Source organism: Candoia aspera, chromosome 7, assembly GCF_035149785.1.
Source record: "Candoia aspera isolate rCanAsp1 chromosome 7, rCanAsp1.hap2, whole genome shotgun sequence".
NCBI lineage: Eukaryota > Metazoa > Chordata > Lepidosauria > Squamata > Boidae > Candoia > Candoia aspera.
This window is the reverse complement of record NC_086159.1, coordinates 51,804,751-51,948,929: the sequence shown is the minus strand read 5'-3', so window position 1 is coordinate 51,948,929 and position 144,179 is coordinate 51,804,751. Positions and strand designations below refer to the sequence as shown.

The 144,179-nt window shown below is 37.5% G+C and overlaps 2 protein-coding genes across 3 annotated transcripts; both read right to left on the bottom strand.

Annotated features, from left to right (window-relative positions):
- Positions 1-76,665: 76,665 nt before the first annotated feature.
- GXYLT1 (glucoside xylosyltransferase 1) lies at positions 76,666-106,733 on the bottom strand. 2 transcript variants are annotated; one of them, XM_063309414.1, is made up of 8 exons: positions 106,378-106,733; positions 94,375-94,467; positions 90,356-90,530; positions 87,822-87,947; positions 84,669-84,920; positions 83,091-83,214; positions 82,060-82,232; positions 76,666-77,911 (listed from the first exon to the last, which is right to left on the bottom strand). In XM_063309414.1, the coding sequence occupies exons 1-8, from the start codon at positions 106,599-106,601 to the stop codon at positions 77,750-77,752; spliced, it is 1,329 nt and encodes a 442-aa protein (XP_063165484.1). In that variant the 5' UTR covers positions 106,602-106,733; the 3' UTR covers positions 76,666-77,749. The 2 variants fall into 2 exon arrangements, with proteins under 2 accessions (XP_063165484.1, XP_063165485.1); XM_063309415.1 differs by lacking the exon at positions 94,375-94,467.
- Positions 106,734-112,298: 5,565 nt separating this feature from the next.
- On the bottom strand, positions 112,299-140,668 carry YAF2 (YY1 associated factor 2). The gene is made up of 4 exons (XM_063309416.1): positions 140,400-140,668; positions 139,859-139,984; positions 118,071-118,223; positions 112,299-113,972 (listed from the first exon to the last, which is right to left on the bottom strand). The coding sequence occupies exons 1-4, from the start codon at positions 140,423-140,425 to the stop codon at positions 113,735-113,737; spliced, it is 543 nt and encodes a 180-aa protein (XP_063165486.1). The 5' UTR covers positions 140,426-140,668; the 3' UTR covers positions 112,299-113,734.
- Between the last annotated feature and the right edge of the window lie 3,511 nt (positions 140,669-144,179).

The following is a 144,179-nucleotide window of genomic DNA, read 5'->3' as shown; positions in this document are numbered from 1 at the left end:
ACAGGCTCTGAGGGCCTTATACAAGGCTTTGGGGTTTCATAGAGAGCCACAGGTTGTGTATCCCTAATGTAACAAAACATATGGTCACCCTGTTCATAAATTGACCAAACACATGAAAGGAGAAGTGATCATGCTATTGACTCACTGCTGAACTCCACTGTGTTTAGATGAAGGTGAAAAAAGCTTTTCTCTAATGGTATTCACCACCAGAACTGGTGGTGCTAAGCTGCTTGATCTACTAGACTATTAAGATTGGCAGAAGAGGACTTGTGAGAACATAGTTTATCAACCAATCGATCAATCAGTGGAAGAATTTCTTCAAGTACCTTTCCCAAATTGTGAAATGCACTCTTTTCAGAGTAACCACTGGCCCTCAGTCTATTTTTTAGGAAACATATTAAGATACATCCTTTTCACCTGAATTTTTAAAATCTCGTTCTTAATTTTTTAAATTGTTCCTGCTTTTAAAGTGTAAACTGCCCAGAGTTTAAATTAAATTAATTAAATCTAATTAGTTTATAAATTAATAATTTAATTTAATAAATTAAATCTAAATTAAATTAATACAGTATAAATAAATCAGTCACATAGGCTTTATATTTCTGCAGTTGTTGATACACCAACCCCTTTTTATTTTCTGAGATCAGACCTAAATTACATGTTTCCCTCCCTTTTCATGCTCCTGGCTGGATTGGAACTGTGAAAAATGAAGGCTGGAACTGTAAATTAATACTCTTTTTTTTTCCCTTTTCTGTGCCAAGGTACTTAATTTTAACTCTAGAATTAGAGTAACAGATTTTATTTTAAAATGCTGTAACATACATATTTTGTAACCAAAGTAGTGCAGTCTCAAAACTGATTTTAACTTATTTAATAAAAGCACGAAATACCTGCCCACACCCAAGTATGTGACTTTTATTTTCTCTTACATATTTCATAGAATATTCCATCATTCCTTGCAGTGACAGTGATATAGTATAATCAAACTAAATGAGCAAGGTAGAAGAATAATATTGCTGAGGCTAAAGTAATAAATTCTGTTGTTTCAAGATGGGAAATATGGGAGACTCAAAATAATTATAATGACCTCAGCCCTGGGCATTTCCTCAGTTTAATGACCAACCAAGGATAATGGCCTAAGGTTTCACCTTAGGCCTTTAACAGTCCACGGGTAGTATTAACCCTTAGAAAATGTTGTTTAAGTCAAATGTCAGAAGACATTTTCTTTCTTATTAGAATGTACAACAAATGTGACTATACAGTATCTTCAGGAATCTTTAGAAACCAACATTTTAAGGGCATAATGTCTCTTTTCCTCAATGATTAGTTGATTAGTTACTTTTTTCACATGTTGAAATTTTATCTTTCCAATCAATTGTCCAGAGCAGCTCATATTAAAAATACAAATGATAGAACCAAAACAATGAACTTCACTCAATGTTCAGGTGACACTTAAAGAAAAGTGTAGATCTATCAGAGTTCTTCTTTCCAAGGGAACAGACAAGCTAAAACCAGTTCTTGCAGGAAATAGGGTATCACAGTGTTTCAAAGTAGTCTGTGCATACCTGGAGAACAAGGCATCAGTAGTTCCAAAATGGGTCAAGAAGTGTAAGCCATGCCTGTATGACCAAGCACCTAGTTTGTGTGCAGAAGGTCCAAAACGTATTTAAAAGTTCTGAGATATCAAGAGTTGGAAAACTTTCTGTCTGAAACATGGGAATACACTGTTTGTCAAAGTAGACAGCTCTGAATTAAATGACCCAGAGATGGGATTCAGACTAAAAGCTAATAATAATAATTATTATTAAATTAATATGCTGCCTGACTCCCAGTGACTCTGGGTAGTTTATGAATTGTTAAAAATGTTTAAAAATAAGGAAAAAAATACAAAAACCACAAAAACAATGCAAAGATGGTAGAGAAATAAACCCAAATAGGAACAAAGAAAAAGAAGAAAAGGGGCATCAATCATTGTCAGCAAAAACCTGGGCGAAGAGCCACATCTTCAAGGCTTTGAAGAATCTTGAGAGGAACCTTATTCCAGAGGGCAGGTGCTGCTACAGAGAAGGTGTACATTGAGGATCCCAAAAGATGGCATTGTTTAATCAAACGAACCCAAGCATGCCAATGCTGCCAGATCAGACCAGCCAGGCAATATATGGGAGACAGGTGGTCCCTCAAACAACCAGGCCCTATGCCATATAGTGCTTTATAGGTAGTGATCAGCACTTTGAATCACACCCAGAAGCAAACTGACAACCAGTGCAGCTCATGAAGCAGAGTTGTTACATGGGCATACTGAGGCACGCCCATCACTGCCCACACCACTGCATTCTGGATCAGTTTAAGCTTCTGGGTGGTCTTCAAGGGCAGCCCCAAGTAGAGTGCCTTGCAATAATCAAGCAGTGAGGTGATCTGGGCATAAGTGACTTCTGAAGGGCCCCTCAAACTAGGAAAGGGTGCGATTGGTGTACCAGATGAAGCTGGGCAAAGGCCTTCCTGGCCACAGCTGCTACCTGCTCATCAAGCAGGAGTTGTGAGCTGTGACCCCCAAATTGTGCACACCCTTAAATGGAAAGTGCCACCCTACTGAAGGTCAAAGATGCAATATCCCTAGATCTGGGTGGTCCAAACACCCACAGCCACTCAGTTTTGTTGGGATTGAGTTGGAAATGGTTCCTCCCCATCCAAACCCACATAGCCTCCAGGCACTGGGACAGAACCTTGACAGCCTTGTTTGGCCAGATATATATTTGAAGGATATATTTGGGTACCATCAGCATACTGATGATACCAAACCCCAAACTGGCAGATGATCTAATGCAGTTGTTTCATGTAGATGTTGAAAAGGAGGGGAGAAAGAATAGAATTCTGTGGCACCCCACAAAGGAGGGGGCCAGGGAATTATCTCTACCTGCCAGCCAACACTGACTGGAACAAGCCCCAGAGAAAGGAAGACAGAAGATGGTGTCCCCAGTCCCCAACCAATGGAGCCGGCTCAGAGGGATACCATGGTTGACAGTATCAAAACCCACCAAGAGATCAAGGAGCACAAAGATGGATACTTCACATCATCACAGCTCCACTATAGGTCATCTACAAGCATGACCAAAGCTGTCTCAGTACTAAATCCCAGCCTGAAACCTGATTGAAATAGATCAAGATAATCTGTTTCCTCCAAGGTTCTTATCAGCTGCAGAAGTTGCCACATTGCCAGAATGGGACAGCAATCATTTTTGAGGACAGAAAAATGTCCTTTGCTCACCTCCCTCCCACTGCAATTTGAAAGTATTTTTCTCCTATGTCACCTTGACTGCTCTTGTCCATTTCAGCTGGAGCACTTTGCTTCCTTATTGGCTAGCTCCAGCACTTCATTAACATCTTTGCAAAGGAAGGAATGACCCTTCATCTGAGCCAATGCTTACCATTAGCTCTTTTACACCTCCTTTTCACTATGAATGTTGTAACAGTACATTCAGTATAATTCTAATAACACAAGGTAGCTAGTTCAAAATGCAGCAAAAGCATGCTTTTCTTTTCATTGTTATTTTTCTGAGCTTCCTACTTGCCCTGTGCTTCAATGTTTTTTTAATAAGTACAGTTGCAGTGTTTCACTGTTCTTCCAGTTAACTGAGGTAGAAGGGTTTCACCCTCAGCTCCCAAACAGACCAAATCTCAAGTGAGATTTATGCTGGGTTTCAAACCAGCAACCTTTGACCTACAAGGCAAGAACTACAATTATTGTGCTATTACAATAGTTATACTAAAAGCCCTTTTAAAAATACAGTAGTAAGAAAGGTTTTTTTAAAAAGCTTTCTCTTCTTCTGCATGTATGTGCATTTTGATGCTTTACTTTTTATAAATAACAATTCAACTTAACTTTGTATGTATGTATGTGTATAAAAGATGGAGGGGGCACAGCAATAGGAGAAATGTCCAATGGGAAAATGTTGTAGCTTGCAATATGCACTGGATACCTTGCACGTTGTTATTAAACTGTCTCAGTCCAGGCAGGATTTTTTAAAGTCATTCTAGAGACAAGTGTGGCAGGCATAAGACAAGAGCAACTTAAATGGTAAGTGTGTATATGGCTTTAGTATAAGATAACTTGATTTTTTCTAAGCATATTAATGTATAAAGTAATCTACCCAATGAATTTCATACATATAGCTGACTGTATTTCAAATCTTGTTTTAGAAAATGAATTTTTAACTTTGTTTACCTGTGCCCAATGTCAGATCATTTTTGATTTCCTCAAGAAAAGAGACATTAATCTCAAATAAACCAGCAGGATTTAAGAATGCCCACAGTGAGAAGTGGACATCAAACTTTTCATTAACAGTAGATAGTTGGTCGTAAGCATAAGTCAATTTTTCAGCAAGGTCTCAGCTAGAATTGCATATATTCAGGTAGGAATGATCTATACTTTGCTGTTGAATTGATCTCAATAGACACTTTGCTAGTCATGACTTTTCAACTCCATTTTTTAAAAAAAATTGTTAATATGAATTTTATCACTGCTTTTCAAACAAAAACACATTCTTTATTATAAAAATGGGGGAATTAATACAGTTTATCTGCATTTGTCTGCCTGCTTCTACTTGTTAAATCTCCAGCTATGTTTTCTGTGATACTAGTGGGAGCATTTCTTTCCAATCTCCATATGCTGACCTCTATATTTGCTCATAGTATTATTCCTAGGAGTGGTGTAATGCTCATTACTACAGTTGTCTTTATTTGCCTGTCTCGCTGAAAACCAGCCATGGATGGCAGCTACTATTGGCTGGTTTTGCATGATCTCCCAAGGGCTTTTGCTCAAGAGAGCTCCTAATGACAATACTATGCAAAACTACTTTGATGGCCCATGAGTCAGTCTGTTCCCTTCAAGGTTAAAATCATGCTGTAATGCCTTCATCTATCTGAGGGACACCGTGTTGCTTGATGGCTGATCTCTGAAAGAGTCTCCTTAGACAATTGTGAGAGAAAAGATCTCTGAGGTAATGCTCAATAATATAATGAAGGCCATAATTTGCTTTTTTTCTGGTATGTCAGTTGTGTAGACCTTTAAAATCAGGAAGAGATGACCTTTCTATATGTCCTTGGTTTCCCACTGCCATCATCATCACTACCAGCATTTGCTCTGCACTATCAGATGATGCACAGACAGATAGCTGATCCTGAATGATGTTGCATTAGCATCTTTAAGTAGGAATGATGGCTTTCCATTTAACCCAATACTAAGGGGTGTTCCTTCTGTGCAGTGAATGTTCAGATCAGAAGCTTTTGCCACCCTAGTTAAATAAAGATACCCTCTCACAATAAGACAGTCTGACTATATCTCCAGACTCACTGCAACGTCATGGCATTCTAGGTTGCATTTGCAGATCCAACAGAAAGTTGGTTATACTAGGGGTACACACAGGAATCTAGATTCATATGCTGTTTCTAGCATTGTGAGTGCTTTTTAAATTATACTATTACAGTGCTGTTTGCCTAAATCAGTAAGCCAACTGTACACAAAGCTAGTCTTGACAGTTCAAGGAATGGGATGCTCCTTTTTTGCCAAAGTTCCTTGCCTGTATCATTCAGGACTCTCATTATGCACCCATTTCATCTTGATTGAGACAACTTTAGATTTTGGTGGAATTTATTTCAGAAGCACCAAAATACCGCTGCAGTCAAGGATCAGTGAGCATTTCCATTACAAACATTGAAACGGCAGTACTAAAACCTTATTTATAAGGAAGGTTTCTTATTGGCTTTAAAATAATTTCTGAGGGGAAAAAATACCACCCCAGTTTTATTATAGGGTTATGGGTATTTAATTTGGTTTGGTTTGCTTTGTTTTAAATGTCATTTGACAGAAAGTCCTGAGGCTATTTTCTTTTTCCCTGGAAAACATGACTCGTCTTGTTGTACTGCTGCTGATTTGACCATCATCCTAGGGATGTATTTCTAAAGAGCTATTATAATGCACATCTATGGTATCAAAGCATGAAAACAATGGCATTTATTACCAATGATAATAAATCATTCCATTTAAATGGAATGGTAGCCAAGGAGTCTTCCCTCTGATGGAGATATAGACATACTTTTTTTTAACATGAAGGGCAAAAAACCTTTGTTTGTTCCTCACAGGGATAGCCTGTGGGATATACAGGATGGAGATCCAAACTCATGTTTCCACTCCGAAATCCTCCTGAGTTACAAGGCTTCTAATATAATTATAACCATAGATATCATTATATGCCATTGATATAATTATATATGCCTTTATGACATCTTATCATCATCTTCATTAACAACAATGAAGTGGGCTAATGTAACAAAAAGCAGAAGAGGGGGAAAGCTCATTGTTTTCAGATGTGTGGCTGTCAAGTCTGAGAAGTAACATTTGGAGGCCTCCTCAATCTGTTCCTGCAAGCTTGTCCTTGCTGAGGAGTTATAGCAGAGAGCTTTTGAAGGCATGGATATTGTTAGGGATTCAGCAAGCCAAAGTTTCATTTTTCCATGTCAGTGGGAAGAATGAAGAGCAGCTAATCAGGCATCTTCAAACATTTCCCTCTTTTGGTTGGAGCCTATCAAAAGTGGACAACATTTCCCTCCTGGCAGGGATTGTTCTACATTTATTTTCTCCTTCATATTTGCTATCTCTGTAAAGCCACTTTTCATCACTTCCATATATCCTACTTCATTCCATTAGCCTGTAACTCTCTTTTTACAAAGAGCCTGTCATCGTTTACTGAAACTATGTAAAAAAAATCGGTCAGAAAAGATCATATGAGATCAGTATGGGACAGTATGAGTAACTAAATTTTTACAATTTCTAATAAATCTAGAGGCCTTCAGACTGAGAAAGGTTGGCTTCAGTCCAATGGAAGTGCTTCAATAAGTGTTTTACTTAAGTGAGAATGAGTTGCCATATGAGTCAGCTCAGGATTCAATGTTCTTTGAGACATAGCTTCCAATTTCTTATTTATCTATATTAGTTGTAGAGGCAGATCATAGTCCTGCTTCTTCTAACTTGTGCCAGATAACGAAGTAGGAATGGCCTAGCCTCCCTGGCACTGATGTTTATCAACATCACAATTACCCATTGTAATGAGACATTCCATTGGTACATCTGATCTGTTGAAGTGATACTGTCTGCTGTTCCACATATTGCTGGTTTCACTTTCATGTCACATGTTACTGTGGTTCAGCTATAGGGCTCCTTGTAGTTTCAGCCATGTCCTTCCAGATCTTGAAAAGCAGATATTATTAATCCAGAATCACTTCCCCTTTAATCCTTTATCCTAGACCATCATTATTCCTTTTCCTGGGAATCAGTTTTGTATCTTGATGGGGTTTTTGTAGCTTCAGATGAAATTCAAGTAAGCAATCTAAAGTTTTCAATATGGGATAAAAAATGAAATTAATTTTGAAATTAATCCATGTTATATTTTGCCTTATGCCAGCCATCATGAACCTGGGGCCTCCACATGTGTTAGCCTACAGTTCTCATCCTTGCTGGATTTGGAGGACATTGTAGTTAGACACAGATGAATGGCAGCAGGTAGGGGAATACTGTGCTGAACTAAATTTTTCTTGTCATTTAATATATCCAAATATTTTAAATATTTTGTTCACAAACATATGCACTTGCATAATAATTCTAGATTGCTCCTCCCTGAAAATAATAATGGAGCTGCAGCATAATGTCCTGTTTTATTATGTTTTTCTGACATATCAATTACTTCTCCTTTTAAATAATGTATTTTGAGTTACAGAATGCTTTAGAATTAAGTTGTTCATCAAGCATACATAAAGCTCTAAATTGGTTCTGGTTACAAACATTTCAACTATATTTCTTCCTAAACCCTTTGTTCTTGATATTCAGCAAAACTGTATAAAGCATTCCTTGTATAGTAATTAATAACTAGTGCTAGTAAAAACATTAGTAAAGATGTCAATCTGTCAAAATCAGTGCTAAAAAAGACAAAAGATGCATCTAACACAGTAATTGCTAGGATTATTCATTGTACTTTTCAAGGATGCAATGATTAGGAATGCCATCTCTAAGTAATTCTCATGCTCCAGTTGGAAACAGCACAGAAATCTTAAAGTATGTTTTGGGTTATTACTTGCCTATTAGCTTTTAAAGCTAGGTAATTTGTATGAATAACAAGTATGTGAACAAGTGATCTCCTACTATGAGCAATAGAATCCCATGGAAGAAGACAACACATGTCAATTCCTCTGCCCACCTTTGGCCAATATAAAGGAATTTGCAAGAGGCAATTGAAGACTAATACAGTACATTTTAGGTACATGTGAAAGAAACACTTGCTTTTGTTTGCCATTGCCAGAAATATACACATACCTGTTTGTTCAACATCACACAGGAAGAAAGATATTACTTATCTAGGCATCCTTGATGACATTAACAGACTGAGATCATCAGAACAGAGAGCCAGTCAGAAACTTCATCTGGCAGGAGGTAACCCCATTATTAGTTACAGTGAGGTAGTCACTTCAAGGAGCTGATTTGGGGTGTGGTAAAAAGATACCAAATCATTAATTCTTTAATTTGTTTTCACTGTAGCTCAATGGCTGTACAGTGAGAGTTATTCAGCTTCAGATATCACAATATCTTGGCTGGCCTTGTGTACTGACTTGGCACTGAAGTGCCATTTGTTGCTCCGTCTCAGGGAGCAAAATGTCCTGGGTTTCCTTGGTTCCACCTGTACAGCCCCTCCCTCATTCTCTACAGCAATGCAGGAATTCCCCTCTCCTTTCTTTTATTCATTAGCAGTTGCAGTGGCATCAGACTTCCCCTAGAGGCCATCTTTTCAGGACTAAACTATGTGATTCCTTCAACATGAATATGTAATGAATGTGACATCCTTAAAAAGAAGAAATGTGGTATGGCTTCATAAAAGGGAATGCAATTTTAAGCATTGTTATCAACCGAAAAACAGTTGCCAAATCATAAGAAGCCACAGTTCCACTTTATTCTGGTCAGACCCCACCCCAAGTATTAGGTCCAGTTCTGGGCAGCACATTTTAAGAAGGATTCAGGCAAACTGAAACAAGAGCAATACGGATAATGAAGGCACTAGGATGTAAATGCAGTGAAATTAGATTGAAGCGATTTGGAATGTTTTCCCTGAAAAGGAAGACTAGGGATATGATGGCACTATACAAGTACATAAAAGGAGGTCACAGAGAAAAAGGTCAAAAGCACTGCTGTATCGTTCCAAGTACAGGACATGGAGTCATGGATTTAAGCTATAGGAAAGCAGATTCCAACTGAGTGTTAAGAAAAAAAATCCTAAAAATAAAAATAGTTCAGCAGTGGAATCTCTTACCCATAAAAACAGAGGGTCTCCCTTTTAGGATGTGCTCAAGTAGAGGTTACACAGCCATTCATTAGGGATGCTTTAATTTGGATATCTGCACTGAGCAGGAAGTAGAGTTTGATGGCCTAAACAGTTCCTTCCAATTATATGATTTTCAACATGCAGGACCCTGATTTACTGTAGATTAGAATTATCACCTGCAGAGGAACCTGACAAATGCTAATTTGGCTTCATTTATTTCATGGAACAAATCAAATGATTAATATTAAGGCTGTGCAGAGTGTTTAAAAGAGGCACTTGCAAAGCATTAGTGCAAATGAAGCATCCCATCTTGAAGCAATAAGGTGACCTTTGGAAGGCTTGCATGGTTGCTTCAACAGCGAGTATTTGCACATATGTGTGCATGCACAGTTAACACTTCCCCTGCAAAAACTAATACAGCTTTGAAAGCTTTGCTTTATTTAATAAAAGTATATATCACACATTTCACAGTTCTCTTTTGACATAAGAAAAATTATGATTTGGTAACAGCGTTTGGAGGGCCACTGGGGACTGCATCCAGTCCTTTTGTGGGTTGCACCTTCTCCAAATGTTGTATGCAGTAACTCTTAAAGCTAAATCCTACTTACGCATTTACACATTTTTTATTCTTGTGTAGTTGTACTGTATCTTATCTGCCTTATGTTACTGTATTTGCTGATGCCCAATTTTTTGATATGGTCAATTGACTAATCAATAAAGTTATACTACTACTACTTAAGTGTAGTTGTAAAAGACATAATTTTTGTTAACAAAAAGTTGTAAAAGTTGTCCTATATTTTATTCTATGAAATGTCTCATTGAAGCCAGTAGGACTTACTTCTAGGAATGAATTTAAGAATAAAATCCAAAGGCTTTTTCACTGAACACTCTCACCAAGAATTATCACTATATTAAACCCACCATCAACATCACCAGGGGGCACCAACAGGCAGTGGAAGTGCCAAAACAAAGCACAGATATACAAACTAATCTAATCTAATTAGAAATCATTATCATTTCCTGTATTTTCAAATATTTCTGTTATGAATGCTATTGCTCTTTTTGCCAAAATCATACCACAAGAGGGTGATATCAACAGATCTGGGGAGATATCCAGTTTTGAAGAAGTACCAAAACTAAATAAAATCCCTGTGGTGGTGGTGGACAGTGAGAAATCTCAAGAAGCCCAGTGAGAAGCAAGTACGCATGATGGCCACAAAATTCAGACTGACAGCTGGAAGGGATCTAGAAATACATTTCTAATAGACAAAACTGCCAGTATCCAGCCTGGGAGTCCCACCGGTTACTCGGTTATCCAAACAGCAGCACCCACAAGCAAGGGAAAGGTATCAGCAGTACACATGGGAGGATCCAGACCTTTGGAGAAATAAAATACTTCTTAAAAAAAGTAAAATCTAAAGATGGCAACCTTCAAAAAGCCAGTGAGTTCTTGACCATGCTCTGAAGTCTGGGTTAGAAGTCAGAAGGAAGACAGGAAGGAAGCATGAAATGCTATGGCTGGAATTCTGAATAACAGTTCTCTATACTGTAACATTCTCTCATACAATTCATTATCCTGATGATGATGATGATGATGATGATGAAGAAGAAGAAGAAGAAGAAGAAGAAGAAGAAGAAGAAGAAGATATATATATGCTATCTATAAAAACTGGGTTCTGAAGGGCAGCATACTAATGTTAAAAATTAAACAATAATTATTATACTTTGCTTGATACATGCACTTAGTTTCTTTAAAAGAAGCAAATATTTTCATAACCCTTTCAATATTATGAGTTCCATAAGACAAAGTCAAGACAGCAAATTCCTCGGGGAGAATTTTATATTTTTAAATCCCACAGTGGAAACAGATATTTTTTTCCCAGATGAAATGCATCAAAGAATACAAATTTCCTCCAAGATAATTTTATCAAAGATTTATCTGCCCTTTTCGTCCATACATTCTTCTCTTTGATTAATGTCCAGCATCCATTAATGCCACATTCTTTGTCTGCCTTGAACTTAATGGCCTTAGCTATGCAGGTAAGCATTTTCCCCTATTATACTTAGGAAGGTATTCATTGGTTTGACATCAGTGGAGATCTGTAGCTTCTATAACTCTTCTGTTATCATTTCCCATCTTCACAAGGAGCCATTTTCTTGAAACCCTGAGCTCATTCCTAACTATTAACCTGGCTTTAGGTCTAATTAGATACAAATTGCCCCTTCTCACCTCCTATGAAAAGCTCCCAAACCTCAGAAACACTTGTTGTCACAGCAGCAGAGATGCCTGCTGTCAGTTCCTTGCTCTTACGCCATTCAGAGCCACTTCTCCGTTCCCATCTCGGCAGAAACCAGCCACGCTGCCGTGCTTCACATACGTTTGTGAAGCACAAATTGAAAGCAGCAGCACACAGGAGTCATGTCACTAATGGTTGCTCAGCAGCAAAGCACATCACACATGAAAATGGTTTAAAAACAATAAGAGGATATTTCTGGAAGCAAGGGGTCCTCCTCTCTTTTTTATCTATGAGAAAACAAAAGCCTGAACAGCTTGGCGGTGGAGCCCAGAGGGTCCAGGAATCTCTTTTCTTTTTTAACTTCCCTTTGACTTCTGCAGAAAGAGTGTAGATAAGAGAGCAAACATCCTCTTGTAATCATATATTTTGCTGTGAGCCAGAAGATCAAGCGCCAGGCTGTTTGAGCCTGGAAGAAGGAATCCAACTGCAGAGATATTATGATGCAAAAATATCAAGAAAAAAATGTTAAAAAACTAAACTCTTAAAAGCTGAAATGGGGAAAGATCCATTTCATGGATGTCATGACGACAACACAGGAAGAACCAACTGGGGTAAAACAGGCAATGGACAATTCTGGCTATAGTTAGATCATTAAAGATAAGAAAATAATAAACAGAAAAAGAGCTACTATTCCTTCCTAAAGGGCTAAGAAGCAATGGCTTAACTCTTTCTGCTCATACAGTTTCAACCTTGATTGAACCTCAAACCTTTGGTTCTAAGTCAATATATCTGGAGCCTCCTGGAACAATAAATTTTTATGTTAATCACAGTGGAGGTCAATCTCTGCCTAATATATGCTCTGTAATTCATTTAAAATAGAGATACAGCATGTAGTGCTGAATTATTCATGCAAACAAACTATTAACAAGTGAGTCAATAAAGCTTCTTCTTGGAGAATGATGCTAATTTTTTAGGGCTCAATTTGGTGCTCTGTTTTTATGAAAAAAAATTGTAGCAGGAAAGAAACTGTATATAGTCATATTCTCATTTTAATAAGATGTCTCTCACAATATTTATGCACTTGCTCAATGATTGACCATACTTTCAAGTTCAGACTTTGTTAAAATTCTTTGCACATGAGGAAAGAAAACAATCATTTTTATGTCAGGACGATATATGGTATTCTCTAAAATATACATTTGGTGATCAAGGTAATCTAGTTACAGCCATTTTAAAATATGTGATGCATTACAAAATGACACCAAAAAGTATGTTTCTCAGAACTCATCATGCAGACTATAAATCCATACTAGTTATAAGCAAGGACTATGTCTCAGTTTCACATCATCTGCTTTGCATACAAAAGGCTCTGGGTTCAATCTCTAGTCTCTTGAGGATTTTTTGCTTTTTTAAAAAAAAAAAAAACCTTCCAGGAAGTCTTGACTCCTCATAACTAAATGGACAATTACATGCAGCTTTCTAAGGAACTTTTTGGCTTGTCATTGACTTCTTCCTAGGATTGAGTGATGGTGACTGACCAAAAGTCACCCAATTGCCTCCTATGCCTAAGGCAGAGCTAAAACTCAAGTTTCCCCACTCCTAGTCTATCACCTTAGCCACTAAAACCAATTTATGTATGGACAACAAATGGCAAATTATTAAATGCCAACCTGGATAAGGTAAAGCTATTTTTTTTTAATCTTATAATCTGAAATTACATTGAACGTAATTAGAAGTCTTCTCCTGTTCTTCTCTTGGCAAAAATGTAGCTTTTCTTGAACCACTGATGAACTTAACTCCATGACGGTCCTGTCAATAATTCTTGCCAAATAAATTCTTTCCATCAGTCAAGTGAATATCCTTGAGCAATTTTCCTAAGTCTGTTCATGCATTAAAAAGATGCCGCTAATGCTGCTAATGACCAATTTCAAGGTTAACGTAATTACTGAAATGGACACTTACATTTTCACCTGTTCAATTTATAAACTATGGATTTGGCACTATTTGAGTGAACGAGATCATTTTTATAATGTTATTTACAAGAAGCACTAAAACTAGTGGTAGTCTGTGGCCCACTAATGTATTTAAATAGAATTACTATCATGACAGCCAGAACACTTGTGTTCATTTCTTCATACAAAGATTTGCTTAGGGCATCACTTGGTAACTCTTTGCTATTTGATTTCATTGACAACCAAGTTATTCACATTAATGAGATCACGTCTATATTGAAAGAAATGGAGAATTTTTTCAGCTAGATTTTGAAATGCTGTTTGAAAGAACTTAAGAGATAATGGTAGCAAACTTTTGGCAACATTTAAGTGCTGCTTATTGTTGTGTAGAATCTCTTATGCCAGAAAGCTTCATGATAAGTTTTGGATGATACAGAACAGTAATCCCCAAACCTGTTACAACGTCCAAATGCTATTTAGGCTGTGCTGGCTGGGATGGTAGGACTTACCATCCAATTCATCTGGATGGTGCCAGTTGCAAAAAACTGATAGGGAAAAGCAGCAATTGACTTAATTGTCCTAGATGAAGCTTTAAAATGCAAGACTTCTCTAGGGGCATATTTTACTTTATTTCAAGAAACAGAATTACTACAGTTGCAAGAATATTGTAATGCCTACATAATCATCAGCCATAATGTCAATAAACTACCACTGACATTGTAATGGCTCATATTACCATATCATTACATATGAGAATGTCAGCCCTATATACTTCCAATAGCAACAGTCCTGCTATTGTACCCATTAAGATGTCAGAGGCAGCACAGAAAAATCTTCATTACCAATGTTGCCAGGGCTATAAAATGTGAGGAAAAAGAGATTTTCAGTCATGTTTAGCATCTGTTTCCAAATATAAATCACTCAGCAGTTTAAATAGATATATTTCAATTTAGCCAAATGCACTTAATGCATATAAAAATCCTATAGCTGGTGTCAAGAAGGCTGCATCTAATCCCTTCAATTATTTTAGGTTCATGAGTTAACATTCGAAATCTGGCAAAAATGAAATTCTATCAAATATATTGACAAATTATTTGTCTCTTAGCATATCCAAGCGGCTCTGTCAACCTCACAGATCAGAGGTACTGGTGATTAAACATTATACTAAAAGAGGCACCAGTAAAAAAAGTTGGTTGAGACTGCTCCATATGCACTTTTATTGACAATGGAATCATGGTTGGAAAAAATGATGTGTTTTTTTCAAGGATATTTCCCAAATTCCTGGATTTGTGCCATATAGTAAATGGATGGCACAAGGGGAGATCTTCAGTTTAGCTTAAATATAATTTTCATTAAGAATTTTGATTACAATAGTAAAGACTAATAAAAACTAAACTTAGAGAAAGAGAATAGAATAGGAAAAAAGAATAAAAAGTGCAGAAAAAAAGAAAAAGAAAGAGGGAAAAGAAAAGAAAGGATGTAATAAAGAAAAAGAAAATAAATATATAAAGAAGTGACTTCCAACCTTCATAACAACATGTATAAACAAATTTAGTAACTCTTTATCCCCTATAAGATTGCAAACAAATATCTCTTCATCCCATTTCCCATCATTTATCTGTAAGAAAATCCATAAAACATCAATTTTTCAATCCTGGTGACTCACCCCAGAGACTAGCAACCTTCCCTGCTGGTTATCCCACTGACTTTCTGGGGACGCCAGCAGGGATGATCGCAAATGGCAATCATGTGATCATGGGGCACTGCAACCGGTCAGAAGTGTGAACTGGTTGCCAAGTGCCCAGATCATAATCATGTGACTACAGGGGTGCTGGGATGGCCAGAACTCCAAGGACAGGTCATAACCCCCATATGTTCAGTGCCTTCATAACTTTGAATGGTCACTGAACGAATGGTCATAGGTCGAGGGCTACCTGTAGAAATGAGGTTTGTGAACCTAGTGTCCTTTAAAAGGGTCTGCCACAATTGCAAGCAAGATGGCTAATCCCTTCATCTCCCAGTGCTCAAACCTGCAGAAACTGCTGTCCTGTGGTCTCCTCATGAGGAGCAGCTATCCAAAACCCATGTGGGCAATCTCCCATCCTCTCCTTATTCGAAGAGGTTCCAAGGAACCAGTCTACTTCCTGTTCCTTGCTCTTTGCCATGGTCATCAGCTCCACTTTCACAGAGACATCTTCAGTTCGCCAAACCTCTCCCAGAAGTTCAGGAAGTCTTCAGCTTAGCAATGGCATCCTGTGGTCTCAGGACTGCAGGAACCCTTCCTTTTCTTTTACAGCCACTGGGACTCCTTCCACCACAGGTGCCAAATTTTGTCTGTAATTGCCAGCAAACAGTAATGTAGCTTTCTACCCTTCTGATATGGAAAACACCTGGAAGCTTTAGGGTAAATATAATAAAATATATATTTATTTACTATAATAAAATAATATACTAAAGTAAAATAATAAAGAAGAATCTTGCTCACCTCCCTCAAAACCCAAATAATTCGAGCCTTGCTACTTTTTCAGCACAGCACCTTTGAGTTTTCATGGAGATCCACTGACCATTTCCAAAGAACTTGAAGTGTACTCCATGATACTAAGCTGTTGACTCCTCAGCAGTGTAGTGAGAAATCATACACTCCAGAAGACAATCTGAATACCAGAAGAGCTAATTTGAAACTAACACAAACTCGTAATGTTGGATTATAAGAGAGCTTTCTTGCTTCTGCTCCCACCCTAGCATGGCTGAGCTTTGGAAACTATTGTTTCCATTTGATACAAACCACTCAGATCTGGTCTGTGGAACACAGCCAGCTTAAACCATGCTTGCTTAGAAGTCACTAAATTTAGTAGGACTTACTCCCTGTCTAAATGGGTATAAGATTGCAGCCCAAGCAACACTGAAATCCCAGGGACTTAATTTCAAGAAGATAAGTATAAGATTATTCTGCTGTAAAGTTCTAGTCCCATATTTACAATGCTGGAATATTCTGTGAGGCCTTAGTACTACTCTGAAGAGTAAATGGCCTGATTAGCATAGTCAAACTCTCTCCATTGTTTTCATTGTCCTTAATATACTTTTTAGATTAATCTTTTGCATCAGATCTGTGAAAGCAATGCAATACCAGAGAGGCTCATAAAGATCAGTTAATAGAGTTGCTGGCAAGGGAAGGATTTACTTTAATTTGAAAAATACAGGGGATTGACACTGTCTTTCATAAATGGAAACTTCACAGGAAGCTATAATACACATAGCCCCCAAAGTACCCTAAAATAAAACCTCTGGCTGCAATAATATAATCTATATTTATGGGTACAACACTCAGGACCATTTTTGAAACTATATGGTGCAACCATAATTACACCACACACCAAGGTTACAACACTTGACCTTTGAGTCCAGTATCTCAAGAAGGTGACATCACTGTCCTTTCATCGTGTTGAAGTAGTACATGAAACAAAGAAACAAACAAAATCTCCATCTATGAAAAGGTCAATTATTTTTTCCTGGGATATTAGATGTATGTTCCTAACAGAAATAACATTGTTCAAAATATTTCAAATCAGTTAATGCCTTATTCATGCTGTGATTTATATTTGGACTTCTGAAAGCCTGGACTAACTGCTCCATTTTTACTTCACATAGCAGTCCATTCATGAACCCTTTAAAGAGATGCCTCTCCAAGTAGGAACAACATGCATACTTATATACATACACACACACACACACACACACAGGTGTATGATATCATAAGACCTTGGAAGTTGTGGGTTTGGTGCTACACATATCTTCTTTAACAGTATGGATAGCAAGCTAATTTAGTATTTGAAAAGGTCTATCTTTCACATTCCATTATATGTCATTTTCACAGCTAGTGGAAGAAAGAGTTGTATTTCTTGACTGGGTCAAGGAGCACAGTAAAAAAATGGAACTAAGATTAAATATAAAGAAGATCAAACTAATGGCACAGGTAAAGCGACCAGCCTTAGAATTGACAATGAATATATTGAAGTGGAGTATGCTTCTGCCTTTTAAAATCAACCATCAACAGTAAAGGGAACAGCAGTCAAGAAATATGCTGCAGACTAGCAGTTGGTAGAGTAGCCATAAAGGACTTGGAAAAGATATTCAGATGATATGATATGTCTATACCTTAAAAGATTAGAATCTTGCAGGCAATTATTTTCCCTGTGAGACTCTATGGAAGCAAAAATTGGAATCTGAAGAAGCAGCATACAAAGACTATCAATGCTTTTGAACTTTGGTGTTGGATAAGACTTTGGGGAAGATCACGGGTAGCCAAGGGGAAAAAAAATGGATCATAGAATAACATAGTCAATTCAATGTATGCAATGCACATTTTAAAAATTCGAAGTAGATCAAAGAAAACATCTCAGTCTGATCTGTACTGGAAAGGATATTTAATATGACCTTTGTATATAGGAAACCTTCCAAACACTGCTGGTTCAGTTATTCTCTTTCTCAGTAGGTGATTCTTCTTTAGGCAGCCCTTTAATACATCATCTATAGATCACAGCTGTCATATACCATTTTATACTGACCCTTAGCCCAGTGGGAATTGAAAAAACATGAAGAGAAATATGGATTGCAGGTGTTTTGTCTGCTGAAGATGAAAAGAGTTGATTTAACATTGGTCTGTTCATTCTGGATATCTTCTTGTTAGGTTTCCACATTTTGGTTGAAAAAGGTCTTATATTAACTAAACCGTAACCTATTTTCTTTTAGAGAAGATTGAAGGACACAATGACAAGCTCAAAAAGTTATTTTCATGCCCATCAATGCTTCTACATTCAACCAACTATAGCAGCAGAAATGTTTCTCTTGGGGGAAAAAAATCTGCAAGAATAAGATGGAAATATCAATCTACACACAAGCAAGTGACTGTATTAACACATCAGACTTCTTGACCTCAGCTCAATTTTTGATTCAGAAGACATGCACTTGTGAACTCCACAAGCACTGCAATATATGTGTGCTTGCAGGACAAGTCCAGAAGACTAACTAGAATTAATGCAAAATCCTAGATGCAACCTAGATACAACCTAGGATGCATGAGGACTCAAGACAGAATCAAATGAAAAGGGAAACAGAACAGATCAATCACTGAATACCTGTTGAGAAAAGTACTAAACACTTACTGTCCAGAAAATGAAGAATAGGAGCCCTTTTCTGTAGCAGCTCCAGTATTTAGTAGAACACTTTGTCATCTAGGATTTGCCAGGCCCTCATCCCTCAAAGATGCATTTATTTATTCATTCTTGATCATTGATTTATGATCAAGCTGTACTGCCCTGCTGGAGTCCCAGTTGAAGAAATGTTTTAGCTTTTGTGGTTTAATGTTGATATATACACATATGCACATGGACATGGACATACCAATACAACACTGCCTTGGAAGTGATGATATTATTATTATTATTATTATTATTATTATTATTATTATTATCTGTTTTATAATATCCATCAATTTTGCATTATCTTCAATGTCTCCGATTAAGAAATACTGACCCTTACTTCCCCATTGTAAGCATTTTTTGCTTTATTGAACATAAATAATTCACCCAGTTGCAATTCTGAATTGCTGATGTTTGGGGGCTGCTTAGAAACAAAAGTATGCAATATTGGGAAGGATCAAATACCCCAATCTTGACAACATATTTATCTGAAGGATTCCTTGGGTGCTTTATCGGCCCCATGATTATTTTAAAAATCATTACTTGTTTTGCTTCTATCTAGATAGAGTAGACCTGTGGTCCATGTTGGAATTTCTTTGTTTTTCCTGGACAAGCCATTAGTTACCATGGTAATTGAGTACTTCCTTAAGTATCGGCAGGGTGAAGAGGTCAAATTTAATTGTACTCAGTTTGGGTGTTAATAGCTGCATTGCCTGGGGGAGGAACTTGCTGCACTTGTTTAGTTTCACTTTTGCAGCAGAGTAACCAGCTCAGTTCTTTCTGAGCGCTTGTGAATGCACAAGCCTGTAAATATGTTTTTGTGCTTTCTGTAAATAAATTTATTTTTATAGAAATGCCTGGTGTGTGATTTTTCTGATCTCTCTGGGCCAAATGCTTTCCAGCACTCTGTAAGAGTCCACCCCAAATATATCTGTTCTACAGAGGTAGTTGGTATTCACTAACACAAACCTGGGGGGGACTAGTAAGGGGGACTAGTATTAATAACAAGCAGCAAAACTCTTCGAAGTGTATAAAAATTACTGTTTTATGTTCTTTTAAATAAGTTCTGTTTATGATCATTCAGTGTTAACTCCAGTAAGACTTGCTTTTTCTTACCCAGGCCTTCTATCCTTATCCTCCCTCAGCCGGTTTTTTTGTATAGCTAGATACCTTAAAAATGAAACACAAGTTTCTGAAATAAAAATAAAAGCCTTCTACATATTATCTGTACAGAAAGAACATTATCCTACTTGCTATTCAATCATATATTTTCTCCTGACAGTTTTACACTACAATTAAATTTCATTCATTCTTTTCAGCATATTCTGAATATGCATTAGAAGATCAACTGTCATAATTCTAAGCCAATTGGCTTGATTTGCTTGCTTAAATTCAAATTTGACTTCCTTTACTCTTGCCCTGGAGACTTCATGCCAATGGTATGGGAAAGGATATCGTTATAGCCTGTTATGGATTTTTACATATAGGTTTAGATTTATTAAAGCACCAACTGTCAAATTGTAATTTTCACACAAAAAAAGTTCTTATAGGATTTGTTACAAATGATCAGAAGGTAGTAGGTAATAATCTTGTCTCAAGTACCGAGAATAAATACTGAAAGAAAAATATTTTTCATAGAGCAAACAAGGGTAATGAAATTGCTATGTAGATATTTGTACAGACAGGCACTCAGTCCTAAATATTTGCATGGTTTTATGTGACAATAATAAAAGCTTAATGTAGATTTCTCCAATGTGGGGGTATCTAAATATGGTGAGATTATAATTCCCTGCAAGTAAATTTGCTGGTAGAGGTGGCTGGGAATTCCTAGAGTTTTACACCCAACTGTCTGCAGGATGGCAGGTTGAGGATCACCGGCACATGTGAAAACAGTGCTAGTGATTCAGTAATGAGATCTCAACCCAACCCAAGGCCATAAATGGATTTCAGATTTAAAATCAAAAATGTTCCTGCACACTGCTAAAATATGAATGTGCACATGCACATACATATGGTCTGTCTCAGGCTTTCTCAGAAGGTCTGAACAAGCACAGTGGGTTTGTAACACATTACAATTGTTAATTAACAATGTACTTGTAATCTGTTCCCCTTGAACCTTTCCCTAACTACTCTGTTTTCTCCCCCTTCTTTCCTCCACTGCCTCATCCCTATGTATTTAAATCCGACATCACTTGAGGCACTTCTTAACATGCAATCGATGAAGTGAGGTGCATTATAAGGCTTATGTCTTATACTAAAATTTGTTAGTCTGCTAGCAGACCCTTTTTCATTTTTGGCTACCATACATACCATACTAACATGCCTCTTCTGCTAGAATGTATACATATAAAAGCTTTTTCTCAGCAATAATCTATTATATTAGGCTACAGGTAGTCCTTGCTTAACAATCACAATAGGGACTGTAATTATGGTCACTAAGTGATATAGTCGTTAAGCAAGTCACCATGGTCGTAAAGTGAATCTATTGCTTCCAAATGATTTTGGGGGTTGGAAGCTGGCGGGAAGGTCACAAATCATAATCACATGACTGTGGGATGCAGCAAATGGTCGTAAATGTGAGTTGGTTGCCAAGCAACCAAATTGCAATCATGTGACTGCGGGGTGGTGGTGTGATGGTCATAACTTCAAGGACAGGTTGTAAGTACCTTTTTTAGCCCCATTGTATCTCCAAACTATCATTAAATGAATGGTCATTAAGCAAGGACTACCTGTATTCAAACATATAACCTCAAGTCACTGAAGGATAACTCCACAAGCAAACATATCCCTTGATCCCTTTATAATTGCTTACTATTAGAACTAAGCATTGGAACTGATTCTACTGAAAAGCATTATATCTGAGGTCACCACCTGAGCTTTTTTAGTAGCATACTCATAATTATGTGAACCAATATATTTTTATATTAATTATTTCAGTCTTTTAAATATATATAAAATAATACCTTGAATCAGAACAGTCTATCCAGGGTCTGTCATGTTGTCTTCTGCCTATGAATTCCATAACTATATGACCATTCATCTGGGCACACCTTAAAATATAATTAATGGCTCTATTTCATACAATAATTCACCTTTGCTATGTATTCAGAGATTGGGACACAGTCACAGAAATATCTTTTCCAGAGATCACATTCATTCTAATTAAGGTCATGACCTATGTTCCCAAACAGGCCATAGCAGGTTGCACTTCTACTTCCTTACTGCCTACTATTCTTTTAATAATCAGGATGTCAGATGACTGCCTTACATATTACACCTCTGATTTCTTCCAAGACAATTATTCCTCAACACATATAAAACAAAAGATGGTATGCCTAAGCATCCCAACTAGATTGCCCTTTATATCCTTCAAGAGATAAGCACTTTCTTTGCTTAATTTATATTTCAAAGTTCAACTTTTATTTCATTTCTTTTATCATGTTTCGAGAATTGAAATCATAAATTGCTTCTGTCAAGCCAGTACAGATAGTTTTTTAAGTGCTCATAATTCAGGTATCTTTTAAGAAACAGACAAAGTCTTTTAGCTCCAATGACCTTGGGCTTCATCAAGTGGGAGCACATTATGTGTGAAGATCGAAGCACAGTTAGGACACATTAAAGAGATAACCTTGCAGTACCCAAGTTCTTATTTCAACCAGATGTGTCATTCTGACAAGTATTAACTGGGCAAGAGTCAACCATACCATGAAAAATTGCTTTGATTTGGACCTGGGTGACCTGAGTTCAAATCCCAGCACAGCCTCAGAAACCATGACACGTCACTGTCCCACTGCTTCCACTGCTTGCCTGTAAAATGAAAATGGTCAGCTTGTGTTAAGTTGAATGACACAGCAGTAATAAAACATGGAGCATCTTAAACATCCTATAAAAGTGGCCATTGCAACATATAAAATCTCTCATTTTTAAAATGCCATTCCTTCCCTGCATTTTGAACTTTAAGCCCACCACAAGACATATTTGGTGAAACAACAGTATTAAAATAAGATATTCTAAATTAAATTTTATTGTTAAATCTTGGCTTAATTCAGCAAAAGTTCCATCAAGTTGAAATTCAGGTGGAATTTAATTTGCTTCAGTCAATATTGAATGGAATTGCTCAGACAGGTGGCAGCAAACTCCACTTTGAAGGATTTCTTCTGGTTCAGAAGGATGGGTTTCTCATCTTCAATCAACCATCCATAAAATACTTGCTGATCACAACATGTGAAATTCTTTGTGTACGTTTTGAGAAAAATGGAAATGTAAAAAAAAAAAAAAAGACACATATTAAAGCCAGTCAGAGAAATTGGCTAGATCACATTTTTGATAGTGCTTTGCTACATTATTTCCTTCATGAAAGCTGTCTGGAAAGCAAGGAACTGATTGTATGGCAATATTATGATTCTTTTTATTTGCCTGATGCTGAATGCCTGAAAGAGTCTAAAGAGAGCAGCAATTTTTTTCTCGCAGCAATTAACCTCTCATATATGGGAATATTGTCCATTTTTATTATTCTGTATTGTTATTATACCTTCAACTCATTGGCTTCTTATCTTCAGGGTTTTATCTAAAAAATATATTCCCTTCTCACCCCTCTGGGTGGTATGTGTCTTCCTCCACCTTGGGTCCTCTACCAGAGGCCTGGGAGTTTGAGGGTTCTGTGCAGGATCTCAGCTGTTCCTAGCCCTGCACTCTTCTGGACAGAGAGCCCTGATGTTGCTCCTGGGATCTGTTGGAGCCCCTCTCCCAGTGTTGGCTCTCCAGGAGCCTTTTATCCTTTGGTGGTATCCTTGGATATTGCTGTTTTCCTTGCCTTCACATCGTGGTTCCCGTGTGACTGTGAGCAGTACCTTTTTTTCTCTCTCGCAGCAATTAACCTCTTATATATGGGAATATTGCCCATTTTTATTATTCTGTATTGTTATTACACCTTCATCTCATTGACTTATTATATATCTTCTTCTTCTTAGCATTTTTCCTGCGGTATGGCAGGGTCTACTTGTCGGCATATCCGTCTCCATTTGGCTCGATCCAAGGCATCTTCAGGGGTGACGTTCACGCATTCATACACATACACACACACACACTCTGGGTGTGTGTGTGTATATATATATATAGTGTGTGTGTGTGTGTGTGTGTGTGTGTATGTGTGTGTGTCTGTGTATGTATGTGTGTGTGTGTGTGTGTGTATAGTATATCAAACTCATTTGCTTTATTTAATTTCCATTCACTTTCAAGGAAGCTTTAGTATTACATACACGGAACAAAACATGGGATTTCATTCCCCTGATGCACCTGGGGAAGCAATCCAAATGCACAGGAACAGCCACGAGATTGTACATACCCTCGTACTGGTTCAGAACAGATTAGAGCATCTCCCATAATAGCTCCTTGGTAGTTACAATGCTACTTACTTTCTTGTAATTATGTTATTCAGAAATAATTGGATTTCTGGATTTAATTGGGCTCTAAATTAGCCCTAGCTTTCATAAAAGCTAATACAGTGGTTTCTAATAGCCATTTTCCCTGCTCTCTAAGCACAGAGTATTTCAAAGAGAGTGATTCACCGGCACAAAAAAGTCCTGCCTGCCTTGAACTCTTACTGGAGCCTCATGTTAATAAGGACAATTTAGGTCTACCCTATTGTAATTAAGTATTTGCAGAAAACATTGCCAGTTATGGAATTGTCTCTGACAGTTGTTTGATCTTGCTCAGAGAGGGGGGATGCAGTTTTCTATACCCCTAAAAGATAAAGCAGCTTTACAGTATGACTTTTTTCAGTTTGGCAATGGGGGCTGTTCAGATTTTTCACACGCACCCTTTTATTTTTAACTGAATTCTAGTGTAGCACCTATATACCATGCAGAGTAATTTAATTACGATCTTTAGCTACCCTAAGCTATCTCTTCCATGCCCTGTTCAGTTCTCACAGGTCACCTTGCCGCTTGGATCCTTTGTGACAGGAAAAAAAAATATCAGAGAAATAACTCATATTCTGAGGATGAAATTGTTGTAACAGAACCTTGAGGGCCCTCAGTAGCCTTGAATACAGTGGCCAAAGTCTTTCAAAAAAACTTTTCCTGAATAGTAACCAAACAATTCAGTATATGACTGCATGGTAATAAAAATAGCTATATTTAATTTTATGTAAATTTAAAAGTAAATGGAATCCAATTGATTTTTTTTTTGGCTCCACTCACTTTTTTTTTTTTTTGAAATCTAGCCACCAGCACCTGACCCAAGCTGACACATAAAGGCCAGCTACAGTACTAGGTCCCTGCAAAAGCAGTGTACTCCTCCACTCCTTCCAAAGTCAGACTACATTCTGGCAGGTTTAAATAAAACAAGAAAGTAGAACATTGATGTAATAGTTCTTTCTTTCATATTTCTATACCATCCTAATGGAGGGATCTGCAGATGTACTGGATAGCTCTCATCTTTCCTAGGCAGCCTGGGCAATTGCCGTAGTGGCAGCAGCAGTCCATCTCCTATGGAACATGCCAGGTAGGCAACAGTAATGGATAGGCTCACCATACATCCCGTTTTGAATGGGACAGTCCCGTTTTTTTAACATTTCCAGACCGTCCTATCATTTTAATATAAATGTCCATTTTGTCCCATTTTCTTAAAAACCTCACTTAAAAATGTGAAAGTTCCTGCAAACCTGTCAGAATGCAGTCTGACTTTGACTGGAAGGAGGGGGAGCTCAGCAGAAAAGGCAGGAAAAAAGCCACAGAGCTCAACCTGGGGTGGGGGGTGACCTAAAAAGAAAAAAAACAGGATCAGCTGATAGGTGGTGATCAAAGGGTGAGCCGATTGGCTCCTGCCTTGAAACGGCGGGAAGAAAAGAACGTAAAAGCACAGCCAGAGGAGGAACGGCTTGTCGGGGACAACCATTCACTAGACTCTCCAGCCCAGCCTTGCCTCTCACAAATGAAGATTCCCAGCCCGAGAAAACTGGAGAAGTTCCTGCCTGCCAATCCAGCCCATCACCCAGACCTGCCCTGTTTTGCCATCCCAATGTCCAGTTTTTGTCTCAAGGAAATATGGTCAGCCTATGTAATGGATCCATTAGTCATGTATAATTATGCTGTAAATTCTACAGGGATATGAGGTCTGCTTACGCTACGTCCCTCATATGTAAATTCCCAGGAAGACCAGACAATTTCATCTTATAGATTTGAAACCCTTCATCACTTGTGCAGTAGCCACATTCTGTGCTGCTATGGTGAAAATAAGGCATAACTGGTCACAGGAATAACCACTCCTGTTTTATTCATCACTTCAGGTTTATTATGTGTTATTTTTCTTAGGTATTACTTATTTTTATTTCATAGATTTTACATTTTAGATGTACAGTTAATTAACATACCATTATAGAAGTGTTATCTTAGTATTTTACCTCACCCAATTTATTTTACTTTTGTGTTATATATTTTTAAATTTTGCTGGTCATTGACCAAATAAACATTAGTGTCACTGTCAGTACCATGGGTTGATATGATCATATGGTGGACTGGATAGAAAGCTGACTTTCCTGTGGTAGAAAGAGACTAGGGGAGCTTTTTCATTTACACCATTATATCTATAATCCTGGTGCTATAATTAGATCCCTGTAGTGCCTGAATTTTGCCTGTTGAGTATCATTCTGTAAATTGGTTCACATTGGGAAGATTTTTGCAGAAGGCAGAGAATCAGCTGCTGAGAAGCCACTTTTTTTTTCCTGAATAGTAACCTGAAGGAAAACCAGAATGGGTTCATAGAAGGGCAACAAGTAAGATGAGAGTGCTAAAAATCAAACGCCATGAGTAAAATGTGAAGGAAATGGATATCTTTAGATTTGAGAAGACAGAATAGGATGGGGTATGCTCAAATATCTCAAATAACTGGAGGGCTATTAGACAGAAAAGGCCAAGACTTGGTTTTTTGGTTTTTTACTATCTCAGAATCCAGGACACAGAGTAATTTTCAAAAAGACAGTTTGAACAGTAGGAAACAAACTTTCTTATGGTAGGGGCAGTTTGATAGTGGAAACAATTACATTCTATCATTTTGTTGGATGAGTTCAAGTAGACATTGCAGAACCATCTGTAGGGGATGCTTCAAAATGAATTCCTGTGCTAAACAGAGGATTGGACTTGATGTCTAGATGTATCCTTCCAACTTTATGATTCTATGACTGCTTACTATATCTTAAGACACAATAATAGGAAGCAGATAAGGATCTGTATATTAACTAGGCTAAATATACATCTTTAAGGGATATATTCCATGATTTTTCAGTTAAGCAGTAACCACAGGGACATAGAAATTAGGAGAGGGAATACACAGCTTGAGATTCTCAGAAATACTTTGAATCCTTTATAATGAGAATACATATAAACGAATAAAACACTTAGTAATTGAGCCTTTTATCTTCCCCAAAGACTAATAGGAGATGTAATTCTTGGAAGCTAGAAAATCTAATGACGAATTTACTTAATCTGCATAAATTGCAGAATTCTGCTTTTCTTGGGCTGAAATCTACACTACCATATTACATAGTGTACTATAGTGCCTTATATAATCTTTTAGAGTAGAAGCTATATGAAGTCAGAGATAACAGAAGGAACAACAGGGCAAAGAATCATTGCAGTAAATACTGACACTTTTGTTATTTATTTATTTATTTATTTATTTATACACACACACACACACACACACACACAGAGTATATATATAAAACATGCTGTACAGTATAGTCTTTAACTGTGATACTTTCAAATATCCTTTTTTTCCCATCAAATGAATACCTTCAAAGCAGGAATTCATGCCATTAAATTCATGCCATATTCTAACCAAAGTCTTCCAGTTCAAAATCTCTCCATTTAGCTTACTCTCTGACTTTTCTTATAGTCTGAACATGTGATAAACTAAAAAAGAGTGACCACATTAAGACTTTGCTAATTCAGAAGAAACTAAGAAGCTACCTATCCAACTTTCAAATACAGGTTCTCTGTTGAATAACTGGCATGTACCAAAAGGGACGCGGTGGCGCTGCGGGTTAAACCGCTGAGCTGTCGATCGGAAGGTCGGCGGTTCGAAACCGCGCGGCGGGGTGAGCTCCCGTTGTTAATCCCAGCTCCTGCTTACCTAGCAGTTCGAAAACATGCAAATGTGAGTAGATCAATAGGTACCGCTTCGGCGGGAAGGTAACGGCGTTCCGTGTTGTCATGCTGGCCACATGACCCGGAAGTGTCCTATGGACAACGCCGGCTCCAAGGCTTAGAAACGGAGATGAGCACCGCCCCCTAGAGTCGGACTTGACTGGACTTTACGTCAAGGGAAACCTTTACCTTTTACCTTACCAAAAAGTTCACATTTTTTTACTTGCTTTACTTACTATTTCATTTCATTTCATTTCATTTCATTTCATTTTATATTTTATTTTATTTTATTTTATTTTATTTTATTATTTTATTTATTTGCCGTTCAATCGTGTCCGATCCTCAGCGACTGCCTGGACTAGTCCCTGCAGTTTTCTTGGCAAAATTTATTTCATAAAGTCCAATTAATATTTTTTCAATGATCCAGTGGCAGTCTCTCTAGAAGCAAACCTGCCTCTCTTTAGCATGAAGCTGGGCAGGCACAGTGTAGACACATTTCTGATTTACTTTTAATATTAGTAAACCACCCTGGAGATAAAAGCAGTATATCAGAATGAAGAGGATGGCTGAAATTTTACTGAATCCCCATAACTTACTAAACACACTTCTGTCCCATGTTGACTACTTCTCAGACCCATAACTGTCCAAATAAAATTAAGCTGTGTATCAACCTCCCCACAAACTGAAATCCTCAATATATGTTGAAATACAATCCCCACCATCTTCAAATAACACACCCATGCATTCTGGAGATGAAGGCAATTATAGTCCAACAGAAAGCACCAAACTGGGGAACACTGATTCACAGATTGAATTGTGTCTCAACATTGACACTTGCTGATTGACCATTTATATCCTATGCACATGTCTTGGAAGAAAAGAGTGATAAATAAATGAAGGTGCATGCCTTGAGTGTGGCTAATGATCAGGGGATGCAGGAAATGTTTACAGTTCCATGAGAATGCTGTATGGAGTCAAACTGTGCTTGCATGCAAAGGACATGGGGGAGGAAGACAGAAGAAGATTTTAATAAGCTTTGTCTAAAATAGGGAAATTATTTCCTATTGTATTTAGAAACTTTTTCAACAATATTAATACACTGAATCAAATTACAATTGTCCCAATATTCAAAGTGGTACAACCACTGAGGAAAAAGGGAGGAAAGGAATGCCATTGCAAATAAGGAAAAAGAAATAGAATACATGAATTTAATTTGACAAGAGAAGAAACAATAATGGGGGAAAATCTTTGCATACAACTAAAAAAAGCATAATTTGAATAATAAATATACATATCAATGTATTTTAGAGACCAAAAGGGTAGAGTTGAGATGGCAGCAAAGATCAGGAAAAATGTTTAATAATTGAAGGAGATAGTAGGAGAATGTAGATTGACTCCCTTTTCATGGACTGATTCTCAGTGCAGTACCTGATCAGGAGAGTTCCTTTCTCTAACAAAGGTGATAAATCAGAAATCTGGGTCTGCCCAAAGAGCAGGTTAAACATGGAAGGTTTTTAGCTTATTTTTAGGGCCAGTGAACTTCCACTGAGTCCCAACTTTTGAGCTGATGTTGCATTGGCTACCTAGAACACTGGTTGACTACAGTCATCAACTGACTGGCTCCCATATGGCTTCTAGCCTTAGGTTGCCTTTGTAGCTTGCCCTGGTATTTAGATAAACTGCAGTGAATTAAGCAGAAGCTATGAAATGTAAGCTGCACTGCTCTGTTGATGATACCTGTGTTTTGCTTAGAATATCACAGAGCTACTGCATTCTCCTTGCAAATAGACCTGGCAAGAACCATCCAGTCGGCCTTTTTGGATTTCTCCACAGTCTAATAAATCCAGATTGTCTGATATTTCAGTAAGAGACATCTATTCAGCCCTGTGAAGAATCTGTTTTTGTTGCTAGGATTAGTTAGCTAAGACAAGTTTTTCTCCAGCTTTGGTTATTGATTCATCCACAGAGGATGAACTATGTCTTGCCAGGGTTGTTTGAGGCAAGTCTTATTGACAGAACTGAAGGGATAATTGGCCCATTTGCCAATTAGATTTTTGTCCATTTGGTGGATTCTATCTCCATGGCAGGTGGATAGTCTACTCACAAGGACAGTGGTGAATGCCTCCTTCGAGAAAGGCAAGATTTCTCTTGAATTATTAGCCAGCTTCCAACATTTATTTTTAAGGAAGTTATTGAGAAGATGGTGTTTGAACAGCTCTAGGTTCATCTATCTTGGTTTGACTTTTTCAGTCAATCGCTATCAGTCTGGGTATAGGTCAGTATGGAGACTGCTGTTAGCACTATCAATGATTATTTCTTTTTGGTGATGAAAAAAGCCATCTGTCCATCCTGCTGTTGTTAGATATATTTCAGTGCTTCATACTGGGGATTGGACATAGGAAACTGGTGGTAAGTCATTTCTGGGAATCCAGCCAAGGACCATATCCAAGTCTCCAGATCTTGATCTTATACGTATCTGTCTCTTATCATGTTGATTTTGAGAACTTTCTATCAACTGAAGCAACTCAGTCAGGTCTACTCTTTCCTCTCAAATGCCAACAATACTATGGCTATGCATGCTCTGGCTATCTCCAGGTTGGACTACTATGTTTTGCTCTATGTGGAGCTTTCATTGATGCAAATCCAGCAACTTCAAGGCAGTGCAGAATGCAATGGCAAAGTTGGTCCAAATATTTTCAAAGCTTTGTTCAATCACCCCCATGCTTCAGAGGCTTCATTGACTGCCTGTGGCTTCAAGGCTGTTTATAACTGTACATACAGACTTTTATGCCTTGGGATCTGCATACCTTATTGATTTTATTTCACTCATCTTTTCTGTATAGAGTTGGTCACAAGGGTAAGATACTCCAGTTGTTCTCTGCTTCTGGCTAGAGTGTGTAGAAGCAAAGGCAGACCCAGGAATTTCCTTCCTGTTCAGGATTGATAAGTTCTGACAATTAATCATTTAAAATGCCTTTGGAAGGTTTTTAAATTTTCTTCATAAAGATATTTAATATTAAAGATTTTTATATATAATATTTGTGTTTAGTTATTTTACAGTTCTGTTTAAATTGTGAAGTTCCTAGAAGTGTGTGTGATTGAGCTCTATGTAAATATCTAAATCAATCAACATGGTAATCCCCATGACAAAAATGAGTCATCAAGTGGTGTGTGACCCACCCTTAAGAAGAATGGAAAGATGTCAAAAAAGGTAAATTTAATCATATCAACTGTCTGTCTGAGTGGAAATGGAAGAGATGTTCAGAGTGATAGTTTTTTTCTCCAAACCTGTAAATGAGATATAACATATAGTATTTTGTTTCAAAGCTTTTATGATCATCTGGCAGTCTCTTGAACTTTTCAGATCAATTCATCAAATAAGCTCATTTTAAGTATATTTCTGAGGGGTCCAATTAGTGCTTGCTAAATCTCTTCTGATTATTAAAAATATTTTTAAATAAACACACTCATAATGCTGCAAAGCAACATGTTGGACTTTCTGAATTTAGTTTTTGTATTAAAATACTTGCATTTCTCTTATCTTTAATTGATTTTTGCTTCACTTTCTGCAAAACAAAAGTGGTTACTCCTTTGTAACACTTTAAAATCATAGTCAATTTCAGTTTCCAGATCATCCTTAAATACCAAGTTTAAACAGATAGTGATATTCCACCTCCTAAAGTTAATGAGGATGCTCAAAGATATCCTCCTGAAATATGTTTCTCCCCATTATTATTATTATTATTATTATTATTATTATTATTATTATATGGCATGATGGCAGCATCTGCCTTTTCTGTCCCTATCAAGCTTTTATTTTATTCTTTTTAGTCTTTTACTCTTCCAGTATTAGTCTGGCTATAAATCAATTGAACTTTATTTTGAACTCCAACTTTTACTTAATTTATTCACATCTCAGCACTAATTCACTGACACCTACTTTGGTGCCTCCTTCATCTTTCAATAAGGAAAAAAGGTAGGTCAAACTAACTCTGAACAAATGAGCCCCAGAAAAGTTCTGAAACAACTAAAAATTGACAACCTGGTCCCAAACATAGACTTTATTTTAGTAAGTGATGAAGATTTATTTATTATAAATATTCAATCTGAGTCTTTTGCCTTATTAGAGAGGGAGACAGAAGGAGCAGCAAACGATCAGGTCCAAATCTCCCCTCACTTTTGGCTGAATCTCTGCCTTCAAACCAGCAACTGAACAGCCTTGGCAGTAAAGAGCTGAATAAATCTCTAATAGCAGTTGCTTCTCATACTGCTCTGCTGGCAATTTGCTTCCTTCTCACAGCAGACACTGGGCCTTTGATTTATTGTAATATAACAACAGTTAATGAGAAGCTTGACACTCTCCTCCAGCTCTTAAATCATCTGCTCAAACTCCTGTTAATCAGAGATCTCACTGCCATCTGAAGTGGACCAGTGTTTAACACCTGGAGGGTTAATATTTTCCCCAACTTTCTCTGTTGCTTTTGATATTTCCAAGTCTTTGTTTCAACCAGCCCAAATAATACTTATTCCAAACAACAGCATTAGTAAAGAGAAGTGGGCATCTCACAAAAAACTTCTTTCTTTGAGCAAACTCTTACACATCCCAGTTCCCAAGTAGGCTTAGGTGCTGTTGAGTGGTTTCCTATTAATATGGATAACCTTAGGATTCACTCTTCAACAATTCTAATGATGTGAATCAAAATGAAGAATTAGCTGGCATACTTTCAAATTCTTCCAGTCCTGGTTTTCCAAGACATGAACATCAAGCCTATGCTCTCTACTTCAGAGTATAGGCACTGTGCCAAGTCTGACCATAATAAGGTGAAACCATCTAACGAGTCCATAACAAGAGCAGATAAGACAACCTTGAGAAGTAACAGTCAAGTTTCCCCTGGACCTCTTAACTTTTTCCTCTCTTTTCCCTCTTCTAAAATAAATTCAAATAATTAACCCTTTCTCACAATTCTCAGGAAAGGGACAAATTACCATACTCCAGAGACTTGAGGCCTTAAAACAAGGCCCTTCTAAATAGCTTTCAGACACTATCTTACCCAATTCAGGTTCTACCCTGTACCTAAACTAATGCAAACAAGAAAAAAAGAAAAAAATAGAAAGTAAAGAAAAGAAAGAAAAGAATAGAAAGAATAGAAAGAAAAAAAGAAAAGAAAGAAAAAATAAAAATATAGTAAAGAAAAAGAAAAGAAATATATAAAGAAATGACTTTATCCAACCTTACCTTTTTGGCAAATTATCTGGAGCCATTAGGATTCAAGCCTGGGAATGGGATGGAAACAGTTTTGGTTGACTTTGTAGATGACCTTTTTTGAAACCTGGATGTGGATAGGGTGCCTCTCCTGATCTTGTTGAACCTCTCAATGGCCTTCAATGCATTCTTAGACCGTGGTATCCTTCTGAACTGTATGCAGAAGTTGGGGGTTGAGATAGTGTTTTATAATGGTTCTGCACCTTCCTCAGTGGGTAGTTCCACTCATTGTTGGTAGGGGAGGAGTGATTGGCCCAGTGGTTGCTGCTTTGTGGGGTGTCAAAGGGGTTGGTCCTCTCCTCCCTTTTTCTCTAAATATCTACATGAAGCCCCTGGAGAAGTCATTCAGCCATTTGCAGTCTAGTATTGTCCTTATAAACTTGGCTTCATAAGGAGCTAAGAATCTTCACAAAATCACTGGAAATCACTGAGACTTCAGTTGTACTGTCTTCTGATCTGTAGTGGACTCAAAATCTTTCTCCCCTTGGTTCCCTTTCTTTCCCTTGGGTCATGGAAAGAAACATTTAGTCTGGAGAGGCTTTTATAACCTTCTGCCAAGACCTTCCAAACAGCATTGATTTGTCTGTTATGCCCATTGGTATGTCCTTTCCCTCAGCATCTTCATTTTCTTTTCTTCAGTAGGGTATTGCTCTAGCTTCTTGGAAGTGACACATACTTGATCTTATGCTATGTGATCAGTAAGAACGGGCCCCAGAGAAAGATTTTCTTCATTATAAGTCCTTGAGGGATAGTGGCAGAATTCCAGTTCATATTGTCTGACTCAGATAAAGGAAAGTATTTTATATAACTCAGCTGAAGCATGAAGAGTTTGAAACATTTGTTTTCCTTCCTCCAGCTTAGATGTTATGTCAATTTGAACTTGCTTTTGCTTTTGTATTGGCCCAGAGAAGTTAGCTAGCATATTCTCAGCATGCTGTTCTAAGGTTTTCTTCTGGCCATCTTCCAGGGCATGTTTATTATTTCCTGGCCTCGATAAAGCTGGGGAGGACTTTCTGGCAATTTACCAGTAACTGCTGGCTTCTGCTGATTACAATTACTGTCTAGCAAGATAATCCTCTGGTGGCATGGGGAAAGATAGAGTTGGCGGTTACCTAAAGCAGTAAAAGGTATGGTGTTAAAATAAAATAAATCATCCCTAATTTTCAATCCATCTGAGATACAGTGGGTTTGCTAAAGGTAAGCAATGTTCTTATTGTAGTCAGAGCCATATGCTGACACTGTTACTAAAGCAATTGATCAAATGAATTTATAAATATCCGATAATTTATAACATTAGTGTTGCTAACATTAGAGTTGGCGATCTTTAGCTCTAAGTACCTCTGTTACAAGAGATTACATCCTTCTATTTCTTTTTCTCATAATTTCCTTCATGGTTATGTTTATGGCAGAGCCACAGTTCTTAGATTTGTTCTCTACTACTTTTGTTTCCCATCTGTGAGATTCTGCTAATGGTATTTTGTAGTGGAGAAATTTAGCAAAACTACAGCACCTCCCCTTTATTTATTTATGACATTTATATAACTGCCATGTTGAACATTTGACTCTGGATGGCCTCCAATAACCCAGAACACAAAACAAAGAAACAAAATACACAATTCCAGCTAAAATTGAAGAAAAACCATTAATTGGTGATCAGTGATTCATATTTACCATGGTCCTGCAGATGGGAACTCCTATCATTCTGGCCCAAACAGTTGAGGAAAGAGCCAGATTTTCAGTGCCTTTCTAAAGGCCAGCAAGGTTGAAGCCAACCATAAGTCAGAGGGCAGCAGATTGTTCCAGTGGGCAGGCACCACAATGGAAAAGATAAGACAAAATGTGAAATGCTGAGGACTACTCTTAGGAAAGCTAGGGACATACTTAAAACATTTCAAATAGAACAAAATGTTTTAGAAGTATCTCAAAAGTTCCTGTAGTTGTCACTGCTGCTTTTCAGCAGAGGCTCTTGAGTGCCTCATTTCTCTGTTACAGTATTTCATTATATTAGAAAATTGGCTTTTCTGGTGCATTATAAAAGTCATTGATATGAAAAAAAAATCCTATTATCAAGTTATCTCCTAATCATATTTTTAACTTTATATCCTATTACCAACCCCTCTTACAAAATACAATTTTCTAATGACAGAGGTTGTACTAATATAGTGTGAGTATTTCTAACATAAATTAAAGGTTGCCATCATTTGGGCATGTTCCTAGATTGCAAAATCATTTCATTATGCTTGAGGGTGTGGAGGAAATGCCTGCTTACATTCTTATTCTTCTCTTTTTTAATGAGCATTAATTCTGACAAAGCAGAGCGAATGTTCAGCTCCAAAGAATTTGCCAAAGAAATAAAAAAGTAAAAATGCGTAGGATAGGTAGGAAGCCTGCAGGCTTTAAATCAGAAAAATCTTATTGGCCCACAAGCAGCATATTTTTTTTAATGGTTAATCTTCCTGGCACTGTATAGGAGAGTTGATGTATCCCTTATAAGCTGGGTATGACCAAAGTAACAAACTGTCATTCATTGATTCTTTTTACAGAGTCTGGCAGGGGGTGGGGGATCCAAAAAGCCAGGATGGTCATCATGACTGTGTAATTGAAATCTTGCCCATTTTTACATGTACCACACATTTAAAAAGAGGGCTTTTATCATACAGTGGCAGCTGACATCTTGATTTCTCTTATTACTTCCTCCCCCATCAGATTTCCCTAATTAAACATAACACAAGCACAAGTCATATTCATTGGTTCACTTTTACTTCCTTGCATACCCTCTCTATTCTTGGGTTAGGACGATGCAGCCCGCTGCTGAATATATTTTAATCTACGTATGGTTTTGTACCAAATGACTGGATCCCATCTTGTTTTACTTTGTGTTGTGTTTTTATTGCTTACTACATTGTGAGCTGTCCAGAATCAGTTTGGAGTTGGGCAGTGCTTAAATTTAAATAACTAAATAAATATTTTTTTCTGCATAACCATCAAGACACACATTTATAGCAGGCATAGACTCCTAATAAATACATATTCATTCATACCCAGATGTCTTCCTCTTTCCCTGTTAAAGATGGGTTCTATATCTTCTGGAATTTTGTAATGTTAAGCTGTTCTTTTACTTAAAATCAAATGGATTCAATAATAATTTTTTATTTTTATAAAACTTTTGTTCAATGCAATGAACGAAAGGTAGGTTCCTTTCCTAAGTCAGGGGCTGGCAACCTTTTTTAGTACACATCATCAGAGGACTGCAGAGGATGTGGCAGTGACCCACACATGGAGGGACCCAGAATTGGCATCGATGGGCAGCCTGCTTTTTTCTTTTGGTATTCATTGGGAAGAAAAAATGAAATAGGCTTAATGCACCTACTGCCCATGTTGGTTTTTACTTTGATAACAAAGAATAAAAAATCATGCTACTAGGGTTTTTTTCCATTTTGCAACCACAATTTGGTGATGTGATCTAGAGATCCTTTGGAATGAGAGGGAGAGAGAGAAAGAAAGAGAGAGAGAGAGAGAGAGAGAGAGAGAGATCCCCACCCTGTCTAGGCCTCTCTGCCATCAGCAAATCTAAATTTCAAGTTAAAGGAAATTGAATTACAATTTTGATCTCTTCTATTTGCCAACTCTATTTCATCTTTTGGGGATAGATGTTTTTCTCCCTTGCTGTTACAGAAACAAAACTTTCAGAGGATTAAAATTAATAAAGCCCAGCATTTTTTATTTTATTAGGATTACAGGGTAATCATTTGGCAATGTGTGGTTAGCACTGTTAATTAAAAAAAACTGAAAATTGCTTTGCACATAGTTCCTGTGTTTCAAAATGAGAAATTCCAAAACTATATAAAATCTTAGTCACTGTTTACAAGTACTTAGTGAATATGAAGAAATTATTGAAAACATAGTTTGATTTGTAGCTCAGAGGAATTGCAGTAGTGATAATTATGTAGCTCTTCTTCATGTATTTATTATTCTAAGAAAAAATTAAGTTGGTCTGTGTTCTGTATATAACTAACATATTTATTACATTTGAATGAGTGTGTCAGCATGTGTGTATTGCCCGATATCTTTGGAACTGCCTGAGTTCTCACGTCGTTCTTCTAGTCCAGTGTTTCTCAAACTTGGCAACTTTAAGATGTGTGGACTTCAACTCCCAGAATTCCCCAGCCAGCATGGCAGACTTCTGGGAGGTGAAGTCCAAACATCTTAAAGTTGCCAAGTTTGAGAAATGCTGTTCTAGTTAGGAGACTGAGTACAGGTTTCCAAGAGAAGAAACTGAGATTGAGTTACACACCTGAAAGCCTCACATTGATTTCCTGTCAACATTAGCCCTATACAAATATCATATTTACAGTTTAGTTAAATATGTGAATGGACAAAAAGGGAACACTGAATAGCTCTACTTCCAATGCTGCAAATACCCAGCAATATCTCCCCTGGTATTCCATGCATGCAAAAGAAACACCTGCTTATATTCAGGGCTTATGCTGAAGGATATACAGACACCTTGCCATGACTGAGAACCCTGTGCTTTCAGGGTTTCAAGTTATATGGAGGCTTCTACATCTAGAATCATCAACAGTAGGAAGGAGTCAGTTCTTCGCTGAGCACTGACCAGCAACATCTGCAGCAGAGAAGAGGTCAGAAAAGACAAGATGGCAGAAGAGTTGACATCACACACACATACAAAAGGGGCAGGGCTTGCATCAAGACATGCTTTTGTGACATCCCTCCTTATGGAAGCTGTTGGCACTGACAATCATATGTGCCCAGGCATCCTATCTGCAGATGTGTGAAGTTTGGGCAGAGGCACTACTTGAAAACTGTGATGTAGATAGGACATACTTTAGCTGTTCAGCTGAACAATAAGTATAATGCCTGAATAAACCCAACAAATACAGGATTATTGGATGACATTGTGCTATATACCTTTTATTTCACTACCACACCAGCACAACAAAATAATCAGGAGCTCTTTGCTAAATACATAAAATGTCTATTCCTTATGAGATACAAATTGTTTGTTCTATGAGTATGCAAATTTGGGGTATAGGATTTCCCAGGTACAAGCTAGCTGGATTTTATATTCTCTAAAATAAGGCTATTTCAGAGAATATAAAGTTGAAATCAGACACATAATGCCTTTTTTTCCCCTGATGTTTTCTTCCCTTTCAGGGTGGCGGGGGTTGAATGGTGAAATAATGTTTACAATTATTGTTTTAGAAATTCTATGATTTTTGTAAAATCAAGTTTGCAACTAAGTGTGTTTTATTTACTTTTGGAAAAAGCAGTATATATGTACTTTTCATGTGGAGTTCTCTAGTTCTCACATTTTTCAGTGGAAAGAAGTAGAGATGTCTCCCACACATGAGTTTGTTGATGGAAGTGAACCAGTGTGATTAACAGGAGTCCGAAGCAGAGCAGGCTGAAGGTATGTATCATTTTAGTCAAGGTAAACTATTTGACAGTTTGAAAGGAAAGATGTCAGATACACCAAAAGTATTTTCAGGTTTCAAGAGAGTTGCTTTGCCTAGTTCTTGCTTGTATTTTATATCTACTTATTTAGTGGACAAATAATAAAGTTAGATGTTATCATATATGGTAATGGTCCAAGAACTTTGATCACAGTCCTGCATATATTTGAATGAGTAAATTAAGAACTAGTGATGATCAAAATAAAATGATGACATTTAAAGAACATGAGGAGGGCTGTCTAACTCAAACCTCCTTCTGCCATTCACTGGACACTGCCAGATGCTTTCAGAAGGGATAGATAGGTGGTTTGTAGCAAATTCCAAAACTACCCGAGAATACTCCAACAAAGGCTGGACAAAGTACTATGTAAGCAAAAAGTAGATTATTTAGAGACAGTTCCTACCTAATTAACATTTTTAAAAAGACTGATAGTTGATTCTGGCCTTATGCAAAAAGATGATTAACTTTAAAGTCATTCTTGAGACACAAAATTCAGGATAACTGATTAATCAGGGTTCACTGGAAGGGTCCAAAACCCTGGATACTCTAGATAGTGATGCTGAGTTATAATGGGGTGTGAGGTTGCAACAATTTTTGCTAATATCTTTAGGAACTGATGGTATGATTGGTAATATGTATATCTAAAGCTTTTATAACTTTTTTTAAAAAAAGATTTGGCTTCTAATGTGTGGGATAGCAATACTATATCAACAATATGACTCAGGATGAAAAGTCAGATTTCAAGTAAAAATCTGTATATTGCAGCAATATTTATCATTTGTTCACATATTTAACAATGTGTATATAATCACATCAAATGACCACCAGATCTACTACTGTGGACAAGAGGACCACAGAAGAAATGGAGTAGCCTTCATAATTAATAGTAAAGTGGCTAAAGCAGTGCTTGAATACAATCCAAAAAATGATAGAATGATCTCAATTCGAATTCAGGGCAAGCCATCTAACATCACAGTGATCCAAATATACGCCTCAACCACAGATGCTGAAGAAACTGAAGTAGAGCAGTTCTATGAGGATCTGCAGCACCTACTAGACAACACGCCTAAAAGAGATGTTATTTTCATCACGGGAGACTGGAATGCTAAGGTGCGCAGTCAAACGACACCTGGAATTACAGGTAAGCATGGCCTGGGAGAACAAAAAGAAGCAGGACATAGGCTGATAGAATTTTGCCAAGACAACTCACTCTGCATAACACACACTCTCTTCCAACAACCTAAGAGACACCTTTATACATGGACTTCACCAGATGGACAACACCGAAATCAGATTGACTATATCCTTTGCAGCCAAAGGTGGTGGACATCTATACAGCCAGTAAAAACAAGACCTGGAGCTGACTGTAGTTCAGATCACGAACTTCTTATTGCACAATTTAGGACCAGACTAAAGAGATTAGGGAAGACCCACAGATCAGCTAGATATGAGCTCACTGATATTCCTAAGGAATATGCAGTGGAGGTGAAGAATAGATTGAAAGGACTGGACTTAGTAGATAGGGTCCCGGAAGAACTCTGGACAGAAGTTCGCAACATTGTTCAGGAGGCGGCAACAAAATACATCCCAAAGAAAGAGAAAACCAAGAAGGCAAAGTGGCTGTCTGCTGAGACACCAGAAGTAGCCCAAGAAAGAAGGAAAGCAAAAGGCATCAGTGATAGGGGGAGATATTCCCAATTAAATGCAAAATTCCAGAGGTTAGCCAGAAGAGATAAGGAATTATTTTTAAACAAGCAATGCACGGAAGTGGAAGAAGACAATAGAATAGGAAGGACAAGAGACCACTTCCAGAAAATTAGAAACATCGGAGGTAAATTCCAGGCAAAAATGAGTATGATCAAAAACAAAGATGGCAAGGACCTAACAGCAGAATAAGAGATCAAGAAAAGGTGGCAAGAATATACGGAAGACCTGTATAGGAAGGATAACAATATTGGGGATAGCTTTGATGGTGTGGTCAGTGAGCTAGAGCCAGACATCCTGAAGAGTGAGGTTGAATGGCCCTTAAGAAGCATTGCTAATAACAAGGCAGCAGGAGACGACAGCATCCCAGCTGAACTGTTCAAAATCTTGCAAGATGATGCTGTCAAGGTAATGCATGCTATATGCCAGCAAATTTGGAAAACACAAGAATGGCCATCAGACTGGAAAAAATCAAGTTATATCCCCATACCAAAAAAGGGAAACACTAAAGAATGTTCAAACTATCGAACAGTGGCACTCATTTCACATGCCAGTAAAGTAATGCTCAAGATCCTGCAAGGTAGACTTCAGCAATTCATGGAGCGAGAATTGCCAGATGGACAAGCTGGGTTTAGAAAAGGCAGAGGAACTAGGGACCAAATTGCCAATATCCGCTGGATAATGGAAAAAGCCAGGGAGTTTCAGAAAAACATCTATTTCTGTTTTATTGCCTATTCTAAAGCCTTTGACTGTGTGGATCATAACAAATTGTGGCAAGTTCTTAGCGGTATGGGGATACCAAGTCATCTTGTATGCCTCCTGAAGAATCTGTATAACGACCAAGTAGCAACAGTAAGAACAGACCATGGAACAACGGACTGGTTTAAGATTGGGAAAGGAGTATGGCAGGGCTGTATACTCTCACCCTACCTATTCAACTTGTACGCAGAACACATCATGCGACATGCTGGGCTTGAGGAATCCAAGGCTGGAGTTAAAATCTCTGGAAGAAACATTAACAATCTCAGATATGCAGATGATACCACTTTGATGGCTGAAAGCGAAGAGGAACTGAGGAGCCTTATGATGAAGCTGAAAGAAGAAAGTGCAAAAGCTGGCTTGCAGCTAAACCTCAAAAAAAACAAGATTATGGCAACCAGCTTGATTGATAACTGGCAAATAGAGGGAGAAAATGTAGAAGCAGTGAAAGACTTTGTATTTCTAGGTGCGAAGATTACTGCAGATGCTGACTGCAGTCATGAAATCAGAAGACGCTTAATCCTTGGGAGAAGAGCAATGGCAAATCTCGATAAAATAGTTAAGAGCAGAGACATCACACTGACAACAAAGGCCCGCATAGTTAAAGCAATGGTGTTCCCCGTAGTAATGTATGGCTGCAAGAGCTGGACCATAAGGAAGGCTGAGAGAAGGAAGATCGATGCTTTTGAACTGTGGTGTTGGAGGAAAATTCTGAGAGTGCCTTGGACTGCAAGAAGATCGAACCAGTCCATCCTCCAGGAAATAAAGCCAGACTGCTCACTTGAGGGAATGATATTAAAGGCAAAACTGAAATACTTTGGCCACATAATGAGAAGACAGGACACCCTGGAGAAGATGCTGATGCTAGGGAGAGTGGAAGGCAAAAGGAAGAGGGGCCGACCAAGGGCAAGATGGATGGATGATATTCTAGAGGTGATGGACTCGTCCCTGGGGGAGCTGGGGGTGTTGACGACTGACAGGAAGCTCTGGCGTGGGCTAGTCCATGAAGTCACGAAGAGTCGGAAGCGACTAAATGAATAAACAACAACAAAATATAATCCAGAACAAAACAGTTTTTCTTTTCAGTTTTAAATGTTTCTATATGTCACATAATGTCTTTCTTCCTTCTTTATTCCAAACTACAATGAAATTGCCCAAACTATTTATCCATAGATGGTAGTGAGAATTCCTATCCCTACTATCCACCTTAACTGAAGGGAGCTGATATTTAAGGCACTGTTGCTTTTCTTGCTTTCACCAAAAATCTTCACAGGAAGATCTTCTTTCTTTCGTAGTTCAGAATGAGTTCATGCTGGATATTCTCCGCAAAGTTACCTAAGTTCCCCCTCTTTCTTTTCCATCTTGTCTGCCTTCTCTATCATACAAAAAAATTTTTTTTTTAATGTTTTCTTCTTGTTTTTCAACTCTGTCTCAGATGTAAAAGGTAAGTTAAATACAGGAAACTAGGATTTGTATATTTGTGTATTTAGTTATTAGTACATATAGTTTGGCTATCCCTGTAAGAGGCATCATTCAACTCCTTATTTTATTTTAACTTGGGATTGGATCCTGACAAACATAAATGAAGGAAGCTCACAAAAAAGACTTGTCCTTTCCATTGATGCACCTGACCCCTTTCTGTAAACCAGCTACTGAAGGTTGTGGAGCCTATTGAAAGAAGAAAGAAGGAGAAAGAGAAAGAAGGAAGCTTACAGAACAGCAGTGGGTCGAAGCCAAAATTGGAAACTGGCATCCTGAGTAAATTTCATCCATCCATGAAATTCCTTCCAAGTACAGTTCTTAGAGGCTATCTTATTGTAATTTTACAACCTGATATTATTAATAAAAGATGGAAATGGTAGAGTAAGAGTTTTACCTTCATAAAATAGCTCAGGAGTGTGCATGGTTCTTCCTACCCATGTCTTCTGAGGTCCCAGAGAACACCTATATTGGTCAAGGCCAGAACTACTTGGGATCTACTTGGGAAGGTTAGTTGAGGTATCTTAATGGTCAATAAAGTCAATAGTGACTACTTACAAATAAACCCCTCAGTTGGGAGAAATGCTAAACCTTGGTAATACATATGTAAAAGGTGCCAATTTTAGTCAAAAGGAAAAAAAATGGGGAAAAAAGAGCTTCCAGTGAAGATTCATGGTGAACTAGATGTCCCTGAATGAGCAGGGACAGCATTGCAGCAGAGATCAGCAGCCAGATGGTATCCATCTATCTAAGGTATAAGTATGTATGTTTATTGCTGACTAGAAACCCCTTATGGACTTTTTGCGTAAAACAGAAAAAATGAACTTATGATTTATGGTTTTGATGATTAGACAGGATAGATTACAGAAAGAAGAGAATTATGTTGTAACCATAGAGTAAGAAGTAAATTTATAATTGTACTTAAAACTGCTGTAAAGAAGATCAGAAGTCACTTCTTTGTATCCTTTTTCTTTCTTTTCTATTTTTCTATTACTTTCTTTCCTTTCTTATACTTTTAGCTTTCTCTTTGATTTCTTTCTCTCTTTGACTTCTTTCTCTTTTCTTTTCTTATTACTTTTTATTAGTTTGTATTAGTTTTTTACTTTTCTTTTTAAAAAACATATATATATATATATAGCAAAAAATGGTATTCCAGCTACAATGTCTGCAACAGAGGGAGATAGTTTGCATAATGAAACGGCCCTATGTGAGATATGTCTTGCCAGAATTGAATCTGCCTGTGCAGTGTTGTCCAGTTGTTGAGAGAGTCTCTGCTGACAGTTTCTCCTCTTCATAAGGTAGGTAGGGCATAAGTGAGATGGCAGACTTTTCTGTAATGGCTTCCCCCTTGTGAATCCCCTCCCTCAGTAAGTATGTGCAGTCCCTGCTTTACTGCAATTCCAGCAATTCCACAAACAGATTTGAAGCTGTTTTATTTCAATGTGTCTTCAGTCCCTGCTAACTGACTATAAGCATCTAGCTTGCGTTTTATCTTGGTTTCCTTTTGTGGTTGATTTTTGTTGTTTGGTATAGCTGTACTTGATCTAGCTGTAAATTATTCATTTATTTATACATATACAGAGAATTAAAACACAGAACAACAAATGTAACAAATAAAACCCTAAATCAGTATTTTTGAAACTTGAACTCCCAGAATTCTGGGAGTTGAAGTCCACAAATCTTGAAGTTGCCAAGTTTGAAGAACACTGCCCTAATCTAATGGCAGAAATAATACATAACATATGCCCAGGCTTAAATATCCAACATTAATCTGTACAGACAAAACAACAAATATACCAACAGAGCTGTTTTAACCTCCTAGTCCCAGTGCTTGGGAGACATCCAGGTCTTTTAATGCCTTAAGAAAGGGCAAAAGGGTTGAGCATCCTGATCTCTTGGGGACCATTCCTTTCTTCCAGGGAACATTCTGAGTCCATGAACCTTAACATATAGCCCAACTTTTAGCATATATATAACAATCATGACAACTTCACTGTTTGCCTCCATATTGAAGACATAGGGCAGGTGCCACAGCAAAGATGTTTTATTCCTATCTTTGTCTGATGCTATATGCTTTCCAGAGTCCTTTAGATTGGTCTACTGTAAGTACAGTAAAATAAACTTTAATTAATTAATATTCCATTAAGAAGTATGAAATATCAACCTCTGGCAGCAAATATTGGAGCAGCAGCAATGGCCTCCTCTCTATTTCTCCCTCTCAGTTTTCTGACCATTCCTTTCTTTTAGAAGACATAGTTGGATCTACATAGCAGCTTATACTTATGCTCCTTAAACTAATGTATTTCCCCAGGGTCAGTAGGAATTCTACCTACTACCAGTATTGAATTAAATCAATTGTCCATCCAGTTGGCTTGGTATGTAGGATGGAGTAGGAATTGTATTGCTTTTGGCCTCAGGCAGCTCTGCTTACATAAGGAAGAGGAAAGGGGTAAGAGAAAGGATGTGTTCAAACTACTTACTATTAGAATTTAGGAGTGACAGTGAACCTGAGCAAGATCGATGTACTGTATGTTGTTCAAATATATTTTCAGTTTACCTAGAGACAGTGAAGATTAAAGACACTGAGTGTGTACATAAATGGAAAATAGTTAATGAACATGGAATATATTGTACACTGTCAGAAAAAGCTTGGGAATTCTCTTCAGAATTAGACTCATGAACGGTGTCTTTGGGTGAGGGAGGTATTTCTACAATCATGTGAAATAATGCTACAACAATGAAAAGTGCATAGGGTATATTCAGGGATATGGAACAAAGGCAATTACTGCCTGACATGAATGAATGATTTATTGGCAAGTTTTAACTCTTTGCCATGGTAGATCATTCCATCCAGCCCTTAGATATATTTTCAATCTTAGTGGTCTTACTCTTCTCATTTTGTTCTTCCTAGCAGATTCCTCATTATACAATACAATCTTCCTCCTTTCCAGACTCAAAGAATCCGCTTTACTATTTGTTGATACTTCCCAGAGAAATTAGAAATTTAATAATTTCATCTTTGAAACTGCACTACTGCTTCCTTCCTTTCTTCCAGGGAACATTCTGAGACCATGAACCTTAACAAGTAGCCCAACTTTTAGCATATATGTAATAATCATGCCAACTTCACTGTTTGCCTCTGTACTGAAGACAGAGAGACTAAAGACCAGCACAATATGGTGTGTGGGCTGCAAGCTCTAAGTAACCATTGAGTGAGTTTATATATACTGTATACATTGTCTTTGTTTTTAATGGAATTTATGGTATAGCTGTGGTACTTTTAACCTACAATTTTTGGAATGTATTTGAAATGTTAAAGTCCTGATTCTTCTTTTAAACAAAGAGGATAATTATATCATAGAGCTATTCTTCTACAACAAAAGTATTACTATAAATACAGGGAATCAGTTTTTAATTTATAGAGATTCTAGCAACATTGAAAAAGTCACCTTCATTTACAGAAAACTTGTGCAGATTTTATGTTCCACAGAGCAAATGAGAACAGTTAACAAAGTATTATTCCAAACATGTAACTTCAATTGTTCCACTAGCTTAGGAAGCACCACTTGAGTGTTGGCTTGAAAAGCTCTGCTAACAATACCTTATTTCAACAATGAAAGAAAGGGAGAAATGGCACCATCTTCTGTACATATCCAGAAAGTACATAGAAAGCTTACAATACATTTATACTGGAAATAAATAATCAGTGATCATATTCATTGTGTTGTTGATAGCACAGAATTAATTGCATTATTTTCACTTTAATATGAATACAGGGCAAATGGTCCATAAAATGAAGCTAGGATGCTCCAGTGAAGTTTTAAAAAAACCTTTCTAATATATTTGGCATCAGGTTTCATGCAATTCAAGAAATAGAACTACGATGACAGATTTCTAGATATCAAATGGTACATTATGTTGATTAGACATTTTCAAAGGGATGGTATCTCACATGTTTTCCTTTAGGGACAGTGGTGAAAGATGAAACATTTATTGAGAAAATCTTGAATATTTTCTATGCTTTTGCAACCCAGTTCTTGTTGCTAAGTAGAGAAATAAGTTAAAGAGTTGAGGTCTGGTACATACTGGCAGAAGTTTGCCAGCAGAAATAAAAAAGCTAACTTCACTGATAAAGTTCTCTATGCATAGGGATGAAATTGGAAGAAGTCAGAAACAGAGAAAATAGAATCTATCGAAATGCTAAGGGAGGAGATTTGTTCCAATGAGTAGAGAAGCAAGAAACATAACTTAGAAGAGTCATGGAAATATGTAAAATATGTAAAAGCTGTGGCGCTATGGACAAACACATGTATGGGGGAGAAAGGAGTGAAGCAGAAGAAGCTTATTTTAGATTCTTATCTAGAAAAAAGGGAAGAAATAATCTGAAAAGAGGCAACTTAAGGAGATAAAAGGAATACCAAGTTAAGGGGAAAGGGAAGATTACTCAGGAGCAAGCAAGAGCTAAAGGGAAAAAGCATAAGGCACTTTGCCCAGTTGGGATTTCACTCCCTGCAGCTAAACTGAAGAAAGTGGAAGTTTGGGAGTGAATATAGGATTCAGGTGGTTAGCAGCTCAGCTATTCAATACGGCTAGAGAGAATCTGGTGTATTACACCAGTTTATTAAATCACCCAGTGGGTCAGCTGGGAGAAGTTCAGGGTTGAAGAGCCAAGATGAGGATAAGCAGAATGGATTTACTTAGGCCAGATGGCAGGAGGCCTGACTCAGAAAGAGGGGTTAAGTGGCCAGAAAGAAGAGATTGAAGAAAGTTGCTATTCAAGACTTTGCAGTAAGAGTTTTTGTTGTGGGCATTTTTCCAAAGGAGGAGGGAGGAGAATTAGGTTAAGTAGGTTCTATGTTTTAGTAATGTACTGCACCTTTAAGTAGACAGCCAAACTATGCTCATTTTGGCTAGGCCAGAAGTTTTCCTATTTCCTCCCATCATCTGATTCCCACAATTTCCCCATTTGAAGTCACAGCCAGATCACCTACCTCTGTCACTCAGTTTTTAGGCCAGGTCCCTGAAAAGCCTCCCAAGACTCTAACCTGTCTTGGTTGATGTTGGACCCGCTAGGGTAAAATGGAACTGTTTGTTTGACAGCTGCCAATGGATATAATTCATCAGGAGGTAAATCCTTCTACACAGCTATTTTGGAGAAATGTGTGGCCCTACACTCTTTCAAGAAAGTTCTTACCTATAATACCACAGAAAAGGAGGCCTGTGCTCTAAAGGAGAACACAATGATTTGTTTGTTGTAAAAGATGAAAGACACTAACAGGACATTCACCCATTAGTACCTTACGCTACAGCCATACAAATACATAGTTTGACATCAGTCAGGCAACCAGCATCAAGCTGCTTCTTTTCTGTTTAGTTATGGCTATCTGTAAAACAGGTATCAAGGAAGACACCTCAGCCCTTCACTAAATGGGGGAAGGGGGTATGTAACACAAAAGAGTAGATGAACACAATCTGCCATCTTGTTAGGTGATCTCCCAGACAGATGAGCTGTATTTGTAGGTGATAAGCTCAGCATGAGAACAGTGGGGAGTGAAACAGGTAAGGTTTTCACACACAGTTTTTCATAGGGGGGAGGGGTGTAGAAACTTGACATAAGCTAAGATGCTGGCAGGCAGGAGTTGTGGGAGTTGGAGAAGAAATGGTTGGTTGACTAAGTTAGATTTACAGTTTGGACTGTTGAGGGTCCTGTTTCAAGTTGGCTAAGGACCATCTACAAGTTCCCCAGTTAAGAAAAGATCATTAAGATGGAGGAGGACAAGACTTCAAGGAACCATGTCTACCCAGTGCAGTATTTCCAAGGTAAAAGAGGATTTGAAGATCATTTTTCTGTCAGCCATCAGAGATTGCCTGCTAAATTATTTGAAGCCCTTCAATTAATTTTTTTTTAGTTAATAATTTTATTGAAGTTTTTAATAATACAAACTAAACTGAAGAAAAGAAAAGAAAAAGAAAAGTTCAGAAGGTGCAGAAAAAAGAAAAGAAAAAGAACAAAGTAGAAGAGAAAAAAAAAGAAAAATGCAACGAAGACAATAAAGAAGTGGCTTCCAACCTTCATCACACTGAGCATAAGTTAATATACTAACTTTTCATCCTCATTTAAAGTTACAAAAAAAAAAAAAACCCTCTTCTCCCCATAACCTAACTTTTATTTATACGCAATCCAGAAATCATCATTTTTTCAATCCTAGTTCAGCAAAAATTCCATTAGGAATTACCAGAAATGTAGGTTATCCCTTGTCAAATAGTCCAACTTTATATTCCTTCTTTTTGCTCTGAACAATCTTGACCTTTAAATCATTTCTATGGCATCACAGTATTTGAACTTTCATCTTTCTTTGGCATTTTAAAGGAGTCTTCAAAGCTTTCACTAGCCTACTTCGTAAATCCCATAAAGAGGCATCATCCAGGATTTCTTGTCGCAGCTGTTCTCTGTCCAGATCCTTTCCTTGATTTGTCTTTTGTATTCCCATTTTAGTAATCTCAGTTTTGTTGCTTTCATGCCTTCATACTCTATAATGTCAGGTAAAAGTTTTTTTACGTTTTTTTCATCATCTTCTAAAAGTTTATCCATTGTACTCTGTATCCTTTCTGAGATATTAGTTATTAATATTTCAGTCCATGTTTCAAAAAACTCTTTAAGATAAGAAAAATTTATAGCTGGCTTAGCCATTTTAACTTTTTTCTGCCTGGTCCTTTAGTTCCCTCTAGTGTCCCTTAGATTAACTCTAAGGAGAATTATGATTTACTGCTTTTACTGTATTCTAACAGTTTTATGGTAGAGAAGGGAGGGGTTTTTGAAGATCTGTTTATTTGTTTTAGCTGACTGTAAAGAGAGTCAGCTAAAACAAATTGCCAGAGAAACCTAATATTTTCTATCTTGCAGTGTTATCAATTTTGAACTGGATGGTACCTCAGCTTAAGCTGGGCAAAGGCACTTCTGGCTGCATCTGCCATTTGAGCTTCCAATTATACAGCAGAATCCTGAACAACTCCAAACTTCAGCTAGAATCTTCTGGGGGACTAGGGTGATCCAAACAGGACCTTTTTCATGTTCATGTGGAAGCTTTCTCACTGCAAACAGCCATGAACAATTGACACCACAGCATGATATAAAGAGGAGAGTGGCTGCTCACTATGTTTGTGTGCATGATAGGTCCTAAACATCAACACATTGCCTGAATTGGGCTTGGTTGAACTCTTGTTCCAGATATTGGAAAAATGTTTTCCTTCTATGATATTAACAGTTACAATTTTTAGAAGTCTTTTGAGACCACACCCAAGGCCACTGATCTAGTTGCTGGATTCTAGCACAGAATTTCTTCAATTCAGAGTAAACAAGCATACACCACTCATGTACAATAAAATTAATAGAAGTAGTTGCTGTATTCTTTGAATATATTCACTTACCAGGACCAAGTTAAGGCTCTAAATTTTCTATCCAATCAACCTGTATTTGCTAGAATCCAAGAAATGAAGAACTATGTCCATGTTAAATATTGGCATAAATGTTGTTGTGATATTGAGAGGACCCAAATTCAGCCCTTATTCAGCCATAAAATTATCTTCAATCCTAACCTACCTCAGAGTTGTCAGGTAAGCAAAATTTACAAGTAGGCAAAATAGAATTAGAGTCAGTTCCTTCAGTCCCAACCTTAACCAGCAGAACTGATGTGAGACAAAACTTGAGCTCCTATGAGAAAAGGCTATTTTATCAATGAGAATATGAGAACATGATAATAGTAGCCCTGCTGGATCTAGCCAGCTTTCTGTCTCATGTTGTGGCCCCTCTAGATGTATCTAGGAAACCACTAATAGGAGCTCTCCTCCCTCATTATTGAGCACAAGGACCAGTGGGTAGATACAGTAGTGCAGGGCACAACAATTAAATGCTTCTGTAAATTTAAAAAAAGCCAATGTTTGGCTGTCTTCCTTTCATAGATATCTGCAGGAAAACAGGAACAAGACTGACAAATGACAAAATATATGTTGTTTGTAAGTATTTGTTGCTTTTTTTATTCCACCTGTACAAGTCAATGCAAGGTGATTTAGAAGAAGCAGCCCCACTTAATTTAACAGGTTGCATTCCCAAGTAAGTAAGAATAGAACTAAAAGGAAAGGAAAGGAAAGGAAAGGAAAAGAAAGGAAAGGAAAGGAAAGGAAAGGAAAGGAAAGGAAAGGAAAGGAAAGGAAAGGAAGACAATGCAACAGCCAATGTTATTTATTTATTTTTAAAGGAGATGTCAAAACCCAGTCTGCTCATTATACAGTAAGTTACCTCTTTGTCTTCTCATATTCTCAGTTGTATAGCTAGCAAGAAACTACAGGGCAAAATTATACCCCTGAAGGGGTGGGTTTATTTTTCAGTTTAAGGGTTACTACAGAAGGGCCCAGTAAATAGGCCCTTGGGTTAGAGTTCGGAAAAGAGGCTGGTCCTGAAGATTTTAAGAATGGCACAGATTTATAGCAATCAGTGGTCTCTGAAATAACTAGACCTCCAACTTTATTTTAGGTTAACCTGCATAGGGCTGAGCTACAGGAATGATAAATTGTGGTTAGAATCTCGAAGACTGAGCTCAAATAACAGAAGAGACAACTTTAAATTACTTCAGTATAGTCCACCAATGCCTTCCAGATGAATCCTACTGAAATGAAATGATGATTCCAAGTGGCACAGATACTATAATGGTATGAGGGAATGACCTTGGGACACCAGGAAAAGAGATGCTGCCAAAGGAACAGACAGACAAGAGATGGCATAGCCCACAACTGGATAGTGGGTGGGGCAAGAGGCTCAGAAGAGGCCCTCCCTAGTTTCTTGGGCTGTAAAGGAGATGGGTGGGGGAGAGAGAATTGTACTTTCAGACTTGCAAGATTCTGTCAATGTAGCTATACAATAAAGTAGAATTAGCTCATCTGATTGTAATTCCTATCTGGTTTATCCCACGAGGCCGACAGATACAAAAGCACTACCTTTCAGAAATATCACATTATCAGGAATGTTATTGAACTACTTGGCATCACCAGTATCAGCATCACCAAGCCAAAAATGAAAGAAAAATGTTAATTCATTCATACATCGTAGATAAAGTGAAGAAATACTTTGTGTGGACTTTTATGATTGTGCCTGGGTTTCATCTGCATTTTAATGAACCAGTTTGTGCATTAATAAGAAAATATTTCCTTCTCTTCAAAAATATTCTACCTTGTGATATTCCTAGCTAATGATATATATCCTCATGAAAAAACTCTCCTGCTCCAAGCTCTGATGTAATTTGTAAAGTTATTCTCTATGTTAAGATGTTGAGAGCTGATATGCATTCTGCAATATTTTTCCCAGCCAAATGCATTATTCATTGATGAAGAAATTTGGCTTAATGCATGCTAAGGAGGTAGGTATTCACAAGCTCTTTCATCAGGAACCAACAAGAATAAAGTATCTTGTTAAGCTATACCATGCTCCCTGTCCAACTTTTGGAGATTAATGTTTGCTTTTACAAACAATGCAGAATATAAAGTAAATCCTATAATCAAACATATATCAGCAAGTATTCACCTGAAGACCTATTCACCATTAGGCAAATGATGAGCCATGCAGGGTCCTCAGAATCCAATTTGTCTTGCCCGTTTCCTCAAAGCTTGCACTTGATTCTGTAGTGATAAAGCATGGCTGCTATATTTCTTGATGACCACTTAACATTCACGTATCAATTGCACATGTACTGATAATTTGATCATCTCAATACTGCCCCTATTATTAGGTTGTCCACAGTGCCAAAAAGAGAGGAAGCATAGGTGAAAATTCTTAGGGCCTGCTACACACTTTCTGTTATGGATTGGGGAATCCATTCTCAATCTTGAAGCAACCAATACTTTTCAGATGGTAGATTGAGAGAGACTGACCTCTTCTGCAGTTTCATTGTAACATCTAATTTAAGCATCTAATTCATTTGTGATTCAGTCTTAAAAACAATGTATGTGCCCTTAGTTATCATAATTATAGAGTCTTTAGCAATCATAATTTGAAGTCACAAATACTAGCATAGTTCAGGTGCATGATTTTTATGAGAGATTATGATCCTGTTGAAATACATATATCAGTATAGAAAAGTATTGGGCATCTTAACTTGCAGATAACTTGCAAGTTAACTTGCAGTTAAGATATTGGGCATCTTAACTCCAAGTGCTGTTTCTTATGATTATAAAAAGGGTTCTCCAGACAGCTGTTTCTGTGTCCAGTTATAATTAACATATTTTCAATTTCTCTGCCTTTTGCAAAGCAAATAAATTAAGTGAAAACTTAAACAAACTAAAAATAAATTGTGTAATGACAAATTATACGACCTGCTAATAATTTTCTCAGCATGTATACTCATTGTTTTGGATTATACATGCCCTATACATCATTTGTACACATGAAATCTATTATTTGATCTCTGGAAACATTTTGATAGCTGTTGCCGAAGAATTCTTGCAATTTCAGTGCAAGGAAAGCAAAACTATTGTAATTATTAGAAGACAACAAGAGTCATGAGTGGCACTTCCTGTCAATATAAGTTTATTTATATTTCTATAAATTACACTTCTTCTAAATACTGTGCACTCAGCTCAGATTTTATAAAGGGGTGTCATAGTTCTGATAATATAGATTTTTAATTTATATAATTGCTTTAACAGAAAATAGACAGAATCCAGCAGGTATCAACATTCTCTGGCATTTCCAACATTTTTCATCCAGGTAGTTGTTATGTTAATTGAAACTTTTGGAACCAGAAACAGGCAATTATAGTATATTTTGATTATCAGAAATGTCTTATTCATTATCCATTTGGATAATGCTCAAGAAATTTGTGCCACCATATTTCCCTTCTAAGGTAACAGTTTCAAGCAGCTATTAAGAATGATGTGATTACTATTCTCTTTGAGAGATGATGCAAAAGCTACTAAAGACACAGTTAATAATGTAAATTCCAGATTAGATGCTGCTGTGAACAAAATGTCTCAGCTGGAAGGTTGTATAATTGATTTCTAGAAATTATAAAGAATCTTTAGGACAAAAGAAAATCTCTTGAATCTCATTCCTCATGGGGCCAATATATGTGACATTGGAATTCTGGAAAAAAGCCAAGGAAGTCCTTCCAGTTTACTTTGCTTAAACTCTGATCTGAGTAGTATTGCCTCTGCCAGAAGATTATCTTCTATATATCAAGAAGGCTGGCCACTGCATTTCAGCTGCCTCTTTTCATACAGTTGATGAACCCTGGGCATTTATTGTGATGTATGTTAGATTTGCTATGAGGAAAGAAATTCTACAGAAAGCCCAAACTGTTTTTGTAATTAAATCAAAAATAAAAAAAATCTCATAATAAAAGTTTTTTCCCCAATTTCGCTAAGAAAATTCAACCACACAGAAAAAAATCAAGGATGCAAGAATTGGATTTTTTATAGTAAATTTTATTAAGTTTCAAAGAAAGAATAAAAACTACAATAAAAAGAAAAAAAACCGTTAAAAGTGCAGAAACACAAGAAAGGAAAAAAAGTTAAATTTACAGGAAGATGTGGCTTTCGACTTTTAACAGCAAGGATATACAAACATTACATAATAGATCTCTTACTCTATATTAAACCAAAACACCACATTATTTTTATAAATCATTCCCCTTTAACACATAACAAAAATCACTAAGTACAGTTACTCTTCCCCCTTATATTAAAATGAAGGGGAAAAAATCATATAAACCTCATAAACATCTTTCTCCCAAGAGATAAAACATATTTAATTATTCCCTTCCTACCACTATTCTATACATTTCTGTCTACTATAATAAAATTGAAAGGCAAATTGAAGGCATATATGCTGTCAGCTATTATACTTAATGGTATAACTATTTTAATAATCCCAATCTTAATAAACACAAAATCTTAATAAACACAAAAAACAAAGCCAATTCAAAACAGTAAACCCAAATCTTTACAGGCAAATAACATCAGTCAAATCCTTAAAGCAAACCAAATAAACATTCTTCAATCCTTATCCTACTTCAAAATAAACCAGAGCAGTTACATGTTCCCAAGATATGCACAGAGCTTTCTTCTTAAGAAAATCAAACCCCCAGTCTCTTTTCATGGCATTCCACCAGGAGATCGACCCTACTTATGGCTTTCAATCACTCTCTCCCCTAGATTTGTCCATTATCCAATCTTCATCCAACATCTTGACAGAAATTCCAATCTCAGTCTTAAAAGAAACCTTTCTATCACTCTTAGATGCCTCAGTTTCATCCACCACATCCCCAATCTGATGGCACATTTTAGCTGTCATATTTTCCGCAATGTCCTGGATATCTTGCATAAAGGTTTGATAAAAGTCAGAAGATATTTGTTTGAAGTCGTGGTGAATGTCAGAAAGAATCTGCTTGAAATCCTCCATGTCTCATGCAGTAGACTATGGTGTCCCCCAGAACTTAATCAGCAAAAGTTGAAGATATGGGAAAGTTCAAAAGTTGTTTACACAAAGTGAGAGTGAATAACAGACTGTTCTCAAGGAAAAATGAAGACAGAAAGTTGAAGGTTCAAATCAGCTGATTCAACATGTAGGAAAATGCTAATAACTTCAAATTTAATACAAAAATAATAACGGGAAGACTATTATTTACTCAATCTTTGAATTTCCTTTGGAAGGAAAACAAAATCCAAAAGTTAAAAAATAGATATTAAAAAGGTAATCCCAAAAATAACATTAAGCACCAAGAAAGCCAGCTTCTCACTGTAGAAAGCCTCTCTTGGGGTACATATACTTAAAAAAAAAACAAATTGGTGATTTAGAAATGGGGTGGCCAGTCTTAGTGTCCCTTTAAGGCTACAGCAGGGCTTGGAAATGGTGACATTCCTGCCTCCCGGGTGCTCTTACCGTCAACTGCAAAATGCTGTTATGGTCTCCTGGCTGCAAGCCACCATTCCAGGGGACAAATGGGATAATTCCAAGTATTCTCCTTAATCTGGAGAACATTTCTGGGCTTCAGGAAAGCCTGCCTGAGCCCGAAAAAGCTGCCGTGCTGCCCACTCCACCCACTGAAACAGCGGGCACAGCCGTTCTGTCCGCCATTTCTACTGGAAGCCAAGGACGCAAGAATTGCTGATTGAAAGAAGAATCCTCAACACTTCATCAGGTTTATGCCATCTTTGTTTTATTCTGGTACTTAGAAATAACTTTATAATCATATGGAAACTGAAAAATATCTCACTTCTTTAAATTCTTGCTGCAGAAGAATATTTTATGTATATGCATTTCCTTATGCTTTCCTATTTCATGCATGTGTATTATCCAGGCTGTTAAAGATTATTATCTCTGCTTCCAAATTAGAAATTTGCTTGTTTCGTTTGTATATCCTTGGCTGTTGGGAAATATGATAAAGTGATGTTTCTTTCACAGCTGTGCTGTTTCCCTTTTTTCCCTTTCTCCACTCTTCTTTTCCTGCTCTTATTTTTCCTTTTCCTCTAAATTGCCTTTTATTAAAGATTATTTCCTCCATTAAACTTTATTTCTTTTCCCTCTCCATTGGTTCATCTAATATTAACAATAATAATCATCTGATTAGTTAATCAGGTGGTGTAGGGGGTAGTAGTGATATGTTGCATGATGTTTGACTACTGCTGATTGGATTGCATAGACTGTTTTTTATTCATCACTCTCCTTCTTCTTCTTCTTTTAATTTATTTTTCACATAGAGATATTGCCAGAGTGGTGTTGTGTTTAAGGTGTTGAACCAGGAGTGGACAAGACCAGGTCCTAGTCCACCCTCAGCCATGGATGCTCGTTCGTGGATTTTGGGGACAGCCACTTTTAGCCCAACATGCCCCAACATAGGGTTGTTGTGGAATAAAATAGGAGAAGGAAGTACTTTGTATGCCATTTTGAGCTCCTAAATGAAAGGTGGGAAGGAAGGAAGGAAGGAAGGAAGGAAGGAAGGAAGGAAGGAAGGAAGGAAGGAAGGAAGGAAGGAAGGAAGGAAGGAAGGAGGGAGGGAGGGAGGGAGGGAGGGAAAAAGTCGATAGATATCTTATTTCTTTCTCACCATTTATAATATTAAAAATACTTCATAGCAGTGTCCTTTGCTGCATGGAATATTAAAGAGCTGAGGCCTCCAGCTAAGTATAGATGTTAGCTCTCTTAAAAAGGATGATCCAACCACAGATTTTCCAGACCAAGTACATAATATTTTTCAACTTATAATGACTGGGAATGATCTGAATAAAACTTTGGCTACTTTTCTAGACTGTAACACTCTATCTCCCAAATTATATTGTCAGATTCATAATGTTCTTCAAGAATACATGCCTGAATTTATAATCGATTTTTAGCATTATTTTCATCCATTCGAATGGTAATATATTTTTCCTTCTTCAGCAGATAGAAATTGTCTTTGGCTACTTTGCTGCTTGATATTTCATTCTTTGATATCTAAAGTTTAATCATGTAATATATATGCTACTGCAATTTCAGAGCATGCTCCTATTATTAATTTGTTAATAATAAAAATTTAAATATATTCTTTGAGTACTCCTTGAATGAATCTTTGCTGAATAATAAAATTTTTATTAAGCAGATGGAACAGAAAATGGCAGATAGTTTTCATATTAACAGGCACTCAGTTATGTCACTCTCTGCTACACCATTTATTTGAGGTCAAATTATAATCATTTCATATAAGAAGAAGCAACAAAATCAATTTTATATTGATCAAAAAATTGATTTATCTTTTAATAAATCAATTTCATGATTATATAGATCTTTGGTCTCTGCTACATATGAACCTAAGAAATCTTACATTTCCAAAATAGGATTTTTATTATATTGAACAGGGCAACAATACTGGAAAAAAAAGATCTAGTAAGTTATTGCCCACAGACTTAAAAAAAGAGAGCAACATTATCTGTACCACTGATTCAGGATACAAAAAGGAACATAAATATAATTTTCAGATTCACTATGCAACATTTTTTAAAATTTTATTTTAAAATTTATAGGAGAAAATAACTTGCTTTTGTTTTAATATATTTATCCAAGATCTGCTTAGCAATATTATTTTACCTCTTCCACCACAAGAAACTTTCAATACAGTTAAATCTATACAATCAAGGAAGACTCTGATGATTTTCTAGGGAATTGATATAAACATAAACTGGGGTTTTGTCTCCAATTGTACTAGAGATACAAGGTATTTTTTTTTTCATACTTCCAGTTTTAATCATAGTTCTTCCAAACTAAAGGAAGGGTTCTAATTGTAGATGATTTTATTTGACAGAAGTAGGTGGTAGGACCACCAGGCCTTTTCCCACCTATTCTGCATCCAATTTAGGATGAATTTACAGATTGTAGTTTAGCTTTTAGAAATATCAGATGTTTAAATGTTTTTGCTTTAATTCAAAATAGGCAGGACTGAACTGCCTTGATGATGGAATAACAGAAAGCTGGCATATGATTTCAGTGATTAATTAATTAGAACAAAATAATTGCTTTGGTCTCTGAGAAAGACTTGTATATGGTTTCTCGAAAAAGAAGGGAAAAAAAGAAAAAAAAGAAAGATACAAAGAAGTGGCTTCCAATCTTCTTTACTGCAGTTACAAGTACAGTTATAAATTTACCTCTTTCTCTAAAGTTATATCATGACTGTCTTATTTCTATAATCTATCCTATCTAATCGTTAAAACCATAAATCATGTTCAATCTTTTCTGTTTTATGCAAAAAGTCCATAAGCCTTTTCAATCAGCAATAAATGTAGCTATTTTCTTTTCTCTAATCAAACAAGTCAATTTGGCCATCTGAGCAAGTTCTATTATCTTCACCAAACATTCCTTCATTGTAGGTGTTGCCAAATCTTTCCATCTTTGTGCATACAATAATCTTGCTGTGGTTATCATATACCAAAACAAAGTTCCATGACTTTTTTCCAATTGTTTGTTCATTAGTCCCAATAGGAAGAATTCTGGTCTCAATTGTATATTTATCTTTAAAGTCCTCTGAATCAGTGTATGTATTTGAGTCCAGAATTTTCTAGCTTTTTTGCATGTCCACCAAGCATGATAAAATTACCCTTCTTGTTGTTCACATTTCCAACATGAATTTGAAGTTCCTTTATACATTCTAGACAATTTCTCTGGTGTCATATACCACCATTATTTTATAAAAGTTCTCTTTAAGGTTATAACATGGTGTAAATTTAATCCTTTCAACCACATACTTTCCTATTGTTCAATCTGTATATTATAACCAAAGTTTTAGTCCACTTTATTATACATTCTTTTACTTGTTCTTCTGTTTCAAATTTCAATAAAAGTTTATACATTTTAGCAATCACATGTTCATCATTTGTACACAATTCTGTTTCAAATTCAGTATTACAATGTTCAAAACCATAAACTCTTTTGTCTATTTTAAATATTTCTGATAACTGTAAATGAGAAAACCATTGGCAACTATATCCCTCTGCCATCAATTGTTCTCTTGATTTTATTTTGTATTCCCCTTGACAAAATTCTAGTATCTCATGATAAGTTAGCCATTTGTGTTTGCTATTATTTCTCATCTATAAAATGCTTCTTGTGGTGAGAGCCACAAAGGTATTTTCGAACACAACCTGGATTTGTATCTATTCCGTATTCTCAATATGGCACATCTAACATAATGATTTTTAAAATCCCCATTAACCTTGTCTTTATCATACCTCAAATATCCATGCCATCCAAATCTCAGGTCATGTCCTTCTAACTCCAAAAGCTTCCTATTTCACAGCAGCACCTACTCTTTCATCCAAACCAAACAGCTAGTTGCAAAATACAATTTCAAATCAGTTAAACCCAATCCTCCTCTTTCATTTGAATCTTGTAACATTTTATATTTAACTCATGGTTTTTTCCCTTGCTACACAAACTTAGATATATCCTTTTGTCACTGTTTAAATGGTTTAATCAAAAAACATCACCATTACATTATTTCAAAAGAAAAAATGGTATCGAATACATTTCTTTGGCAACAACATTCTTCTCAAGATTTACATTGCAGAAATTAAAATGACCATTGAGAAATGTGGATTTAACTTTTCTAACTTTCAGATGTATCATTCTACTCTATACCAGTCTAGCATACTGGTAAAACTTGACTGTAACTGTAAATTGGAGGTTATCTCTCTATTTGCAATCATTGGAATGGAAAATGAAATGGTAGTTGTACTAGGAAAGATTCAGGCCAGATATATTGATTACTCCCCAGACATACTGCCCCATTGGCATCTAGGGTCCTCAATTTTCCATCTTAGCTGATCTCCTCTGTTTCTCTGAACAATGGAATATGTAGACATAATAAAAACACAAGCCTTTTCTACAGCATGGTGTTTCTTTTTTGGATAAGCAAAGGTTTAATGGGAAGAAGGAATAACCTTGAGGAACAGGAGGAAGAACTACAAAAAAGACAACCATCAGATAAAAGAAATCTGAGTTCAGGCCAGAACTGTAACCCAAGTAAGTGTCTCAGAAAGACCCTCCCTAGTTCTCACTAAGATAAAGGGAGGGAGTGGGGAAGCACATTCAGACTTGCAAGGTTCTGTTACTATGGCTTATATCAGTGTTTTTCAACCTTGGCAACTTTTAAGATGTGTGGACTTCAACTCCCAGAATTCCCCAGCATGCTGCCTTAAAGTTATCAAGGTTGAAAAACACTGGCCTATATCAATAAAGTATAGTTTCAGCCAAACTCTTGTGGAGCCTGTTTCTGGACCTGGCCTACCTTGAAGAGCTGTCAAAAGCTTAGAGGGTGTAGCCTCTGGCTAATTCACTGAGGAGTCAGCTAGACCATCCTGAAATCAGTTCACTAATATGTCAGAACTTGAATCAATATCTAAACTCACCAGCAAACTGAATCACAGACCTCTGCCCTGTATAGCTGCTGAATCCATTTGTTGATCCATCAGTGTACTCAGCAGCAGTCATCTAGAAACAACTCACCTCTTTGCTGCAGGACTGTAATTTGAGCTAGGTATTCAGCAAAGAAATGTCTGGATACAGGTAGCGAAAATGGGCATTTCTGTTGAGTTTAACTAGCAAGCTGAGTCAAGTGGATCTCCATGGTCCTATTGGTACCTATCCTCATGCAACTGATCTGAATGCCATTTCAACATATCTGCCCTTGTGCTAAGGTTTGAAGCTTTCCAGAGATGAAACACTATGCTAATAGAAATAAATAATATTTAACAACTCTTCTAAACCAATGTTAACATTAGTTTCAAAGGAATTACCAAAGGAATTATCCAGTCTTTATATAATTTTTAGCTGCAATATTTAATTTTGCTAAGGAATATCATGGTCTTGAAAAGGAGCCAAGAAATACATTCAATGGAATAGAATAGGGCTCAAATTCTATGTTTTCATACTTTGGGGTTGAAATAAGTAATTGCATACAGCAGTTAAGAAACATTTGAAAGGTGAAAGGTCCCCTGTGCAAGCACCCAGTCATGTCTGACCTTTGGGGGGATGCTGCTTTCACAATGTTTTCTTGGCAGACTATAGCGGGGTGGTTTGCCATTGCCTTCCCCAGTCGTCATCTTACCCAGCAAGCTGGGTACTCATTTTACAGACCTCGGAAGGATGGAAGGCTGAGTCGACCTGAGCCGGCTACCCGAGAATCCAGCTTCCACTGGGATCGAACTTGGGTCATGGGGAGAGTTTTGGTTGCAATACTGCCGCCTACCACTCTGCGCCACATGAGGATGTCTAAGAAACATATTGACGACGAAAAGAAGACTGCAATTCTCCTTCTGTATTTGGAATAAGTCTACTGCACTCAAGAAGATTTCCTTAAAGGCAAATGTGCTAATGACTACACCATGACACTCCTAAAATCCCATTGATTTCTTTATAAATATGAGCCACTTCTTCTATATATAATCAGTTCACATTCACCCTACTGCTGAGCTGAAAACGTGAAAACATGCAGAAGGGACATATTTTAAATATGCAAAAATATGAAGTCAAAGAACCAGCCCTACTGTCTTTTACATAATAGTTCCAGTTTCCAGAGATTACATCACTCACACAGCATGAGTCTTCAGATACAGCTTCTCAGTGAGGCATAGTAGAATGGTAATATAAAGATAAAACACCCAGCTTAATTAATTTTTAATTTCCTAGATTCCCAATTTATGAATAAAAATGGACTCAATATCTTCCATTTTGTTGAAAGCTTTTAAAAAATAATGCTCTAAAGACCTGTGAATTCAACCACACCATTTTTGCAATTTAAGATAATTCCTACAGCTACATCCCTTTTTTAAAAATTAACATAAATAATACAAAGTGACTTAATGTGAATTCTCTGTTAAAATGTGTACACAAATGACTGGCTGAAGATTAAGATTTGTAAGACATTAAAAGTAAAAAAGGGAATCTTTTATGGTCAAATCTGCAATTATGTGAATGAGAAAATTATGTTAATAATCTAGAAGGAAAAATGACAGTCAGATTGACCTCTCCCCCTAGGAACTGAACATGAGTCCAGTGAAAATGGAATACACTATTCTCAATAATTGCACCTCTGCACTGGTTTTATCATTCAATAATGCAAAAAAACCACAAAACAAACTCAACCCTTAAAAAAAAACTTGGACAATTCTAAGGAGAAACTGTGAGGTGGGATTGCATGAGAAGAGAGAGAAGTGGTTATCTTTCTTTAAATACTCTTTTGTCCTAGCAGCAAATCTTAGCAGCAAATCGACATATTTTAGTTTTCATTTAAAAAAGGTTGGACAACAATGAAGAAACATTTAAACGAAACCATACCAGATCCTACACATTCTACATGGAAAAAGCCAGTACATAAAGGGTTTAGTTCAAGGAATGTGTGTCTAGGACAAGCCCAATTTATATGAGTGAATGCATGGTTATTTAATATGACATCACGGGTTCCCAAATTTACTGTGTTGGGCTACAATTCAGTCAGCCTAGTCTACCTTCTGAAACTGAGGAACAAGTTCAAAGTAGACAATAGATGTTATAGACCTTTGATTCTAAAAAGCTATATGGAATCCATAAGAAAACATTGTCTACAAGCTTTGATACTTCAGATATTCCAAAAAATATCATTTTGGAATAACTGATACTTCAGTTATTCCAAAAAAGAGATTGAATAAATCAAAGCTGCCCAAACAAATATTTTTAGCCTTTTTAGATATTAGGTGACAAGAATAAATCTTTATGAATGAACAAACAGTGTTAACAAACTAGTATTATAGAAAGTGAGTTATTCACTTTATATGTTTGCCCCAGGAATGATTCAGATTTAGTAATTAGTAATTTAGTGAACTCTTTATGTAGACATCACAAACTCTCTGAATGTATGTTTCCAATGACCACAGTTTATCAAATGTGTACAATCTATTGTCTAATTTTCATTAGTCAGGCGGTTTGCTACTTGCAATATATATAAGCAAAAGAGTCCCCTTTTCAGGGGAGATGGGCAGTGATGGAAATTTGAAATATAAATATAAATATATAATTTTTGGTACAAAATTTAACCTTAATTTGTAATGTCAATATATACTTCAACTGCAACATGCCCTCAATTTTAACAGTATCTATGATGGATGAGCAACCTGAGTCATAAAACATTTATTTATCTGAAGACAAACTGGTGAATGGTTTTCTACCACTCTTTCTAAATACCCAGGATACTGTTTGCCCTAGTTTATTTTAATGTATTTATCAATTCATATAGCCACTCATCTCATTCTCACAATTCTGGGCAGCTAACAATACATTAAAAACCAAGTTAGATTAAAAATAGAAATATAACAGAAACAAAACCATCAAAACAATGTACAATGTGCCAGAGCCCAATAAAACATTTTTCACCCAAACCACACAGATTTGGCTCACTTTACATTCTATCCTCAGAGCTTGGGGGAAGAGCCAAGTTTTTAAGGCCTTCTCAAAGGCTGACAAGGTCAGGACCATCTGATGCTGTTCCAGAAGGCAAGTACTACAGTAGTGAAGGCATGCCTCCTGGGTCCCACTGGATGACAATACTTCATAGAACGGACCTGGAACATAACCACATAACATAACCAAGCAAATATAATCAGAGATAGGCAGTCCCCCAAATAACCTGGTCCTGTGACATGTTTTATTCAAAGCTTAAGTGGGAAGCAAATATAATCAGAGATAGGCAGTCCCCCAAATAACCTGGTCCTGTGACATGTTTTATTCAAAGCTTAACCCTGAATATTAGCAGGCATGATTTGAAGCCTGTAGTATGGAGTAGTCCTTATCAGTTTGCTCCTCCCTTTTGCAAAGCTCCATTCTTAGGATAGGCAAACTGAAGGCATTAATATGCCAGTAAAATCTATCAGGCTCTTTGCCCCACGTGATTATAAGCCAGATGAGTATCTTATCTCATACAAAACGTATAACTAGCTGTGCTGAAAAATCTCTTTCTCTGAAATCACTTAAACTTAAATTCCATGACCAAAATCAGAAATGAAGAATACTTCAATGCCATTTTTTCCAAAATAAATCTAGTTTAAACCATTGTGGACATTAACCTAATGCTTTTCATTAAACCTGAAAATGTTTCTTCTGAGTTAATTTTAAGTGTCTTTGTACATGCAAAATATCTTTTGCATGTCATTGATTGATTATGTGCCATCAAGTCTTAGTGACCATATAGATTTTCTCCATGATGATCTGTCCCTAACCTGGCCTTTCAGGTCTTCCAATGGTGCACCCATTGCCACTGTAATTGAGTCCACCCACCTTGCTACTGGTCACCTTCTTCTCTTTCCTTCCACCTTTCCCAACACTAAAGACTTCTCTAGAGAGCTATATCTTTGCATAATGTGTCCAAAGTAGGATAATTTGAGCCTGGCCATTTGTGCCTCAGGTTAGAATTCTGGGTTGTTTAATGATCCATTTGTTTTCTTGGGTGTTTATTTATTTATCAAATTTATATGGCTGCCCATCTCACAAGAAGTAACTCTGAGGGTTGTATAGCATAAAAATATAAATACAATAAATATGTCAAAAGCAGTCAAATTAAAAAGTTAAAAAAACATAAAACACACAAGAGATTAGATCAGCAAGGGAACCATCTCAAGATTTTACCGGTCCCTTAAGACCTTCAGGCCAGATGACATAGTCAGGTATTGAGAGACTTCCAGAAAATAAGTAGGGATGGAGATGACCTCACTTCAGGTTCATGATATTCTCAGGAGTCTTCAACACCAAAGTTCAAAGGCATCAATACTCTTCCTATCCTGATTCTTCAAGTCAACTTTTGCATGTACAGAGCAAAAATGAAATGTATAATATAACCCTTAAAAATAATTCCTTCAACCTTTATTTCATACCTCGAACATTGATTTTCAGTAATCAATGTACTGCAAATCAATGTACTGTACTGTATTGTACACATTTTAAAATTCTGATAATTGATGTAATTAAATGACTAATAAATTTAATACATAATTTCCTCCTGAGCATATTAATTCTCTGTTACTTTATCTGGAATGCTCATAATGATTTAAAAATACATTCTGCTTTTAAAATATATTTAATACAAAGTGCACACATGCACACAGACATTACATGTCCCTAAAGATGGGACAGATTGAAGACAGAGATAATTAACAAAAATGGCAGGGCACGAGAAGAATCTTAAGAATTGGGAACCTTATACTTCTGCCAGAATAACTGACATCCTATTAATAATTTTCACAAAGTGATTGCCTGGTTTCCTGTTACAGTAATGTCAGGATACTGTAAACTAATTCTCATGTAGCAATGACATTTATAGATCAAAAGTCCTCTCAACATTTAGGGAGTTTTAGCTAGAAAGCAGTAGCTTAAACAACATTAAAGATAATCAGACCTGGAAGAAGGCAACAGGGATGTTTCTGTATTGTCTAAACTGTATGTAGCTGAAACAAGCTTGGCTGCTAGATGATTTCCTCTAGGTCAGATTGTACCCACAATTGATCTGTACGCATTTCATTCCAACTCTAATAAGTTAGGTTTATGGAGTAAACTTGCAAATCCTTGACAAAAACAACTCTCCTCTATCCTTTTGAGGTTAGTGAAAGAAGAGTTTGCTTGGGTGCATGCGTGTTCTTTTCAATTTCCAAGCAACAGCAGTTAGGCTGGTGTGTGTGTATGTGTGTGTGTGTGTGTGTGTGTGAGAGAGAGAGAGAGAGAGAGAGAATCCACATATCCTTCAAAGTACCAGAATAAAATCTTCTAGGTTACAGAGAGAAATCTAACTCTGACTTCTAGATACAATGAATAACTAAATACTGTCAAGATATTGTTAGAATTTAGTTTTATTTTGTCTGAGTGCAAATCAAGCATTATCTGGTTTCCTTTCTCTGACCCCTAATGGTATCTTAGATGGGAATGCCCATTGTTCCTTTATCTTTTGAAGCTTAATATATATTTTTTAAAAACCTAGCACCTATTCATGTTTTTCTTTGCTGTTCAGTGTTTTTAATAAACTCTAATTACAATAAAAGAGAGCCAGTTTGGTGTAGTGGTTAAGGCATCAGGCTAGAAACCGGGAGACCATGAGTTCTAGTACCACATTAGGCACAAAGCCAGCTGGGTGACCTTGGGCCAGTCACTTTCTCTCAGCCCTAGGAAGGAGGCAATGGCAAACCACTTCTGAAAAACCTTGCCAAGAAAACTGCAGGGACTATCCCGGGCAGTCTCTGACAATTGGACACGATTGAACAGATTAAAAAAGTATTACAATAAAACTCTGGTGCTAATTTGTGTCTTGGAGAGAAGGTTGTAATCTGGTAACATATCTCAGAAGGCTTAAGCCTCTCCAGATTGACTACTGAGTACTAGGCTTATGGGATTTCTTAGGTTAGTTAAAAAAAAAAGGGTGGGGGGTGGGGAGGCATTATGCTCCTTCTGGTTTTGCTCCCATGACCCTAGTAGAAGAGGAAGACAAGATTGCGTCACCTTGAGCTGTCCTGGTTTGCTGGGCCAACCTGGTAGTTAAGGGGCTTTTTACAGGCCCCCAAACTAAAGAATACTCCTGTACAATCTCTCTCTCCGATCTGAAAATAATGACACACCAAATCAAAGATACTAGTAAATCTGGTAACTGACAGTGCCACTACTGAAAGAGGAGCTCCTTGTTTTACAGTGATATATTCATACATCCGGCTTGTGGAATTTGAGAATCATGAATCAAGGAAAACCTGAAATTGTTAAAGTGGGAATGAAGCCTACTAAACTGGATGTTTTAGGAATAAGTGAACAGGTGCACTGGAATGGGCCACTTTAAATCAGATGATTATTTGATTCAGGGCATAAGACCATATGAAGAAATGGAGTGGCAATAGTATTAAAAAAGATATATTGCTGGGAATGTGCTTGGCAATAACACAATATATCACAGAATCACATCTACTAGAATTAGTGGATGCCTTAAAAACTTCAGTGTTATAGAATGTATGCACCTACTGCGGATTCAGTGGCAAATTATAAGAGGTGCCAAAGAGTACAACATCCAAGAAAGGATGTAGTACTATTAACATGCAATTGGAATGCAAAAATTGGAGATACAGAGAAACTCAGAATGACAGTAGATTTCTTGCCATAATGTAGAGCATAGGTTGAGTTTTGTGGTGAGAATGCTTTGCTTATTGCCAAAACCTCTTCAGACAAGACAAATACAGACCTCAACATACGGTCTTCACAGGATGCATACCAACAGAAATTGATTGTGTATTGGGAAAGAAAAGATGGAGAAATGCAATCCAATTAACCAGAATACTTCCAGTTGTAGCCGACAATGGATCATTGGTGTCAAATAAATGAATTAAACTTCAAACATTCAAAGAGAGTATGTCAGCAGGACTTGTTCTGGAGGACATACAGTCAGAACATTATTGTAAGAAATGTGTTGTTTTATTTATGCAAGTTATATGACCTATGGCAAGGGATAGACATAATGAAAATCTAAGCAGAAAAAATTAATGTCATCTATCAAGACCTAGGAAGTGTGCCTTCTCAGCTGTGGTGCTTGCCTTCTGGAACAGCATCCCCCAATATTGTATGGCTCTCCACCCAGAGGGTATTCTATAAATCTTTGAAAACTTGGCTTTGCTCCCAGGCCTGAGGATAGGATGGATACTGAGCCTCTGCTGGTTTTTGGATTGTTGTGTTGTTCCGTTTTGGGGGCATTTGTGTCATCTTGTGCCAGATGTTTAGATCTTTTCCTTTTGTTTTTATTGTTCATGACTTTTAATATGTAAGCTGTCCAAAGTCATTTGGAGGTAGTTAACCTCTAATAAAATATTTTTTTTAAAAATCCCCAAAATTCAAAGAGGAAAAGATCCAAGTGGCTTTCAAATCAAACTATCATGATAACCAAGAAAAGATGGGAAATGGAAGAGTTGGGGAACACAAGAATGATGTGTGACTGAATACAGACCTCCATTGTCAAGGAAGAATGAACAAGAAAGGAATCCAATCAAGAATGGCAACAAATAGAGGAAATAATACAAAAAGAAAAATAAGAATCTTTTTTAAAACATAAGAAAAAGCACAGAAAAAAAAGTACAGTTGAAGTAAGAAGACTCAAGATGACAGAAGATGGCAAATGAGGTTAAAAGAGGATGGAAATACTATACTGATACCCTTTAAAAACACAATTATGGAATGACAGAAACATCTGTAGAGAAAGATTATGTTCAAAAAGTGAATCCATTAGAAGATGAGGCCTGACAGACAATTGGCCAGCTGTCAAATAGCAAAGCACCAGGCACAGATAAAATGCCCAGTGAAACGTTTAAAGCTGCAGGACATAGTAAAACATATTAACACATTTACGAAACACATCGGTGTAGCCTAGAGATGGTAAAAAATCAGTTTACAGTATATACATGTACCAAAGAAGGAAGACTGAACCACTGTAGTAATTTCACACACAGTTTTGCTCAAGTTCCTATGAAGTATACAAACATACATTCAGAAATGCCAAAGGAACAGGCAGGTTTTAGAAAAAGCAAGGGACCAGAGATCAGGTAAATAAAGGAAGGAAAAAGAAAAGAACAGAATATAGGGTTGCTTTTGCTTGACTAACTACAGCAAGACCTTTGTGGAGATTATGCCAGAATATGGAACACTGAATATTTACAATGAACAAGAAGCTACTATAAGACTGAACTTGGAGAAATAGAGTTCATAATAACAAATGCAGTGAGCAAAGATGCACATTGCTCCTCCAACACACTTAGGCAGAGAAGATATTATAAGGAATTGAAGGATTCAAAAAGCTGACAGCAGGAATTACAGTAAGAGCCAGGACATGAACAACTTTAGATATGCAGATGCAATTTCTTGATAGCCGAAGTACAGAACTGATTATGAAGTGAATGATTAAAATGGAAAGTGAAAAATTTGGATTACTATTAAATATTAAAACAAATACTAAAACAACAAAGTTAATGCTTGTGAACTTACAGTTGATAGCAAAGAAGTGAGTTGATAGTTTTGTTTTCTTGGACTCAATAATAAGAGAGATTAATCACAGGAAGGAAGGCAATGCCAAACTAAATCAAGATTTAAAGGTATTTCTGGATATTTCTGTGACAACAGATATTAGAAGAGTTAAAGCAATTATCTTTGCAATTAGGAATGTATGGCTGTAAAAGCTGGACAGTGAGAAAGACGAAGAGAAAAATATGTCTTCAGATTATGGAACTGGAAGCTGTTCTTAAAGTATCAGGAACTATAAGAACCATGTACTTTGGACATGTGATATGAGTGAATGATGGGACTAGAAAGAACTATGCTTGCAAGATTGAGGGAATTAGAAGTGAAGGAAAACAAGGTATGATAGATGGAGAGAGTCCAATAAATTACTGGACCTCAAAGTTGCGGCCCTCACATCCCTGCAGTCACATGATTGCGACTCAGGTGCTTGGCACTTGATGTGCATTTACCACGTCCATAGCATCCCACAGTCAAGTGATCACCATTTGCGACCTTCACTGCTGGCTTCCGACAAGCAAAGTCAATGGGAAAGCTAGCAGGAAGTTGCAAGTTGCAGTCATGTGACGTCGCACTTAATTACTGGAGCCTCAACTGATGTCATAAGTCAGCAGAGTCACAACTTTCGCTTTACAACCACATCACTTAGTGATAGAGTTGCCGATCTCGGTTGTGGTCGGTGAGGACTACCTATATAGAAGAAACACTATTTTTACTTCTTCACATCTTTAATTCTAATTTAATGTTAATTAAACTTTAATTCTAGTTTAATTTTTATTCTTCACATCTTGGATCCTAGTTCAAAATTATTCATATTATCAGTGGCCCTATCACATTATCAGGTTTATCCTGCATTGTAACAAACTGAATGGTGTGCTGTGATGTATCTGAAAAGCTTGTTATTACCAATAGAGATGCCTGCCCAACTTTATTTTACATTTTGGAAAAGGAAATATTGATGATAATTGAGTTAAAAATGGCCTGGAAATTTCCTGTCTCAAATCAATGACACTCACAACATACATTTTGCTGTGCCTGAGTGCCGTTGCACTGGAATTCAGTAGTCAGACCATTTCTTCAAAATTTTGTTCTACCTCCCTGATTGTAGAAACTGAGGGTACCTAGGAAGAAATGGATTCCTACCATATGACATCACAGAACTGTTGGGGATATTGTTCTTGTCTAATATGAAGATGATTATTTATCTGGTGTTGCTGAAAAGAGATTCAGTGAATGTTACAACTAACATCATCCACCATTTTCCTGTCGTATAAAGATAATGAAGATTAAAGCTGCATAATCATTACATCTTCAGCAAAGGATCGTTACCTTGCCGTGGTGCTGGAGTTTGAGCACCTCAATGATGCCATGAGCTAAACCGTGAAGGGCCACCCAAGACGGGAAGGTCATGACAGAGAGGTCAGACTAAATGCGATCCCTGGGGAAGGTAATGGTAATCCACCCCAGTATTCTTGCCTTGAAAACTAAATGGGTCAGTACAACCAGAGATATGTTGGTATACCATCGGAAGATGAGACCCCCAGGTCGGAAGATGGTCAAAATGCTACTGGGGAGGAACAGAGGATGAGTTCAGCTAGCCCCAGACGTGATGACGCAGCTAGTTCAAAGCCGAAAGGACGGCTAGCGGCCGACGGTGCTGGTGGTGAACGGCGAATCCGATGTTCTAAGGATCAACACACCATTGGAACCGGGAATGTAAGATCTATGAGCCAGGGCAAATTGGAAGTGGTTATTGGTGAGATGTCAAAATTAAAGATAGACATTTTGGGCATCAGTGAACTGAAATGGACTGGAATGGGCCACTTCACATCAAATGACCACCAGATCTACTACTGTGGACAAGAGGACCACAGAAGAAATGGAGTAGCTTCATAATTAATAGTAAAGTGGCTAAAGCAGTGCTTGGATACAATCCAAAAATGATAGAATGATCTCAATTCAAATTCAGGGCAAGCCATCTAACATCACAGTGATCCAAATATACGCCTCAACCACAGATGCTGAAGAAGCTGAAGTAGAGCAGTTCTATGAGGTTCTATGCAGCACCTACTGGACAACACGCGTAAAAGAGATGTTATATTCATCACGGGAGACTGGAATGCTAAGGTGGGCAGTCAAATGACACCTGGAATTACAGGTAAGCATGGCCTGGGAGAACAAAAAGAAGCAGGACATAGGCTGATAGAATTTTGCCAAGACAACTCACTCTGCATAACAAACACTCTCTTCCAACAACCTAAGAGATGGCTTTATACATGGACTTCACCAGATGAACAAAACCGAAATCGGATTGACTACATCCTTTGCAGCCAGAGGTGGCAGACAACTATACAGTTGGTAAAAACAAGACCTGGAGCTGACTGTAGTTCAGATCATGAACCTATTCAGACTAAAGAGATTAGGGAAGACCCACAGATCAGCTAGATATGAGCTCACTAATATCCCTAAGGAATATGCAGTGGAGGTGAAGAATAGATTGAAGGGACTGGACTTAGTAGATAGGGTCCCGGAAGAACTATGGACAGAAGTTCACAACATTGTTCAGGAGGCGGCAACAAAATACATCCCAAAGAAAGAGAAAACCAAGAAGGCAAAGTGGCTGTCTGCTGAGACACCAGAAGTAGCCCAAGAAAGAAGGAAAGCAAAGGGCAACAGTGATAGGGGGAGATATTCCCAATTAAATGCAAAATTCCAGAGGTTAGCCAGAAGAGATAAGGAATTATTTTTAAACAAGCAATGCACGGAAGTGGAAGAAGACAATAAAATAGGAAGGACAAGAGACCTCTTCCAGAAAATTAGAAACATTGGAGGTAAATTCCAGGCCAAAATGGGTATGATCAAAAACAAAGATGGCAACGACCTAACAGAAGAAGAAGAGATCAAGAAAAGGTGGCAAGAATATACAGAAGACCTGTATAGCAAGGATAACAATATCGAGGATAGCTTTGACGGTGTGGTCAGTGAGCTAGAGCCTGAAGAGTGAGGTTGAATGGGCCTTAAGAAGCATTGCTAATAACAAGGCAGCAGGAGATGATGGCATCCCAGCTGAACTGTTCAAAATCTTGTGAGATGATGCTGTCAAGGTAATGCATGCTATATGCCAGCAAATTTGGAAAACACAAGAATGGCCATCAGATTGGAAAAAATCAAGTTATATCGCTATACCAAAAAAGGGAAACTCTAAAGAATGTTCAAACTATCGAATAGTGGCACTCATTTCACATGCCAGTAAGGTAATGCTCAAGATCCTGCAAGGTAGACTTCAGCAATTCATGGAGCGAGAATTGCCAGATGCACAAGCTGGGTTTAGAAAAGGCAGAGGAACTAGGGACCAAATTGCCAATATCCGCTGGATAATGGAAAAAGCCAGGGAGTTTCAGAAAAACATCTATTTCTGTTTATTGCCTATTCTAAAGCCTTTGACTGTGTGGACCATAACAAATTGTGGCAAGTTCTTAGCGGTATGGGGATACCAAGTCATCTTGCCTGCCTCCTGAAGAATCTGTATAACGACCAAGTAGAAACAGTAAGAACAGACCACGGAACGGACTGGTTTAAGATTGGGAAAGGAGTATGGCAGGGCTGTATACTCTCACCCTACCTATTCAACTTGTACGAAGAACACATCATGCGACATGCTGGGCTTAAGGAATCCAAGGCTGGGGTTAAAATCGCTGGAAGAAACATTAACAATCTCAGATATGCAGATGATACCACTTTGATGGCTGAAAGTGAAGAGGAACTGAGGAGCCTTATGATGAAGGTGAAAGAAGAAAGTGCAAAAGCTGGCTTGCAGCTAAACCTCAAAAAAAACAAGATTATGGCAAGCAGCTTGATTGATAACTGGCAAATAGAGGGAGAAAATGTAGAAGCAGTGAAAGGCTTTGTATTTCTAGGTGCAAAGATTACTGCAGATGCTGACTGCAGTCAGGAAATCAGAAGACGTTTAATCCTTGGAAGAAGAGCAATGGCAAATCTCGATAAAATAGTTAAGAGCAGAGACATCACACTGACAACAAAGGTCCGCATAGTTAAAGCAATGGTATTCCCATTAGTAACATATGGCTGCGAGAGCTGGACCATAAGGAAGGCTGAGAGGAAGATAGATGCTTTTGAACTGTGGTGTTGGAGGAAAATTCTGAGAGTGCCTTGGACTGCAAGAAGATCAACCAGTCCATCCTCCAGGAAATAAAGCCAGACTGCTCACTTGAGGGAATGATATTAAAGGCAAAACTGAAATACTTTGGCCACATAATGAGAAGACAGGACACTCTGGAGAAGATGCTGATGCTAGGGAGAGTGGAAGGCAAAAGGAAGAGGGGCCGACCAAGGGCAAGATGGATGGATGATATTCTAGAGGTGATGGACTAATCCCTGGGGGATTTGGGGGTGTTGACGACCGACAGGAAGCTCTGGCGTGGGCTGGTCCATGAAGTCATGAACAGTCGGAAGCGACTGAAAATAGAACAGGTTCTTCAAGTTTACCTGTTCAATTAAAGGTCACTTAAACACTAGAACAAGATGGGACCACTTAGATCAGGTGAATACAAAGAATGAACAGCTTATAGATCAGGAGTGTCACATGAAGCTCCTCCAGAGTCCCGTCAGGTTGTTTCAAAATACCTGAGATCCCCTGGGTATACAAAACACTTATTAAAATTACTGCATATATGCTCTGAAACAGCCTGACAGAGCACACACTTTGCAAGTGAAAATCAAGCCACTGGTAATTCACCACTGTGATTGGGGAACCACAGAATCATAGAAGGGTCCTTAGAGGACATCTACCTGAACCTCCTGCTCAGTGGATACCACATTCTCTCTCACAGATGACCATCTAAATCGTTTGAAGCTCTTCAGCAGAGAACTTAACACTTCATGTGGCAGCCTATTCTACCGACTCAGTTTCTAGAGTCAGGAAGTTTCTCCTGACATGTAGTCTGAACCTACTTCCTTGTAGTTTTAACACTGGATCTGGTCCACCCCCACTTCAATGTGACAGTCCTTCAGGTATTTGAAAACTATTATCATATGTCTTCTCTAACATACAAGATCCTTTAACCATCTTTACGAGGGCTCTGTTTCCTGATCTCTCACCACCTTGGTAGTCCTTCTCTAAACTTAATCCAGTTTGTCAACATCCTTTTTGAACTGTTGTGCCCAGAACTGGACATAATATTCCAAGTGAGGTCTGATCAGGGCAGAGTAACTTAGAGCAATTACTAACCATGATCTGAATTCTATGCTTCTGTTAATGCATCTTAAGCTAACATTTGCCTTTTTACCAGCTGCATCACATTGCTAGCTCATGTTTAACTTGGAAAAGATGGAAGTTGTAATCCAACACTTGGAGGCCCTGATTTAACACAGCTGATCTAAATTTAAGATTATGTGTAGAAAACAGAATTTTCATCTCAGAAAGTTTACATCAGTTACAGATAAATGTTAAAACCATGGTTCACCAATGTCAGTAAATTTAAAAACTATGTTACTTTACCAGTGATAAGTGTTCTGTGTTATATTAGGGAAAAAATGTATAAAGATGTGATCATCTTTTCCTTCATCAGTTTCCTGCTATGTCAGTTATACAAAAAATTAATTTAAGAAGTTCAATATCAATAAATAATTAAATAACCTCACATTTTGTTATTTTAATTTATTCTGTTATTAGTTTTACTGAGTAGTTTTGGAAAACGTTCAACTACAATGTAGCTTGACTCAAAAATTGGATTTTATACTTGTTATAAATGTCACATCAATTATAATGGATTCCTTAATGATCAGGTTTTGATTTCAGAGATGGAATCTGAGAACAACATCTAACATCCAACGAAAGATGGAGGGGCATAGGTTATTTATTTCTGACTTGGGAAGGTAGTGATAAAAATTAACAATATAGTATCTTGGCTACTGGGCTGAGTGTACCTTAAATCCTTTAAGGGAGATCCACTGAAAGACAAGTTTGGCATTGGCAGCCACCGTGTTCTCCCCTCACAAAGCACGTATCAAATGTGCTAATTTTTTAAAAGCTGCTGCTGTGATTAGCATACGCATGTTCTAAATTCCAGTGAAGACTGCATATACACAATGTTCAATTTCAGTTGAAGGACAAAATAAGGAAACGTGGGTGAGGGGAAGTCTGTACAATGCCCTCCTGAGAAGGAATGATTGGCTGAAATTTTGAAAAAACAGATCTATTCAAAAGGGACACAATTCAATATTTTGTTGCAGAATACACTTCTTAAATTTAGTACAGGTAGTCCTCGTTTAGTGACAATTGGGACCAGCAACTTGGTCATTAAGTGAAGCAGTCTCTAAGTGAAACTGAAACTGTGCTTATGATCTTACTTCAGCTTTCCAGACCTGCAAAGGTCATAAATGTGAGGATTGGTCATAAAGTTACTTTTTCATCACCTTTGTAACTGCAAATGGTCACTAAATGAGCCAGTTGCTAAATGAGGACTACCTGTAATAGCAATGTACTATGCCCTTTCTAGATTGTTTTTTTCTCCTTTGGTGTTATGGAATAGCAACTGAAGAAAGGGAAATAAAGGATGCATTATAGCTTTGGATCCCAAATTTCCAGAAGTTCAAAATGACTGCAGTTGAACTGCTAAGGTCCAATGCCAACACATCAGAGTTTTTAACAAAGCTCCATCCACTTGAACAAAGGTTGCAAAAATTTTAGCTATTTCCAACTTCTTGTACATGCATATTTCAACAATTATAATAATTAAAAAAATTATACAACAAAACATTTGGTAGTAATTGCTGTTTTTAGAACATTCTTTTCTGCTCTTAAAAACTATAGCTAGCATAGTTCCAATGTATTCAGAGATTTTTTAAAGTATAAATTCTGGCAAAACATTTTAAAACTTTGTTGCCTAGTATGCAATAATATTTGGTATGCAAACAAATGTCAAGTGAAGTTCAGTTACAATACTTTATATAGTATTACACTATAACCCATTCAGGCGGTAAGGTATCCAGACTGTCCACTATGTGGCTTCAATGCAGACATCAATGTTTACAATTCCAGGAAGGAGAAGTTAGCATGTCTGGATACTGACTTCATCAGGCCTATGTCAGTGATAGTGGGGGACTGCTCAGTGTTAAGTACTCTGCTAGCCTATCCTAGCCCTATTCAGGCATATCATAATGCCTGAATGGGGCTAGGATATAAGTCAATTTGAGTGAACTGTAAGAATGGACTTCGCTTATCATTAAGATTTAGATTCTAATATAGTATTAAAATAAAATAAGCACATATTTTACAGTGATTTTCCTCTCTAAATAGTTAAATCAAACATCTGAACTGTATTGAGAGTTATCTGTATCAAATTCAACCTCAGTTAAAATAAAAATCAAGCCACATTTTGCACCGTATCCTGACGAGGATACTGACAAGGCCATTTTCTGCACCTAAGATACTTTAGGCTTATAGTTCTCTATGATACATAGCAAAGTGTGTTCAGAACTGCAGGAAATTTGAAAACACATTCATGATGTAACAATTCACATTAATTTAATGGACCATTATTTAAATATTGTGGGACGTATAGGGAGATCTATTGAACATGCCCATCCCAGGCTTTTTATTTTGCATATAAAGTTCCTTTTTATATTATTTATTAGCACCTGATGCTCTCCAGTACGGCCATACTGACTGGAATTGAGAAAAATTACAATTCAAAAAAGTTGTAAAGTATCAGACTGATGAATTATTTATAGCGATATATAATTGAAGTACTGAAAAGCTTAAATTTATTTCCAATAAGTAATCTTGTGTAGAGTGAACATTCTATTTACCACGTGCAGTTTACAGCTAAATATATGTAAAACATGATTGTCAAATCTTTTAAGTATAAGAGATGAAAACAAAGGCACATACAGATTGTCAATTTTCACATCACATTTCTTTGAAACAAAGTAACTTGTGAGCTTTGTAAACAATGTATTCTTACACTTTTAAAGTGAAGATAGTGCTGACTTAATTATTCCTTCATTCACAGTTTAGTAAAATTGAGATTAGGAATGACAATATATTTTGCCATTCTTAAAACATAAACACCTTCATATTTATCTGACTCTTTTGAGGTTTATAAGCAACTGAATTATGAAGATTAAACCTGAATACAAAATGTATCTCTCCTAACTCACTGCAGTAATGTATACTAATTCAACTTCAAAGATCCCAACTAAGTAAAAAAAAATCTGCAAAGAATAATTCAAAATGAACCCATAAAAATGTGATAAAAACCATGACTGCCCAAAAATGACAAAACATGCACTGTGACATCACTACACAAACCCCAGCCTTTTGTACTTGCACCCCAAAGTCAGATGCAAGTATGTAAGACACATGTGGTTTCACAAGCCATGTTTCATCACTGTTCCCAATCTCCAACTTGCAGATGCCTAAGATGATCACTATCTTCATTTTGTCCACAATAGGAGATAATGCAGACTTCAAATAACAACTTATTAGGGCAACAAGCCATTCTGTAGGAATAGCCTTCAGGCATCAAATATTCTCTTACACTGGTCCTGTTCAATACAAAAGGCTGGAGACCAGAGCCTGCAATGATCACCTTTCCTTAGATCTTCTGTTACTACGGTCCCTTACACTTTTTGTGAGTTGTTTTATGAACACTTTATATATTCTTCCACAGTAGGTGTGTTGTGTCTTTTGTAGTTCCAGTTCAAGAGGTAGAAGCAAGGCATGTACAAGGTCTTCATCAAACGAATACTGGAAAAGTATTAGAGACATTGTATTAGTAAGTCAGACTAATGCCATTACAACAATGCCAGGTTTTCTGATGTAGTTCTTAAACTGCTATTGCACAAAACATTACATTTTATAAATATATATTTCTAAATAAAATAAACTAGGTCCAGTAAAAACTTGCCCCTATTTTTAATATACTTAATCCTCATCAGGCAGGGCAGCAATCTCATCTAACTATTCACAATGTCCAGTCACTGTCAATTTAAATGAAATCAAATCCATTTGCCTAAATATTGTAGAAAATACAAATATTCACACAGAGATACATAAAAATCATATCAGCACTTAAATTAATCCATTAATTTTTGTGAGCACATTGTTCTGATAATGTAGCTTGGCCTGAAATATATATAACTTTCCCCCAAACATTCAAGTAATATATTAATATATAATATATTGAATTGAAATAAATATATAAAAATAGTAATCTATAGAACCATTAAAGGAGCACTTTCATTAAACTGAGTTATAAACAAGCACACAAAGTATTTAATGCAAACCTGAAGTAAAGGACTATTAATCCTGAGTTACAGGTTAGTTTAATATGTTATAAATGAAGTAATATGCAAACACAACATTACAAATAAAATAATTTTATTAATTTTGCTGGAATTGATCTACATCTTTTCTGTGCTTTATGAATAAACAAAAGCTGATCATAAATAAAGCCAAGAGGTTTTCTTTTCTTAATATTTTTCTGGCAATACTCAAAGGAACTAAGAAATTGTATTTTTATGAGATCACATTTTCTTTTGGTGTAATGTGTTCTAAGACCCCCAATAGTACTTTTTTTCATTTTTATACCTATATGACAACATGCCACAAAGCACCATTAAAATATACTACTGATTTTTGAAGGTTATATACAAGATAGGATGAACATTAAAATAAGCAACATCGCTGCATTTATAGCTCTTCAGTGAGTATGCTGAAAGACTGATAAATAGTTTATTAGAAATCTTATTTGCAGAACAGGCAAACTGAACAGTTATGCCAAGCATGAAAGACTTGAACAGGAATCTATATATTACAAATATCACAAAATAAAATAACTAAATTATACAGCTATGACATAGAAATTAAGCTTTTCAATATCAAAGCATCACATATAATTTTAGTAATAAAAAGGAAACAAGGAATTATCACATTTCTGAGTAGAAATTGTTACTTTGGTTCATCAGTGCAGATCTACTAATTACAAGCATTTATAGAAGCAACATATTGCATGGAGTTTCTTGAGTATAATATTGTGCTCCTGAGCCAAAATAATGTGCCTCACCTGGTCTTGGTGAAGTTTAAAATTAAAAAGCTTAATGTTATTGAGATTTGCAATGTCTCAATGAAATCAATAACTACGTAGTTTCTGCCCTTCAGTATAACTCAGTCTTACTTCCTTTCAAAGCTTATTTTATTCTTGAATATTTCAGCATAGATTCTGGAATATGCACTTTGCATTTATTTGTTTTATAACTGCTGGTAATATATTTATTGGGAGGTTTGTTTAGTATGGTGCAGCAGGTTAGTAGTTTGGAAAGTTGGATGAAGAGGTGGTGGAGTTTCTGTGGATTTGGGCTCTTTCCCCCTCTGGACACGGTGGGTGCTGCTTTTTATCAAGCCTGTGTGATTTGTTTCCCTCATTAAGCTGCCTGACCTGGTTTTTCTGTCAGAGCAGCAGCAGGTATTCTGAAATTGGGGGAGGTATTGGCTTCTCTCCTGTCATGGTCAGATCACTTCCTGGTGAGCTGCCAATTCTCTGGCACCAACCCCCTCTGCAGGGACGCTGGTCCTATTAGATTGGCCCACCACAGGTGACTGATGGACCCAGTTGGATTTCAGAGGGAGCTTGGGGTTGTTCTGAGAAGTCTGCTGCATGGTCCAACTGGAGCCTTGGTGGCTGCATGGAACGAGGGAGTGGCCACGGCTTTGGACTGGATTGTGCCTGAGCGGCCACTCCATGCCCATGGCTCCCGTGGCTCCCTGTGGTATATGGAAGAGCTGAGGAAGGTTAAAAGGGCTAAGAGATGCCTAGAGTGCTGATGGCTGAAATCAGGGAGCGAAGATGATCTAACATGAGCTAGAGCCACTATTAGAGCCTACCTTGTGGTGGTAAGGGAGGTGAAACACGGTTATTTCTCCGCTCTTATTGCATCTGCAGATAGCCACCCAGCGGTGCTGTTTTGGGTCCCAGACTCTTCTTGGAGGGAGTAATTCAGGGATCCACCTTCAGGGCTGTTGTGAGGAATATGCTGAGCATCTGGCGGGTAAAGTCGCCCGCATCTGCTCTGCATTGAATTTCAGCCCTGATGCAAGCCCAGTGGGGGCTACGAGGTCTGAGTCTTGCATGGTTATCTGGGAGGAGTTCAAGCCCACTGAACCTGAGAAAGTAGACAGGGTTCTTGTACCTGTTAGTTCAGCCACTTCTGTGTTAGATCCGTGCCCCTCCTGGCTGGTTAGGGTTAGGGTCTGGGCAGTGGTTAATTCCGCTTTGATGGAGGGGGTGGTTCCGCCAGCTCTTAAGGAGGCGGTGGTGCACCCCCTCCTGAAGGGGCCATCACTTGACCCAACTAATTTGGATAGTTTCCTCCAGTCTCCAACCTCCCCTTTTTAGGGAAGGTTGTTGAGAAAGTGGTCGCAAGGCAGCTTCTAAGAGCTCTGGATGAAGCGGATTATCTAGACTCCTTTCATTCAGGATTCAAGCCGGGATATGGGACTGAGACGGCATTGATCACGCTCTTAGATAACCTCTGGTGGGAGTGGGATGGGGGCAGTGCAACCATCCTTGCTCTTCTTAACCTCTTGGTGGCCTTTGATACCATCGATCATGGTATCCTTCTGGACCAGCTTCGGGAGTTGGGGGTGGGCAGCACTATGCTGCACTGGTTCTTCTCCTTTCTCCAGGGTCGGTTCCAGTCAGTGTTGGTAGGAAGGGAGAGGTCCAGTCCACCGCCCCTACTGTGTGGGGTGCCAGGGCTCGGTTCTCTCATCCCTCTTATTTAACATCTACATGAGGCCGCTGGGTGAGGTGATCCGATGGTTTGAGGTGAGGTATCATTAGTACCTACCCAGCTTTATTGCTCCTCCCCGGGCTGTCTGAGTGATGCCGTGGATGTCCCATCTCAGTGTCTGGAGGCTGTAGGGGCCTGGATGGGGCACAACGGGCTTTGGCTCGACCCAAGCAAGACTGAGTGGCTTTGGGTGTTTGGGTCTCCCAGTACCAAGGTTTTTCCAGCTTTGGTCCTGGATGGGGTGGCACTGCCCCAGATGGACCCAATGCACAATTTGGGGGTCCTCTTGGACTCATGGCTCTTGCTGGAAGAGCAGCTGGCAGCCATGGCTAAGAGGGCCTTTGCCTTCGTGACCTCCCATTTGGACTACTGCAACGTGGTCTACATGAGGCTGCCCTGGAAGAGCATTCGGAAGCTTCAGCTGGTACAGAATGCAGCTGGCCGGGTTATAAATAGTGTCAGCTACTCAGCACATGTAACACCACTGCTTCGGGAGCTGCATTGGTTGCCGGTGTGTTTTCAGGTGCAATTCAAGGTGCTGGTTGTCAGCTTTAAAGCCCTTCATGGCTTGGGACCAGGTTACCTAAGGGACCATCTTTTCCCAGTTTTTTATACCCGTCCAGTCCAGTCCAGTCCAGAAGGATGGGCATGTTCTGGGTACCGTCAGCCAAGGAATGTCGGCTGGCAGGGACAGGAGACATGCCTTTTCTGCTGTGGCGCCTGCACTCTGGAACATCCTTCCTCCTGAGATTAGGATGGCCCTGACCCCTTTGGCTTTTCAGACGGCCTTGAAGACCTGGCTTTGTGCCCGGGTCCAGGGCTCTGAATGTGCGAGGAGCCCTGCTGCATCCTTATGCTAACAACAATGGTTTTTAAGATCTCCTGGCTGTATTTATATTTATATTTCATTTTTTGTATCATTTTTATTGTCTGTTGTTATTACTGTAAGCCGCCAGAGTCACTGGTCTGAGATGGGCAGCTATGTAAATAAAATGAAACAAACAAACAAACAAATATGAATCAACAAAAATGAGACCTAAAAACAGAACTAGAGTTCTAAGAATTATTTTAAATTTTTAAAGTTCAGATTAAATATTTACTTACATTTTTAATTGCATCATAAACAGCACGAAATGTTGGCTGCTTATCATCATGGTAAACTCCTCTATTTCCATGAAGGATGAATATTCCTTCCTTTTCTGCCTCTTTGCAATTGCTCCCATAAATACAATGGTCAGGCCGATAGTTCCATTGGCAAGGAAAAACGAAAAGGCTTTCTATAGAGAACAACAAAAAATCCCTCAACAGAATGATTCTAGGCAGTTTACGGAAGGATCTAGGCAATCAAGTCCAACCACCTTCCCCAATGCAGAAATCAAAACTAAAGCATGCCTGACAGATTGCGGTCCAGACTTTGCTTGAATACACACAGCAAAAGGAAACTTACAACCTCATTTAATAACTGGTTCAACTGCTGAAGTGCCCTTACCATTAGGAAGTTTTTCCTAACATTCAACTGAAATATCTTCCTCCAACGTAATACCATTATTCTATGTCTAGTACTATAGAACATTAAAGAAAACTTAATGGCTTTCTTCTGTGCTACTTGAAGAGAGCTAATTTCCCTGTCTCACTCATCTTCTCTCAAAGCAAAACACACCCTGACCCCTTTCTTTCTTTTTACTGGACTTAAGTGTCTAATTTTTAAATACTTTTTTGCTGTACGCTGCCCAGTATCACTTCTTGTGAGATTGGAGGCCATATAAATTTGACAGACAGACAGAAAGAATCCCCTGACCTTATTTCTTGCTCTTGTTTTTACTTGTCTGTCTGTCTGAACGAGACAAAGTAACCAAGCTGAAGTGGAACAGAACTTCTGTTCTAATGATTTGGAAATTATACTTTTTACTGTTGTAGTTCCCCCCTCACCCTTCAACAATGTAGTAACCCGATCACTGTTACACGTCTATAAAATTTTAACAAATGGGCCTTGTAGACAATCAAAATCCAGCTGATACGGTGGTTATATGATTAGCACCTGAGCACTATAAAACAGAATCCATTTGTATAACACAAATAGCAACAGCATATTAACATTCACAATCAAAATTGCATTTTTTAAAAAAGCAGCTTACCAGGATTATGAAAAAACATAATGTTCAAAAGATCCTGATCACCCCATGTTATATTCAACTTGTATTTTTTCAGCAGTGGCATGAGAATTTCTTCCCAATGTAATCGTACTGATGTCATATCATTCTTCAAAATCAAAACCAAAATACCAGAATTATAACTAAGAGGATCTAGATTCTATTTTTTTATGATAAAATATATGCTTAATTAGTCTTTATCATACAATGTCTCATTTTTATGCAGTATTATGTAACGGTACTAAGTCTTTTTGGTTCAGATAGGCAATGCTCTTTTTAATTGTTAATATTTATTTAAAAAATAAAAAACAAAAGAACCTTCAGTTCAGATTCCACCAGATTAAACTACAAACTTTTACAACTAAGACAAGCATACATAAGGGCCAATATAAAGTAACTTTCCAAAAATAAGTAAGAAAGGATATGCAAAACTTCCTGAATGGTTAGTGCCCCACTTTTGTCAAACCCCTTGAATTACAGCTGAAAGTCCTGACTTCGCTCCCATCTGGGTATGTTTCTTTTCAACTTCAATGTGGTGGTGTACAGAGGCCAAATGCCAAAACAGTTATCCTTGCTCCAATATTTCTGGTCCTGACTGTATGTTGAGGTATAATGCAATGTGCTATTAAGACCTTTAAAGGCTGAACAGCACAAGGCAGAAATATCCAAAGACTCTGTTCCCTCACATAAATCTATCTTTCCCTAAGAACTTGGGAATCCTCCCTCCAAATGCCTTCTTCCTCCAAAACAATCTAACAACCATACAGGAACAAACCATTTTTTGGGGAGGAGGGGGATTTTCTTACTGTAGTTTGTCTGGCTAGGACAGTTCAATTTCCAAATGCAAGGTTAAAACCTGGCTTTTCCCTATTGCTTTTCCTTTCTTTAATGAAACCTCTCAGACCACCAGTGACACATGGAACCCAAAGGCATGCTAGCAGGCACATGCAAGTCACTGAGTTTAATTCAAACATTTTAAAATTAAAAATAAAACTTGGAAAGGGTAGTAGATGTTGCATTTCCACACTCAGATTTGGAGTTTGCATCAAGCTGAGCTACTTTTCTTACATTTGGAATTAATCATTTTATGAGTCTGTCACTTATGAACAATATTCTTAGTAAGGAGTTATTTTGGACAGATTATAAGAATTAAACAAATGACTTAAAACTATACATAAACCTATACTCTTAACAAATACAGTGTGTTTATAGACATTCAAAAGCTTTAAGTCAATAGTCTAATAGCACCACCTGCTGGTTAGACTGGCATCCATACTCATTGTACAAATATCTACTGTGCCAGTTTATTTAACAGGAAGTTTCATGGTAAAAGAACAATGAGAAATGAATATACATTGTAGGAAGAAGCACTAGAAAAATGAAAAATAAATGACAAAAAGTATTTCATTGAAAAAAAGCATTCATTGGGAAACAAGAAAACAATATGGTCTATGGGCTTTATACGAGGTTAGTGAGAGTCCATTCTACAGTAATACTAGAAAACATGCCATTTCAATTTATAGTGTTAAGTACTGAAAATGTAAAACGAACCAAAATGCAAACCTTGAAATATTTTCTTCTAATGCGGGTCATGTTCATTAACATTACTCCAGAATTTATTCCAGTTTTTCCATAATATGGGTGCCTAGCAAAGCGATTATACCACCCAATACGAGGTTCTTCATGTTCTGGTGCCATAGCAGCAATCTGAGTAGAGTTAAATTTTTTCAGGAAAGACCAGATATCATCAACAGGTCTTAAGAACAAGATGTCTGTGTCAACATACAGTAGAGAGTCCACATTACTGAGGATTAACTATAAAAGAAAAAAGTTTTGGAAACAAAATTAACATCAAACTCTGACATTTTGTTCAGTGAACTATTATGAAGATATTTATTTATAATTATTGCTCTCCAAAAGAAGCCATTTAAGCATCTATTCTTTAAATTATCTATTTTTTATTTTGATGAATTGAATGTCAAACATAAAAGAATAAAAGCACAATATAACCCATGAGATGATTCCCTATGGGCTAAATTTAGATGTTTTAAATACATTAGCAATCAATTTTCTGAATGTGACTTTATTTTAGTTTTTTTTAAAAAAAAATTGAAGTGTTATTTGTTTCTGTTTTCCTGCTTTTAATTCTGGAAGCTATTAGAATTCCCGGAAAGAGAGAAATGGGCACTCTTAAATAAGGCACTTAATCTTTGTTTTCCATTCAATATAAGGCTAGGAAAAAAAAAAAAAAAGCTTTGTCTACCTGAATGTTTCAATTAAAAAAAAAATTAAATTAAAATCCTAGGCATGAATTCTGAGTTGATAAGATATGGCAAAAGAGAAATGTCTCCAAGGAATAGTGTATACAAGTAGAAGCCCAAAACATTACATATAGAGTCAGGAGAACTAAGGCAGCTGAAGTTGATGAAGGATACGAAGAATAATAAATTCTTCAGGTAAGATAGAAGGAAAAGAAAACAAATCAGCTGCTAAGCAAAGAACAGGCAAAGCTATTCAGCTTTGATTTTGTCTAAGTCTTCCCCAAAAGGGTATATATTCCACTAATGAATTGTGAAGAGCAGGATGAAGGGGCAGACTGATAGAAATAGAGATCAGGGAATATACAAGAATTGCATGAGATTGTTCTAAAGGAATTTGCAATTTTCTAGCTGAACTTTTATGTATTAAAATTGAGAAATCCTGAGAATTGCTGAAGTGCTGGGGCAAAGGTTGCTCCTACATTCAAATAGGAAGAAAAGGATGTAAGAAACACAGAACACTCAGTGCTACAGTGATACCTGAGAACATTCTAGAATAATTATAAACTGTATTTATACAGTACGTCTGTCTATCTATCCATTTTACTAGGTTTAAATCCCACTCATTAACCAACTTTGAGTGTCTTACAATACTATCATAAATAAACAGGATTAAAACAACAAAGAAATAACCAAACAAATAAACTTTACATATTAAAAAATTCCTATGTCAAGAAACCATAAAAACCCAAATAATTCTATATTCCTATACAGGATAAATCTCTCTCATTTTATCTCTCCCTCCAAGGCTTGATAAAACAACCAGGTTTTCATTGCTTACTGTTTTCAAATGGAGTGCACTGTAATAGTCCAAACAGGAGTGGTTAAGGCATGAGTGCCCATGAGAAGGACCTTTCACTCAAGAAAAGGTAATTGCTGCATCAGATGACACTGTAAAAGTCTTCCTGACCACAGCTGTCACTTGCTGTTTCAACAGAAGCTGTGAGTTCGGGAGGACCTCCACATTATGAACCCATTCAGTAGAGGGATCACAACCCCATCCAGAACCAAATATCCCTGCAGTCAGATAACTTCAAAAACACACAGCCACTCTGTGTTTATTCTTTCCCAAACAGCCCCTTACAGCCTCTAAGCAGTGCAATAGCACCTCAACTGCATCACCTATACACCCAAAGGATGAGATATACAATACACCCAGGCATTATCAAAGTAAAGAGCCTGATCAGTAAGCACCTTGGAAACAATGCAGTAATTGCTAGAAGTCAGCAAAGATTTGTCAATAAGTCATATCAGACTGTCCCCCATCCACCCCTTTTTTTAACTTGGTAACCTCCTTGGTAGATTGTGGCAGTGCTGTTGTTACTAGCAAAACATTTGATAGAGATCCCATAGTTTTCTGATTAGTGACCTAGTTAAGTGTGGGTTGGATGTATGACAATTAGAAAGTCTAAGATTAAAGAAACTCAGAATATTTAGCCTCAAAAAGAAAAACCTAGGGGAGATATGATAGCAATCTTCTAACATTTGGAAGGATGTCACATAGAAAACTGGGCAAGACCTGTTCACTACTGTTTGAGAGAAAGCTCATGATACAGGAAAAAAAAAAGATTTAAGTTACAGGAAGACATGTTCCAACTGAATGTTAGAAAAAAACTTCCTAACATTAAGAGAAGTCTGACAGTGAAGCTAATTATCAAGAGAAATGGTAAGTTTCTCTTCACGGGATGTGTTTAGGTACAGAATGCAAAGTATCTGTTCAGAATACTTTAACTTGGATTCCTGTACTGAACAAAGGATCGGACTCAAAATCTAAATTGCTCTTCCCAACTCTATGATGTTACATCCAGTCAACAAAAGCTGTGTGCTGGTGATTCTGTACATTGGCAAATGTCCTGAATACATAGAAGTGTCTTCAAACTTCTGTTGGGTTGGTGGGTGAAGCTGTTTCTCCTTGGGTTATTAGAACCCATAACTTTTTCATTAATTTATTCATGAGAGAGGAAATTGCAAGGAGGTATGGTGCTAAGTCTGCCCATCAGAATTCCAGTAATATTTCCAGGCTAAAGCACAATCAACTTTAGTCTGAAGTAGCTGGAACATAACATAATACTGGAACAAGAATCTCAAACTACAAGTAATGACCCATCTCTTCATATTCAACGTGATTATGCTTCAACGTGGTAGTATTGCTAACTTTTGAAAGGGCAGAACTAGTCCTGCACATTATTACATTGCCATATGTTCTTAAAGGAGTAATTGAAAAGGTAACATTTTATGCTTACTCAAACAGCAACAGCTTACCAAACAACTCAAATTTCTATCTCTAGAAGGATATATAAATTTAATAAAATTATCACATTTATTTGTTTTACCTATGTCTAGATAAGCTTTTCAAAAGAATTATTAATTTGTCATAACAATGATCATTTCTACTTACAGGTAGGAAAAGTCTTTGAGAAGCACAGGGCTTGAACAGTTTCTTCCATTCTGCTGCATTCTCAGTTGGAAATGAGATGGGATATAGAGTATAATTAAATTTTTCATTATGTGCCAAATTATCAAGCTGAAAAAAAATAACACATTTTAGTATTTTTGTATCAAAAGTATAAAAGCAAGATGAACAAAGTTCTATCTACTCTACTTCTCATTTTGGTTATTAAACAGTAAGCATGTTTTCAATCCTATAAAATTAAATGAATATTTGTGAAAGGAATAGGTAATACTGTCAATTTATTCTGGATTTTTACTGGATTTATATGCCACCTTTCTAAAGAATACAGCACTCATTATATTTTGCTAACAGGGTGACAGTATCTTGGATCAGTCATCACTTGCAATTCATGAAAAACACAGATCATACGCAGAGAGTACATAAAACAAGACAACCTAAAATGTATCTTAAAAATACAAATAACTTGTGTTTTGGAAAACAATGTTAGTTTAAAAAAACTCTTTCTGCAAATTGTAACACCAAATACCCAAACTCACAATTCATCACAAATACATTTTCTATGAAAAGGACCTTGCCTGTTTTTCAATTTCACACAAGACAGCTAGCATGTGTATACTTAAGGCCATAATAATAATAATAATTATCCCATGGTACAGCAGGATACTAATGTTGACAAATTCAGACTGTATCAGAGGAGAATTGAAACAAATGCAATTCATGTGGTAACCATCTCCAGCCTAAGAGGAAGAAATCATTAGATACAGATATAGATACAGATACAAATATAGTTATATAACTCCAGGTGGCGAACATACCTAATACTCCCAACTTCCAATTTTCCCCAAAGACACCCAGCTGGCTTTCATACCTAAGGGAGTCCTAGAAGTTACAGTCTCCTGGTTTCTAGGCCAGGAGCTTAACCACTACACCAAACAGGCTCTCAGTTTATATAAAACTAACAAGTTGGTTTATATACAGTATATGTCCTAACAGCCAGGAACCACGCTGAGACAAGGAATAGGTCTCTAGTGTTTTATTACTGCTACATAACAGAGAATCCTAACAAACTGAAGAAGCGTGGGAAAACCCAGACATATAAACCCCAAAGACTAAGGCGGGCCTGATCTGTGTCTCTTTGAATGGCCACCTAATTCCTCAGTACTACGCATGCGCTTTACAGCCTGGATGGGAGCCCCCTGCTCGCCATCCTCACTCATGACAGCATATACCTTATACAAGACAAGACCATAACACTCATACCGTGTTGCCTGTATTCACAGTTAAAAACACTGCAGTGACAATTTAAGAAGCTACATGCTTCTTATATGACTATACTTCTATCACAGTACGAGTGTTAAAATATGCTAAGAACATTTTGTAGATACTGGATAGCCAGACAAATTTCTATATGCAGACACCTATGCTCAAAAGTTGACCACAGAAGACTCTTCCATCAGTTCAGACTTTCCTAGATCCTTCACTTCTCAGGAGGACCACAAAGGAGCCTTACTAAGTCTTGAAGAAGGTGCTGCTTCTCTAACACTGCTTCATGGCATTGATGAGATCTGCACAGGTCTAACACTTAGAAGAAAAGAAACACAAACAAGTGTGCAGGTGCATATACATTCTGAATTGCTTTGGTGGACGATTCTTACTCCCCTCACTAGCTCTAAGGCTAATGCTATAGAACAGACTTTCTCAATCTTTTTATTCTGGAAAAACCATTATTTCAATATTCAGGTCTCAGGGAACTGCTGCATAACCTCCCATCCCCCAAATCACAATATAATTCACTTCTAACCTACACCTACCCAGATTTTACAATGCTTATCACAACAGCAAAGCAGCAAGCTTGTAACTGAGTCGCAGGGCATAAAAATTCCCACTACTGCAAGTGCTAACATTGCGTGGTGTGCAAAGTTCAAACAACATTTTTTTCCAATCATGCTCTCTCAAGGAGCTGCTCAGGACCTCTCACAGAACCCCAGTTGAAAAAGCTGCTATAGAGGGTTCTGGAATGGAAAGGGAATGCTTGATTTCACTGGTCATGGCTATTAGTTTTTGCTGACTGCAGAGCGAAACAGCACTCCTGAGCAATTTTATTCAGCTCAGAAATGGATTGAAAAAATGAAGACATGCTTTGTCAGGAAATGATTGAACAGACAGCTATGTAATTAGCTCTTCAATAAACAAATTATTACTAATTTTCTTTTCAACTTTAGAGTTCAAAGAGCTGAAGATTGCTATACAATTGCTGAATACTGTAGTGTAGATCCACTTATGACTGAGAAGGCAGCAGGGGTTCATATAACAAAAGCATATAATTTGCCAGTATACCCAAGTTACATGCTTTCTGCTCATGAAAACATACTGTTTCCCAATTACAAAGGTAAAAAAAAATCTTCACTGAATTCAGATCTAGGCAGATTCAGATACTGAAATCAAGCAGCCTTATGGTTAGTGGAAAAAGACAACAAAATTACCTTAATCCAAGAATACATTCTTTTCTGAATACTTACTATTTCTCTGAAGTCACTGTGTAATGACTCTTCAGCAAAAATATGAAACTGAAGACATCTGATGCTGAAAATAATGGCTGATCTCAACATAGTAATGGTTTCCTCCAATCTTTCACCACAGGCTACCACTGCCAAGTGCATCATCTCAGAAGGCTGAGGTTTTGGGAAATCATATCTGATGCAAAAAATACAAGTAGATTGTTTCCACAGAGACAATACTAAATGTAAACATTCTATATTGCATTTGAAATGAAATATTCTTTGTTCAAGTTAGTAATTAATGTTACTTAACCTTATTACAATTTGAGAAAAACTAGTTATGGCTACCAAGAGAATGACAAGGGTAGATTTCCCAACTGTTATCAGACCAAGTTTTTAAACCACTTTTCTGTAATTTTAATTCTAAATGCACTATATAAACATATTTTCCTAACTTATCTGCTCATGGAATTTTATTTTAAAAAAGCATCTCATTTTTCTCAAAGTACATTCCCTTTTAATAAACACATTTGGTTAAGAATGCAGCCCATGTAACTTTGCATCTTACAACAAATTTTATTCTCTATTGCATTATACCTCAGTAGCTTTTATTACTATGTACTTTACAGCCTATACATAACGATCTCATTTCTTGCTCCTAAAATAAATGCACTATTGTAAGGGAAATAAACCAGGAACCAAAAGTAAATTCAATGAAAATATGACTAATGGGCAGAAGAAATTTGTCAAGGTTCACACTGTAGATACATGAAACTTCTGTAATAATATCAAAATAAATTCCAATAAAAATCTAAATGTGGTAAGTTTCAGACAATAAACTGATAACCTTAAGATGTAAATAGTAAATATATAATTAGATATAATTAGATGAAATACATAATCAGTTGAAAGATTCCAGTACCAGAATTTCACTAATATGTGAATGCTACAAGAGAATCCTGGATTTAATGGATGGATGGATGGACAGATAGATATAATAGGACAAACAAGAAATCCCAGTAGCTAGAACAAATCTTATATATATATGGTTTTAACTAATATTTGAGTGTTTTTGGTTATCCCTTAAATAGGTAAAACATCTGAAGTACAGCAAAATCTTTTGTTTTAAAAAAGGAACATTTCTGGCTTGCAATATTCCTATATATTGAAGGAAATTTTATCAATGGGTTGCCATAAATATTACAGCAACATCTATAAAAAGCATTTTTCACATGAACTCAAATAGTTCCTTACAATACAGTACAACTATGTAAAAAACAGTGATAAATGAGTATCTTTAAGAGGTTCATTAATTCAATTTTCCTAAGCTGTCCTACATTAAATATTCCATTACATCAAATATTCTATTAAACATTACATTAAATATTACATTAAGTAAGTTATCCTACAATACGTTAAGTATCTTCCCACTCCTGTTTAACATCTACATAAAGCTGCTGGGTGAGCAGCTGTCAGCATGGGGTGAGGTGTCATCAGTATGCTGATGATACCCAGCTTCACATCTCCACCCCTGGCTGCCCAAGTGGAGATTCTGTCTTGGTGTCTGGAGGCTGTGGGAGTATGGATGGGAAACAACAGGCTTCAAATCAACCGTAGCAACACTGAGTGGCTTTGGGTATTACAGCCACCTGCTGCTCCCAAGGATTTTTCATCATTAGTTCTGGTTGGGGCCACACTACCCCAAGCAGAAATAGTGCACAATTTGGGTGTCCTCCTGGAGTCAGAATTCCTGTTCAAGGAATAGGTGGCAGCCATTGTTGGGGGAGGGGCTTTGCAAAACTTGTGTTTTGCACCAGTTGTGCCCCTTCCTAGACCTTGAGGCCAGCTCGTGGCCACTCATGCCTTGGTCACCTCTCAAATGGACTACTGCAATGCACTTTACACGGGGCTGCCCTTGAACAGCATCTAGAAGCTATAGCTGGTACATAATGCAGCAGCACAGGCAGTTACGTGCACTCCTCAATCAGTGTATATTACACCTTTGCTCTGTGAGCTGCAATGGCTGCCGGTATGCTTCTGGTGCTGGTTGTAACCTATAAAGCCCTTCATGGCATAGGGCCATGTGTATGAGGGACTGCCTCTTCCCAATTGTGTCTACCCATCCGATTAGGTCAGGCAGAAGAGGGATTCTCTGGGTCCAGTCTATTAAGAAGTGCCATTTGGTGGGGCCCAGGAAAAGAGGCTTTTCTGTTGTGGCGCCCACACTTTGGAATATTATTTCCATAGAGATTAGATTGGCTACCATCCTGTCATCGTTTTGCAATGCCTCAAAGACATGGTTCACCAGGTCTGGGGATCTGCAGGTGTGGTTGAGCCTGTGTGCAGTGGTCATGTTGATTTGTTATTGGTGAATTTGTTTTTAGCCCTACTGCAGATCATACGTGTGTTGTTGTTTCTCTGTTTTGCTTTTTTTTAATGCTGTTTTAACTATTGTTAGCTGCCCAGATCTATTCCTCATGACTGCACTAGAGCAAGGAAGAGAATAAAAGATGCGTGACATAACTAAATCATAGTTCCACTATTAAGCACCCAATGTCATATGATTAACCAGCAGCCCTATTGTGCTAAATCATTAGTAAGTCGAAAGTGGGCCCATAAATCTGAATACTGAATAGTCATCATAGCCCTAAAATAAGGAAACATCACAATGAGCCAGAGTAATTTTAATGCCACTGCAATATTTCTGAAAATTATGAATCTTTATTATTCCACTTAAGAGCCAGTTTGGTGTAGTGGTTAAGGCAGGCTAGAAACCAGGAGACTGTGAGTTCTAGTCCCACCTTAGCACAAAGCCAGCTGGGTGATCTTAGGTGACACTTTCTCTCAGCCGTAGGAAGCAGGCAATGGCAAACCACTTCTGAAAAATCTTGCTGAGAAAACTGCAGGGATTTGTCCAGGTAGTCTCTGAGAATCAGACATGATTGAGTGAAAAAAAAAAAATATTCCACTAACCAAAAGTAGCTACATTCTCTAGAAAAATACAGTTCTGAATTTTGTCTATTTCAAACAAATTCTTGACATTTATAGCTAAATTCTTTGTATACTTACCTACCGGTACACCTCACTTTCTTTTAATAAGCTTGTTTCTATGTAAGCATGTACAGAATTACAGCTTCAAAGCCAAACTACATGGCATGTTGCATGATTCTTTTTTTCAAAATTGAGGGAAGAAAATTCACAGTTACCACCTTATTAACCAAATCTCTATTTGCCTTTATTACCAGCCCAGACAAATGTCCTTTCTCACTTGGGGATAAAATGGAGAAATACCTACTATTTATTTTCTTATCCCAATCGTAATTCAATAAGAGCCTATTAGAAGCTGCTGGGAGTTTTTCCATAGGCAGACAAGGAACATGTAATACCTAGGAGTCTCAGATCTGGATTGCAAAAATCCAGTTAAACACAAAATGAAAGCAAAGTCAGTTTTTTGCAATTTAGATTTAGAAGCTGTAGATGAAAAGAGAGCAGAAATCTAGATACATGTGTAAAGTACTGCTAGGGAAAAGAGAGAAAAGGGCTGTCCTTCTATGGCTAATATTTGCCTTTCTGTTGACCTCCTACCAATAGGAAGAAAAATAAAGGATTCTATTTTTCCTCATCTCAAATTCTATCATTTCATCATCTCAAATTTTGACTAAAGCCAATGGCAAACTTTCAATTAAAAAAATAAAATCACATAATTACAACATATATTACAGACTTTATTGCTGTATGGTACAATCTTGTTTAGTAACTTTGTATATATATATATATATAGAAAAACTCCTCCCTCTCACCCCAGTTTGGGACACTTTCCTAGGCTGGTTAGGTTGTAATTGCTGTATTATTTAAAGAAATGCATAATTGAAAAATGGAAAACTTTTTAAAATATATTAAATCAAAATAACCTGAAAGTCTATTAAGTGTAATGTGACAGAAAAAAAGCCAAAACATTTGGTAATTGCTTCAGCATTTTTAGACTTATTAGCATGTCTAAAATTAGCTAATTGAGCAATTAAGACTCTGTCAAAGCCTACCTATGGGCAGCTTCCCAAAAGCAGTTCTTTCCACAAACATCAGAGGGCAGCATCCAATAGGAATTCCAGTAAGATACAGAAATATTCTTACACCTAACAGGGTAAGACAGAAACAATCCTGTATGAATATTATTTATTATCATTAGAGATTGCAGTGGAATATTTTACTTGCTCATTAAAAAAAACCCTTATTATTAAATGATCTACTTCACTATTTGAAGACAGAACTTCCTAAGTTATAGAGCATTCACTGTACCATATTAAGACAAATCTAATAGGACTAAAAAGTTTAACTAAAAAGCCTAGTATCAGTATAATATCAAATCCAATAAGAATTAAAATAAATGGTATTTATTAAATAAGTATGCACAATTCCTTAATATCTGACATTTGGATTTAATTACATTTACCATTTCTTACTATTAAACTTGTTTTTTATATTAAATATATTTGCATAGAGCAGATGCTATCTATAAATAAATGTCAGTGACATACACAAATGAGTGAAAAAAAATCTTAACTTTTAAAGGAGACCGCAATGAATGTGGATTTATGTTTTAGTGCTATTGACAGTATCTTACAATACAATTAGTTCAATCACATTCTACATATTTTTTGAATAATTTCTATTTATCACTTGTGAATAATTTACTCCCTTTCAATATTCTATTTGCACAACTATAAAGCTAGTATCATTTTGGCTAACATCTACTTTTTAAAAAATTGTATTTTAAGATATATGTATTACATTGCATTTCATAGAGACAGTAAGTTGCAAGTTGCTAAGCAAAAAGCTAAACATATTTCTAAGCAGCATATTTTTTGGATCTATTTCCCTATGCTATATTAATGTATATTTGAATTTTAAAAGTGAGATTTAATTATTATGTAGCCATAACAGCACTTTTACACTTAAGTTTGAAGTACTGAGTATAGGCAGTCCTTGATTTACCACCACAATAGGGACTGGAAAATTTGCCATTAAGTGGTATGGTCGTTAAACAAAGCATCATGTGACTGAACCTGATTTTAAGACTTTTTGTTTTGGTGGTGGTGAAGCACATCACTGTGGCCATTAAGTGAATCATGTGATCGTTAAGTGAATCATGAGGTTCCCCATTGATTTTGCTCGTCGGAAGCTAGCTGGGAAGGTTGCAAATGGCGATTATGTGACCCCAGGACACTGCAACGGTGCCAAGTACCCGAATTTGGATCATTTGACTACAGGGATGCTGCAATGGCTGTAAGGGCAAGGACCGGTTGCAAGTCACTTTTTTCAGTGCCTTTGTACCTGTAGGTACTTTCCATTTAGTGCATTCTTCCTGAGAGGAGAAGCTGAGGGTCCCCAATCTATGTGAAGTCAAGTGATGGGTCTCAGAATCCAAGGTTTTTGACATCTTCCCCATGCTGTGGAACATCATGCATGTAAAAGCATATAGGGATAAGCATTTGGTGATTTATGGTGGATGGGAGGAATCACAGCTTGATTTTTTATAGATTGTGCTTTATTATATTGTATGAAACAGGATAGTTTATATACAGATTGCTTACTTATACTGATACTTTATTATCAGTATAATATTCTTCCAAATATTCTTTTATTGTCAGCAAAATTCTTCAAAATTCAGAGCATACAAAGTGCTATATAAACAAATAGAATGCTGACATATTTAGGAAACATTTTTTGTAAAAACACCAAGTTTTTACAAAAATACAAATACGTATTTCAGAAAATACAAAATAAAATACTCAAGTAGAGTTAAAATGCTGACTACTGGGAAAGGGGTGAGGGAGAGGACCACCAGGAAACTGATGCAAGGGTAAGTGGAAATGGCTATTATTATGGAGGATAACATGCACAACTGACTGAAATACTACTTTGGAACAAACATATTTATATATAATCCATACTAAATGCAGTAAATTCTTGGTTAACAAATTGTGTGCATGATAATTATGCTACATAAATTTGATAGGATAATTCAAAATGATGAAACAATATTGCCTCAGTATGTTTTATTTTTCTTATGATCAACAGACTTAGTTTTTTAGTGTTTTTCATACAAAAATACATAATTTTTTATTTATTTTATTATTCAAATTTTGTTGAATATATTATTACTGCCCAGAGTCCCAAAAGAGGGACTCTGGGCAGTAATAATATGCTACTAATAAAATATTTTAAAAGTATTCTAAGAGTGAGTCACATGGAATATGCAGACATAAAAAAAACTAAGTTCAATAGGAATTGGTAATATGCATTAACCTCAGTGAAGCTGATCCTTAGTAATGTAATCAATCAGAAAATATAGGCTTTTTACAGCTGATCCTTAGTAATGTAATCAATCAGGAAAATATAGGCTTTTTACAGCTGGTTACTACATTCACTTCTGAAATGCATTTTAAATATTTAGAAATGCAGTTGCAATAGACCAGACACAGTGTGAAGCTGCAGTTTATAGAAAATTGCCAGTAGGAACACAGGCACTAAAAATGTAATTTAAATTCTCAGAGTTAGTATTTCACAGGAAGAATTTTAAAATTCATCCCTATGTAAGCAGAAAGCAGCTGCATATAGTTTATCTTACATGACAATTTCTGTGATGCAAAACAGCTGTGCTTCCACTAAATAGTTAATGCCAGAATTGCATGCTCCACAAGAAATAGTGCTGAGAAATTTAAAAGGAAGTTTTTGTTCCACTATATAGTTATACTCATGTGGAGACACCAAGCTTCATTTGCCCATAGGAACCCTTTAATCAAAGAAAGGTATGCCTGCCATAAGGCAATTAGTGTATATTAAACTGATACTCCCTTTAATAAAAACATCTGCTGCAACACTTGGACTGGAGACAAGCTGCCCTTCGTCATTTCCAAATTTATGGGCTATCACAGTGTTTCTCAACTTCAGTATGCTGGCTGGGGAATTTTGGGAGTTGAAGTCCACACAGCTTAAAGTTGCTGAGGTTGAGAACCATTAGGCTATCATATCTATAAAACAATTCATAAAATCAAGATATGAAGTTTAAAAATAATAGCTTTGCTATTCAGAACTAAAATTTCATCCCATTTTAATTATAAAGCTCAAACAAGTACTAAGAATTACTACAGACAACTGGAAAGGCAACATTGGGGCAGGAATAGGTTTTCAGGGTTCTGTATACAGTAGTACAGTAGGTGGAGTCAGAATGACCTTAGGCAAATTTCCTACTTTCACATTGTTTCTGTAATAGATTGACTCCTTTCTGCTAAACCAACTGCAACAGCTCTGTTCCAGTTTGAGAGCCAGTTTGGTGCAGTGGTTAAGGCATCAGGATAGAAACCAGCAGAACACGAGTTCTAGTCCCACCTTAGGCACAAAGCCAGCTGGGTGACCTTGGGCCAGTCACTTTCTTTCAGCCCTAGGAAGCAGGCGATGGCAAACCACTTCTGAAAAACCTTGCCAAGAAAACTGCAGGAACTTGTCCAGGCAGTTTCCAAGAATCAGACTGAACGGATTAAAAAAACAAAAAACAGATTGACTCCTTCCTGCTCAACAAACTGGAACAGCAATTATCACACTGCATTATGGCTTTCATCTAGCAATAAGAAGTAGCTAAAGATCTGAAGAGCATTATTATATTTAAGCAAACAAATTCAACATCAAATCTTATCTTACATTTAAGCAATCAACGATCTTAAAATATGAAGTCACTTTAGAGTACTGTGCATTTTAATTTCCAAAATGCAATGAGGGAAAAGCATGAACGAATTAATGGCTGGAAAAAATAAGTCTTCAATAAATCCCTTCCTACTTTCCATATTTTCAGGTCTGAAGCAGCAGTTGGATTCTTTATAGGTATACATATATGTTTTTAAATTTGACCTTTTTATAACAAACATTCACTAAGTATCCAACATCGCAAAGAGCAACACAGTTCACCTACACAGCTGCCACAGCCAGCATAAAAATAACTCTGTGGGTTTCTTAACAAAAGTAATCAAGATATGGGCTCTTTCTCAGCTCTCTACCCTTTCACAAAAATCTCCCTTCTCTTTCCCAAACTGTAATTATGGTACAATGTTCTGCTTCACTGTCATCAGCCTCAGTAACATTATGCTTCACCTGTAGTATGAGGTTTGAAATCTGATTTTAAATATTTATCCTAAACTCCAGCTGGGACAAAACTAAACTATAACTAAATGAGACAGAACTTCTTATTAATCATTTAACTGAACATGTGAATCATCTTTCAAATAAATAAAGAGAAAACTATTTACAAATCTGGAATTTCCCATTTTGTGTTACAAGTGGGTTTTTTCCAGCAGTTCACATCATAGCAAAAATGCTATGGTAGCCTCAGGGGCACTCAGAGCCTCCCCAACTCGAAAAGAACTTCAAAAAGGATTCAAAATTTTATGCCTTTCCACTCTGGGTCTGCAAATATGATGCCACAGGAGCCAGAGGCAGGGTGCAAATTGTTCAATTATAGTTGAACATTCTAGACTTCTGTGAAGTTTAATAGCCTGCCACTGAAACTTTGTTCAGTGTCATTAGCAAGCACTGGGTTTGCCTGTCTGTCAACTAGCTGATAAACTGCATTTATTCACCTGAATTCCTTGTCAATATCATATGGAACTAATCTGTAAAAACTAGAGAAACCAAGTCTTCCATATCCTGAATTCAGAGCAGTTGATGATAAGATCGAACTCCTACATTTACAGAAACCTTATCATTTGCCCAAACTGTGCTGCTTTCCAAGTATTTAAGGAAAACTTCACCAACCTATTCCATTTTCCTCCAGCACCACTGCAACAAATAAGAAATAGAACTAATAATACCAAAATACTATCTTGTTTTTCTGAGTGAATCCCATACAAAATGTCATTTCCCTGCCCTCTTCATAAGCCAGGAGAGCCAATTTGGTGTAGTGGTTAAGGCACTGGGCGAGAATCTGGGAGACCATGAGTTGCAGTCCCACCTTAGGCACAAAGCCAGCTGGGTGACCTTAGGCCAGTCACTCTCTCTTAGCCCTAGGACACAAGCAATGGCAGACCATTTTCAAAATTTTGCCAAATAAAACTGCAGGGACAAGTCCAGGCAGTTGCCAGTAATGACTCGAAGGCACACACACACTCTTCATATGCCACAGCCACAGAGGTGGGGAAAAGGAAGCAGAAGTGTACTAGTATTATTAACAGAAAGCATGTCATGAAATTCTCCAAATGATGAAAATTACATCATACTATAAGCGCCATTCTTTTGTACATACATACAACAGCATGCCCATGTATAAAAGGTAGGGTTTGTACTGATTTAGTCATACCCCTTGACCTTCCTCTCTCCATAGACATCTATATTCTGTCCATGGCTATGTTTATAGTCTAATACAGGGTTCCTCAACCTTGGCAACTCTAAGCTGTGCGGACTTCAATTCCCAGAATTCCCCAGCCAGCAAATTCTGGGAGTTGAAGTCCGCCCAGCGTAGGAATTGCCAAGGTTGAGGAACCCTGATCTAATACATCTGGGAGTCATCAGAGAAAACTAATCAGCTCCAAGGGTGGTTGTTGTTGTGTATTCATTTAGTCGCTTCCAACTCTTTGTGACTTCATGGACCAGCCCACGCCAGAACTTCCTGTTGGTCGTCAACACCCCAGCTCCCCCAGGGATGAGTCCATCACCTCTAGAATATCATCCATCCATCTTGCCCTTGGTCAGCCCCTCTTCCTTTTGCCTTCCACTCTCCCTAGCATCAGCATCTTCTCCAGGGTGTCCTGTCTTCTCATTATGTGGCCAAAGTATTTCAGTTTTGCCTTGAATATCATTCCCTCAAGTGAGCAGACTGGCTTGATTTCCTGGAGGATGGACTGGTTTGATCTTCTTGCAGTCCAAGGCATTCTCAGAATTTTCCTCCAACCCCACAGTTCAAAAGCATCGATCTTCCTTCTCTCAGCCTTCCTTATGGTCCAGCTCTCGCAGCCATATGTTACTACTGGGAATACCATTGCTTTAATTATGCGGACCTTTGTTGTCAGTGTGATGTCTCTGCTCTTAACTATTTTATCGAGATTTGTCATTGCTCTTCTTCCTAGGATTATGAGTCTTCTGATTTTCTGACTGCAGTCAGCATCTGCAGTAACCTAGCACCTAGAAATACAAAGTCTTTCACGGGTTCTACATTTTCTCCCTCTATTTGCCAGTTATCAATCAAGCTGATTGCCATAATCTTGGTTTTTTTGAGGTTTAGCTGCAAGCCAGCTTTTGCACTTTCTTCTTTCACCTTGATCATAAGGCTCCTCCGTTCCTCTTCACTTTCAGCCATCAAAGTGGTATCATTTGCATATCTGAGATTGTTAATGTTTTTTCCAGCGATTTTAACTCCAGCCTTGGATTCCTCAAGCCCAGCACGTCTCATGATGTGTTCTGCGTACAAGTTGAATAGGTAGGGTGAGTGTATACAACCCTGCCGTACTCCTTTCCCAATCTTAAACCAGTCCGTTGTTCCATGGTCTGTTCTTACTGTTGCTACTTGGTCGTTATACAGATTCTTCAGTAGGTATGCAAGATGACTTGGTATCCCCATACTGCTAAGAACTTGCCACAATTTGTTATGGTCCACACAGTCAAAGGCTTTAGAATAGGCAATAAAACAGAAATAGATGTTTTTCTGAAACTCCCTGGCTTTTTCCATTATCCAGCGGATATTGGCAATTTGGTCCCTAGTTCCTCTGCCTTTTCTAAACCCAGCTTGTCCATCTGGCAATTCTCGCTCCATGAATTGCTGAAGTCTACCTTGCAGGATCTTGAGCATTACCTTACTGGCATGTGAAATGAGTGCCACTGTTCGATAGTTAGAACATTCTTTAGTGTTCCCCTTTTTTGGTATGGGGATATAAGTTGATTTTTTCCAGTCTGATGGCCATTCTTGTGTTTTCCAAATTTGCTGGCATATAGCATGCATTACCTTGACAGCATCATCTCGCAAGATTTTGAACAGTTCAGCTGGGATGCTGTCGTCTCCTGCTGCCTTGTTATTAGCAATGCTTCTTAAGGGCCATTCAACCTCACTCTTCAGGATGTCTGGCTCTAGCTCACTGACCACACTGTCAAAGCTATCCCCGATATTGTTATCCTTCCTATACAGGTCTTCTGTATATTCTTGCCACCTTTCCTTGATCTCTTCTTCTTCTGTTAGGTCCTTGCCATCTTTGTTTTTGATCATACCCATTTTGGCCTGGAATTTACCTCCAATGTTTCTAATTTTCTGGAAGTGGTCTCTTGTCCTTCCTATTCTATTGTCTTCTTCCACTTCCGCGCACTGCTTGTTTAAAAATAATTCCTTATCTCTTCCGGCTAACCTCTGGAATTTTGCATTTAATTGGGCATATCTCCCCCTATCACTGTTGCCTTTTGCTTTCCTTCTTTCTTGGGCTACTTCTGGTGCCTCAGCAGACAGCCACTTTGCCTTCTTGGTTTTCTCTTTCTTTGGGATGTATTTTGTTGCCGCCTCCTGAACAATGTTGCGAACTTCTGTCCAGAGTTCTTCTAGGACCCTATCTACTAAGTCCAGTCCCTTCAATCTATTCTTCACCTCCACTGCATATTCCTTAGGAATATTAGTGAGCTCATATCTAGCTGATCTGTGGGTCTTCCCTAATCTCTTTAGTCTGATCCTAAATTGTGCAAGAAGAAGTTCGTGATCGGAACTACGGTCAGCTCCAGGTCTTGTTTTTACCAACTGTATAGTTGTCCGCCACCTCTGGCTGCAAAGGATGTAGTCAATCTGATTTCGGTGTTGTCCATCTGGTGAAGTCCATGTATAAAGCCGTCTCTTAGGTTGTTGGAAGAGAGTGTTTGTTATGCAGAGTGAGTTGTCTTGGCAAAATTCTATCAGTCTATGTCCTGCTTCTTTTTGTTCTCCCAGGCCATACTTACCTGTAATTCCAGGTGTCATTTGACTGCCCACCGTAGCACTCCAGTCTCCCGTGATGAAAATAACATCTCTTTTAGGCGTGTTGTCCAGTAGGTGCTGCAGATTCTCATACTTCAGCTTCTTCAGCATCTGTGGTTGGGGCGTATATTTGGATCACTGTGATGTTAGATGGCTTGCCCTGAATTTGAATTGAGATCATTCTATCGTTTTTTGGATTGTATCCAAGCGCTGCTTTAGCCACTTTACTATTAATTATGAAGGCTACTCCATTTCTTCTGTGGTCCTCTTGTCCACAGTAGTAGATCTGGTGGTCATTTGATGTGAAGTGGCCCATTCCAGTCCATTTCAGTTTACTGACCCCAAAATGTCTATCTTTAATCTTGACATCTCACCAATAACCACATCCAATTTGCCCTGGCTCATAGATCTTACATTCCAGGTTCCAATGGTGTGTTGATCCTTAGAACATCGGATTCGCCGTTCAGCACCAGCACCGTCGGCCGCTAGCCGTCCTTTTGGTTTTGAGCTAGCTGCGTCATCACGTCTGGGCTAGTTGCTCATCCTCTGTTCCTCCCCAGTAGCATTTTGACCATCTTCCAACCTGGGGGTCTCATCTTCCGATGGTATACCAACATATCTCTGGTTGTACTGATCCATTTAGTTTTCACAGCAAGAATACCGGGGTGGGTTGCCATTACCTTCCCCAGGGATCGCATTTAGTCTGACCTCTCTGTCATGACCTTCCCGTCTTGGGTGGCCCTTCACGGTTTAGCTCATGGCATCATTGAGGTGCTCAAGCTCCAGCACCATGACAAGGTAACTATCCTTTGCTGAAGAGCTCCAAGGGACTCAAGGTATATTTATTTTTCAATAGCATCTAAGTGATTTTCTCCACTTCAGAAGTAAAAGTAAATGTATAAATTTTGATTAATGTTCTAATTTATTTACAGTGGTTTTGGATCAACTCTATGTTTTATATAATATGAACAGAATAACATTATGTATATTAAGATTCCAAAGTTTTCATTTTATCCAGGCAAAAAGCAAGAAAAAACTTGTTCAGTGTAGTGACAAAGAAAATTGTTAGCTGGAAAATATTCATATAAAGTTAATAAAATTAACATATAATTATACAAGTATGCATATTTTGTAAAGCCTTCTGCAGCAGCATACTAATCAAACTTTCAAAAGATTCTGGAAAGCCTGCAGAGGCTTTTTTTATTACTGTCATAGCCATGGATGGCTCAGAAAATTCTTCTGAATTACTAGTTTCATCATCGGAAATAGAAAGAGAGGGAGGGAGGGAGAATACTGATAGCTCTGTGCATTGTTAATCAGGACAAGTTCATAATCATTTGTATTTTTCCATATTAAATTTGGCCATTGATGATGCTACAGAATACAGTCTGGAAGCTCTAACAACGCACTGATAGACAATGTCAGATAAAATTGTAAATAGTAATAGTACAACCCTATACATGAAATATATGACATAAATTAACCAGCTTGGGCATAGTACTGTGAGCACTTTTGGAAATTACACTTAGAAACATACTTTCCAACTCAAACAGAACTTTAAAAAGGATTCAAAATTTTATTCCTCCACTTTGATGTAGCAGAGTGGCTAAGAGAGGTAATTAAGCAAGTTCTTGGCTCAAACAACCTGGTGGGTAGCCTTAAGCAAGTCTTTCTCCTTCATTCTCTCCTATTGCACCTGAAATTACATAGGTATTATAATTATCAATGCATTCTAAATTGCTAGAAGCACCAGACAAATGGTACACAAATCCTTCAATATTATGTGGTTAAATGGCAGCCAATACCAAATTCATTTCTTTTATTAGGAAGGACAATTTGTTAATTTGGGGATCCTGGGATGTTGTAAGCAAGGAATAAATAATAAAGGAAGATGAGTATTTGAATGTGATATTGTATCTGGATCTTCACTAATCCCATTTCCAAATTAATGGAGGAATTTTTTAGACCCAAAATCATAGCATACTGAAAAGGCTATGAATATACCTTGTCTTAGACTGCCAGGTAACTTTAATGAACAAAACGCAGGCATTAGTTCACAATCAGCTACAAATAATGGCTGTATTTGTGTTCAGTACTTATGTGTGAGAAGCAGAGATGGTGTTGGGGAAAAAGAGAGGCACACATTTGATAATATACTGTCTGACCCCAGTTGTCACATATTGGTCATTTTACGTACTGAACAAAAGTCCTTTCACATTTTACAACAGTAAATAACGTATTTCAGTCATAGACCAGCATATTTGCATTATTTTACAGATACACAGGAGAGGGGATAATGAGATAATTTGTAATACTAAACGAACATTTTCTCTACATTATGATCCTTCAATCTGGAAGGCTGCAGTCTTTCTCACTGATTAAATCAGGGGGCATAACTGTTTTCAGAAAACACTATACGTGGTCTCTGCATAATGTGACAGTGGTCATGCTGAAGAGGGATCAGGTAACAGGTATTTTATTTGAACAGAGTATGCTTGTATCACTGTAATAACATTCTCTTCAGTCCTATTAAAAACTACAATTTAACAGCAAATTGCAAGTGTGTGCATGTGGTCTTGTGGCCACTGGATGTGTACTAGGGCTGTGCATATCACTGTGTGCATCCTGACAAATACATGCCCAGAAGACTTTGGGGTGCCTCAAAGCAGTCCAACCAAATGTTCAAGTGGCTGCAGCTTCTTCAAGGAGTTGGTTCAAAGCAAATGGCCTTGGTGAATTATTTGCACAGTCCTACTCTGCTGCCCTCTGCTTTAAATGAAAGGATTCAGGAAATTACTGAAACTGGTGCCAAGTCCCTTCCCACAAAAACTCCTAAACTGTAATTCATATAAGCCAGATTGAAACATTATTTTAAATATGGAATATCGATAAGTAATAGTTGCAATTCACAAATTCAGTTCACAACTTACCGTTTGTGAAACTTGTCCAAAACCAAAATAAAAGAGATATTTTATAGCATTTTGTTTTAAAAAAATCCCATTAAAAAAGACAATCTCCTTCAAATCTAAGTAGTTTTCTAAGCTAACTTGCCACTGCCTTCTTCTGGCATGTTTTTTCAACTTCTCATTTATGTTTCCTGATGATCTCCCATCCATCTGACCCCTACCTAGCTTTTCAAATCAGCCAAAATCATTTTCAAAAACACCTAAGTTTTAGGGCATTTAATATCACCTGAATCACTGTTATTTTATGATATGGGAGACAATATAAGAACAAGTGTCTGACAGTTTTCCAAGAGTAAAGCTACAATCCTGTACATGCTGATCTGCCAAATGTGCACAGAAATGTATAGAACACTTGATGGTCATGACTGTCACCTACACTAATCCCTATCTCAATTTTCCATTGATTCTTATGCAAATCCTGATGTACCCAAAATGGAACAATGAACGTTGTTATTTCCCCACTCAGGGGAAACCCAAGGTGTTTCATGGCAGTGAAAGTGAAAGAAAAAAGACTCTTTTCATTTTGCTCAGCGGCAAAGGAATATTAATTAATATTAAGGGGCAAGGGGAAATAAGGTAAAAAAGGGTTTGCATTGTAATACCTAAAAAAGGTAATACAATGAAATCCTGACCAGGGAGCCTTCTACCTGGCAACATTTTGTCAATGCCACCTAGTCAAGTATGAGCCCTGCCAAATGCTCACCTTAGGACAGGGTTCCCCAAAGTGGTCATATTGACCCCCAAGGGTCAATGGGAGAATTCAAGGGGTCGATATTATTATTATCTGTCGTACTATTAGTTAAAGTAGTATTTACTAAACTATTTTCATATAATAAATATTTGGGGGTCCATGAACAATCTGAAACTTCATGAAGGGGTCGATGAGCCCCTTAGGACCTCTCTCCCTAAGACCTGTTAGCAGCAGCTCTTAGCCAGGGACCATCTTGCCAGCCCTCCATCTCTCCTTCTTACGTACCCACCCAGCCACCCGCCCACGAAAGAGGAAAAACTTTCCCCCGTTTACGAAGGAAGAAAAGGCCTTTTCAGGGGAAGAGATCCTTTCTCCCCCCACCACCACCCCCGAGCACAAGACCCGAGCCATATACCTCTCCGGCCCCGACCGCCGCTGTCGCTCGTCGCGGCCTGCGCTTCCCGCCACGGCTCCCCAGCCCGCGTCGCCGCCACTCAGCTGCCTCCGGACTGGAAAGGCGGAGCGCTGGCGCCGGGGGGCCTCCTGCTCCAGCGACAGAGCCAGCTGGCTGAACCCGTAGAGCAACGAGCACAAACCGCAGCCTAGGCACAGCAACGCCACCCGCGTAAGCCGCCGCATTCTCCCGCGGCCCCGGCCGCCGGCTGCAGCCGGGGCCTCACCGCGGAGCGACAAGCCCCAGCGGCGGCCGGCAGCGGGAGCTCCGCCCGGGCGCGATGACGTGTCCTCGGCCGCTTTGAGAGACTCGGGAAAGACGGCCGACGCGGCAAGAACAACGACGACACCACTGCGGTACCCGTGGCTGGAGGAGAAGGAGTGGGAGGAGGCAGGCGGCGCCAGTTCGGTGACCCGGCCTAAGCGAGGAGGAGCCGAACACCCAAGGCGGTTAGGAGGTGGTTGCGGCTGGCTGGCTGGCTGGGTGGAGCCACCAGGGCGGCCGAAGGCCTGTCCTGGCGGCGGGGAGCGTTGAGGAAGAGGTAAAGATGCCCTGAACGTGTGAGAGACGTAAAATGCGGGCTTCGGCAAGCCATAGATTCGCGTTAACTAAAGCAATAATGTCAGAGGCGCTCGTTCTGTTCAATCTCCAACGACTGCCTTTCTCCCCAAGAAACAGTGCATAAAGTGAAAGCTCTGCTGTCAGCCCCCCGCGCAGGTACTTGGAAACTGATCTGAATTAAAATTAGAGAACTTGAGAAGCTGCATTAGTGTTCAGAGTGGGTTGGTTTTGATCTATTGATCTCAACCTGATTGGCAGCAGCTGTAGAATTCCAGGCAGGATTATTTTTTTCTTCCCGGCTTAACAGTAGATGGCAAGGACTGAGTTTAGATCGCCTGCGTGCAAAACATGCAGTATTCTTGAGTTAGGGCTTCTAAATAGTCTATTTTTCATATAGATGTGACATTTTTATGTTCTGTACACGTGCATCGTATAATACGAACTGCTCCGAACAGAACTGTGTAGAAAGGTATTTTTATCAAGATGCTCTTCTGCCATCGTATAGAATACCTGGAAGATAAAAAATTAAGTTAACCATTACTGCTCACTTGAGGGAATGATATTCAAGGCAAAACTGAAATACTTTGGCCACATAATGAGAAGACAGGACACCCTGGAGAAGATGCTGATGCTAGGGAGAGTGGAAGGCAAAAGGAAGAGGGGCCGACCAAGGGCAAGATGGATGGATGATATTCTAGAGGTGACGGACTCGTCCCTGGGGGAGCTGGGGGTGTTGACCGACAGGAAGCTCTGGCGTGGGCTGGTCCATGAAGTCACGAAGAGTCGGAAGCGACTAAACGAATAAACAACAAATAGTATGAGCTCGGTATCCTAACTTCTCTGGATGGCTGTTTTATATTCTATGATAAACCACAGTATCTTGCATTATTTATTCTGTATGAGAACCTTTAATCCTTGAGAAGGGTGGCTATATAAGCTGACATTACAACAACTGACAAGTGGAGAGATGCAATCTCTTTTTTAGCATTGTGTTACAGTAAGCTTTAAAGGAGACAATGACTACTTTTTTGTTTACAATCAACATCTGTCTCTGAGATATCTTGATCCTGGCCGTATTGCTTAAGTTGTTATGCAACTCTCCCTGTCTCTCCATGTGGGATGTAATACAGATGTTTAATAATGAAAAACTTTGTGTTGTTAGAATACAAGGATCAACTGATAACTGGGGACATGCCATAAAAACTCCTAAATAAAAACAAAGCTATTTAAATCTGTCTAAAGACATACTCTTTCAAAAGAAACCAATTATCCTATTTCCAGTAAAGCCAAAATTGCATCATCTCATCAGACTGGCATGCTGAGCAATTAGTCAAATAGCTAATTATACAAGAATCATAAAGCAGCTTTCCCCATGTTTTTATTCCATTGAAAGCTGCATCTTCTTTTAAAAGCCTTCAAAAACTTACAAATCTCTGTGAACTCCACTATATGCTGCAGTTTGGGAGTGGGCAAATCACATTGCTGTTGAGAAGGTGGCAATTTCCGCAAGCAAAAGGAAACCTGTATGAAGACAGGATGAAGTCTTCATTGTGAAATATATGCTAAATAACAGAATGTAACTTATTTAATTAATGGATTATGATAACTGAACTTTCATTAAGAACATCATTGGTTTTATTGTTTTATTTATTTATTTTTCAAATTTATACAGCAGCCCATCAGAAAGCGACTCTGGGCAGCTTAGAATAAAATCAGATATATTCACTTCGTAGATATAAAAATCAATATTCTCCATGATTGGGTAGAGAACAGTATGGTCTGATGTTAACCATCAGAATAAGGTTTTGAAAGACGGTATCTTCTACAGCAAGAGATTCTTTTTTCTTCTGACATTACAATTTTGTTTCCTGATTCATTTAAGATCATTAAAAAAAGAGTGAATCACTTTTTATGAGCAACTGGAGAAAAAAAATCTCTTGTTCTCTCTTCCCTTGTTTGCTACAAATGTCACAAGATTATTTTTGTAAAACCTGACAGACTGCTATTCTGATAGCTTCAATTTAATGAAGCAAGTCCTTTCCTCTGATCTTTTTGGAAGAAATGTTCATTTATTTAAAAGGAAATAAAAGTATTTAAGGAAAAGTAACACATTCCCACTAAATGGTCTCAGTTATATTCAACTTTTCTTGATACAGCAGACTACTGCGGATATTATTGTTTAGAATTTTCAATACTTACTACATCAACTAATCATTTAAAATATACTGATTTCTAATAATAACATTCCTTAGATCTAAAGTAACCATTCTGAATGATGGATGGATGGATGGTGCCTTTGAGTCATTGTTGACTCCAGGCAACTGCCTGGACATATCCCTGCAGTTTTCTTGGCAAAATTTCAGTAGTTTGCCATTGCCTCTCTCCTAGGGCTGAGAGGAGGTGACTGGCCCAAGGTCACCCAGCTGACTTTGTGCCTTAGGCAGGACTAGAAGTCGTGGTCTCTTGGTTTCTAGCTTGATGCCTTAACCACAACACCAAACTCACTTACATATTGAACTATAATCTCTCTTTAAAAGAACTGTATCAAGATAGTTCCACTAACTCCTAAATAAAACAGTAATAAAGTACAGAAAAAAGGTAGTTTTTATAGAAATCTTAATAAAAATGACATTACTCAGTTCCCTTTTCTAAAACATAAAATGGAGATACTCCATTTTTTAAACAATTGTTTAAAAATGATATTGTTTAAAACATACCATATTAAACAATGTTATTAATTTGTCTTTTAGGACTTGCAGCAAGGTGGATCATGAAATCTGAATACATGGGGTACAGAATGAAATGTATTTGTTAGATTGATATCCTACCTGTCCTCCAGGAGCTCAAGACAAATCCAGTGATGTTCCAGTGATGGAAATGCTTTTTTTCTGGAACCAGGAAGGGAACAATGCTTCCTCTCCTCTGCATTTTCAAACTATATTCTGAATGTATTTAGGAACATGCATATCATAGGCTGCATAAGGTGCAAACAACTTCTACACGGCACAGTATTAGAGCTAACTCATTCAACAGGACAGGAAGTCAAAAATAGGCCTTTGCTGAGGCAGCTCTCACATTATACAGCTTGTCCCCCCAAGTTAGGTTGGTCACTCCCTTGTTATCCTTTAGAAGAACAGTGAAAACAGTACTATTCTATATAGTGTTAGGAAGAGTTTAATTGTTGATAGCAGTATTTTGGGTATGATGATAGAGAAATTTATTTTTCTCCATGTAACCCTGGAGTGTAATAAATCAGATAGTGTATACATTTTTGTAATACATAAACAAACAGAGCAGTAATAACTCATTGGGAGTAGCCCCATGGACTTTGTTTAGGATTATATTCTGACTCTAATGAAAAGGAACTCTTAGGAAATGGTGCTTACGATCACTTTCAAGCTTAGTCTAATAAAATTATATGTTTTAAGTAATACAACATTTGCAATATCCATTTATAAAGATGGATATTGCAAAAGAAAATACTCTAAAGGTGGATTCTTTATATTAAAAAATTATGTATAACCTGGTTTTGAAACATATACTTTGCATGGAAGAATCCAGAGTTTAGTTCCTGCCATCCAGAAATAGAGCTAGGAGACTCCTATGTAAAATCCTAGACAGTTGCTACTAGTCATTGTCAAGATGACTGAATCAGATAGACTGACTGGGTGTCTAAGTATAAAGCAGCTTCCTAAAAGCTTTAACAAATTAAATAACTAGATAGGCCAATTATATAGCTGTACCGCTGGTAGCTTTCATTCAGTTTTTTTCCCCACATATGGATAGCTACCCTTATGTTGTTTATTGTGAATATTACCTATAGCAATTTATTTTAAAAATATGGGAAAAATAATTTGCCAAAAGTTGCAGAGAAATTAATTACATTGTTCCCAGTGGTGGCTTAGAGCAAGAATCTCTGTTTAGAAGCCAATAAAAGACCAAGCAGGAAACTTACTTTGTAACATCCTAATTTCAACCATTTCAGTTGTTACTCATTTGAGGAAACACAGTTAATGTTAGCTTTTTGGACAGCAAAAGCAAGAAATGACGTATGCAAGTTTTAGGTATCACATCAGACTTTCATTTTATGCAACTAACTGTATTTCACATCTAACATTGTACAAAATAGACAGTACCATTGTGCCTGTAGAAGTACTGGAGTTAAAAACAGAAAAATACAAGAGACCAGCAAACATCACAATTAGCAGAGCTACAAAATTCAATTCTAGCTGAAAGGCTGTTGTCATACATATTCAATATTTTTTGGTTAGAATTATTACCAAAAATCCTATTTAATTTTTCAGAGTTCACAAAATAAATATTTTAAGTGAAAAAAAGTTAATTCCTAGCTATTATGTGAAGTGTTCCCTTCAACAATATGCAGCTGGACTATTTACCAAAACAAATAATAGCCTGATCCTATGTATGTTTTCCCAGCGTTAAGTTTCACTGAGTTCTATGGGATCTATTCCCAGGTAAGTGTGCATAAGATTAATCTAACATAGAAACCACAAGTCTATAAATAGACTAGACCTTCTCTTCTAGCTTATTATCTTAAGATTCATCCATATGAGCGCATTCATTTTAAGTCACTCTGCATCTGCAGGATATTTTCATGAGGATGTTTGTGGGTACAAAATGCTAATATTGGCAACTGATCCAAGCAACAGAAAAACAGTATAAAGTTGGAAAAATGAATTATGTTTTTACTACTAATATTTACTTTGTGCAGTGCAACTCTATGCACAGTGCATCTAATTCCCTAGGAGAACAGCCTCAGGGTCAGCAGCATTTGCAGTAAACCTGGAAGGTACCAAAATGATATGGGTGATAATGTCATAACAAAAGTTACCATTACATACTTTGTGACCTGATATGTGACACAAGTAAATGACTTAAGATATTATTGTGATGACATCATCATTCACATGTCATGTACCTCCCTTCCCCCCATGCTCATGTTTAGGCTGCTGAGTAAAAATGCTAGGATTGCACTGATAGCTGTAGTGCTATAAACTATGAACTCAGTGAGACATTTCTTAGTAGAAATGCATAGACTTCTTGTGCTGTCATTTACAGTTAAGTTCTGAATTGCTAATACACTGCCTTATCAAATTAGAATCATTTTTAGATTGGGTTTACATTCTGATCAGTGAATATCTTTCATTTGAGTGGGACAATGATATATAAAAACACCCTTAGACGTTATAAACTATCCTCCCTCCCACTATGTTTCTAATTCTGCAGTTCAGGTGAAAGATCTAATCATTTATTTATACATTAAAACATTTAACTGATTGTAAACAAAACTGCAAAACCTATACTCATAAAAATATTTTATTGGAAGGTTTACATAATACCGAATGGGACTGTAAATCCTTTTGTTCTGTATCTATATATTGCTAAATGCATAAATGTCCACCACTATATCAAAAACAAAGAATTGCATTTTTCCTATGATTTACTCTATATTATTTAATAAAAGTTCTTTAAAAAAAAAAGCAAAAGGCTGATATAGAAACCAATGTTATACATACAGCACTTGCTTATTTATTTACTCTGGTGCAACATTTAATATCACTGGCCTGAATCCTAAAGGCTGCACAGGTTCTTTTCACACGCACACGCACACACACACACAGGCACCATTGCTTTTAAAGTTCACCTCTTCCAGCTGCAGTCCCCTGCACTGCCTGTTTTTAATCTTGGGAGATCTTTGGGAATGCTCTCTGGTGCAGTGCAAAGAACTATGGCTAAAAAAACCCCAAACAAAACAAAACAAACCATAAGCCTGCACTAAAACTCATATACAAACTTAAAAGCCTCTTTGGATCCCAGCCTCCTGCTGAACAGATATACCACTGTAACATGGGGCAAATCTGGGAGAAAGTAAGTAGAAAATACCAATTATGACAGCATCATGTTTGGGATTTTAAAGTCAACAACAGTAGTTTTAAGATATAGATTTAAAAAAACAAACAAAATGACTAATAATTTGAGAATAAATTTATGTTCTATAACATAGAATACCAGTGTATAAGGACAAGGTAGTACTATATTTGAATTATAAAGCTAAACAATGTATGTAACAGATTTACTTTTTTTGCTTGTAAACATTAACAATAAATGTTCTAAATGTGTGAGGAAAATATTGGAGAAGCTAGCAACATTATTCAGTTACAATAACCCAGTAAAATGTGTTGGACATTGGCAAAAATTCATACAAATGTTTTATTTAATAACATTTTTCCTATTCAACCACACCAAGTACCAGCAGGTGTTTGAAAGATAATAATTACGAAAAGTCTTTTGCAGCAATAGTTGATTAAGTTGATCTTTGACTTGCATACATATAACTATGATTCACAATTCTCAAATAATACATATTTAGGCAGCTTGAACTATTTTTTAAAATTCAGTACATGCCAATAGCATAGAATCAAGAGTTCTGTTAAAATTCACTAAAGTCAGGGAGGAAATGGACTTACCAGTAACACTGTGTCAAGAACATTCAAACCACATTTTCATGGCACCATTGTATATGGAGATAAAAAAGTTGATCTGAAAATGTTTTGTAGATTGCAGTGCAATTTAAGTGCGCTGCAGCACTGCTTGTAAAAAACTGCATAAATCATATTGGAGTAAACATAATCATGCATGGTGGATAATAGGTCATGAAAATGTGGTAACTGTTGGCAGAAGTATATATTTGTAATTTTTTGAGAGGAAAGACTAAAGAAACGGAAGTAAATAAACTTTAATGAGATTCTCCATTCAGTGATGAGGCTTCTCCTCTAGGTGAAGATGACCTGGACACTCCTCTCTCTGTGTTGTCAGAACTAGAACCACTCTGGCTGTGCTGGTCTGCAGAAGCTGCACTAGAAGCAGGCGGTGACTTAGTTTTTTCTTTAAAGTCTGTAATAATGACTGTCAGATCACCAACAGTAACCTCCAAGTGTTGAGCGCTACTTCGATCCACATTTTTCAATCTGGGCCTAAAGTAATATAAATAATGAAAGAGGAAACTCAGAAAATCTCCCAGCCTCTTATTTTAAAGATATCTTTGGAACCCCAAAATGTGTATGAATCTCCCATATTACGATACAAATCATTAGCTTGATTTTCTAAAATTGGCTGAACCTTTGAACAATGCCAGGCAAATGTCTCTTTCAGTCCTGTTCCCTGAAATTTTAAAGCAGAAATGCCAAGTAAACCTCTGCTCACCAATACTATAAATATGGAAAGTAACATAGACAAAACTTCATTGAGAAAGGAGAGGCCAGAGGAACATATGCAGGACTGTTATGAGGAATATTTGAAGCATTTGACGGATAAAGTACAAGTAGTTGACTTACAACCATTCATTCAGCGACCGTTCAAAGTTACAGTGGCACTGAATGAAGGGACTTATGACCAGTACTTGAAGTTATTTATCAGATTTGTCACTGCTCATCTCCTCTCACTAGAGGGACTCTAGTTATGGCCATTACAGCACCCCATGGTCATGTGATCAAACTTTGGGCCCTAGGCAGCCCACCCACACTCACAACCACAGGGGCGCTTCAACTCCCCCCACCCGCCTATCTTCCCCACATTTCTGCCCTTTGGGCCACCCTGCACAGCAGCATTTCTCAGCAGTGGTGGCAGCACTGGGGCTCAATTAGAGGCCCAGGGCCTTCAGCACTCTCAATCTGTCAGCCACCACCACCTCCAGGCCTCTACTTCAGTCTCAGTGCAGCTGGCACCACTGCTGAAAAGTGCCACCTCAAGCCCCATGCCACGGCCAGCCACCCCAGTGCCACAGCGCAAAGCCCCAGCTGCCCTACAACTCTGCACTCCACAGGCCCTGCCATGCCCAGCTGACCTTCGCCGTCATCTTGCTCTTGGTGCTGATGAGGTGTGCTTGGACTGGCCTTTCATGCCAAGAAGCCCCTTTGCAGTGCTGCTGGGCTGGGGCAGCACTTCTGAGGTCTTCCAAAGTATTGGAGGAACGGGGTGCACTATTTAGAGAATGGTAAGCACACCATGTTCCTGCGATACTTTGGAAAGCCTTTAGAAAGTTTCTGAGGTCTTCCAAAGCATCATGAGAATGGGCCACGCCTGCTATTCTCCAAACAGTGCACCTTGTTCCCATGATACTTCAGAAGACCTCAGAAGTTTTCCAAAGGCTTTCTGAAATATTGTGGGAACTGGGCGCACCTGCAGTTCTCCAAATAGAGTGCTCCATTCACCAATACTTTGGAAGACCTCAGAAGCCCAGCCCCAGCCTGGCTCAAAAGCATGGTGCAAAAAGGCTTTCTGGTGCACTGCGGCTCTGGGGCTGCAAGAAGCAGCCCCTGAGCCACAATGCAAAGTCCAGCCCCAGCCTGGCCCATAGTACAGTGCAAAAGGGCTTCTTGGCGCAAAGAGCCAGGCCAAGCACACCTTGTCAGCAGGAGCAAGACGACAGTGAAGGTCAGCTGGGGTGGTGGAGTGCAGGGCAGTGGAGTGTGGGGCAGCAGGGGTCTTCGACTGCAGGGTGGCGAGGTGACTGCAGGGCTGGGGCAGCTGAAGCTTCCAGGGGCAACTGTGCTGCGGCTCAGGTTTCTTGTAGCCCCAGAGCCACGGTGTGGCAAGCAGCCCCAGAGCCACACAGTTCTGGGCTGCTTGCTGCCCCACAAGTCAGGGTGCAGGGCAGCCAAAAGAGCAGAGATGGGGGGGTTGGTGGATGTCTCTTAGCATACTGAGGCTTGGGGCTGGGAGGGACCAAGCCCAGAATGGCTGGATTGGGGTGGGTCCTTGGCTAATGGCCAGTGAAATTTGCTTAATGGACAGCAAGGGAATTGCCATCGCTAAGCGATTTGGTCATGTGACATCAAGCTTTACGACCACATCGCTTAGTGATGGAAATTCTGATCCCAATTGTGGTCATAAGTTGAGGACTATCTGTAGTTTAGATCTGTTCTGAGCTGAATTCTGGCCAGACAGATCCTGTGAAGTTGACAGAAGTATGGTCTGACTCAGTTACCTGGAAGGAGTTTGAGTCTGTTGGTCCTGAGGAAGCAGACATAAGCACAGCCATCTGTATATTAGATCTATGTCCCTCCTGGGAGTCCCTCCTCACTGACTAATCCTTGAGTGAGTGGATGGTTCTGCCTGTGTTTAAGGAGGCAGTAGTCCATCCCCTCCTCAAAAAGCAATCATCAGATTTTAATTTTAAAATCTGAAATCATTTAGATTTTAATTCCCAGCCATTGTGGGAATTTTTGTGCTAGAATTAAGGGAAGCTAGGTCTAAAACATCTGGGCATCACCAAATTTGGGATTATATAAAAAATTGATACAATGCTTCATACAGCAAATATCCAATTACAAAGCATGATAGGGCATGAATCTCCAGTGCTGTTGTTCACAAAACCAATGTTGGGGCACATTACCACTAAAATTGTAAATTCCATAAAAACCTGGTTCAGTATAACATAAGTTATTAAGCTCAAAGAAGTTGAGCAACTCACTGCTGCTTTACTACTCTAATCTGGTATTCTTTGCTATTTTCATTTGCTGAAAAAACTCCTGGGTTAATTAATCAGTTTCCTATTTTAGTCAGACAAAAATATTGTGTTATCCACTTCAGAAAAGGCATTTGAATCTACAGTCTGATGTCGTATCTTCCAAACTTGAAAACTGTGCCTTCCTAATTTGGTTTTTAAATGTACTAAACATCGTTACAACAACACGACGTACATGAGCATTGAGAAAAAGGAAAGAATGGGCATAACATAGGGGTGACAATACGTCTTTGTATGTATTTTATCTTAAGAAATCCCAGTATGTTATATCTAACTAGCTCATTGTTGTCATAACTATCAGTAGCCACTGATAATGGTTATCTTCCATGAATATATCCAATCCCTCTAGTAATTTTGCAGCAGAAAATTCCATACTTTTGCATTCTCAAAAAAGTATTTTATTTTGTTTCAGTTAATGCTTCTGAATTTTAAGCTAGGAGAAAAGAGGAAAAAAACTTTTTGTTCGCACGCTAATAGAATTTAGAGAAATCTAGTACGGGACTGGAAAGCTTATTTACAAGCTGAATAGTAGAAATGGTAATCAACCAAACATATTAAATCTAATAAAAGTTAAATTATCTTTACGAAAGCTTTGTTTACCTTTTATAAATAATTCCCTTAATATCTTCAGAATTCAGCCCCCCTAAATTTTATTTAATGATGGACTCAGTCCCGTGCCTATATTATTGAACCAAGCTATTGAGAATCTGTAAGGGATGGCACAAGGCAAAGCCAGTCATTCAAGTAGCAAAAGTTTAAGGATATTTTAATTAAAGCCTATTTGGAAAATGGAGAACATGGGTCAAAGCTTTTGAAACATAACTTATGTTGCTCATGCACTACATTTGGTAGCAAAAGTGTCTTCTGGAACTAACTGGGAATGAATTTATATAATGCCCTAAGCTATAACATAGCCTATTTGGTTTTTGCTTATTGTGTTGTGGTTTATTGAATAAACCATGGTTCATGGCTTAGTTCACTTGGTGAACTCACAAGATAGGGGAAGAGAGAGACTCATCAAATTTTGTTTTTTTAATCACTTGTGGAATATCTTAACAGATACCACTGTAAACTAGTAGGGCCCAATGTTTACAAACATAAATATATAATGTGTTGAGCCTTTACCTTTTTTTGAGCCTCAGATGGGCATAAATATAACTTTCCTTAGAATAGACCAGAGGTTCCCAGATTTTTAGTTCATGGAGCACTCAGTATCTCAGTTAATTTTTTCACAGCACTTCTAAGCCAAAACTCTGAACTACCTCAAGCTAGTAGTTCGTGTAATATCTGACAGATGTTGAGTATCAGTACGTTTCTCCTGAAATATAAAATATTCTGCAGTGCTCCTGTGAAGCCACACAGTTTAAGAACTGCAGGGATAGAAAATATGGGAAAGGTTACAGATCTTTTTATTTCACACATTTTATTTATTTTCTGTGTTTGATCAACATGTCTGGCTTTTATTACCATTTTCTAAGAATTTTACAAAAAGATGAAAATTTAGTATTTATGTATTTTGAACAACCCCAAACAGCATAAATTTTACCTGGTTTTCTTATGACTGTTCTTTTTGGTAGTAGTTTCCTTTTCACTTTTCTCTTTTTCTACTTTGTCTTTTTTTTCTTTCTTTGATTGTGTAGGGGGCACAAATTGCTGGGTAACCTGTTGTGCAACCAGCTGAGAGACAGGTCGAGGTTTCCTGTTTGTACGTATATAAGAAAGTTTAAATTTAGTAGCATTAGTATATGCAGTAAATCTCTACATGACTATTTTTACAAACTAGTAATTGGGTGAATAAACCTACTCAGCATCAAACTGTGGATACATTTGGGGTACTTTCCCTCCTCTCTTCTCCTCTCTCGCTAGATATTATTTTCTAAATAATGCCAAAATATTTTTACGCCATTCAAGCTAGGAAAGTTCCCTAACTTTTAACAGTACAATGAAATTGTGATTAAAATGCAGAGAAAGAAAAGCCTGCAAATCTGGTGTTTCTACCTCTCCAACCCCCACCCCACCCCCCCACACACAGACACACACTTTTGGTCTGGCTAATACGAGCTAGCAAAGCCTAGGATGGTATATTTACCATTGCTTTTCTTTTCAGTCCTGCTGTAAGTCTTACTGTGTTAATAGAGCATATTCCCATGCATGGATATCTATTCCAAGGAAGCTTCAATTAACTCAATTGGCTCTACTTCTAAGCATAGAGGTATGTAACTACTGACGTCTCTAAGCAGACATATATATAGCTATATACAGCTGCACTGTAAATCTCTAGTAAAGCTTAGGAGTAGGAATAACAGTTACTATTATTCATGAAAGAAAAGGAACTGAGGATATCATGATTAAATCAGAGCAGTACTGTATATTTTCTTCCCAACTAGGTAGCAGCCCTTAGCTAAAGTTGGCTGATCCTGAAAAGCTAAGAATAATCTGACTATGTTAGTACCTGGATGGGAGAACATTAGGAAATTCCAGGGTGGTATTCTAGAGTGGGAAATTAAAAAAAAAATACAAAAGAAGTCTGTATTGTTGCCAAGAAAATTAAATGGATGTGTTTGTGAAGCCACTAAGAGTTATATTTGACCTGAGGCAAACTATGTTACATATTTTCTAGGCAAAAATTAAAGTTTTCTCAGAAAAAAATCCAGTATCATAAATTGGAATCTGAATTAGCCTGTATTGTTTTATTTAGTGATCAAGATACATCTGAAATAAACTTCTCAATAGTTTTTTCATTAGCCGAAAATAACTAGTCTAAAATATTCAGTTATAAATAAAACAATCCTAAATAAAATTAGAAAATGATCCTAAACACAGTAATTAGGAAATAAATACTGTTGAACAAAACAGAACTTCTCAGAAGATTCTGTTATTGTGATTTAATTATATGAAATCAAGTCAAAGATTTATATGAAAATTATTTTTAAAGCAATTTACATAAATGTTTAAAGATACAAAATTAAATGGCATACAAGTAAAGGAAAATAATGGGATAAAGTCACTTAACATACTCAATTTAAAATGCTGAAAGAACTGGGTATGATACAAGTTTCCAAAGGATAAATTATCTTAAGAAAAAGGTACTTACAACCTGGAAACTGCCTCTTTTGAATAGCAAGTATCCATTATGTCACCAATTAATTTTCTGCTTTATTATATGTAGAAGAGGGTATTTTCCATAAAATCTAATAATGAACTGTATATTCCTTATATACAGTTATACAAAAACTGGAAAATTCCATTAAAATTATTTTTTAAAAAATGATGTTCAGGTCAAAATATTTATTAGAACCAAACCAGAAACTAATTGTTTACTTATTTATTTAATTAATTTGTATATCCACCAATCCAACCAACAAGTGACTCTGGGTAGTGAACAATATTAAATAAAAATAAAACAATTATAACCGTAAATACAAAAATGAAAACGCGTAACAGCCGAGGAAATAACACAGTCAACAAACACTGATACAAGGGTCTCTTCACACACTTGGGGCCCCAGGCCTGAACACTGAACCAGGTCTTTAGAGCCTTACAAACAGCCAGCAGAGTTGGGGCCATCCTAATATCCAGAGGGAGAATGTTCCATAGGGCAGGCATGCTGTCTTTTTTCAACTTCAATTTCTTCAACTAAATAAATTTAGTCTAATATCCAGCAATTCAATCAAGATATTTTTGTATTGTTTAGTACCAATACAATCATAAATTGTATTAATTGTAATGTTTTAATCATGTCTTTTATTTCTGTTTTCTCTATACAGGTTTAATAAATGATGCACAACTTTTATTTCATTACCTTGTAAAAGTAAAGTTGCATGACCTTGATCACAAGCAAGAATGATGATTATGTATAGGAAGTACATATGGAAATGTGGTTCATAAGCATTACTTTTCTTCCTCGTTCAGGGAACATTATCCTAGGATAGACACACATATAGAATATGCCTGATCAAGTGTAAAATGCTAACAGTCTTTTGACTGTTGTTAGCATAAATTATGGAAGAAAACGAAAACTAGACTGTGAGAAAAGCACTTAGGCAAAATATGGTTATTTAAGAAAAACTAATTGGTAGAGTACATTCTAATATAAATGACTTGTGAAAAGCACAGATGAGAACTCTGGAAACAGCTGTACCCAGTGTTAAAAATAATGTAACAATCTTGGTACTTTATTTAATTTCTATCATTTTGTTTCAATATGATAATCCTGATGTTGGTTTGCACTCCAGCTCCTTGCATACCTTATCGGTGTTCATTCTATTTGGAACTGAGCACTGTTATAAATTATGAATTACACACTCTTTCTCATCACTTCATATTCTTATAATGCAAAGCCTTTTCTAAATTTCACCAGGTTTCATAAAATAACAGATTTCATAATATTTCAATTATGTTGCTGCTTTGGTTCATGGCATTTCTTGTCTATATATTAGTCCTAGCAATAATACGAACTTGAACTCCTGAGTTAAGGTAAAGATACCCTTAGGTTGAACAGCAATCAGCTCCTAGTAATACATCTATGCAATTTTCTTGGCAACAGCATGGAAATAGTTTTTGCCTTCTGCAATGTTTTTCGACCTTCTAGTCAATAGCCTTGGAATTCTCTGGTGCTTTTCCATCAAAGTACTGACCAGACATAACCCTACTTAGTTTCCAGTGGCCACGTGCTGCCATTTCTGGATGTGGGCAAACTGAATACAGGAAGATAGATTTGATTTAACAGGCATAACAGATGCTGGTGAAGTAAGTCTCATAGATAAAATTTGTTCAAAATGAATGGAAGCAATAAAAAGGGAAACAGAATTGCATTTTAGTTAAAAGTATCCATGCATACTGAGAAAGACACATGAAAGAATTTAAAAATATTGTAGAGAGCATCTAGATTACAATAAAAAGAATGAATAAAAACAATACCATTATTGGTATCTACTATACCTGTCTGACCAATGGAAAATGTGAATGACTTTCCAAACGGCAGATCTTTCAAAGAGATAACAAGTAGCAATGATCAGAGTAGGACTTTATGTACCCCAATATATACTGCGAAACAAACTTTGCCAAGTACGAACCTTCCCGGGAATTATTCACCTGTCTTGCCAATAGCATCCTCCTTTAGAGGGTGAAGAAAGGCACAAGAGGACCAGCTCTTTGGAAAAGTCTAACCAATAGCAAGACTTAATTGAAAAAGTTAAAATAGCAGGAATATTGAGGAAAAGTGACCCTGTTGTCAAGCTTCTCCCTGGTAGGCTGGACTTGAAACAAACAGGCATACAAGAATCTATGAAGTTCTGACAATTAGAATTTATTACAGAAATCCTAAGAAGCCATTTTGAAATAATTCCAGGGACTGCTATATTTAAAATGTAAGTCCTATTTATAATGAATGCTGTGTTCAATTTTTTGCTCCTTTATGAGCTATGCAACAGGGCTAAACAGCACTGTTTAAAAACTTTTGGGTGGGAAACCTGGTTTCAAACAAAATTGTTATTTATAATAGACCCCCATCAGGGTGTTATCCAACCACAATAAAAATTAACAAAGACTAACAGTTTTTTAATTTTAACTAAACAGTTAAAATTACACAAAAGGAATACCATCAATATACACCATAATTTATTTAAAATAACAAATAATGTTTATACAATTATAAAATTGTACCTACCATCTAACTTTACTAATAAGATTTACAGTAAAACAGCCTTATTCCCATTCTCAGCATCTGCTGACGACCACTTCCACCATCACTCTGCTTTACTGGATAATCCTTAAATGCGTCCAAATATATATGGAGGCAGAAAAGGCTGTGAGAACAGAATTCTATAACCAGGGACCAGATCCTGAATGCATGCAAATAAGATGGAGTGTCATGGAAGGCAGGAATGGAAAGAAGACCCTGTCATGTTGATCCTGTTGTATAGGATCTGGGAAAGGCACTGGGGAACAACTGCAGATCCTAAAATTAAAACCAAGAACTTGAATTTGGTTCTTATCCTAATAGGGAGCCAATGAAGAGCCCTGTGTTAGGAAGAAACATGGGAAAAATCAGGGAGCTCCAGAACTATTTATTTCGATTTCAAGGCCACCCAACTCCACAGCAACTCTGGGTGAATTACAGATAACAAGTATTAAAATAAGGTAACAAGAAAAAAGAAGACAACTGGCTGGAAGACAAAACCAAAAAGCCCAAACATATTGCAAAATTGTGGATCAAGCTTAACAGTCGGAAAGAGGCCTAAAGAAGACCCACCCATAGACTGCTACAATAGTCCAGGCAAGAGACTAGGGCCTGAACTAATAAATGCACAGTGTTGGTGGACAGGAACCACAGAATTTGGCAGATGATCAGTAAATGAAGATGACACACTATCCTTACAACTGCCACTACAAATGCCCAAAGAAAGAGCACATCATCTAGCAAAACCTCAAGGTTCCATGCCATTGGTACTAGAATCATCTCACAGCCCTGAAGTAAGAGGGTAGGAAAGCTTAAGGGATGGGAAGGATGATCTCACTGAAATAGGAGGAACTCAGTCTTGTCCATATCCAGTTGTAACTGATATGCAGTCATCCATAACAAGTGGTATAAAACATAAGTTAATATGGAGGACTGCAGATCCTCATTTATCTCAGGAAAAAAAAGCTATAACCCTTGGTATTATTGGCATAGATGTGATGTTTAAAGCCTAATTGTGAGATTAAGCAATCAAGGTAAGGTATACAATGAAAAAAGAACAGGACCAAGAACAAAACTTTGGAGGGGGACACTCACTGAAAGAGAAAACTGGAACACAAGGAACCAAGAGTAACTGAAAAAGAATGGCCAGACAGATATGACTGAAACCAACATAAAGTATTGGCAGTAATATCCAGGGATTGTAGCCTCAACAACAATATCTGATGGTCAAGAGTATCAAATGCTGCAGACAGATCTAATAGCACTAACTTTGAAGAATAACTGACTGGAATCCTGACAGGAATGAATCAGCAAGGCATGTCAGAAGGCAACTAACTCAAGGATTTTAAACAAAAAGGGAAAGAGCAATAGAGGACAGTAATTAACACACACTAAGAGATCCAGGGAAAGTTTCTTCAACAACAAATGGATAAAGTCTTATTCCTGGATAACTGCCAGATGTTAAAAAATCTGCCTTTGTAACAGCTGGATCTGATATTAGGTTGTTTTTGTCTGACTGAAAATTTATTCTCATACTTACAATGAGGAATTCTTGGTGTACAGTTTATAATAATTTATCAAATTATTTGCAGCTTGCGCCCAATCTCTATATGGCCCAACCAGAATCACATAACATCGCCATTTTATAGGGCATGTAATCTAAATTTCCGTATATTTTCCAAGTTGTTTTTTTGGGGAGGGGGCTGTGACTCAGGGTTGATTCCTTGGCAACTGCCTGGATTAGTCAGAGAGACTAGACAGAGAGGGCACATTATGGACCCTGCCCATAAGAGACTGTCAATTGGCAGGGTCCAGGAGGAGGGCTTTCTCTGCCATGGCACCCACCCTCTGAAATAAGCTACCCCCAGAGGTAAGGTAGGCCCCCACTCTCCTGGGCTTCCAGAAGGAGGTTAAAACCTGGTTATGCCACCTTGCCTGGGGTGGGAGCGGGGATAGCCAATCATGGGGGTGGTTGGCTCCCTTATGGAGCCAATAGTATATATATTATACTAAAAATATAAATTTATAGTATATTTATATATAAATATTATATTTATATTTAAATCTATATTGATATTATATTGCTTTAATGACATTTTATTCTTCTATTTCTAATGGTCTGTAAACCGCCCAGAGTGGTCACAGTACGAGTTGGATGGGAAGAAATATGGCAATAAATAAATAAATAGTCCCTGCACTTTGGCATGTACCAAATGCAGTACTCTGTCAAGAAGCTGGCATTAATGAGGTGGAGACCAGTCTCTGGTTAAGTATATTCGCATATTAGTTACATTTATCCTCTTGCCAGATAGGTCTAATCTCCTTAATATTAAATCCACAACTTCAGCTCACTATGGAAAAGATCAGTGTATCCAAAATAGAATTACTCTGGCTTCCCTAGCAATGCACTCTTGATGTTGGGATTTGGGAATACCAAGAAAGCTCTCAAACAATAGGTACAGTATGAGATATGGAAGGTCAAATTGAACAGACTCCCTGTCTAGAGATGTTCTTGTGAATCATCAATCCAGATGCCTAGGACCAGCCAATTTTTAAAACAAACTACAATTTCAAAATTCAGCAGGCTCTTATCCTTAGCCCATTTGCACAGTGGTTATGGAGAGAGAATTTTAGTAAACTCTTTATGAGACTAAACTTTGATCTTGTGGTAACATAGTTCATGTTGTTTTATATTGTCAGAACAATATTACTAATGTTATATTGTCAAAACAAACTTTTGTTTCATGTCTCTTCTTATTGCTCTGTTATGTACTACATGTACTTTGCTATTTGATGTTGGTTGGTCAATGATAGTAAATCTTTCTCTCCCCCCAACTCCCCCTTAAAGCAAACTAAAGCTGGGAATAGATGAACCCTTATCTTGGATGGCACCAGAAAAGTTAAAGCTGAGAGAAGCTGATATTCTCAAAGGATGCTAAGAACAACAAAAAGAGTTTATTTACATTTCTTCAAAATAAAAGGAAAAGAAGGCATGCTCATAGGTGCTCCTTCATCAGATTGGATTGGAATACTGATTTGGATACCACAAGGTTCTGTGGGCATTGTATTCTTCAACATTTTTTATTAATTACTTAAAGTCGCAGGGGCAGATTCCAATTAAATGTGGCACCAATTGCCCACATACTTCTTTTTGGATTTCAGTGAAAACTGTTCTAAGTTTTAAAAGCAAACTGTGTGAAATCAAAACAAAAAAGTGTTTTATTGCTTTCTCATGGATGCCCCTAAATTAATTTTAGCTTCCAATTCTCAACACCCAAATTTCATTTTTCATTTTTTAAGTCAAAATAAAGTGATTTTCTGAATCTTAAAGATTTACTTATTTATATTTTGAAGTGTAGATTGAATTTAAAATCTGATACTAGACTTGTTAAACGCATTCATCTGAAACATAGCATATATAAATATTTATCTGAATTTTTTAAATCCGTCAAAGTAATTTTTATTTACATGTCCATTTGCAGTAAATGTAAAACAAGATGTAGTAAAATTTCAGGAGTTTTTTCCCTTAGTCATTAACAATGTTAATAGATATAATCGAATGTTTTGTTTTTGTCAGTATCTGATACAATTTATTGTAACTTGTTAATATAAGTAATCTTTGGAAGATCAAAAGCCAAATTAATAACATGAAATAACCAGCTGTGCATAATCTTACACAAGTTAGAAATTTCAAAGACTGTTTTCAGGTTCAAAAGTATATGTATTTAAATTAACAATTCAGTAAAAGTATACTTAACCATTATTGGGTTATTTTTTAAAGGCATAATACATTTCTATAGAATTTTAGTAAAGGCATTTCACTCTAAAGGAACAATGTATCATTCAATGAAAAACTGACTACTGTTTGTTTATTTATTTTTATTTTCTATCCTGCCTTTATTATTTTTTTTATAAATAACTCAAGGCGGCGAATGTACTAATACTCCTTCCTCCTCCTATTTTCCCCACAACCACCACCCTGTGAGGTGAGTTGGGCTGAGGGAGAGTGACTGGCCCAAGGTCACCCAGCTAGCTTTCATGCCTCAGGCGGGACTAGAACTCTCAGTCTCCTGGTTTCTAGCTTGTTGCCTTAACCACTAGACCATTGTAAAAATTACAGTACATGTACAATTTTATTGTAGAATATTCTGAAATGCTTCACTTATCCACAAACAGAATTTGGTAATCAGAAAATAATGATTTCCAAATAACTCCTAAGTTATCTTATTTAAAAGAAGTATTCCAAGCTGACCTGAAGTGCTTTTTCAGCTGGGTTCTTTCTTTTGGGGGGAAGGAGGGGAAGCTAGCCTGCATGAGTTCCTTGACAGCAATTGTTTCCAGGCTGAAAACAATAAAACCCTACTCAACACTTTTGAATGTTACACTAACTTTGGAATTATTATAAAATTTTAAATGGTGTTTCAAAAAATATTAATGATGATCAGATCAGATCCACATAAAGGATCAGATCATCCCAAAACTCCTGTTACATCTTGACTCTTAATGTGTGGTCAGTTGTGATCAGTAAAATGATTCCAAATAAAAATGTTTGCATCTATTTTACTTGGTGGCACATCCTTATGTCCATATGGAGTGCTAAATACCTGTGTTCACAATAATCTATTTTAGAATTAATTTATTGGCTATTGTATGAGAAATAACCTTTCATAATCTGACAAATTAAAAACTCCTCTTCAGAAAAAAAATGGAACAAGCTAAAAAAAAGAGTCCTTAGTCCCAATCCTGACAGATTGAATGACAGCAGAAAAAAATTGTCTAAGAACAGAATCTCTGTAATGGACTCTCCATTACCCATTCTGGCATAAATTGTCCACCAGCACATTTGGGATTCTTTAACTAGACTGTAAAACAGCTTCTATTCATCATAATAATCTGAAAACCTGGAGTCAAGATTGCTCAAAAAGGAAAAGGAAAAGGAAAATCTGTTGATTAGTTACCTAGCATTGAAGAATTCACAGTCTTTTACAATTACTTCCTTTATACCAGGAGTGTCCAACCCATGGGCTGCATGCAGCCCTGAACAGCTAGTAATGTGGCCCCCCAAAACCATAAATGTTTAACATTTTGCAATTTTTTTCATGACTTGATTGCGCTCGGTGCTCGAGCGTGGACTGTGTAGGTAAAACCATGGAACGCTGTGTAGGGGATGGGGCAGTGCAGTGCTAATGCCACTGCCGCCTGCTACACACGTCATCTCGTGGCGACTTGGCATTATATATAATATTTCAACCTATCTACACGTGTTCTGTGACAACAGGTGTTTATTGTTATTATTAAGTAGACATGTAAGTTTTCTTACTTGATTATTAAACTTTGCTTTATTTGCCTACCTAACAATTTATGATGGGCTTGTTGTGTTATTTCTTAAAAATATATATTTATTCCTAAATAAATTTATTCAAGCATGGCTTCGAGGTTGTTTCAACAGAAAACAGAACCCAAAAAAGAAAAGAAAAAAAGAAAAATCACAGATGAAGGAAGAGTATTCAACGAAAAATGGACAGATAAGTACTTTTCTATTGAGACAAATACTACGGCACTATGCTTAATTTGTAGGGAACGTGTCAGTTTTCAACAACTACAATTTGAAAAAGCATTATACGGAAAAAAACATGCTGCCAAATTCGAAGCGTATCAAGGAATTTGTCATAAAGACAAATTAGCAGAATTGAAAAAATCTGTTGTCTCAACAACAAAAAATTTAAGTCACAACTCAAAAGCGCTCTATTATAAAAGCTAGTTATTTGGTAGCAAACCTGCTTACAAAAAAATCAAAACCATTTACCAATGGTGAGTTTATTAAGCAATGTATGGAAAGCGTGGCAGATATAATTTGTCCTGCTAAAAAAAGTAATTTTTTGTAAAATCAGTTTGTCTCACCAGGCTATAGCCAGGCAAATTGAAGAAATATGAAAATCTAGCGGAAGAGGTTTGAAGAGTAAAGCTGCTAATTTCAAATGTTATGCTGTGGCGTAAATGATCTGTAGCTGATGCTACAGATATGGCTCAACTTGCCATTTTTATTAGAGGTATTGATAACAAAATCTCACTGAAGAAATGGCTTCTTTGGTGCCATTAAAAGATGCAACTAAATCTCTTGATTTGTATGAAGCAGTAAAAATGACATTAAAGCGATTTTCTTTAACCATTGTCAACATATCTGCTGTATCTGCTGATGGCGCCCTGCCGATGGCTGGTAAAAGTGAGAGACTTACAAAATTGATAGATGATGCAAGTGCCTCCGGCAACTCACGACTGATGAAGTATCACTGCATACTCCATCAAGAAAATTTATGCATGCAAGCTTTAAAAATGGATGAAGTCATGCAAATTGTCATCAAAGCAGTGAATTTCATAAGGGCCAAGGGAATGAATCATTGCCAATTCCAGGAGTTCCTTAAAAGTATGGATGCTGATTATGGGGACATCATTTACTTTTCTGAAGTACAGTGGCTAAGTCGGGGTAAAATGCTGAAAAGACTTTATGATTTGTGAAATGAAATCAAGTTGTTTATGGAATCAAAATTTGTGCCAGAACTTGAAGATGAAAAATGGCTCACAGATTTAGCATTTTTGGTGGATTTGACCACTCATTTAAGTGAGTTCAAGGTGAAAACCAACTTATCACTGCAATGTTTCAAACCATAACAGTGTTTGAAATGAAACTTAAAAGTATGGCAAGCTCAAGTTATGGAAAATAATTTTATACATTTTAATGTTGGCTAAACACAGTCCTGTGAACAGCGAGAAATATGCAGCCTTGCTTTTCGGTCTGATACAGGAATTTAAGAACAGTTTTCAAGACTTCCAGAAAAATCAATATTTTGGTATATTTTTGACTCCATTTTCAGTCGACATAACTACATTACTTCCGAATTTTCAAATGGAATGCATAGAGTTGCAATCAGACATTCAACTCAAAGAAAAATTTGATCAAGTATCGCTACTGGACTTTTAGAAGACCTATCTTCCCAGAGAAAAATATCCCTCGCTTCACAATCATGCCTTATTCATGACATCACTTTTTGGCAGCATGTACATTTGTGAGCAACTATTTTCAAGGATGATGCACACAAAGAATAAAATTAGAATTAAAATTTCTGATGAGCACCTTGACAACTCATTGAGAATTGCAACCACTTTCATCGAACCAGACACTGATGCATTAGTTTCACAAAAACAAGGTCAAATATCTCAGTAGTTTTATGTTGCCATCTTTTTAAAATTTTGTAATAAAAATATTAAAAAATAAATGAAGTTTTATTACTTATATACATTAACTATATTATATATATTATGTGTGGCCCAAGACAATTCCTCTTCATTCAATATGGCCCAGGGAAGCCAAAAGGTTGGACACCCATGCTTTATACCGTTGGAACTTTGCTTCTTCATATGGAGATGTTTATAACCTCCATCCATGTTATCATCTTTCCTCTAACTAGTCAAATTATTTAAAAATATATATACATAATTTCAGAAAGAAGAGTTGAAAGTATTATAAAAAATAAGACAGAATCCATGGACACATCCAAACAATTTTATCTGCAATTTATTTTGCAAACTGGTCAAAAATGGCCACTTGTTTAATAAACACCAAGATTTAACAGGACTCTGAAAAAACTCTATTAAGCAACCCTTTGTGGTCACAATGGTACCACAGAAATTACATTTCTTTACTATCACTACTGTGGAACAGTCCCTAAAATTGGCACTAGATCATTATTTCTCAACCATCAGTAGAATGGGAGTTCCCTCCATAAATCAGGAAAGATCTCATGATAGACAGAAAACAGCAGAGATGGGAAGGGTCAATAATCTGAGGAAAATAACTGAGCATCTTGACAGAGCATTTCGTAGAGTCTGGAGGAGTGGCTTGTGCTTAGAAGCCAAAATAAAATAAAATACTGTTTTTCCATAAAATAATGTTTGTATACTTCATGGGGGAGGGAAAGAGAGGTTTAGTGCAGTGTTCCTAGAATGTCAAGAGTTGCTTTAGCTGCAGTTAAAAGTCACTCATTATTTTAGTTATAGCACTAATGTCAACAGTACTACTGCATTGTTTTATATCCTTAAAACTTATAATAATGATTACTTAAAATATGTATTTTCTTCTCAAAGAGAGAGTTTTGTTACTATATTCTTAAAACCCAGATTTTTTGATAATTACTGAGAGATTCAGCTCCAGTTTATTTCAGAGTTAAAACAAGTCTTCCTTACATTATTATTCCATTGCTCCCAGCTTCACAGACACCAAGGATCTGATTAACAAGAGAGTATCAGCCCCTCTTCCGATAATCTTTGGAAGCACCTGGGCTTTTTCCCCATCCAAGGACTGAGAGAGATTTGACACAAATTATAAGTCTCTGGGGGTGGCTAATCCCCATGCAAACTAGAAGTACCAGAAAATCTAAAACTTTTATTTTCCACACACTATAGTCTTATAGGCAGTTCTACAGCATTTACAGAAATAAAGATGATTCTCACTCCCTATATCATGCAGTTCAACATCCCAGCCAAAGCCACACTGACCAGTAGGGAAGAAGCTTTTTATAGATGGGATTTCCATATCTATTCAATGGAAAAAATAAAAACAAAAAACTACTTGGCCCCAACCCTGCACAGTTTTAGAAAGGCAGTTAAGATCTGGTTCTTTTCCCAAGGATTTCCCAGTGTATTTTAGTCCTGTCTGCCATTTAATTATTTTATCTTGCTTTAGTGATGTTAATTTTCTTTTGTATTTTTGTTTAATGGTTTTGTACGTTGCCCAGAGTTACACAGTTTGAGTTAGACAGCCATATAAATGTTCTAAACAAATAAATAAGCTCTGAATACCCTTAGATGAATCTGATTTGCTGGATCCATATGAATTTTGTAAAAGTGAGATTGTCTGGGTTATCTTAAATGAGTCCCAAAATCAGAAACTGGTTTCTCTTAATATGTAGATGATACCAAATTCTATCTCTTCTTTATACTAGATTCATCTCAGGTGGTTGGAGTACCAAATGACTGCTTAGCGGCAGTTATGGGCTGGGTAAAAGATAAAAGGCCTGTAGTTCTACAATGTTGGTGAATGGTCATATTCAACCTGTTGCAGAGGTGGTTCTGTTAAAGGATCCTACAGTACGGGGGAATTGATTCATTCAAATCTACTGCTAGAGATCCAACTGATCTCAATAACAGTTTCTACTGACTACTGTGTTAGTCAGATCCCTCTTGAATAGATATATCCAACTGCAAGACCATTACCAATACTCTAGTAATATTCAGACTAAATTTGCACATATGCAGAGCTATCTTAAAATGCTCCCTGGAAATTTTAATACTTTTGCTAACTTATAAACTACTGCAGTCCATTCTACAATTCTTCACTCTGGTGGTCTACCATTTTATTTTGTTGCATACATAGGCAAACATGCACACAGCGTAGCACAGCACAGCACAGCATAGCATAGCATTTGATTTTTTTCAGGCTATTAACAGGGTCACTAATGGAGCATATGCAATGTAACTTTAAAAATAATTCTTCTGTCTCTAAAAAAAGAGAAAGAGAATTTTTTTTTACCTAATTCCTAATTTGAAGATAAAGAAAAAATAATATATATTTATATTACAAGTCATATCATAGTCTGAAAGAAGGTCAAAGCATTAGAGAAATTGTCCTAAGCATACCACAAAATGTCCATTCTGACTGAATATCTAGCTCACTTTGAATTTATTTATTTATTTTATTTATATTTCAAATTTCCATCACTGCCCACATCCCCCAAAAAGGGGACTCTGGAATCATGGAATATGGCTAAAAACTATAGTTCCCATAAGCCAGAAATGTCTGACTTGAACTCAGATATATAAAAATATGGCACATAAAGGTTATATCAAACAATTTTCAAAAATACATTAACACTTTTTAAAATGCATATTATTTTATGACTGTAGTAATGTACTTTTCTCAGTTGCAGAGTACTTTGTTAAAATCCTTCCAAATTAGGAAAACAGCACATATATAAAGACGGCACTTTAGAAATTCATCTGTACCCCTCCAAGGAGAAGCTTTACAATCTTTGCATTCCTTTCCAAAACTCCACTCACCTACACAATCTCCTCTAATTGTCAGAATATGCAGAGATTTTATTTTGCAAGGTACCATATTTCCATATGTACCAACTAAGAACAAGGACATTAAAACAAATATCTTGGTAAGTATATGCCTACTTCAATGGGTAGTGTCCATTTTCAGCATGCAATAAACATGAAAAATCTCATTTTAGTCCAGCAAACTGATAATTGATTCTGGCAATGCACAGGACTATACAGTACCCTTATTATTTAGACTGTGTCCATCCACTTTGATGTATTCCTTGAATATCATGTGTTATGAGCTGGAAGGATGGATAATTTAAACCTCATCAGGAAATTTTACTTCCAAGGGATCCTCAGAATTGATAATATTACAGTTTCATCCTGACAGGTGGGACAGAGCCTAATGCAACCTAGCCTTTCATCTAGGAAGCTCTTCTGTCAAGGACTTCTTCCTTCAGTAAGGAAGTAGCAAAAGTGTTCTGAATATTCCTGTTCAAAGTCTAAAACTACAGAATTTCACAAAACCTCCTGAATATTCTAAAAACACAAGAGGGTAGCTGTGCATTTGTGCCAATATGTAAGGTTTTAATGAAAAATTATCTTTTTAACCCAATGAAGTAAAATCTCTAGGTACAAAAAGGCATGAAATGGGTAAAAGGAAATACAGGGAAAAACAACGATCAAATACAGTTTTCCATCAGACTGTAAATTACTATAGTCTAATCACAGTCTAATCAAATTAGTTTCATATTACTAACAAATGAACAAATAAGATCCACTGACATTTCTAAATTTCCTGTTCTGAACAGGAAGCTCTGCTTAAATTCAAGTAGAAATCTCTGCATGACTGGGAACCTTTATCACAACACAGATTGTACTCATGTTCAAGTAACACTGAAAACTTTCATGCTGAATATGGGGAGAAACTGGAAGTCTGCAAGCAGGGCCAGCTGGCACAGGCAAGCACATTCATTTCAAGATCAATGGGTGTAACTCCATCCAACGTCTGTTAGTGTACCCTATTCAAACAAGTTCTACTCTATACTAGATACATAGGTATAAATGATTTCTGCCCACAAACCATAGGCCATATGCCTTGGGGCATAAATTAGACATGCATCCAAATACTGGGTACCATCTGCACTGCATTGCACTGCTTTCAGTGGGATACACATCTAGTATGCATTCTGTTAACAGTCTGGATTCTGCAGCAACAAGAACTGGATAGAGGCATAAATGTTGGAGCTATAAATATTAAAGTAAAAAATATATGAACAGATTTTACTTAAACAGTCTCATAAATCAATAATTCACCAAGTCCAGTATACTGTTTTCAACATGAAACCTACAGAGGAGATTAAAAATATCCAAATATATATTTCTTTATACCATTGGCCCCTCTGTTACTTGGCACAAGCTATTCCATCAGACAACAGCACAATGGAGAAAATAAGGTATCTACCACCCTTCTGAAACATTAGTTCTATCACAATCTTATCACAACTTCTACGAGACTACAGTACAGCAGAAAAAGTTGAGAACAGAATCATTCTATCTGCTCTGCTAAAGTATCAGCCACATCAGATTCCTCTTCTGTCCCGAGCTAGTTTAATCCCAGCTAATCATAAGAATACATGTTTTTATGCTGCTTAATTTTTAGAATGTACAATTACATTTTTTCTTCCCCTCTTCTTCCTTTCTTTTAGATTGCAAGTAAAAAATTACTGTATGTAAATTGCATTAAATTTTGCTGAACAGTGAACATGCTTCAAATAAATAAACAAATTACACTGAGAATACAGTTCATAAAATAAGAAAATTTATCTTAACTGAAAAGCTAGTTACTATTAAATATTTCATATTGGATAAATTAGAGCCCCAATATGTTTACACTCTGTTATTTTACAAAGAACAGGCACTTTGAAAATTCAAAATTAATATTTATTTTGCAAATGTTTTTCAAAAATTATTATCCATGTTCATATCTATCCCACAATTCAAAACAGTTAAATGTGTACACCATGAGTACCAAGCACACATATATTACTATATAATAAAACTATTTCTGAGTACAGAATTACTAGTATTTCTCAGTACTAAAGATTAAAATGTGGCATGTTTTGTTTTTTTTTTACAATGCTAAGCGATACCCTTTGGGAACATCTGAGGCTATCGCATCCACACAGAATGCATTTATCCTCAAAAGCATAATAGCAAGGGAATTCATTCATTGTATTCTCTGGCAGTTATGACACCATATATTTTATAGAATACTGATGTTTTTACATTCAGACCTCAAATTTGATTTCAGTCCAGCAAAATGTATTTATACTTAGTTTGATTTGAATGGATAGTAGATAATGTCCTTCCAATATAAATTTAGAGAAGATTGACAACATAGCTGCTGAAGACCAGATACTGCAATTCATCCTAGGGTGTGCAGCTACAGTACACAGGAATTGCCTCAAAATGCATGTGAACAACCTTCATGGATAAAGATATATGGGCAAAATCAGATCTTGTAGCAGCACATTAAAATGTGGTCTTTGAAATCACTTCTGCACATTTAAAAAAAATTGTGATCATAATATCCTGCAAACACTATACTAACAACTTCAATCTTACTTCATGTACTATAATTTGCTTAAATTCCATATATAAAATCTACGTATCAACATTTATCTAACATATGAATTTAACTGATACTGTTGGTATTTTGAAAATTCTGTTGGCTACAGAAACACTATTTCATTACATTTTTATATAGTCTCATTCTAATACTGCAAAATCTGTATGTGTCTAATTTTAGCCCTCTCTGATCTAATACACAAAATATTTAAATAATTATTGGATGCAAATAACTACTTCCATTTATTTCTAATGCAACTATTTTTTATCTCCTAATCCAACCACAAGATTTATATTTGCATAGCTAAAGTTTAAATGAAAGATGCATTAAATTCCATGGGATTTGTACAAGATCAAGAATCAACGTGTGCACATACATATATTCCTACCTTTATATTTATAGTTCTAGTCCTGCCTGAGGCATGAAAGCTGGCTGGGTGACCTTGGACCAGTCACTTTCTCTCAGCCCAACTTACCTCACAGGGTTGTTCTTGTGGGGAAAATAGGAGGAGGAAGGAGTATTAGGTATGTTCACCACACTGAGTTATTTATAAAAATAATAAAGGTAGGATAGAAAATAAATAAAGTTCTTTCACTATCTTTCAAATCCAACTCATTAGAGACACCTGTTTGGCCTTGTGGGAGATACTAGTTCTATCTGTTGTTTATAGTGCTTGGTGCTTTTATTGAAGCTGATTAACAGAATAAGTAATGCAGTATAGAGTAGTCGGTCAAAAGTGTGGCCCATAGACTAGTAGCATCCCTTTTGTGGTACCCAAATTGGTGTCAACATCTTTCTGCATTTTGGTTTGCTGGGGGGATATTACAAGGCAAAATGGATTTATAAAATGTTGCAGACTTAAGGCACCCATTTAATCTATTAAAAATTCCACCCTCAAAAAATCAGGTGCACTTTAGGTGCTAGTCCTGCCCACTTCTGGAATGTTGCTACTGACAACATTGGCATGCAGTCCCCAAGTTGACAAAAGTAGTGTGCTCCTGATCTGGAGCAAAGGGTCATCATTCAATTCTTAATTATTTTAACTAAGTATCCAGAGGTTAAAATGAGTTGTGTGCAAAACTCTGTAGCCCAGTAATGGAACATTCACAAGCATTTTTTTTTTCCAGAAATGATTAAATCAGAATAGTGTGTTGTGAACATAACTTGGTCTCAAAACAGGCAGACATATAGCAGCATTTGCCAAAATTAACTATACAGTAATCAACTGTACAGGATTGGGGTTTTTGAAACAGAACAAGGCTAAATTGATGCATGCATTTGTACCTCATGTTTGATTATTGCAATATGCTGTGCAGTGTATAATATGTTGTATAATATGCTGTATGTACAAAATCAGTTAACAACTAATGCAGAATGTCCCTATCTGCCTCCTTCCTGCTGAAAACTGCAAAATATGAGTTCAACAAGTGTTGCAGCAATTGTATTGATTGCCAACTGCTTTTGTTTCTTATCTGAATTCAAGATGTTAATCTGTACCTTAAAAATGTTTCTACCCTAAAATCCAGAAAACTGCCATGTCCTCACTTCTATTGTATGCTTTTGCTTTTATGCAAGAGAAAGGAGGGCTTTTAACTTCCAGAGGCTATGGATTTCCTTGAAGCTATGGAATGTCCCTCTTACCAACAAGAGTGTTCTTTCTCTGCCTTTCATAAGAATTAAAAGTACTGCTTATTCTTATTGCTTTCAGATTATGTTTTATGTTCTCTGCAAGCAATGTATGGCATGTGAATATATGTATTGTAATAAAGTCACAATGAACCTGAGCTTGATGCTGGTGCACAATAAGGATAAAGAACTTTATGTCTAATTTTAGATCTCCATTGTATACCCATGGGCATGATGGCCTAACATGACATGCTGTCTGCAATTATTTATATCAGATTGCTTAATTAACATAAGCACTCACACACAATTAAAAACATATAAACTTTTGTGCTACTCTTCTGCCTGGTAATTGTTTCTTACAATATAGTTCAATTTTCTTTCTGATTGAAAAGTAACATTTTGCATTAGCTGATAGAAAGCCTAAAGACTGATAACCAATAGTTGTTAACATTCATTCGTTCAGTGTATATCTTCTTTCAACATGAATATGAATTGAATATGAATAATTGAACACTGAATACCATGAACATCCTAGGTGGCTAATGATGATTAAATTACAAAAATCTTTATTTTAAAAAAAAATTGCTATTAAAATTAACCGAATTACTCTAAGCCTAGTAAAATATATGCTTTATGCAAATTTTCTAAACATAGAAAGACTGGGAACTAAATACAATTCAAACAAGAGTGCATTCCAAATCACTGAAACAATGCAGGAAAAAACCTTCTCCTGTATGCAAGATAAATGAAATTCGAACAGTGGATCCATCATTAAAATATATATATATTTCCTAAAGATCTTGTTCACCCTACAGCACCTAACCATTTGGGCTTTAAAGGTTCATGACAATACCTTAAATTGTGCTTGATAAGCAACTGGAACCATTACAGACATGTAATGCTTTTACCTTGCACCAGTTAGCAGCTTAGCTGCTATGCACCAACTGCGACTTTGAATAGGGAGGGTGAAAGTGAAATGAATTAAGGTATTGGAGAGAAGGGAATCCCAAAGCCATGGATTCTAATGAAAAATGGGAGTGAATAGCCCTATGGAGGATAAAAAAAAGAGAAATAAGAAACAACAAAACTGGGGCTGTGGAGGAAAGAAAAAGGTTTGGCTTTCCAGGGGACTGAGATTTGGGAGGTGAATTTCTTTATAGAAATGTGAAGAGATATTTGCTGGCACAGACACAAACAAAACTAAGCAAGTTCACTGGCATACAAAGATAAGTGGGGTGCGTCTTTTACTTTTTTCCCCAATTGATATATGCATATGTTCCTGTTTTTCTGCTTGTTATCTGCCCAGAGTTATTTGATCAAGATGGGTGGTCATATAAATTTATATCATAAAAAATAAGTAATAGAAAAAGAAAGTGAGAATTTTTTGGAGCTGAAAACTGGGTTCAAACAAGTGGCTTTGTTGCTTAGACCCACTTTGGCTTTGTAGTGTACTCATTTTCTTGGACAAATGACTTGCCTTTTAACTTTTACACTTCCTCTCCTATTATGGTCATTAGCATGAACTACAGCAACCATTTTGTTAATGCACATGACATTTTGACAGCCATTTTGTGACAGCACCCACAACACTTTTTCAAAGTCTGAAATGTGTTTGTAATGCCTCCGGTTGTAAGAGATTCTTAACTTTAATAGATATATAACAAGTATTTTGCATAATTGAAACTGGGCAGAAAATATTGCTGATAATTTTTTTAAAAGCTATGAATGCATGTGTGCATGCACGCGTGCACGTGCACACACACACACACAAATATCTATTAGCTTGGTCTGAATATTCAGACAAACTTTGAGAGGGCCAAGGAAAAAATAAATAATGGTATGGCTACAAATAGGTCAAGATTCCATTATTAATAGCTGGGAGTCCCCAGTGACAGAAAACAAATTTGAACCACTCTGCACATAGATCACTTGTTTCATCTATCTAAGTAAATCACTTTCATTTAATTTTAAATATTAAATATTAAGTACTGTCCTAGGTTACCACTGCACCTACAACAAAATCTGATCTCTAAGAAATAGCTGTTAGAGACGGTCCTTTGAAAGAAAGCATGTATTGCCAATGTTGACTAATGAAAGGGATTAAAGAAAACTGCAAGTTAATCAGTAACTGTTTAAAGTAACAGTGGGACATGGGAGACAAGTGCAATAAGAAAATATTCATAGTTTAATTGAATTACATCTACAGACTTGTATAATCATGTAAGGAAGCAGGGAGTAGCTCAGCAAATGCATACTGTTACTCACTAGGAAACCCTACTGACATCAATTACCTGCATTTGTAGGGTATGGAATGACAAACCTCCTGCTCCACTTTGGTCTACCAAATTACCAATAACCATGTTGTTCCCTTCTTTTAATATCCCACAGGAGAAGCTCGAAGTTTTCATCACCTCAGCAGCTACCACTCAGCTTTCACAAATAGGTATCTCCATATTCCCTCACTTCCCTCTCTTGTTATAATAATGGCCATTTTTTGGATAATCAGCTAATTTTTAAAAGTTCTGGAATACAGGAATAGTAATAGAAAATATTAGCAATGATAATATAGACAAATATAATAGAAAGTACTTCCTGACCTCTCCTTTTATCTTGATCAACAATAACTATGTGATTTTCTACAAACACAATATAAATGGGACTATAGCAGAGTCCATGGACTTGTCCATGCAGTAGTGTGTGTGTGGGTGGGTGTGTGTGTATCACAATATTATAATAACAGTTATCTCAATAATCTGGCCGATTTTCGTTTTCTCTTCAACCGATGATGACACCAAATCTATTATCACAATTTGTGCAACTGCTTGCTATTAATATTTGGTCAGTTTGAGTATTCCACAGCATCGGAAATACTTTATCTTACCATAATGATTAAAAACCAACAGCCAACACTTCACATCTCCTTATATATCCAGAAAGGTGGGAGGCAGTCAGAAGGAGAAAGCTGCTTATTCTACCCTCTCTAGCCCTTGCCGCGAAGGCATGTGTTTTAAGTGCACGGTAAAGGAATTCTCCTTCAGCCTCGGAGTGGGATGTTTATTGGGGAGATGAAGTAAAGGGGTGGGGGGGGGAGATGCAGAACGGAGCTGTCACACTCCCCACAGAGGACGTGAGAGCAATCAGTACGCCTGTGGCTATGAGGGTGGCAGTCGCCGGCTCCCCTCCTCTTCCGAGAGGCAGCCCAGGCCGCCTTTCCCGGCCAGGGCAGTCTTCTCCGCCGCCCCCGCTTTGCCCGGGGAAGTGGGTGTCAGCCAAGGCCTCTTGCCCGCTCACTCACCGGGTGGAGGTGCCCTTTCTCACATCGCACATCATGCACTTGAAGGCCTCGGCGCTGTTCCGGAAGGTGCACACGCTGCAGTCCCAATAGCCCTCGTCGGAGGAGGGTTTCGGCTGCCGCTTCGGCCTACCCAAAAAGCGGGGGGGAGGGAGGTGAGGAGGAGGGGGAGGACAAGGAAAAACGGAAGGCGATTTAAGACACAAAACAAGACATCGCCGCGGCCGCCCGCTCCCTCCCTGCTTCCCCTCAGGGCCTTGCTTCGCCTCGGCCGCCGCTTCTCACCAACTACCTCGTCTCCTCCTCGTCTCCTCCTCCTCCTCTCCTCCTCCTCCTCCTCCTCATCGCCACCGCTTCTGCTACGTTGGGGGGCGCCAAAGGCTTTGGCAGCGGCGGAGGGAGAGGGGGCGAAAAGAAGACGGCGACGCCGGCCCCACAGCCCCGCCGCCGCCTCCCCTCTCCTGACCGGCCTGCCCGCGGCGGCCCTTTGCCTGCCTGCCTGCGCGCCTGCCCGCCCGTTCGCTTTCCTTTCCGCCCTCCTCACCTTGTGGGGCTCTTCTTGTCTCCCATGCCGGCTCCAGACGCGTCTCCAGACCGGCGCGGCCCTTTGTGTATTTGTCAATAAGGAGGAGCGAGCGGAGGATCGGAGAGGCGGGGGCTGGGACTCAGGCGGAGGGACTCAGTGAAGGGAAGCAGCAGCAGCAGCAGCAAGAGGAGGAGGAGCCGCTGCAGCCGCTGTTGCTGCGGCGAACAGCTACCGCCTCCCGCTTGTTCCCAAGCGCGGCCGCCGCCACCTCCAGCTGTCGGGGAAACTCCTGCTGCTGCCGCCCCCCTGCTCAACCCGACCCTGTGCCCCCCCTTTCTTCTCCTCACTCACGTGTTCCCCCCGTCGCCAACCAGCGGCAGCCCACAGACAGGCCGACGCGCCCTAGACGGCGGTGAGGGCAGAGCGGAACGGCTCTCGCCTTCCTCAGGCGGCGGCAAGAAGGAGCCCGCTCTGGGGCCAGAAGCGCCGCCGCTGCTTTCCTCTTTTGCGCAAAGACGCGTTCGCCTTGCCAGTGTGCGCTCTCTTCCCTAGTCGTGAAGTCGTACCCTTTCGTAGGCCGAGCCTTTTAGCCAGCTACTGCCCTAATTTCCAACTTAGCGCAGTCGCTCATTCGGGTTGACTTTCCCAGCACGCCCACGTCGTCAGCCCCACATCATACCCTTGGATTCCGTATAAATCCGGAGTGACACTGTTCCAGTTTACAATCGGTAAGGAGTACAATGCTGACTTCAGATATGTTTATTTAATTTGGACCCCGAACAGCTGAAATTATCTCCCTCCAAGGCATTACAGGCACATACTGCTGTCGTACAGCTGTCAGATCTCAGCTAAGACAGGGTCAACTTGCAGTGAATGATTAAGTATGCAAACTGCTGAATATGATTGTGGTAAAGTAGCTGATCTGCATTAAGCAATTTTAAGCATGTAAGTACGTGGAGTACATGCTCATCCCCTCTATCCTTGAAGGAATCACAGAATGTGAAAGGTAATATGGCCAGATGCCCCATTATTATTTAGACTCATTACTGAAAATGATTACTGTGGCATCAGTTTGCTATACTTATTTCAATTTTAGTGGATACATTATTTTAATATTTTCCTGAAGCAACCTAGGGCTCTTCCACATTTGCCCTTAACCGTGGCATGACCATGGCTTATTGTATGTACTTTTTTTCTGCCATTACTTCATGACATTGTCTTTGTCTTGTCTCCAGGCCTATGGCAGCTTTAAATCAGCCTTTAATCTGTACCAGTATTTCCTTCTTCTCCTGATATAATTTGTGCTATAGATACAATCTGACATGCTTCACCTACCATTTGATTACAGATACAGCCAGGGGTTGGAATCTGCCTCACTCCTGTTGTCCACTTTAGGCTACTGCAGACATGTCCCCCCCCCCTTTCAGTCACTGGGCACTGTCCATGGCCATTTTGACTTGGACTGCAGGAATCACCAGACACCTGGCTTTTATAGAAGCATCTGCCTTTATAATGCTTGACCAGTGTACACAGGGAAGGATAACAATAGTGATAGACTGACAAAATATGCTAGCAGATGAGGGCAGGTTGTTTCATGGGAAGAGAGATGGGAAATTTGGAGGCAATATTTATTTCAGGCCCCTAATCTTGTACTTTGAGCTAAGCATTCTGGTAGCTGGGCACCATCAGCTTAGACTGATGTTCTGAATGCCAGATTTATCTAATATCATCCACAATGAAATCACAGACGAGGGCACTTCTGACACATATCACCAAAACTTAGCTGGACACAGAATACAAGGTATCTCTCAGTATGGTCTGTCTGGCTGAGTTTTAGGTCATTCATAACCCCAAAGCATGGAGGTAGAAGGCAATTGCGCATTGCAAGACCCTGGTTGTTGTAAGGAACATTGTTTCACAGGTAGCTGGATGCAAGACTGTATTTGTGAAGTTAGGCCTGAATGACGAGTATGTTGCTATTATACTTTTCTCCTAGCACTCTAGCAGTATCCCTTCCTGAACACTTGATATTATTTGAGGGGGGTATGGATTTGACTAGGTTAGAAGGCTTGTCTCTGGTGCCTGATGGATCAAGAGACTTTTCAGACAGAGATTGGGGATTTCATCAAGGGAGTTCTATTGAATGTCTCATCAGCTTCTAAAATATGGAGGCAACCAAGATACTAAATAGGATTGCTTCTGAGTGGCCTTTCATTGGTTGCAGATCCTGAACAGGCCCTTCGTTTTCTGAAGAGCTGTGGGAGATGTGACTAAAGAGGTCTGGAATGACCTGATGGAAAATGAATATACAGGCAAGGGTACGAACTTAAATTTGAGCCCATTGTGGCAATTAGGGCAACAATGTGTAAATATGTCTCTATAATGTGAGCTAGCTGCCTTATTAAGAGTATCCTGAGCCCTTTTATGGAAGAATAGGCCAGAAGAGCCAATTGGTGGTAAGTTGCAATTATCTGGCTGAACATTTGTGACAAAAATCACTTGTATTAGCTTCAAGTAGGAAGCCGATTGAATGGAATTCAATGAAAAGGAATAATGCCTTGCGATGTTATTTGGGAAGTTTTTGAGTATATGGTTCTTGAATCAGCTTTGCCATATGTCCCCACCCCACCTTACTGATAAAGACAGCCTTGGAGGTGATAGGAAGAATGTTTCAGGTTACAATCAGTACCTCTTTGAGGGAAGGAGAAGTTCCAGTAGCTTTGAAAGAGGCACTGGTTTGATCTCTGCTCAAGAAACTAACTCTGGAACCTATTCTACATAATTACTGTTGTGTTCCTAGCCTCCTTTTTCCAGAAGTAGTGTCCAGGGAAACTTCGTGTGGTGCATCAACTGCAGGGTTACTGTATCAAACAGGAGGTACTGAAGAAGGCTGCTCATGCCCTTGTCATCCTGTTACTAGATTATTGTAATTAGTTGTAAATGGTGCTGCCCTTGAAGTTAAGGTGGAAACTTTGGCTGGTCCAAAATGCAATGGCCCACATGCTTACTGGGCAGTCTTGATACTGCTGTATTGGATAATGCTGTGTTTCTGAATGCAATTCAAAGTGCTGGTCATTACTTATAAAGTCTTATATAGCTTGGGACCTTGGTATCTCTTATACTGCCCTTCCAAGATAGATTCTGCTTGCTCAACCCAGATGAACAGAGAACACATGCTGAGGTTCTTCCCTACTGTGAAGTGCAGTGAGAAGGGGCATGATGGTGGCCATTCTGTGTGAGGGATCCCCTGCTTTGAAACTTGCCCCATCCCCAAGGGGCAAGTAGATGCTATTCTTACGGCTTTCTAAAGGCTACCTGGTAGAGCTGGCTCTGTGTCATCCCCACCAGTTAGCCTGGACCACAGATCAACTCCATAGGAAAGCTAAAACTACTTTTATAGAGAGTGGCTATAACAGAATCTTGTAAGTCTGATTGTGCTGTACCTCTTCCCCTTCTTATACTCTTGTGAATTAGGGAGGTGTCTGTCTTCTGCATACTTTCTGCTTGTGGTTTTCCTCATCATTTTGGTAATGGATTTCATATATCTCTGTCAAGATCATCTTCCTTACTGTCTATACTCTGGAATTTGATTGTATACAGCCATTGCTGCCAGAATGGTCAGTTTAATGGTCTATTATCTGCATTATTACCATTATACTAGTCTATTTTATTGTTATATTTATGTTTTATGTACTAGCTAGAGCTCTTGGGATTGAAGTAGCTGAAGGAAGGAAGACAGCTAGGTTTTGAGATATACAAAAGAGGGAATGCACAGATCTTCTCTCTCCTTATTTTAAC

What these genes read in the sequence shown, in the direction of transcription:
- GXYLT1 (XM_063309414.1), bottom strand. Translation starts at nt 106,601, where the DNA reads ATGCGGCGGCTTACGCGGGTGGCGTTGCTGTGCCTAGGCTGCGGTTTG. An exon ending in TTTTGGGAAGCTGCCCATAG is followed by an intron (nt 90,531 to 94,374) that starts GTAGGCTTTGAC and finishes TTTTTGCATCAG; the next exon opens with ATATGATTTCCCAAAACCTC. An exon ending in TATGTTTTTTCATAATCCTG is followed by an intron (nt 82,233 to 83,090) that starts GTAAGCTGCTTT and finishes TGTTCTCTATAG; the next exon opens with AAAGCCTTTTCGTTTTTCCT.
- YAF2 (XM_063309416.1), bottom strand. Translation starts at nt 140,425, where the DNA reads ATGGGAGACAAGAAGAGCCCCACAAG. An exon ending in GACAAGAAGAGCCCCACAAG is followed by an intron (nt 139,985 to 140,399) that starts GTGAGGAGGGCG and finishes CTTTTTGGGTAG; the next exon opens with GCCGAAGCGGCAGCCGAAAC. An exon ending in AGAAAGGGCACCTCCACCCG is followed by an intron (nt 118,224 to 139,858) that starts GTGAGTGAGCGG and finishes ACGTACAAACAG; the next exon opens with GAAACCTCGACCTGTCTCTC.